This window comes from Molothrus ater, chromosome 7 (genome assembly GCF_012460135.2).
Source record: "Molothrus ater isolate BHLD 08-10-18 breed brown headed cowbird chromosome 7, BPBGC_Mater_1.1, whole genome shotgun sequence".
In the NCBI taxonomy this organism is placed as follows: domain Eukaryota; kingdom Metazoa; phylum Chordata; class Aves; order Passeriformes; family Icteridae; genus Molothrus; species Molothrus ater.
Window position 1 is genome coordinate 21,930,570 of NC_050484.2, and position 106,975 is coordinate 22,037,544.

Genomic DNA, 106,975 nt, shown 5'->3' on the forward strand with positions numbered 1-106,975 from the left:
TAGAAAAGGCAGCTCATTTTTGCAAAGTTCGTTCAAGAAAACCTGTCAGTGATCACTGAAGAGGACTTCTTACATATTAATCCAGATGACTAATACAGATGTGGCAAGTGGGCGAAGGGGCCCACAGAAATAGGTATTTTTGCTGCTTGTCTCTATCTGTACAGCTTGAATCTAATGAATAATTAACCAATTAATCGTAACCCACAGGGGATAGCTAGTGCTTCAGTTAGTGCTTCAGATCTTGGAAGCTTTTTGCAGGATCCCTTTTGGTCAGGGAGAATCATGTTGCCAATGCATTTTGAATTATTTTGTTCCCCTCTGGTTCTGCTGGACACAGCCTTGCAATTCATCAGCAGGGCCTGAGGGCTGGCCAGTGGCTTTGACCTGCACAGACTTGCTCTTAGATGTGGACTACAAGAAGCATTTGTTAATCTCTGCCAGGGATACTGTCAAAGTAATTAGATGAGTCACTTCTGGACCAGGCCAGATTGCTGTATCAGGCACAATAAAAGACCCAAAGAGCAGTCAGAACAAGTAGGAGAGTTCACAGACAGTCATGAATAAAAATATTGTAAGTCTGGAAATATAAAGTATTTCTCTTTTTTGCATACATGCTAGCTTTGGGCTAAACAGTGCACAGACACAGACTTGAGTTTCTGGAAAAAGATCTGATCCAGGCATGTGTTTGCAATTTTTGAGGATTTTTTTTTTAGGGTTGAATGAGGGATGGGGAGGAAAAGACAAAATTCCCCCCCCAATCAGTTTCAGACCTGAAAGCTTTCCTTTCCTGTGTGTGGCTTTGGATTTTTTTGTTTTGGTTTGGTTTTTCGGGTTTTAATTTTTTTTTCTTTGCAGTCTCAAGTACTTGTGATTATCTTCTTTTGGCATCCAGCTCAACGTCAGCATGACTATGTTTGTCACAGGTTTTCTATGCTGCTGCAAGCAGGACTCAAATTAGGATTGGTGTGACCAAAGGACAATAGCTCTGCCAACAAGACAGACTTTTTTTGATCTAGCTAGCAGATGCTCTGCTAGCGTCTCTCACTTTTTTGCCTCTCTCTTGCCTAGAGGACGGAAACCAGCCTGTCAGTGCGATCGTCCTTGCGGGAGCTACAACTGTTTGCACAAGGTCTGAGTCTAGCCTAATTCCTACTTTAATAACTGCTTCCAGCAGCTACTTGTGAAGGCTCTGCTGGTAAACTCCATTTAATATATCATAACTTTAAAGCAGAGATTTTTCCAGAAATGGCTGCTCTTTTTATAGAGGTTATTTTGCACTCTAGTGGATTATTTTAGATAGTAACAAATTGTCCCTGTGTATCTTATCTTTGGTCATCAATGACTTGCAAGACTAGTATTGCAGGAGGAGGAGGAGGCCAGAAAGAGAACCTGATGGGGTTCAAACCTTTAATTCCATTTTGTTTCCCTCTCCTGTTACTTGACAGGAGTTTTGGAAGAACTAACAGACATATGAAAGACCTGGCATAAAATATTGGACCAGCTTTCCAGGTGTCACTGAGGGGCAGCAGGTCCAGAGGTGTCTCTCCCATCCAGACTTGAAAGGATCTCAACTGGCTTTAGCTTTTCATGTAAGCCTGAAGGCTACTGGCTGCCAGTCATCCTGACAAGGTGATGACTAATGGGGCAATTAACTCCCTCCCCTAACTTGCTGTCTGTCATGGCAATTGGAAAGGAAATAAGAGCACTTTTCCCTAAGGAAACAGGCTGGCAAATGGGTTTGGGTCTGTTAAAGCTTTAGTGTTACTGAAATTTCGTATTAACAAAATATCAAAAAGTTGTTCCAATGAAGAGCAGGTTCAAGCCCATGTTGTCTGCTTTTAAATTCCTTTTTAATTCAGGTTCACATGCAGAAAAATTCACTTTGTAGCCAACCTCTAATTCCACAGGAGTAAACTGCAGGATTGCCATTGGCCGCTATGGGAGAAAGATACAGTTTTGCATTGTCCACTTCATAGAGTAGCAGCTTTTCACTGTGTAATTATTTGATTTGTGTAAAATGAGTTTAAAATTGGCAGGCATCAGTAATTTGTTTCCATCTCCTTCAGAATGTTGGTTTTTGTTCATAAACCACAATTGAGGCACAACTGACTGGTTGTTACTCATTATCACCAAATCCAGCTTCTAGTCATTAAAGCTGATGCTTACAGAGGTGCCCTGTATCTCTGGTGGATTGATATTTGTACCCATAGAATCATAAAACGTTACTTCCAGACTTGCAGACATGCCCAGAGCACGATGGTCAGTTTGTGATGCATCTTTGCCGCTGAATTTCAGAGCTCAAACCACCTTTATTTGGGCAAGTGAAAATTTTTCCTTAGTTCACACCTTTTAGGGAACAAGTTTTAGTATGGATCTCAACAGGGCTTCCTGAAAGGAAAAGAGAAAGGGAAAGGAGTCACCATTACTGAACCAGCCTGCTCTTTATGGTGACCACGAAGCAGCCAGACTATAATCCAAGAGCCACTGTGAAAAGCTACATGACTAATCTTTATTTTCATTGTGTGTGGTTGGTAGCAGGAAGGAGGATGTAGCACAACTGTCAATTTATTGGAAGAACAATGTAATCATTCATCAGGGCATTATTCTGAAATAATTTAAATGACAGTAGAGCAGCCCACTCTTGACTTAAGAAAATACAAGTCATTCAAATTCCATATCTAATAAGGAAATTGTTCCACTGACTTACTGGCTGGCATAAATTACATGTAGCTAATATGTTCCTATTGCAGACCCTGAGGACTCTTTGTTTATGCTAAATGTGAATATATTTTAGCACATGAATTACTATCCTCCTGCTTGCTTCTTGGGCGCCTCCAGAATAAGTAATACGTTGGCATAACTTTGCCATTTGTCAGCCAGCAGTCTGGTAGCACATTTGCTCGTCAATCTAATTTTAACCTTTTCTCATACGAGCACTTGGTATTTCATGTAAATCAAGCAGACAGTCTGTCATTCAATAGGATACTATCTTCATAGTCTTCTGAAGTGTGTGCTCTATTGTATGTGCTCCTTATTAAGTAGCAGAGGTAAAGTAAAACTAATATATTACTTCTGGTTTCTTAATAGCAGAATGCCAGGAATCTCTTTATTACCACAATAGAGACAAATTATATGTCTGGCTGAGGTTCTGGACAATGGGCCTGGTAATGCATTCAGCACTTTCTGAATTGAAAGGTCTGTCCTGAATGGTAAGTAGTGCAATGCATCATTATAGGCTTCAGAGCACATATTCTAGGTCTGTTCCTGTTATCACTCTAATTTGCAGTTAATAATATTAAAAAGTATGTTCAACTGATGAATTAAAAAAATATTTCTTAAACAATTTCCCTGTGATTCCAACAAATTTCTTAATAAAATACGATGCTGGCTGCAAAAGAGAATATAATTCATCATGAAATACATATAAGTTAGTTAACAATCATTTATTTTCATAATTTGCATAAAAAACATGAAAGGTTTAGTGGTATATCCTTTATCTTGTAAGATTTTTCAGAAATTGATTTGGCTAGGAAAATAGTGTGTTCGAAGTTTAGCTGTTCTGTCAGTGTTGCTCTACTATTCATGAATTTATTATCTTTGATTTTTTAAAACACTAGTGCTCATTTATGCAGCCTAGTTAATAATAATAATGCTGCTCATTCTGACTTATTCAGATATTTTACTGCATTAAGAATGTTTAAAAAAATTATAGCATTGCAATGAAATTATCTGTGGTGTTATTAATAATCCATTCCTGCATGAGATCTGTAACCATTTATTGCATGGTACAATAGTTACCTGTTTTATTAATTATGAGTATCATATTCTGATCTAAATTTTCCTTACTGGTATTTTGAGTCTATTAGCAGTACATTACATTTCACTTCACTCAGGCTTATGACTGATAGAATAAAAGTCGTGTATTTACTGCTCAGTTCTGTTCTGAGCAGTTATTTCAGGGTCTGGGGCAGACCCTGAGTGGTGCCTGCATTTCTCCCCAGCACAGTGCTCAGCAGTCCCCTCACCGACAGCAGAGGCAAAGCTCATCCTCTCCTGAAGCCTCACAAAGTCCCTCCTCAGTCCATACATCCTTCAGGTGCTCTTTCCTTACAGATTGCACCATGCTCTGAGTCCATCCCCACTGCCATGCTTCCTCTCCAGCAACTTCTGTGTAAAATTTACCTCTCCTGCTATGGAATTAATTTGCCTGTGTTGAATTTCTGGGTATGAGTTGTATATATAGGTATGATATTTGTTCAATTTCTACCACAAAGTTCTGTTTCTGATTGAAGCCACACTGTAATAAAAGTAAAAACATATAAAGTGCTCCCATCACTACCTCCAGCATCTTTTATAACTACAAATCTTGTAAAGGCAGTATTTGTCCTTCAGGATGTAAAGTAATATAACTTAACTTAGCACTTGTTTGACCAAAAGGTTTAACCAAAACTAAGTAAATATCTTCAAGGACATAGGCCTGAGGTTTTTGGCCTTGTATAAATATATCTCAGATGAATCTGTCCCATAAAATATTCAGGTACTTCTGTTACCTAATTTTGTATAACAGGGGTATGAAGGATTTTATTCTCCCTGCTTTGATAAAGTTCTCACATGGGAGTTTGTTTGGTTTCTGTATCTCTGTTTTATGCCAGGAGCTACATTTTTTGCTCTCAGGGATGCATCTAGGCAAATTTAATATAGTCAGTGAGGTAGATTGTCTTAAGCAATGACAGCATTTAATTTCACTGAGCCTCTCAAAAATAATTTTACACATGGTTTTGCTCATTTCATGTCTGGTCCTCTGGTTTACCACCACTGTTCTTACAGCTGTGAGTTTTACTTAGTTCAGGGAAGTGTATATTACCAATAAAAGTTTGCTCTGAAGAAAAGCAGTGAATTTCTGGGGATTAAGGGACTCTGCATTTTATTGCAGGCAAAATATTTTCTGGTCTTAGTTATTGTTTGTGCATTAAGGCACACATAGTTGTGTTTAACAAATATCTTCTTTCCCTTCAAGTTTTCTACTCTAGATCCTTAGGGATTACTGAAGAAATAATCAATCACAAGGACTTGGAAATACAGAATTATGCATGGGATGTATCCAGCCTCAGATTTTTATTTAAGAAGGAAATTGATTTTTAATTCAGTGCCTGTATGAAGAAAAAAAAAAATTATGGTAATGAGTTGCTATAGCTGCAGACAACCTGGGTAATATTTTTTTCCTGGTATACAGGAAAACATACCTAAGTACAAATTCAGTTCAAGTCATTACCAATATATTCCTCCAGGTATCAAGGCCAAAATCCAGCCATGTCTTTTGGAAGTTGTGTAGTAGGCAAGCACAATGGGGAAGAGTTTTGTCTTTCTCTTTTTATGTGATTTTTTTATATTTGGTAGAGAAGTTTTATTGCTATTTACTATTAGCAAGCTGTTCTGTAGCTATTTATATTCAATTTTTAAAGGTATGTAATAGAATTCCCTAGTCTGTCACAGACCTAGTGCCTCATTATTGTTGGTAGCTCAGGAAGTTCTTGGTGACTGCTGTAATGTACATATCTCCAAATGCATATCAGCCCCTGGCACAAGGCTGGGCTGCTGGCTCTGGGAGAGGCAGGGGAGATCTCTGGTGCTGCTGAGCTGCTGCTCTCCCCTGTGGCTGTCAGGGCAGCTCAGCCCCTCTCCCTTTGTGCTCCCCAGCTGCCATGAGCAGCCTGGGCTTTGGGCACAGCACCACGCTAAGGGGGTGAAGTTTGCTAAGGGGCTTCATTGCTTTGCAGGCAGGAGAGGGGGAGAGGACAGTACAGGGTGTCAGTTCCATGGCAGCACATCCCACAGGGCTTCAGCATGGCCAGAGTCAGCGCAGGGGGCTCTTGCCTCCCCACCTACGTGCATGAGCCCAAAGGGCTGTGCCCCAGTCAGGCATGCTGAGACAGGGTGGAACAGGAGCTGGTTATCTTCCTCTGTGGGTCCTGAAGAGATGGGCTGATGGCTTTATTCACTGCTGTAGGTAAAGTGTCAGTACTGATGGTGAGGGGTCCTCAGCTGAGACCCGTGGGGTTTGCCCCCATGTCAGAGCAGCCTGGCCATGGGGAAGGGGCCTGCTGAGCCCACTGTGCCACTGTGGGGTGCCCCAGGCACTGCAGCTTCCAGCCCCACCCCAAGAAATGCCATTTCCCTGCCTTTTCACAGGTTTTTCTAATTCTCAACTAGGTGCATTCCTAGGACAATTTTAGATCCTCACTCCATCTCTGGCTATTTTTTATGTCTTTTCTCTTTTCTTACAGTGCTCCCCCAGTTCCTTAACTACTGCTCAGGGAAATGATGTGAGCACTGGGCTGCCTCTGCTCTTTATGCCTGGCTTCCCACCCAGTTCCTTAGAAGAGTGTTACAGCTGCTTGCTGCTCTGATTTGTAACCCAGCTGGCACTGATGCTTCCTTGTGCATTCCCTAAGGTAATTCTGCCTCCCTGCCATTTCTGCTTTTGTCTGGGGCTTGTCTGGGATTCCTCTGTTCTCTATCCCAAACTAATTGTGTTTTGCTGCTCAGATCAAAGAACCTGGCTTTATGTCTATCAAGATGAACATACAATGCAGTTTATGAGGAAGAAGCTCCTTTGGGAAGTGTCAAAGCAGGTGCCTGTGAGGTGGAAGCACTGCCCTGCAGAAAGAGGGGAGATTAGGATTATAACAGATACAAAACTTCAACATTATTCTTTAAAATAATGGATTAATTATTCCAGTGACAGTGTGCTGTGTATCCCTGTGCTAAGAGGGCCTCTATTTCTTCCCTCTGAAATGGGAAAAGAAAGTGGTTGCTTAAATCCCTATTGATGTACAGCACATGAATTCCAGTTTTGATTTTATGAACAGCCTCTATCATCCTGTCTTGCCTGGACTGCCTCATTCTCATTGTACTGTGGGGTTAGACACACTGTCACCATTCCTATAAATAGCTGCTTGGTTGTGAAGGACCAGTAGTGTTTCCTCTGGGAAGAACAGGATTTTGACTAATGGCATTTTAGGCCAGTTTTTGTCAGACTTTCTATAGGAGATAGGATTAGGAGAATACAATGTCTGCTAAAGAAAGACAGTAAACAAAGTATTAATGTTTGAAACACAGGCACTTGGTGAGCCTGGAGAATCCACAGAGAAAAGTGAAGTTTGAAGGAGCAGGATGCTGGAGTGCTTTTAAAACAGAGGCTTGACTTCAGGGCTGGTGAGAAGCAAGGCAGCTGCCATGTGGAAAAAGAGAAGCTCTCTGTGATCCTGCAGAAAGCCGGGCTGCAGTGCAAGGATGTCTGCAGTGCCAGGGAATCTGCTCTGCACACGAGAAATGTTCAAGTGCACTGGGAGCAGCAGGTAAGGCAACACATTTTTCTCTAAATTTTTGGAGCAAATGAGGAAGTGCCTGTGTGTGGAAAGCCTTGTGTTTCGGGTCTTTAGCTGTTAGTAAGACCTTTTGAAGGGTGGAGGGCACGGGCAGGCAAACAACCTCAGAGCTGGTTCAATAAGGATGGAAGTTTTTAAACTCGTGGATGGAGTGAGGATCCCTGGTTTTAAGGACACATGCAATTTGGGCTGTGTGAGCCTGTTCTGTGAGTAAATGCCTTGGGGACACTCATCCTGCTGGCCACGCAGTGAGGCAAGTTCCATTGACAGTACAAGAGGTCCCACACAGCAAGGATTTCAATGGCAGGTAACGAGGCTTGGTGGCTCTCTTCTCCTGACTATTAAAATAAACAAATGCCAAGATATTTGGGGGATTTTCTTACAACTAGCAACCAATCTGGAATTCAGATGCCATGTTCTACAGCCTGGGCAGATTCCAAGGGCGCATTGAATTGACAGCAGCACCCTTTGTGCTGGGCAACTCTGTACGCCCTGCTGAAAGAAAAGAAACAGAGCGCTGCATTCAGGGATGTGCCTAACTTCTCCTGAACAGCGAGGAAATCTCCACACTTGCCAGTTATCTCTTCTGTGCTTTTCCTCAGTTGTGGCTGGGGCCATCTGACGAGTGTTTCCCTCTCGCTCCCCGCGCGCGCAGTCTGTCTGCTGTCAGCAGTTAATGAAGTCGCTCGCAAGACGCCATTCCCTGGGGAAAAGCAGGGCTATGAGCAGACCCGGTACTTGCAGATCTGGCTGCAGTGCTCTCAGCCCTGCTTTTGCTGTGCCACCAGCTCTGATGATTGTGCCCCTTCTGAACAATGGCCTTTCACGCTGGAGCTACTGCTATTCCCAATGCCAAAAGCGGTGCCTTTCCTTCTGGCAGAGCTCAGTGAGTGCTTCTGTGCTGTCCCCAGTGACAGGCACAGGTTCTGAGATACCACAAGAATGTGCAGAAAGTGAATGAGTAAATTTATTGCAGCAAGTGTTTTTAATAATAGTCCTCAGTGAACGTCATTGTCAGATGCTTCATCAATGCACATCCTAGAACAAGGAGGAAAAAATAAAGGTTTTTTTTCAGAGAACAAGGTTATTTCCATGCTACTGAAATAGAAAGGCAAACTGTTAATATGATGAAAACATCACCTCTTAGCCCAGCTGAGCTTGCATGTCTTGGTGTGGTTAAGCTTGTGTTTAAGAGGAGTTGTGTGCTGGTCTAGACAGAGGTGAGCTATAAAAGAAGCAAAATCAGCAAAAATAAATAGAGGTAAAGAATGGTGAATCATGATGACATATTGCTCAAAGTATGTAAGATCATGTAAATACTTATCATGCTGTGTAGAGCATACAGTCATTATTTGTGCAAGTAAAGCCAAAAGACAATTCAGTGCACTTTAATGACTATGTTTGCAATTTAACCCACAATAAATTTGCAGTTGAACACCTTCGTAAGAAAATTTAGCTAACAATGCCAATAAATGGTGAAAAAGAGAAAAACTAATTAAGGCAGCATTCACTTTGAACATCTCTCTTCAGGAGATGTCAGGGAAGACCTATTTAAAAATGTTTCATTTCATATACACTGTTTATTATTTTATATCAGAGTTAATATTCTTAGAAGACTTCCCCAAACCAAGCTGTCAAAATTTTAATTCTCAGAAAGCTATAATGAGGTTTTCAACAAAATGAAGATCTTTCTGCATTGTGATCCAAATGTCTGAATCATTCCTACATGAACAGAGTTACAATTGTTGTTGCATATGAACCTTTGCTCAGGTGCCTCATCCTCCTGCTTATATAAAACCAGAACAAACACTAGCCCCTTGTTACTCATACTTTTCATACTAATTCTGGTTGGCTGAATTAGTTTAAGTGATTCATGACCTATGTTAAAATTTAACACAGCCTTTAATGTGTTCAGCCTGACACATGGTGCCTTATAATATTGATAAATCTCACCGACCAAGCAATCTGCATCAGCTTGCTGAAGCACGCCTTGAGGGGAAAATGACACTGTAGTCCTGATCTACTTCTCTGCCAAAACTTTAATTAAACATTCATGCTATCAGTTAAGAGTGAAGGAGCTTGGGGAAGTGCATGAAATGCCAGTCCTGCCATTAACAATATTTCTTTTTATATATCTCTTCTTTAGGAAGATAGGAATATACCTCTTAAATCTGACATCTGTGACCTGGTTAGCATCTCAATGGTATTCAAAACTCTGATCTGTCTTGCTCTCTGGTATCTTATACATAAGAAAACACAATTCCATCTGATTGTCTGTATTCAGCACTTTTTTCCAGTAACACCCAAAGCAGAGAGTGTTTAGCAGAGCAGAACTGGAGTAGTGGTGCTCTGGCAGTGGATCTCATCCTTTTCCTGGGGTACAGAGTTGTGAACCTGAGGACAGGCATCTCCTTAGGGTTTGTTTCCCATTGCTGGGACCCAGAGAGCCTGAAGGCTGGTGAGGCAATCCTCAGCCTTCTGCAGCCACTTGTGTGGGAGGTAGGGCCTGGTCCAAATGAGGTTTCATTTAGCAATAGCTGCCCCTGAAATGAGGCTCTGCCAGACTACTTAGGGATGGCACTTGTATGATAAAGCCTTCTGGCTGTGTCTGCAGGAGTGTCTTATGAGGATCATGGAGAAATTGGTTTTTCTTCCCTCAGTGGAACTGTCTGGGGGTAGAGAATACAAATGCTGCCATTTCTCCCCAGGGCAGAAAACCTACTTGGAATGATGAACCTTGGCATCTTTAGAAGATGCTTCTTCCTTCCTTGAGAACCATGCTAGCAGCAATTAATCTCATCCAACAGTGGTGGATATTACAACCACAGCCAATATCTCAAATGGCTGTTTAAAATCAGCTTCAGCAAGATTTGTCCTTTTCTGACCCTTTCCTGGCTTCCACATCTCTTGTGCTTGGCTGTCCTCCACCCAGGCTTTCAGGCTCAGATTTGGAAATCCCCTGCTCCTGACAGTGGACTGGTTTTTTGGCAATATTTACCTGCCATCCTTGTGAAATAGAGTCAAGGCTTCCGTGGTGCCCGTGCTGTTATTCAGAGTGCTAATAGACATTGTAAACAGATAGAGATTGTCAGATTTCTGCCACAAGAACTGCACTGAGGAATTTCCTCAGCCAGGAAGGCTGCCCAGGTTGGAGCTTGTGATGCTTTGTCTGACCCTGAGCCTGGATTTGTTCTAGTTGTAAGAGGAGAGAAGCTACTTCTGAGGAATGATCTTCCTCAAGCTTCATTATAATAACAGAAGCAGCACAATACCAGGTTCATGAAAAAAATTATGCACCCTAAAAACCATGAACTTAGAAGAATGTCAGAAAAAGGCCAAGTCTTGAAAAATTAGTTAATATGCAAGTTCAGAAGCATGAGCTAAATCAAACTATCATTGTTCAACCCACAAGTACAGCAAATAAACCTAACAGGGGATTTTTAAGCAGCAGGGAAAGAAGAGAAAAGCACTCCTTTTAAAGTGGTTGGGACAAATCAGATGGTAATGTATGAGAACATAAATATCAGCTCAGGATACAGGAAAAATAGGCTTTTTTACTCCCCTTGAGCAAGCTGAGGATGTGGGAGACAGTAAAAATGAGTGTTTTTATCAGTAATGTGATGCACAGGCATCATGAATAGCTGTGTGTCAGCACAGTCAATAAATAGCTGCAATGGTTTTGTTTACTTACCTGTTTGCTTAAAACTGTGAATATTGATCAAACTTCACAAAATTAGACAGAAAACTATGATGTCATGAGAACATGACAAATAGGCACTTTCCACAAGTGCTGACACTATTAGATAATCTAAATTCAAATTTTTACCCTGGTTTTTTGACTGTTATTTCATGTACCCATCTTGTCTAATCTTCATATTTATATGACACAGGCAGAAGAAGGTGTTTCTGTTTTCCCTACATGCAAGAAAGTTGACACACTACACAGCTAGAGGGGAACATTTCTGGCTTTGTAGTATAGAAAGAAAATGTGCTCTGGAGCATCTGATCGGCCTGATTTAGGAACCAGTTTGCTCTTGACTGTGTCTATGGAAATTGCAGAGTGAGGCACCTCCTGTGTGTCAGCCCAAGTCCTGTGCCTGCTGTTCCCTGGAGGTTTGATTGTTGCCATACCCATGACTTGGCATGGTCCTGGGAGCAAACCAGTGTTTGACCTGTTTGAATTTTTTCTTGGTTTTTTCTGTTGCTCTCAGACATTGCTGAGCACAATTTTTCTGATTTTAGAGGGTGCTCAGGTGCCTCTTCCAGATTAATGTTAACTCACTGATCTCTTTACCTTCTTCTTGTACTGTTTTAAAATTTTGTGGTGTTCCCCCGGTAGTTTGACACTCAAATGTCTCTATTGATTGGGGTAGACAGGGTCTTGCTCTAACTGAGAAAATCTCATCCACAAGATCAGTATCTTACTATAGATCAAAAGAAAAATAATGTTGGAAAGAATCACATCATAACTGACTGAATAAATAGCTGACGCCTATGAGTCAATGTCTGCATTTCTTCCCTAACACAACACTACATGGTAGACTGCCTTTGAATAGGTTTGTCCCATAATTTCAGGTAATGATTAACTCCCAATGACTAAAATATCTCCAGGAGAACTGATGAGACATTTCACAAAGCTACTCAAGTTCAAAAGTATATTCAAGCTATCACTTTAGCTCTTTCATGCAAAAATACTTATTTTACCAGAAGCTATTTTAAAACTGCCTCATAAATATAAGTTCAGCAGTACTGAGCATAGTTTTAAGCTAAAATTATTGTATTCAAGGAAAATGTACACATAGTATGTGCATGCAGTTTATTATTTATTCCATTTATAAAACAGAAGCTGTTTTAGTGCCACTGGCAGTGCAATCATTTATGGGATGAAATATAGCTGTACCAGATCACAGTGTAGAATAAAAAACTAAAGGAATGAGCCATGGAAAAAACAAAAACTAGAGGAAATCTGTGTGAGTAGGTTTGTCCTGAAGGAAAAGCTCCCACTGCAGGGTTTCATTCTTGAAGAGGGTGTGTTAAAGCATGCAAGATAATAAAGAGCAGCAGATGTCTTAAAAATTGGTGTTATGAGGAGTGTCGTAAGGAATTCAGCTTTTGAGAAGAAGGAGGATTTTTCACACAAACTGGATGAACTCTGTTGGAGCAAACATGGCATTGATTTTCTGGAACCAAGATTGCTATAACTGGTATCGTTATAGTATAACAGATCATGTAGAATGTTACAAAATAATAGATGATAACAACGTATACATATACACATACACACACACATCAGTATAATCAGTAAAAGAATTCTAAGAAATAGGAGAGGATGTTGGGGGACACTTGTAAGTAATTTTGATGCCTGGTTCTGAAAAGCAAAGCATGGTGAATAAGTTTGGGAAAGAAATATCAGATGGGAGAAAAATGGACACTGACATGTCCATGTGTGGGAATGTGGTGTGTGTGGCCTGGGTGTTAGGAATAAAAGGGATGTGACACTTTAAAAATAATTTGCACATTGTCATAGAAGATGAGCTGAGAAGTTTGTGTACAAAAACTGCAAACACAGGCTAGAGCTGCAGGATCCAAGGTGATCCCAAATCTTCCATGGTTAGTGAAGGATGGTGGATGTGTGATCTATGACTGAAACACATTTAAACGAATGAGTAGTCTTTTAAGAAAACTAGAAATAAAACCAGAGAGAGGTGGCCTGGGCAGAACAGAATCTGTCAAGGTAAAGGTCTTCTGAAAGGCCACTAAGGAGCAACATTTTCCAGAGAGGTCTAACTCAGATGACTGCAAGCACGAAAGAGAAGCTCCCAAGCATTGCCTCACTGCGGGAGATTTTAACTCGTCAGAAATAGAGTATAAAGCAAATGTTTGTGATAACAGTAGAGCCAGTTATTCCAGCGTGTAATAGCTGGCAGATTTCATCAGCAAGCAATCACTGAGCTGCCATGATGCTATTCTAGGTGATCTTTGTTAGGTAGTGATGACATAGAGCAGCTGGTGGTAGAAAATAACCTAGCTAAAGTTATCCCAGCTTGGTTAAATTGAAAATAAATGAAAGAATGAACGAGAACAGGCCTGTTGGTTTCCCAAAATTTGTCCTTGCGAAGCATTGTACCTAAAGAAATTAATTAGTGATATTAACTGGATGAAGGTTCCAAACCTATTAAAATTTAATTTAAATAAGAATTAAAAAATCTCTAATTTGTAAGGAGACAATGAAGAGTGCTAGCACCTTACAAATCCTTAAAAAAGAAATAAAAATATTAGGAGTTAGCAAAGAGAGTGAAAGCCCCCACCATACCAGATCATCAGTGAAAATGGTATTTTGGGAACCTGGAAGCGGAGGGTGCAGTCAGATCTGTCAAGTTTGCAGACAGACCATCTGTAACAATATTTGAAAAAGTGAAAGTTTTTCCTATCACACAAGTAAAAGGGAGTCTGGTAGGTGGCAAGTACTCTCTCTGGTAGAGATTAAAGACTGTGTATGTACTGCCCAAACCAAAAAAATGCTCTTTCTTTTTTTCTGTAAAGATGATGGTCCAGATCTTGGAGAAAAATGGAGGCATCTGTAAAAATAAAAGCTAACATTTACCAACTTGAAAAATTTATTAACAAGGTGCAGTAGGCTTATAGTGAAGAGGTGTTTGTTTTCCATCCTAAATTGCTCAAAGAAGAAAAAATAAATTTTCGGGTGAAGGATCAGGAAGTTTTGCTTTAAAGATCTCCCAAAACAAAGGAGAGAGAAAAGGCAGACAAAAAAGTAACCTACAGCTTCATTAAGTAACCTTAGTAATCTGGAAATTTTGTATGCATTTTGCAAGAAATAATAAACAATTGCATGAAAATAAAATACAGAAATCTATGAAGGAGCAGGGACCTGGAAGTGTCAGGTAGAATTTAATAGTGCAAGTGCTGGATCACACCCAGACTGAGGTGGGAATTATTTCTCTTGTAAATTGCGGTGAGTTGCTTGGGTAAGAGGAAGACCAAAAGGTCTTGGTCAGTCATGGAAGAATCTTGAGAGAACTGAGGTGGAGCCATTAGAAAAGCCAAAATGGTCCTCCTTAGATACCATGTAGGAGACTTAAAGAAGGGATACCTGGGTACAAACACCATTGCAGGAGGCTCCCCTGGTCAGAGCTCCTCTGGGTACTGAGAACAATCTGTCAGCCATAATTAGGAAAATACATTGAAGGAAACACAGAAAAGCAGTACTGCACAAAACTAAGAATGAGGGATATACAATTGCTCTCTATAAATACATCAAGGGGAGGGGAAAGAAGGGCAGGGCAAATACTAGGGAGGAAAGAAGCTATTTAAGTTGCCAGACAATGTTGTCATTAAAATAAATGGATATATATTGAAAGTTAGTCCATCCAGGCTGGAACTGAGGCAGTTTCCAGCCATGAGAAGAACAAAGTCTCTGAAACAGTCTTCTAGTAAGAGTGACAGGGACAAACCACTGTAGGTGTGGGTATCACAGTAAAATGGAAGTTATTTGCTTGCAAATTGGATGATAGAATTCACATAGCTCTTGCATAAAGGTGAGTAGAGCCACTCTCTCTTTGCCTCTCTGCCAGAGAGTCAAGCAGTCTGACAAGATTTATGATGGATTTCCATAAGTTTATTAAGGCAGCTGTGTAAGGTGAAAGGACCATTTTCAGTATCTATAAGAGCCTTTGCAGTGTTGTGCCCTCTCCTTTTTATTACTGTGGCAATAGTATTTTTTGAAATTTGTGTTGGTTTATTGGTTCTGATAGAAAGATGACTCTATGGCCTGTGTCATACTGACATGCTGCAAAATGTTAAGAATTAGCTATTTTTAAAGAGTGGTTTAAAATTTTGATAAATCTGTTTGTTAAGTGTCAAACTAGAGAAAAAAAACATGAGATAAGAAGAATGAGGTATCAGTGGATCTAATATTATTGACAGCATTTACATGATTAATCATTTTGAACTCTTGGAAAACATTGTTAGAGAAAATTTGCTCTGCTTTATTATTTTGGTATTACTCAGCAAAATACTTGGAATTGATTTCGTTTGATTTTATTTTTATTTAGAGGTGTCTCTATTTATATATTTCTAGTTTTGCATGGGTTTATTAGGTATTTAATATTGGCAATTCTGATGACGACTTTAAGAATTTTAGAAGCAGTAATCATTCTGTGTAATATTGTTTTTCCAATGTTCCTGTTTGCTTGTGAGCAGACACTGTTGGTTTAAATTTCCTTCCTGCTTTCAGAAGAAACACATAAGGCAAGATTTATAAAGTACAGTAATAATTTACCCTGATAAAGGTATTGCAAATGATTCCTGACACTTCAGAAGCTTGTAACCAATCTTATAACAAAGACAATGGAAGTAATGTTCTGTTTAATATGAGAGATGGAATTTGAAAAAAGGATGAAAAAAAAATTAAAATTCTAATATAAGTGAATACATAGTTTTACAAAAACGTGAACATCTTGAAAGATTTTTATATAAGTCACAAAGCAAAATATTGTTAAAAGGGAATAGGACTCTCAGTATCACCTTTTTCGCACCTGAGTTTGAGAGTGCTCATTTTCCTCCTCCAGAGCATAGTAGCCATAAGATGGCAGCACTCTGCACAAAAGGCTTCTGAAACCATAAATTCTGCTCTTCTCCCAAAACGAGACGGCAGCTGCTGGCGAGGACGCGTGGCCTGAGCGCTGGGTGTCTGTACATGGAACCAAACTGGCAGAACAACTCCAGAAATGGAGCTGCTTTCATGCAGTACCTGAGCCCACTTTCCTCACTATTTAGCAACTGCTTGGGTGCTAGGCTAAGCATTCTGTTTTGGTTATTCTAAAATAACCTTATTCAAACCCTGTGTTTTAACAAAGCACTATACCTCTGTCTAAGCCTAGGAAGGTTAGCTATAAAATTATTTTCTGTGCATAAAGCCAGAGCAGAATCTCTTTTTCAAGTGATTTAATCCCAGTTCCATAGTTCAGAATTTATGTATGGGTGGTCAGGCCTGAATACACTGTATTTACCCAACCTTACAGTCTTTTCCAAAAGGAAGCCTGGCCTGCTGCAGGGCTGGGACACAGGGTTGACTTTCCCTTGGTGCTGTTGCAACAGCAAGGCCATCACCTTGTCCCTTCTATGATGAGGCCTGCAGATCTGGTTTGAATTTAGCATTAATCTGAACAAAGTTATGAAAAGCTCTTCAGCTAAAGTGCAGGGGTCTGAGGAGCTGTGGAGTCAGTGCTCAGTGTAGTTTCCATCCCCAGCTTGATCACCCACCTGCACTGATCTTGCTCTGCTGTCTCTGCCCCACATTCTTATAGTGCAGGGAAAGCAAGGGGTACCATGTAACCAAGAAAAGCAAACAAAAACCAAGGTGAGATTTGATGGGATGTGTGGAAGTCCCTGGCATAATTTGAGTGTCGTGGGCTGGTTGGCTGTCCCTCTCCATTTCCTTACGAGTTCCACCTGAGCCCTTCTGCAGTTCAGAGGTCTGATAATTTCTCTTTGAGTGTAAGAGTGTTTTCAAATCTGAAAAGCAAACAAATTTTTCACGTTGCTCACCCATGCCAAAAAACCTGAGAACAAAGGTTTCGTCATGCCGTTGGCTGGAACCAGCCAGGTCAGAGCTGTGGGCAAGGTGAATACAAGATGAAAACACCCTGAGTTTCCTGCCTGCTGCTTACTGTACAGTTGGAGAGCAGTCCCTCCTCCCTCCTCTGCCCCTCTGCTTGCTCAGATTCAGGTTGTTGACTTCATTCCCTGCCCTCCTCTAACAGCAGCACACGGCTCCGGAAACAACAGGAGACCAGAGCATGAATCACAACCTGAGTCACCAATTCCCAACACCTTGTTTTGCTCAGAGCTGGAGGGGAAAATTCCTCTCCTCTGCGTGATTCTCCTTCTCCTGTGACCCTCCAGAAGAGGCTACAGACACCCCCCCTCTTCCTCCAAAACTGCACTCCATCATGTGTAGCCATGCTTGCAAACAGCACCTGGAGGGTAGGAGAGACCACATGTCTCTGGGCTCTGTGGCAGTGTTTTATTAGTATATTAGCATATACTAATATCATATCCTAATGGGATATGACATTGGTACACCCCAAAACATAGGAGCTGGAATGAAGCAGCTCCATCACTGTATGTTCAGATCTTTGCTTTCAGCAAGCTCCAGGTCACTCATACAGGATTCAAATGCTTACAGCAGTTTCGTTGAATGGATGTAATTTTCTGTTGGAGCAATACCCATGTCCCATCATGATGATTAATAAAGAAAGACAGAGCAGATGTATCAACTAAAAAAAACCAAAAGCAGCAAAATAATTAAAGAAGCAAAAGTTTCTGATTTTGCTGATTTGTCACTTTCACCTTCACTGTGAATTTCCCCATTAAATACAACTGTTTGTTAGGGATTGTTGCTTCCTCTTGAAACGCTTTTGCCAGTTCTCCCTAAAGCATTGTCAGATCTGTACTGCAGTAGAGACAGAGACAGAACAGTCCTTGGAGCATCTATGCAGTACTTGCGTGTGGTTTCTGTCTGTGCTGGACTGCCCTGTGTGCAGAGCTCTCACACCACTGCGTGGATATTCACATCATCTCTAGCTCCTTAAAGATGAATCAAAGTTTCAAGCTTAGAAACTTTTTCAGCCTTCATTGTTTAGCTAACTGACAGGCATCCTCTGAAACATCTGCCATTGCTGTTCTTTGGAACTGGGTCTGTCAGGCTGCTGGGACATATATTTCTGTGCAGACTTTCCAGAGCAAATGCTTTCCATTTCTGCTGGCCCAAGAGTATGGAAGCACTTGACTTTGCAGCTATGGAACATATGTCTTCTTTGGGAGAGAAGTGTTTTTAAACCTGTAGACTTCTGTAGAATCTTCACTTACTTGCTTTCAGGTTAAAAAGTTTGACTAAGCCTTAAAGTCTACTTTGATTCCCTGCTAGAGATTGTCAGAAGCTTTGAGGATTTGATTGGGAAGCCAATCAGACAGAGAATAAAGTCACCAGATGATTCAAGTACAAAGCAACCTGCCTCTGACCTAGGAGTGCAGCCCTTTGCCTCTCCCAGATGCACTGATGAGTAGGAAAAGGGTGGAGAGAAGGGAGATTCTACCTCACGACCTTGAGAAAGCTTTTCTCAAGAGCAAGAGATGCCTCCCTGCACCTTTGTAAATATTGAGAATCATCTCACCTGGGGGACATTCAGACTTTAAATTGTTCCATGTTTTTCCAGGCTTTCAGGGTGTGAGTGTGTATGACTAGATCACTGGGAATCAAGAGCTGGCTTGTGTGTGAAGCTGAGAGGTCAGGCTATATTTGTGCCAGGAATGGAGAGAGGATTTGCATTGTTCAGCATTGCCTACACTGAATGATAAACAGCTGTTTTCTGTTCTGATGTGTCATTTAAAAACTGTAACTCTGATTTAATAGAGACCAGAACTTGCTCTGAAATTATATAGTGGCTGATGGAAGCAATCATAATTGTGTTCTTTCTGTACTATAAACTTCATTTTTGTTGTATCTCATTGAACCAATGTCTTTAATTTGGGTGGGTGATGCAAGACTGTATTACAAACCTTGTGAAGAATGGGAAGGAACCCTGTTGTCAAATCAAGTAATGCCATGACCCCAAAGCCTTTTACACATCCTTCCCACATCAGCATAGCTACTCCAGATTGAGATTTTACTCTTCTAGTGATAATTAAAGCAAACAAAGCATTGATCTAGTAGAGGAACTTCCTGGTCAACTTACCTTTCATTTGCACAGGTGATATTTCAAAGCAAGAATCATCTGTCTCCTTCCTGTCTAGGTATTCTTACCTGGCCCAAGGTTTACTCTCGGTGCACTCTGTCTCTCTTTCAGGACCTCTCTTAGGCTCCTGCTCTCAATTTTTTTTCCTTGTCTGTTTTTTGTTGTTGTTTATTTTGCTGCTTTCTTTTCCTTCTCTGCTCTCTCCAGATAATCCAGGGAGATCTAATAGATCTCTTAATAATCTAATAGATTCCTAATAATTTGCAGAAACTTAGCTATTTTATTAAGGAAAGGATTAATTCAGATAGTCTTTGGCAGCCACCTCACTCAGAGGCAGGCACTTAGCCTCCAACCGTGCTATTCTTGCCAGGACCTATATAAAATATTACCTCACACGCAAGTGAGAACTGATAATATCAAACAGAATTTGTAAGTTTTATGTAGGCTGTATTACTAATTCTCTCTACACTTCAAAGTTTCATATCTTGAATCCAAGAATAAGTGTTTGCTAATTGCCAGCTGTTCAGCTGGCTGGTCCTTAGTTTGAGACACTGCTGGTGGCTGAAGCACTGCCACCGAGCCCTGGGCTTTGAAGTGTTGCTGTTACCAAGGGCCAGTAGCCCGTAGGAGCTACAAGGTGACCTTCTACACTGAAAGAGAAAGCACTGGGTTTTGGGGAGCTGCAAGACTGTAGATATAGTAACAATCTTAAAGGACATACACAAATGTCAGTCAGACCCAGGAAGTAGGATATTTGAGTGGCATATTGCAGGAGGATGTTTTTCTTAGCAAGGGCAAACACTTTTGCTTGATTCCACTTCTTTTTGACCTTATGTAATTACATAGAGTGTTCTCACAGAGTTGTGTCTTCACAAACTGAGGGAACGTAATCTAATCAATGCTTTTTTCATGCCACATAGAATTGCTGTAGTTGAGCAAGTGCTTTACAAAGGGCACTCTGAGGCATAGAGAGCAGTTGAAGGAGATTTAGGAATGTTGTTGTAAATAGAAATGCTAAGATACAGTTCCACGACAGCCTAAACTGGGCTAAATTTGGCCTAACATTCTCACCTTTCCTGCCAGTTCTGCCTTGAATCTGGACTGAGTAGCCACAGGGTTTAAGGGACAAAGCCAGATGAAAACCAGCCCTCCACCCTCCCCACAGAAGGTGATTGGGTTTTGGTTGGATCAGTTTGAGACACGGCGTGTTTGGACACGAGTGATGACTAGTGAGAGCAAAGGGGTGGGAACACAAGGGCAGAGCAAAGGTGGTTCTGATGTAATCCAGAGTGAGTTGCTATTCAAACTACCCATAGTCTGTGTAAATACTAGTAAAATTGAATGTGCCTGGGAATATTTCCAGGCACTAGAATGAGATTGTCTATGCTATTAGACTGTTAAAATGCTCCCTGGCATTAATTTGACCTCTTCCAATCTACACTCACTGCAAACAATTTCTGGGCACAATTTGGTTGCTAGAATGGTCCCAATACGTACTTTGCAATCATAAACTCAAGTCTTTCTGTGCCAGTTGGCCTCAATGCCCAGGAATGTTTCAGGCATGTTGAATTTAACTAATACAGACCCATCCCTACTTTGACTATTGCAAATCCTTATGAAAAGACAGGACTCGTCTTGAAAAAATTATTTTTAAAACAGACAATAGCAGAGCATAAAAGATGGGAGGACATGAAATCCGGAAATAAGGAATTTTATTTCCTTTTAATAAGGTGGTAAGAAATACGTATTTTGTGTTCATTTCAGGCTGGGAAGGTGGAGGAGAGATAGCAATAACTTGTTATGCAGTTGTTTCTGTGCTGCAGAATATCTGGCCACTTATTGGGCAGAGTTAAGGCTGACATGATTCTTTTTTCAAGTCAGTTGCTGTACTGGAATAAAATTATTCCCCATTCTATATATTAAAAAAATCTACAACTGCAGCATTTCCCTTTCAGTTTGGAGTGTTAATAAAATCAATGTACTTGGTATCTTGAAGTACTGAAGCAAAGTCCTCAGTTTTAATCTGTGATTAGTTTGGGGTTTTTTTCCTTCACAATTCCCTTTATGAGATTCCCTCCATATCAGGATATCTAAAAACCGGGATTTTTTTCTTTCCTCCAGGTATACTCACTTGGCAATCTTAATGATCCATCTCCCCTTGGGGCACAATTAAAGGTGTTATTTTGAAGGAGCTTTAGAAGGGCTGTTGTACAGCACAAACATGGTCTCTGGGCTGGGTTGCTCTAGGACCCAGAGTGACTGGGACGGACAGAAATCCTCACCTGAATGAATTTTCCCCGTATGCCTTATAAGGAGTCCAGGAAAACAAGGAAGTGATAACCATGTTCACGTTACTGTGTGCACAGCTTGTCCTCTCTACCTGCCCAGGTAGCTCTTGTTTTCACTTTTGTTCATGGTCCGTCCCGCTGGGGTTGAAGTTTCCTCGCGATCCGGTGTACGTGACATCTGAAAACATACCCTCCAGGAATGCATGGGTTTTACGACATTCTACCTTTATGCAGACCATAATTAACAAGCTATTATTTTTTGTCATGCAGCCAGCACTGAAAACGAATGGGGATTGAATTGCTTTGCCTCTGTTTCCTATTTCTGCAAAGAAATAACTATGTGCAAGGTAAGGCTCAGGGGCAGGGAGATCAATTTCAAAACCATTTTGCATTGTTTCTTGCTTGAAGTTGACACAAAATAGCTTTCTGCCTTCTGTATTTAATCTTTCCTTTCTATTTAATGACCTTTATTTGACAGGCTGCTGTAGGGCTGCATTGCCATTTCATCTACAATTTGGTGGTTATTACATAGCACAACAGGTTTGAAAGAGACAGACATTTGAGCAATTTTGTTTTCATTAATCACAGTTTGATCTGCTAAGAATCTTTCCTATTATACATATGGCTGAGTGTTCCTCTGGTAGTTACACAATGGACAAAAATCATATCAAGTATCTACAGAGCTGAGTGAAGCAATATTAAGCATACAGAGTGAGCATAAATCTGTTCTTTTAATATCCCTGTGTATATGGGAAATGACTTACCTACACCATACCAGAAACACATGTAACATTCTATCAGGTGCACTGGAGGGAACATGTTCTAAGTGAATGCCACCCATAAAGCACGCAAAAGGAGGTATGTTAATTGCCAGCAATTCTGAGGTTTTAATCTTTATTGGAGAGTTAATCTTTTACCAATAGAACTACTGTTAAGAAGAAATTTTATCAGTAATCCTAAATATGGCTAAATATGTGCATTTTTCACCACCCACATTCTCTAAATGACAAGTTTCTTCATAAATTGAATGATTCAGCATAATATTAACAGCCTTTTATCTTCTTGGATTTAAATTCAGGGACCTGTTCTCAGGAAAGCACAGTGACTTGTGAAGATTGTTTGCTTTCCGGACCACACTGCGCTTGGTGTTTGCAAGAGGTAGAGTGATAAAAAAAATTTTCAAAGTAAGACTTGAAGTCTTTGTAGTCACTCTGAGTGGTGATGAAGTATTGACTTAATTGGGTCAGCCTGGGGTTTTGTAATGCATGCAGCGCTTAGTGAAGCCTTCCTGGGGAGCAGAAGTGGAATTTAATCTACTCTACATGATCTGTTATTCATAGTATGGTTTTTAGGATGTTTGTTTGTTTGTTTGATTGTTTTCTTGTTTGAAAAAACACACAAACATCAATCTTCCAAATCTAAGGCAGAAATAAGGGGGGTCTCAGGTCATCAGCCCGAGGGCTGGCTCACCCCCAGCACTGATGGTGAAGCACCAGACACAAAGTCAGAAGCCAGACTGTGTCTTACAGATTGTGTGCCAAGCCAGACAGTGTAAAAAGAAGGTTTGCAGGTATGGACACTGTAAAAGTTTGCAGATGTAAAACTTCCATCTAGGAATTATTAATCTGTGGTTGATTCTAAGTGTTACAATAATGTTGGCTTTATAATTCATATGACATAGATGTGTTTTTGGTAAAACATTAGACTTAAAAAATATATCTGGATTTTGTTTCCTATACCTTTATTTCAGATTTTCAGTGCCACCCTAAGGAAGTGACTTCACATTTCTGCTTTTAAAACTTTCTCCTATAAATGGTGCTAAATAATATCTCCCCAGTTCGCAGTAAATACTCTAGCTCTTAGTTCATTAGCATTAACAAGATAGTCAGCTATTGCAACAAAAACTTGACAGAAATATTAGAGAAATAAAGTCTTTTTCATTTTTGTTTCTGGATTGTACCTTTGCTGCTAATAGTTTTTGTTGGCTTTGGGTACAGCAATATGACACAGCATTGGACTAAAATACTCTTTATGAAATAGCTCAGCAAGAGAAAACTGCATGTTTTAAAAAAAAATCGTAAAAAAACGTCTTTTGCCATTTGCAAAATATATTACCATGGAGGTAAAAAAGACCCCACATTAGTGTGTTTGCAGTAGTTTTTATATCTGCACTATAAAACAGGATTTTGTTGAAATTGGATCACATCATTTTGACTACTGCCATGTATTTTCAGGGAAAAAAGAGCCCAATATAATTTATTGATTTAAAAAACCCCAAAACCAAACCAAACAAAACTGTGGAACTATTGAAAGCATCACTGTAGTAAACATGATTTTTCTTCTTTGTTCATAAGCTCATTCATTTCTTTGTTAAAAAACAGCAGATCAAGCGTGCAAAAGGCATAGGAGCTTTAGTGTGAGAGCAAGCAAAACCACCTCCAAGGAAACCGTTTCCTGTAGGATAGGAACATACTTTGTAATTGTATTATTTGAAATATGAGGTTGTCTCTTCACACATTTTGAAAAGTTACAAACTGTGTAACTGAAGGAGACGACATGGATCTCCCTGTGAAAGGTTTATAATGGTACACGTAATTTATGTAGAAGCAGTGGGTGAGAGTTTTGCCTGAGCAAAGGCATCAGGTTCAGTCTGGAGAATAATGAACCACTGTTCCCAGCAGATGCCTCAGCACTTCCACCAAAATATATAAGATCCCAGACAATTTTCAGGCATGAAGGGTGATATTTTGGTGGGAAAATGGTCATAGTTCTGTTTTTAATAGGTTTAAAGTAAATTTGTTTTGTTTTGCATGGAAAGTTTTTCAGTGACTGAGAATATTTGTGGCTTAATGGCTGATCGATGGGTTGCTTTCCCAGACCTAGGAGAAAAGAGTAGATGCATGGTATGGGCCCATGAATCTCTGCCAGGAACTGAATGTTTCAGAGCTGATTCTGCAGGCATTGCCCAGGCTTTGGTCAAAAGGGCTTGCAGGCCAGAGCAGTTTCCAGGACACACCTGACTGATTTTGAGAATCTTAACTATAGATATAGCTCTGGGAAATGGTAATAAGGCACAGAAGCCTCTTTGTAAAAGTAACCATTAACTTCACCACCATGTGAGGTTAGTACCCACCCTGTAGGCAGTGCTGTGGAAAGGAATGCATATCAATGCTCTGAATTGAGTAATGACAATAAACTGTGAGATATCCAATTGATATCTGTAGGCTTTTGATTTCCTCTGGCTGGTAGAAGTTCAAGGAGGATGCTGGGCCAAATTTAGGTGTGGGGATGCTGAGAGCACCACTGGTGCTGAGGAACAGTGGGGACAGGCTGTGGCCGCTGCTGGGCACCAGGCAGAGGAACAAGGACTTGATGCCTGCTTCAGTAAACAGGTTAAATGAGAGCTGAGGAGAAAGTGCAGGTCAGAAAAAAAGAACTAGTAAACACTGGGTACCCACAATCTGTTTGTCACAAGTTGTCTAGGAGTTTATTATCAGCAAGACTTCTTCTTTTATTGAATGATGTGCTTCAATCTGCAGTTCTAAACTGTATAGGAAACACTCATGAATTTGTGGCATAATCCTGTGATAGAAAAACCAGTGGCTCAGAGGGGCTTTGTGTTATCATTCCCAGTACTGTGAGAAACCAAATGCAGTGAGTGGCACAATTCCCATTTCCCAACAATAGAGCAGTTTCTCCCAGGATAACAAGTCGGTGTAAGTTACATTAATTATACACCTGTGTGACATGACCCATGAAGGGCAAATTTGGGTTTCTGTGCCACCTATATCTAGTTCTGCACTAGTTTGCACAAACTTGCACCTTTGTTTCCATTCCCTGAGTTGGACTGACCTTTTGTGGGGCAGGTGCTGGTGGCTAGTCAGTAAAAACATTTAACTCATCCCTCCTTCTCCTGTTTGCATTAGAATTACACAGACTCATCTGGACTTCATGGGAGGTGTGATACCCTGGAAAATCTTTTGTCCAAAGGATGCCAGCTGAATTTGATTGAGTTTCCCATTTCAGAAGTAGAAATTCACAAAAATGATCCCCTAACTGCATCATCCCAGAAAAACAGTTCTGATGTCACACAGATTTCTCCCCAGAAATTAACTCTGAGGCTGCGACCAGGTAAGTCACAGATCATAGGTTAATTTCAGACAGTGTGATAAACTGAAGCTTCTTGGGTTGAACAAGCTCAAAAATATCTTGACAGAATAAAGATGAAAACCTGTGTTGAGTCAAAATTATCTGTTGACTCATCACATGACAACTAGGTTCAGCTGCGTTCAGAATATTTTCAGAAGTGCTGGGTACATCATAAAAAAAAGGATATATATTTTTAGTTCCTCTCTTCTCTTGCCAGTGAGGTGGCAGGGAGAGAATGAAAACCCCTGGCTCCTGCCCAGCTGAGCTCCCGTGCCTCTCCCCTGCTGGTCTAGCAGAATATCTCAGAGGCAACATAAAATCTTGCTTTGAGGATTTACAAGATACCAGTGGCATTTATGGTAGCATTCCAGAACTACCTTGGGGTCCCTCAGATTTGAATTTATCCTGGAGAAAATTTGGAACAAAAAAAAGTAAGAGACAATCAGTTAGGTCAGGTCATAGTGTTGGAAATGAGAATAAAATCTCTGTATACACTTTGACATTGTTTAAAATTTTAAAGAATATGATAGGACCCCAAAGTTCTAACTCTAGTTTTAATTAGCTTCATAGCTAAATTTTCTAAAGCTGCATACTGCTGAAGAGATGTTTTCATACTTTTTCAAATTATAGCAATCAGTTTTTCAAATTATAGCAATCAGTTTTAATTCTGTGGTTATGGCATTACTGAAGAACTGTTTAAAAAAACCCCAAACATTAGAACTACTTTTAATTTTTCAGACCCTTATTTGAGATTTTTTTGTTGACAGACAATCTTTGAAATATTTTTGTTAATGCTACTGTTGCTTTAAAATACCAGATAATTGTCACCATACTGAAGTTTATGAAGGAATTGGCATTGCTCATGTTTCTGCACAGAAATGCTGATATGTGTCTCACTTTCCCCTGACCTTAATAGGACATGAAGAAACAATACAGATCAAGGTTCGCCAGACTGAAGATTATCCAATTGATCTCTACTACCTCATGGATCTTTCAGCCTCCATGGATGATGATCTGAACACAATCAAAGAACTGGGTTCAACTCTTTCCAAAGAGATGTCAAAACTGACAAGCAACTTTAGACTGGGGTTTGGATCTTTTGTTGAAAAACCAGTTTCACCATTTATCAAAACTACAGCTGCAGAAATAAACAACCCTTGCAGGTAGGCAGGGAAAATCCCAACATCTGTTTGCATGCCAACACTGTCATAATCTTTAGGCTAAAATAATTTCAGCAGTTTCACTGCTGATAATTTCAGCAGCTTCACTGGAAACTCTCCCCTCCTCCAGCTGTAAATGAGTCTGTTTGTGGAACAAGATTTGGTTCTTTTAGTTTCACCTTCTGATGATCCTTCCGTTGAGCCTTAAGTTATTAGGATAGAGGAATCTAGTAGTGAGTCTGCCTTTTAGCTTTTGCTGCTAGTTACAAATGTGTTTTATATGTTAACAAAAAGGTATGTGGTATGAAGTTTTGTATTTTTCTTTAATTTCTTTAATTTTCTAGAATATATATAAAAGAATTTTATGAATTACACTAAGGAGTTGCAAACTCAAACCCAACATGGAATACCAGTTTCATTTAGCCATCAATGCTGTTCTCCTGGTTTTTTCCCCCCCCCTTAAGGTTTAGCAATCTCCCCAGCCCCTGGCTGGCATAGCCCTTAGCTAACCTGTGTAGGGGAGAAGCTGGGCTCTGCAACCTGGAGCAGGACTGCAACACCTTGGTGGTTGTCTCTGAGTGCCATTAAGGAGCTACAGATCCCAATATTCTTCCAAATATGAGATCAAGGCACAGCACGAGGCATGGCAAGGGCTGCACGTTGAGAACTGGCTCAATTACTCTGCTCCAGGAAGCATTTCCCAGCCTTTATGCAGATTTTTTCCATTGCCCAAGACACTGAACTCTCTTTAATTATCTTAAGTTTTTCACTAATTCTTCTCAGGCAGAGACAAGAGACAGAAGACCAAAACTAATCCAGGCAGCCCTCTGAAGCAGCCATTCCAGTGATTTTTCACTCTCTATTATCCATAAGCTGTCTCACTTTTCTTGCAGAAGTGTACCCTACGAGTGCTTACCCACCTTTGGATATAAAAATGTTTTGCCACTAACAAATGATGCTGAAAAATTCAACGAAATTGTGAAAGGACAGCGAATTTCTGCTAATATAGACACTCCAGAGGGAGGATTTGATGCAATTATGCAGGCAGCTGTTTGCAAGGTAATTGTAACTTCTACATATATTATTCCATATATTATCTCTTCTAGTATTATATGCTGGTATTTCAAAGTGACAGATTATTTTTTGAAAATTATTAACACAATCCAAGAGCCTCATTAAATTTGTGTGAAAATACTTTTGGCTGTACAAGTAAAACATGCATATTGCAATATTTTAGTCTAAGTTTCCTTTTAATTGCCAGGGACAAATAAGCCCAAATACCAGTATAATTACTGTGTCTGTTTTTCTGTTTAAATATTTTTTATTAACTATGTTTAGAGTAGTAAGCAGATTGACATGAACATGGCCAACCCATGTTATTAAACACAGGGATGGGGAAACAAAATGTTAGCCAAAGACAATGGAATGAAAATCATCTCTTAGGAGATGTGTTGTCTTTGATACTTCCTTGAGAATTATGCTATTCATTCATTTTGAGATGCCGTTCTCCAAATATTTTGCTGTTTTTCTATGTCGTGATGCAGTATATCTTGCTAAACTGATGTGTTTAAAATGACAGGAAAAAATTGGCTGGAGGAATGATTCTCTACATTTGCTGGTGTTTGTGAGTGATGCTGATTCCCATTTTGGGATGGACAGTAAACTGGCAGGGATTGTTATTCCTAATGATGGGAACTGTCATTTGGACCACAATAATGAATATTCCATGTCAACTGTTCAGGTAATTACCTACAAATTTTGTACACTCTCACATTCTGGAAATTTAAAGACTAAGACAAGCAACAGTGAATTACAGTTTTAGCACTGAAATGTGTAAAAGCTAGGGAATCCAGATATTTCATGTAATCTATTTTATTTGTAACTGCATGTTTCAGTAAAGAGAGAACAGTGTGTTTCTATGGAATCAGGATAGATTATAACTAAGAAAAGGGAAAGAAAAAATACAATTTCTACAACAGGAAAGCCCATGGAATTAGACTAAATAGTATTTCCTTCTGCAGGGAAAGCAAGATTTGCATTAATTATGTTCCCTGAAAGGGTGTGAATTCAGGACCAGTTCAGGAATTTGCAGGACACTGTTACTGTATGAGAACTTGCGAGTTTAAGATTCAGCGTTCAAAAATACTGAATATATACTCTATAGTGTTCATTGTAGGACAAATGCCATTGGTGCAGTGCAGTTCTTTGGATTAAATAAGTATATATAACACAGATGCTACTGAGCCAAAGCCCCCACTATGGAATCTGGCTCTGTACTTTTCACAGAGGGGGTTCCTTAAAAACAACATCAGGAAATTATATGCACTATCTTTTATTTTGTATATGTGTATTCCTAATTAAAGTTTATACTACACAGAGAACAAAGTGTTCATTATGATACTTGAATGTGTCTTTCATGGGAGACAGGAACTGAAAGCACATGTGAAACAGATTTATGTGCCTCTCTTTGTTTGTTTGCAGGAGTATCCAACAATTGGACAATTAATTGACAAACTTGTGCAAAACAATGTACTATTAATTTTTGCTGTAACAAATGAGCAAGTTCACATATATGAGGTGAGCAATCTAAAATGATCAGCTTTGCAATGTTTGTTTTAAAGTTCACCTTTTTTTCACAGCTGACACAGTAATTCTAGTACTAAAGACTGAATTCTAAAAGATATTTATGTGATAAAAATAACTAGGAAATTGTAAATCAGAGGAAAGCTCTTCTGCTTAAGTGCTTCTTCATGTATTGATTTTGGTATTCTAAGGTAACTTTTAAATCAGATTTCAAGCTGAATCACACTAATCCTTTAAGTCAAGGATTGACAAACTATGCATTGCTAAACTATTCAGTATCATCATTATGATTAGCCTTTAGTATTTTATAAGGCTAGAGGAGAGCTGAACCTTTTCTCACTTTTATAAAGAATATACCTGAAACATGCAGTTATCTTCACATACTAAAAGAGATTCTAGATAAGAGTTCATAGTGGGTAATAAGTAGTTTTGCAGCCTAAGCTTGGCTGCCTGGCTACACCCTGCTGTGTGAAAGGGGACAAGCAGAGAGAAATTGCTTGCCCAAATTTATTCAGGTTGGTTGAGAGGAAGCCAGTAAGGATGATTCTGCTGATAGAATAAGACCAGCTTTCTGAAGGAGAAGCCTTTGCAAAACATTCTGTATTATCACCAGAAGTAGAGTAATGAGGAGAGGTGCTCCTCTGCTGTGATTGCCATGTGGAAGATAGGAAAGAAAGAGGGGAGGAAAAGAGAGAGCAGCTGAGTCCTTGAGGTAGTCACCAGTAGGTTTTCTATTTCTATCCTCTGTGTAACCCAGGGAAGACCCCCCAAGTACTTCTGCAACTGATTCTAGGGGTGGAGTTGCTTTGGGTAATTCTGATGCTCCAGCTGTTTAACAAAAGTAACAAGAGTCACAAACTGCATAAACTGATTCTCAGATTACAGCCTTGACAAGGGAAGTAACACTCTCTGTCTTGAAGCACTGACTGCCTTGCATTTTTGAAGACTGTATTGAGTACTGAGCTGTATCATAAACATTTAGATTGATAACAGTAGGAGTCAGCCACTTACAAATGCAGTGGCTTCAACTATTTCTTAGTAGAGATCCAATTAATGACAGCTAAAACATTTTTCCTTACAGGTATTTTTTTAATAGGTGCTTCATTAATAGGGGCTGTTATAGGAAGGTAGTTGAGAAATACCTGTTTGATTTACAGAGCCTTTTTTTGTCCAAAGAAATATTTCTCTTGCTGATGGCACTGTGGTTTACCTTGGAAATCGCTTGTGGTCACCCTTGAAGCTGACCACCAGCATTCTTATCAAGATGTTTCCATTTCAGTATCCCTGTGTCAGTATCAAGGTTACCAAGAGGAACCCTTTGGTAACAGGGAACACTAAACAAGGGCTTATAGCTAACAAAAAATACGAATCATGGTTAACCCAGCTAGGGAATGGTTTGCTCTTGTTGCTTTCTTTGTTAGAAAAAAGGAGGTACAACTGCCTTCTCTTTTACAGGGTGTATAATAATCCCACTGAATATAATCTACCTGCTGATTTTGTCTTTTAATACTGCTTTCTTCCACTAATGGAATATTTACTATATATTATATATTATATATTATTATATATTCACTAATTCCACTAATGGATAGCTATACTTGTTATGGTCTGCTTTTTGTCCTGTAGGTGATGTGGAAAATCAGTCAAAGCAAGTACAAAAATCATACACAAGTGTCACAGTGCAGTTTTTCCAAACAGCAACTACCTTTAAAGGGTCTATGTAGGGTGTAAACACAGGGAAATAAATGAACACACTGCCAAGTGTTCATCTCTGTGATGCAAATTTGTAATATAAAGGTAAATGACCCGTATCTATGCTTAACAATGTAAAAAGAACAAAGCAAGACAATGAGAATTCTTCTTGTGGTAAGGTCCCTGCTCAGGTAGCCTGGAGTGGTGGCAGAGGACTCTAAAAGTTTTGGTGTTTCACTTCTCTTGAAAAGCTTCAGTGGTGGAGATTCTGTAGTCTCCCTTAAAAACCCCTTCCATTTATCCTTTGAGGTGGAAAGATTCTCCCCAAATATCTTATCTCAAATCTACTTGAACTCAGCTTTTAATTACATCAGATACCAATACTGACTGTGACTATTTATAATTGAGTTCTCAGAGACAAGCTTACATTAAAATTACTGTGAGGACTTAAAAAGCACCTCTTTAAATAGACTTGATAGATTCCATTAGTCTTAAGTGCAGTGTTCAGACTGTCAAATATATATTTTGTATTTCTAGCCCTGCATAATCCCCAACAATTTAGCCAAAAATAATTCAGTCATGTAATATTCTTGATCCTCTTCGACTGAATTTTCAGTTTATGCACTTACATGTATATTATTATCTAACACAAATCTTAGGGGTGCACAAGCACAGAACACCTATGCTTGTAACAGAGCTGGTGTTGCTTTTGAACCTTTCACACACCTAAAAAGCTACAGCATATAACCTCAAGAGATTATTTAGATCTGAGGCAAGAGAAGAGCGAAATTTCTTGACATTGAACCCTGATAACAGGAGATTATTTTTTAAAGGATTTTTTTTAAAAAAAGGTATTTTATAATACATTCATCTATGTCTAACTTCTAGCATCATTAGTCTCAGCTGAGTCTTGTCCATGCATCAGGGGATGTTTTCATTCTATAAAAACTACTCACTCAAAAAGCATCTGTGAATATGGCAATAATAATTATATTTTAACAAAGCCTACTTTGGTACAAAAGAAAACACTGGTCTTTAAGCTTTCATGAAGTAGTTGCCACTACTGCTGTTATTATTTGTTTTGAAGAAAATTCTTTAAAAATGTGTTCAAACTTAGATAAGGAAAAGACTCAATCTTTAGTCCTGATTAAGCAGCATTTCTTTTGAAACAAAAATTGCTCTTTTTTGGAGGAATTATTTCATTTTATATCACAGGAGAAATAGGTTGAAAATTAGGGTTTCAGGCTGTATTGCACTGCTGAAAATTGAACTAAAAAAACTCTCCACATTCATACAGAATTTGAAATTATTTTTATATATTTGGTGTGGCACACTATGATGAAAATTCTTCTATCATTTACACTGCTGAAATATAGACATAACCCCACTGAGCTCAAATATATAACTGTCAAATTTATTTTACATGAATCAGAGTATCCCTATAAAATGGCAGTTCACCTTTTAATGAATATTTGCCAACGGACTAAATTCCATCATATCCATTGGATATTTAGCAATAGCAGCACCCCAAAAGCATCTGTCTGCCTCACTTTGGCAATGGTTGAACAGAAATATTTGCTAAGAAGTGAGGTTTAACCAATGGACTGGAGACACACACTCAGCCTGGGCTTGAAATACCATCCTTGTATCACCATGCAGAAAATTTTTGTTCCTAGAGGAGAGATCAACCAAAGTGTTCAGAAGAGCACATCCCTGCTGTTTGTTTTGCATACCACAGATTAAAGGGGACTGTATTTTAAATTCCAGGTTTGTAATCTTTTCTCTCAGAAGGTCCACATGTACCAAACACAGAGTTTCAATATTCCAAGAATACTTGAGAGGGCACTAATCACAGGAGAGGTCAGGAATGCAAAGTTGCCAGCTGTAACATAAAATGCAGTTAATCCCACCGATTTACAATAGCACTAGAAATCTAATGAATGATAACTATTCCATACATAATACATAAAATAATCACAGAGCTTTTGGAGAGATGAAGGTTAAGAAGGATATAAGAGTATCAAATTTCCCATGTTTATTAATAGTTCTCTGGATATTTTCCTTTTATTTAAAATAACAGCATTGATATAATAGTGTGTAAAGGAAAACCGGTGCTACAATGCTTTTTTAAAAAGATGAACACCTTGTTTTCCAAAGGCATGGTTTAAAGCAAGGGAAGTTCACATAGTTAACAATCAGACAAGGCAAATTTTAATTCATGGTATTTAAAATCTAGATGTCAGATATCATGCTAGTGTCACAGTGCAATTTAATGCAATAAGAAAAGAAAACTTTCCACTGAAATAAATTGCTAAATCGGCACTGTATTATTCACAGAAATTCAAACATAAAATCCATCAGAGCCAGAGAGCACTGAGATACGTGTGCAAAGATAAAAAACTGACTGCAGCTGCTGAATGTAGGGTCCAAGACTCGAGCTCTGCAACAACAGCAGAGCAGCTGAATCTCTTTCTGGATATTTTTATTAAAGAGAAATACAACTGTTGATAAAACATATCTTCCCTCTAAATTTGAAAAATTAGAGCTTGAAGGATACTATAGTATCAAACTTCCAATCACAGAGATGTGATTTAACAATATATGTTCAATGAATTTTAAATGAAACCGGCTCTTCTCCATCTGACTTTTTCATTAAGACACATGCAATGGAGAGTGCAAGAATTCTTGAAAATGTTATTGTTATTTATTTCACTTGGCTTCAATCTACTTGGTTTTGTTGTCAGCTCCTTCATTTTTGTCCTTTTTTTTTTTGTTTTGTTTTGTTTTGTTGTTTTGGTTTTTTTTCCTTTGTTTTGTGTTTTTTGGGGTTTTGGGGTGGGGTTTTTTTGTTTTTTCTTTTTTGGGTTTGGAGTTATTTTTAGATGGTAGCTCCTTGTCACCTAGACTTCTGTTGTGCTTTAAATTAATTTTTATATTTCCAGAATTATGCAAAGCTCATTCCTGGCGCTACTGTTGGACGACTACAGAAGGATTCTGGAAATATTCTCCAGCTGATCATTTCTGCATATCAGGTAAGATGGGTGCAATGCAGCTTCTTCTTTCATGTTTACATATTCAACTTTAGTTTGCAGTTTGGTAAAAAGATATGTCTTTGATTCCTTTTATGAAACTGAATGATTACATCATTTTTTATGTTAGGTGGTGACCTTAACAGGAAAAGTGTTCACTCTGAGGATTAAGAAACCACAGAAACAAATTCCTATAACCTTCTGTCAATCTTTAGTTCTGCTGGAATGCTGAATTTATGTCATTGTGTCATCTGCATTGCCTTTTTCATATTCCTGTATTTTATACCTACTCTTAATGCTTCTTTAATATTCAGGTCTCTCAGTTCCACATCTCAATAGGGACTCAAGTCTCTTCCTGTTGGTAGTTGCCACCAGAGCAGACAAACAATTGCTTTGCAGGAATATCTGGGGAAAAAAACACTCTTCTATGCTCAGTGTTCTTCTCTGCTTTAGCAATTTGATGCTGCCTCTGTGAGGCTGTTCTGGGGTTTTCAAGAACAATATAGGAGCCAACATGGGTTTGTTTAGGTAATGCCAGGACTTGAATGGGTTTGTTTAAGTAATACAAAGAAACACTTTAATTATGTCAGGAACATAAACACAGCACTGCTCTTCAGAGCTTTGTTTATAAAATACATCCTGGGTGCCAAGCTCTCTTCTGTCAGAGGAATGTTTTTAGGCAGTTGTACAGATCTTTGCGCAGATACATCAATTTACAAACACACTGATATTCCATAGATTACTCTGTTCCGTCTCAGCCCATTTTTATTAAAGACCTGCTCTACCAGTTGTCCACAATGATGAATAACCCTTTGCAAATAGCTTCTGTTTCTTTCCTTACTTTTTTCCTGCTCTTCTTTCTATCACCTGAATAAGATCATCATCACTGTGCCAAAATTACTTTGGTCTTAGTGATAGGAAGGAAACTAAATTCTTCTAACTCTTATAAAAGCAATGAAGGCAATGCAATTTCTGAATTACAACCCTTGAAAATGAAGTGCAAAATACCAGGAGTTTCTCCATTTTATGAAAAATTATAAAGGGAGAACTTCAGGGTTAATCTTGGGAGTGTACAAATTTTAATAAATAAAGGTGAGGAAATTTTCTTATGAACAAAGTTATTGCTAAACTTTGAGTGGCAATAGCATTTCACTTCTGGATTCCAACCTGCTCCTAGTCACATCTGGTTCCTATCAGCATTTCTTCAAGCTGGCAGTCTAATGTATAGACACAGGTTCCTACATTTAGTTGCTGAAATATCATTTTGTTGTCAGTAAGTAATGGAAAAAACACACAAAAATTGTCCCAGTGCTGTGTCCTGGTGCTTTTGCTGTAACATAAGTTGCCTCACTGGAATATTGAAAATGTAAGGAGTGAATCCTTGCCTCTTCTTCTTAGCATCTGCTTATGTTCCTATGGCCTATGATTTTTTCCCTGCTCTCCTTTTTAAGCCTGCTGATATTTTTGGCTTCTGTTGTCTTCTATGACAAGAAGGGGTTCAGTTCCACTGTCCCAGGGCACAATTTTCTTATGCCTATTTTAACTTACTTCTAATGCTTTAAATATTCACTGAGTGCACCTTAGCTCCCAAGTTGTAGGTTTCGGTGAATAACAGCTCTGCATTCACCTTATCTTTGTGTCCTCATAATTTCATTATATTGTGTCACTGAGACACCTTCTACACACCAATCTTCTCTCCAAATTAGAGTCCCAGTCTTTTAAGTCTCTCCTTGGCGGCTCCATCCCCTTGGTAGCTTTATCTGGCCATCTGTTTACCCTCCCTGACTCTCACGAGTGCCTCCTGAGATGTGAAGCCCACAAGAGCTTGCAGTACACAGTGAGGGCACACTAAGGTTTATACAAAGGTGCAGTTATGTCCTCTGCCTTGTCTCCAGCCTCCTGGCTCTGTTGGCTTTTTAGCTGCTGCATGCTTTGAGCAGAGCAGGCCCCAGAGCTGGCAGTGGTGACCACGATGCAGTTCCCGAGCTGTTTCAGCTGATCCTGTTCCCGTCTGTTCCACGGGCACGGTTTGGAGGAGCTCTGAGCTCTGTGCTTGCTGCCCTGCAGCAGTGGCAGGGAGGGTGCAGGAAGGGTGCTCCTGCCTTTGGGCCATAACTTGTCACAACCTCATCCAGGCACAGCATGTCTGGACCACGCACCAGACATGGTGCAGAGCTGCACGTACTTTCTTAAAATCCCACATTTCTTTCATGATGTAAGAAGTGTGCAAGCAGCAACATGTCACACTCAAAATTTCCCAAAGTCCATTTTATTACACTTAACCTTAAAGGTTAACAATATTATTGTTTTGTGATTGAAAAATCTTCCAAGCAGGAAGCACTAAATACCCCTTTATTTGACAGGAGTAAAGGTATCTGAATTTTTTTCAACTGTGAAGAAGGAAATAACAGGAGACCTACAGTTGAAAATCACATGCAAAACAGAACTAATACTACTTTTGTTAGAAAGTTTTCATTATGCTCTCAGAAGTGTAATTCAATGTCCTGTGTCTCTCTTCTTCACTCACAAGAAAAGGAATAAATAACTTTTTGCTCCCTGGGAGTAGAGTTAGGCTAAATCTTTTAACACTTTTAAAGTCTTCTTGAGTGTTTACTTGCTGTGCAAACACAAGGTTTGCTAATGCCATTCACCATGTGTTGCCATATAAGAGCTTCAGAGAGGAAGTAAGTTAAGAAAGTCTGAGCTGTCAAAATATTTGTTGCAAGGAATTCTCATGTTTTTTCCAAGTATAGTTTATTTTCTTCTGTAAGCATATTTCTGCCTGCTTTGTTTAGCATTGAATTCTGCACATCTTTGTGTTGCAGAGCTGTAGGCCAAAATGCTTTGTGACAGATAGCAGGCCATTTGATTAAAGCCATTCCAAGAATTTAAAATTTCAGAAAAATTACCCTTTTTTCCCCAGTCTGTAATCCCTGCACTTACCCAAAAATGAGAACAAAGAAATAATGTATTAGAAAGGACAGGCTACACGAGGGCACAAGTATTTAGCACTTCTTTGTCTGTTGTTCCATTCAAAAAATTTTTTGAACCACAAATGTTTCTCTGTGAATAGCAGCTTAAAGCTGCTATTTGCTATTTACTGTCTGCTATTTGTCCTCAAACTATGGCCAGACAGCTTAGTAGTTTTAAAGCTTTAGAAGTACTGACATATATTAGAATCTAAAAATCTTAAATTATCACAGTTTGTGTTCACTTTCAGTGCTGTAAGATGAATAATTTGATCTCTCACAACAGCAAGGGACATTCAAATGACCCAATACAGACTCCAGAATTCAAAGTATTACAATTTGGTGTTCAGCAGCATTTAATTTTCTCTCTGTTGCACTCTGCACCTTGTAATTTTGCAGCTAGTGAAGAGAGAGTACTGGTGATATATCCTGCAACATAAGCACATGCCCACAGTCATAGCTTTACCTAGAGATTTGCTGTTTTGGGTCCTTTTGGGAGAGCCCAGCTATGGCAAACAAATTATTATTGACAACTCTGCATTGTTTCGATAGCGACACAAGCACCTACCTCCAAATCAAAGGGAAATGGAAATTTGGGCATATTCAAACTTACCAGCATTACAAAACTGATGCCCAGGGCACAATTTTACAACCCTAAGACAAATTTCCTAGGAATCCAGAACATGTACGCAGGACAGGGAGTTGTCTATACAGGTTTTTACCTATTCTATTTTTACTTTGATTTACCCCACCAGACCTTTACTACATTGAGTTATCGTGCTACCTTGAGTAGAATGACTCACTGAAGTAGGGTCAGCAAGTTCTCTGTGCTCTGATTGAAGGGCAGGGGGTATTTTGCAAGCAATTGAATTTCTATGAGCACAAAGCCAAGTCAGTGAGATGTTTTCTCAGCAGTTGCTGAGGTACTTTTGAAAAATTTCCACTTACTGGCTCCACAGAATAATGAAGTCATAGGGAATTTCCCTGTGGCCTGCGATAGGCTTTGGATTAAGGTTGTGCAAGCAAAGTTGCTATAAAACATTTAAAAGAATTAAAATGTAGATACCTAGTACAAGCGATTTCAGAAAGACAGCCTGTGACTCACAAAATGGAAGTTTGATGAAGAAATTGATTTAAATAATGGGGATGTTGTTGAATACAGGTTAAAATAGCACAAACAGCTCATGAAGCAGGAATTTCCATTGTGAGAAGAAAGGAAGGGAGGGAGAAATATTGACACAGTTTGGCTAATCAGGAAAAGCCCAAACCCAGCAATGCAATCAGGGACGCAAATCCACTCCTCAGAAAGTCCAGACCTAAAACCTGCATCAGTCAGCAGAGTTATGAAAGGTGATTTAATAAAACATTGAATTTGTTCTCCTGGAAGGGCAGGAAATAAGCCCCGTGATAGCAGATATTAAAGTGATACCACCATTGCTTCCCACTGGGTCTGTCAGCATTTGCTTTATTTTGCTCGTTCCCCATTTTTCTTGCAGTCGAGGGTTCTGTAAACAAAGTGCCAAAGCACGAGTGTGCTCCTGTGTAGGTCAGGATAAATTACAGTCCACGTTCCTCAGGCATGGAGCAGTGGCACCACATGGCAGTGTTATCACTCCATTCATCTCACGTTTTTTTCCTTGAAGGAGCTGAGGTCTGAGGTTGAGTTGGAGATCCTAGGAGAGACGGAAGGGCTCAATCTCTCCTTCACGGCCATCTGTAACAACGGGACCTTTTTTCCACATCAGAGGAAATGCTCTCATGTGAAAGTGGGAGATACAGTAAGTGAAGAATGTATTATCCAAAGACATGAACTTCATATAATTTAGGGCACCAAGGTAGAGTTTGCTCTTTATTAAACGATCTTCCTCCAGACAAGTCACCAAAAAGCAGGCAGTATCTATGACCCTCTTGCTCTGTCCTGTGCATGCACTTCCCGAGTACCCTGCAGAGTTCCCTGTGCTCCCAGCAGCCCCGTTCTCTCTTCCAGGTCTCTTTCAATGTGACTGTTAGTCTCTCTTCTTGTGAAAAAACCAGAAGGCTTATCAAGATAAAACCTGTGGGCCTCAGCGACGTGCTGGAGATGGAAATTCATCCCCTCTGCAGCTGCGAGTGCCAGGCCAAGGCCGAGAAGCAGAGCCCGAAGTGCAGCCAAGGGAAAGGCTCCCTGGAGTGCGGGGTGTGTGTGTGCAGCCCCGGCTACGTGGGGCCGCACTGCGAGTGCCACGAGAGCTCGCTCGGTGCCAGCTCCTGCCGGGGCCCAGCCGAGCTGAGCTCCTGCAGCGGCAGAGGCGACTGCTACTGCGGGCAGTGCCTGTGCCACCCGTCCCCCTACGGAAAGGTCTACGGGCCCCGCTGCGAGTGCAATGACTTCTCATGCGTCCGGCACCGCGGCCTGCAGTGCGCAGGTACGGCCCCTCATGGCTGCTGGGAGCGTCCCCGCTTAGGCCTCTATGGCTCACCCTCGGCTGGTAGCTTGTCAATTTGTATTTTCATCATATACTCAGTCGCAGTCAATTCAGTTTAAAGAGTTACTGGTTATGAAAGGTCTTTAGACTTAAAATAGTCTCAGCTATGCCATTATAAATCGGAAGTATTTACAAATTAGGTTGTGCACTGTCAGGAGACAAGATCTGCACGGAGGGCTCCAGTAAAGAGAATGGAGCTGCACTGGCTTACAGCCAGGATAAGCAAAAATCTGATCCTCTGGCTTAAAACTGAAGATTTTGGGAGAGAGAGAAAGATGCTAGGAAGAAGAGTTGGAGAGAGCAAAATATTTTCTGTTAAAGAGAATAATTTTAAAGACCATCCTTCAGATTCTTTTTGAAATACCAGTGACTGATTTGAAGTATAATAAATGTTTTTCCAGGCAATGGTGACTGTGACTGTGGGGAATGCAGATGCCACAGTGGATGGACTGGTGAATACTGTAATTGCACAACTGATACCAGCACCTGCATTGCTGAGGATGGGACACTGTGCAGTGGGAGAGGTGAATGCATCTGTGGGACGTGTGCTTGCACCCATCCAGGGGCTTCAGGCCAAACGTGTGAAAAATGCCCTCTCTGCGGTGACCCCTGCAGTTCTAGATGGTAATGTGGTGGCTTTAAACCTCTGATGTTTATATCATCCAGGTATCTGTTTCCTACACAGCCTCAGCAGTGTGTTTACTGCCATGTCTGTAGACTGGATTTACAGTCCAGAACCCAAGAGCTTCTTTGTCCTTTGAGGTGGGTAGTCACAACTCATACATCAACCATTCATGAGCATTACTCTTGTACAAAAGGACTTTATGTGAAACAATTAAGTCAGCACAGGTAAAACTTTACACTTCCACTGCTGTCCCTGGCTGTACAGCTAATCAGAATGGTGGCCTTATCTGACACTTATATGGCCTCACAGAAAAATTTGGCATTTGTATTACCATTCTCATAAATATGAATGAGTAAGGTCATGTTGTCCCCTCAAGCTTTGCACCTTCCCAAATTCATAGTCCAAATTCAGTTAAGCTTGACTGAATTAAAAAGGTGTAAATATAATAAACTGGATAATAGTTTGGGAATGAATAAATGGGTAGCTGTATGTATTGTATAAGTTGATGAGAAATTGATTGTCAGTGGTGAAATGTCTTCTGTCCACTGAGCATACACAATTTATGTAGCTTTCTTGCTGTGATGCAAGGTGTCTGTTATGGTGCATGACAGGAAAAGCAACCAAAAATACTCAGGTTGTGAAGATGACCACTCTAAGTACACCATTGCTCATGCTTGTATTACATGAGCTCTTGTAGGGCTGCAGTCCAAATGGAGCAGTCTTCAGCAGAAATTAAGCTAGAAGGTGGATTAGACTTCACAGAACACACGTTTTTAATGACCCTGGCTTTGCTTTTTGAGTGCTGAGCAGTTTAGGTTGCATGGTTCATGATGATGTCCTGTCTCCTTATTCAGAGTTGAGATCCATTTCTCTCCAACACCTATATTTTCATACCTGTCACTGGAGTCTACAGTGTATCTGAGTGAAAAGCTATTCTATGATGTGATTAATTCATTGATCTCTTTCTGTTAGTGCTAAATTTGCCCTAAGAAAACTGAGCCTCTCAGCATGTTCAAAGAGAATTTCTGCATGCAACTGCTTTAAACAAAAAGGACAATGCTGCTGCTTTGCTCTGCCCAATTTGGCAAAGAATAAGAAATATAAAGTTACATGATAGGCATTACATTAACCCGTTTAAACATGTATATTGTATGCAGTGTTGGATCTTTTCTTTCTGTTTCAGTGTCTTCCCATGCTGAAACTCAGGGCACAAAAAGCCAAGAGAGAGAGAACACTGGGAATACCTGGGAGGGTAACTGAGAGAGCTGAAAGACCAGGTCAGAGGGGGTGGAGATCAATGGCAAGGCAGCTGAGAAAGAGAGTGTAGCATGAGAAACATGGTGAATATGACAAAACCACCACCAATACTGAATTTATCTCCATGAGATAGAGGCTATCCCATTACCCACTCACTTTTACTATTCACCTTTTCCAGAGCAAGGGATAAGGTCACCTCCATCCCCGAAGATAAACTCAGCAGCCTCAGCTTATTCCCATGGATGTATGTAACTCAATACAACAGGAGATAGCCAGGGTTTTTTTTATGTTTTGTTGCAGTTCTCCTTTTTCCTTTCCTTTTTCCACTCCTCTTCTCTCCCCTCTTCTCCTCTCCTTTCTTTCCCTTTTTTTTTTTTTAAATGAAGTCAGTCCTTCAGGCTGCTTCTCAGAGTCTCAGCCACTCAATATGGCTGAAGCTATTTGTGAAAAATTAGCAAACACGTTTTCCATCAGAAATATTCATATATGAATTCTGTTTGTTGTTTTATTTTCCATTTGTAAACCCTGGTTTTATTAAAATCCTCATTGAATTTACAGGAAGATTTCTAAAGGAATTGGTATAGATTCTGTTTTTAAATAGTATTTCAATCATTCCACCGCTGAATAAAAAATAATTTTCCTGTAAGTTTCATTAGTATAAATAGGATCTAAGTAATTCCTGAGACAAGCAAACATATTCAAGAGACAACTGTTGAGACACCTGGAAAGTGTTTTAATGCATTATTCAATAGACTTGCAACAAAGGCAAACTCATAGTAGGTGCCTCAGCTTGATCTCTTTGAAGTCAATTTCAGATATTGTTCATCTGATAGGAATTCCTTCAGCTGGTATTTAGTGTAAGAATATTTGCTGTTCAGAATATTTTTTTTTTTTAATTTTTGAAGAGGAACGTTACATGTGAGTAATCACATGTCTGATAGACCTACATGAATAAAGTTGCCTGGGGTTCTGTCTGGTAGCTAACAAACTGGGAGAGAATAGAGGACAAGACAGAGCTTATCCACAGTACCTTTATTCAGGTGCGGGTTTTTTTCTTTGGTTTTGTTAGGACTTTTTTTTTGGCGGCAGTACCTATCATATTCCTGAGAACTGTATCCATAGCAGAAGACCTTTTATTTAGCTGCTTTTTAAAATGCAGATGCACACATGCTGGCTTTTGTATTGTTGCTTTGTGGCAGGCAGAGATTGATGAGCTGCTGAATTATTTTCCACAGGAGCTGTGTGGAATGTCACTTGGCTGCTGATGACAAGTCACTGGGAGATTGCAGTGAAAAATGCAAATTGGTTGATGCAGCTGTCAGCATCGAAAAGGGTTGGTATACTCAATCTTCCTCTCCTGTGTGTGTGTGTGTGATTAGCAGGAGGTTCCACTTTCAGTAATTTTATATTTGAAAGTAGCCTTGTTTTTCTGCTGTGGAATTATATTATGGGTCATAAGGGAATTACTGTCTGTCTATGGCTCTTTTGAGGCAAGAAGGAAATGCAGAACTTGGCTGGTATAAGCCTTCCAGGTAATTAACTTGTTAGATCATGCCTGTTTTCTAAGTAGTTTATGCAGGAAAGTATAGAATTGAATAGATACCAATCCCTGCAAATCAGTGATATATTAAAGCTCCTGAGTTTAAGTTATGCCTGTACCATGAGTTCCAGCAGGGCTTCTTCAGCCTTACAAATACAAAACCTGACTCCTGTCTTTAGGCAGATTCTTGGTTACAGCTGGTGACTAAACACAGCCTTTAACCAGTGGCAAAGACATTTCTTGTGTTCTGAAAGGCTAAGAACATCTTTCAGCTGTTTGCTTTAATTAAAAAGTGCCTTTCATCAATGGAAATTTCTGGAATAGGAATTAATCTTGAGTAAAATAGTACTATCAGGAAAAAACCCAACAACCCCCACCACAATCAAAAAGAACCAAAACAAACCTTTAAAAAAGGGCAAATTTTTTTTTTTTGTAAAGCGAGGTGCCTGCTCAGCAGGCAGCCTGTATTTATTCTACTGCAATTCTACTCCCAACCCTATGGCACAAGCAATTGTTAAGTAAGGCAGGACATAGGCTAATTATATCCACATCACAGATGTACCATAAGCATTAAACAAGACAGATGTAAGAATGAAGATGAATCCTCATTTATTCATGTGTGCATGTCGAAGGTTTGTATCTGCAAGCTCTTGGAAACCCATCCAGAGCTGTGTGCATGCAGAAATGTCACTGGTGTACATCCTTCAAGCAAAGGTACACCTTTTGTTTTTGATGGCAATACTTCAGTATATATTTATAAATATAAAACTATCTTTACAGGCTTAAAAGACATATAAGCACTTGTATTTTATGTCTTCAGTTAGTAAAGTTTTCAAGTTGCTTTTGTAAGATGGAAGATATTTGTAGCTAGGAATATAAAAAACATTATACTTTTAAATATAATGAATGCTAATCAAGAGCAAAAACAGCCTTTTATATGGTTCTGTTCACATACAGAGGTCACAGGAATACAAACATGGCAATATCATCTCTTATTCCTGCATATTTCCTTTTTTTCATATCCTGTGCTTCCCTGACTGGGACTGTCAGGTACTTCTTTAGATTTAAAATTTATTTACAGCAGTTACTGCAACCTTCCAGATGCCTCAAAAAAAAAAAAAAGAAGCAGCTGTTGCAAACTGTTTCATCTGAAAATCTGAAATGCTTGGGTAGCCTCACCAAGAAGTCCTGAAAGAAAAAAATTAACCTTTAATATAATAGCTAAAATATAATAATAGAATAATAACTATTATCTGAACAAAATCCACCCATCTGAAAGTGGTATAAGTAGCACACCACATAATATTTAAGACATATTATTGAGCAACTTCATGGGGTAGTATACCTCTTTCTGGTTTATGTTTTAGTTTCTTTAATGCTTCAAGGCTTTTGGGGAAAGAAAAAAAAGCTCTGGGTTAAATAAAACATTAGCACTTCAAAAATTTTGTTTCTATTTGTACATGGATGTTGCAATACAATGACTGGAAGTGTGAAGCAACAAAAAAGTGTGGGCTTTACGTTTTCCTGTTTCCTGGGAGTGCCCATTTTAGGCTCTGAGTTGTGCCTTTCACCTCTCTGCTTTGGTTCTGGGTTTGCCAGGGGTTTCTTCTCCTGCTCCCCACCAGCAGGTGAGGTCAGCCCAGGGATCTGCCAGGACTTGGGGTGTCCAGCAGCTCTGTAGGTGCTGATGGCTCCACATCTGCTGGGCTTATCTCCACATCTCCACAGCAGGCACCACTTTCAAACTTCTATTTTTATTCACTTTTAATACTTGAACACTTAAATTAGGCTAATCACCCATTTGCCACATAGGTGGAGGAGTTCTTGTTGCTCTACTCACCAGGCAAGAGGAACCAAAATTCCTAAAAGGCATCTCCTGCCAGCACCCCAGCCACAGGGCACCAGGCTGCTCCTGCCACAAGCCCAGCAGGGACAGTTATACTTTCCTTGGAGAACCTGAGTTTTTCCTACCCCATAGTGCTGACACCTCACAAATTCCCAGTGCAGCAGCAAAGTGGTTACTGGAGGCTGAATAAACCTCTCTGTCAGCATAGCTCTGTTATGAGTCAGGGTGAGGTGAACTCTGCTCAAAAAAAGCATTTTGTTGAGCAAAAGGCAAACACAAAAGGGCATAATGACATTTAAATTTACAGTCAACATTTTTGTTGTTAAATCTTTTATAAATGTATCTGCTATGAAAGAGTCTTTCATGCTTTGAGTCTCCTGCTTGCCACTGTTACCTGATTTCTCCTCCAGTGTGACTCCAGTTATTTCAAATACAATTTAAATTGCCAGAATTAGGCTGCAGAAGAGTGTGAAAATTCTCTGCAGAATGTAGAAGATTACACAGATGTAAATTACAGGAATTTACCTACGTAGGCAAATTTTTATGCTGATGAACTGCAAAGAACATATGCAATGGTCTCTCTTTAGTGATCCCTCATTCTAAAAATAATATTAGAGAAATAAAAATGCTAACCATAAGCTGGATTCTGAATAGCTTGAACTGGCATTTTCGCTTTCATTTCTACATCATTGCACATAATCAGTATTCTGCTCCCCTTGCTTTCAAATTATGACATTAAACAAAAAATTACCATGTAAAAATAACTAATCTATGTGCAGTTACTGCCTTCTAGATGATATTTGGTAAATGCTTGCAAGTTGTTCTCCATTTTCAGGATAGCTATCGACTATCCTTATCCCTTTTTTTCCTCTTGGTAAGCAAGTTAGTATTTTGAGTCTGCTTGCTTAAGAGTTGGGAAAGTACAAACATTGCAAAACTTTTGTCAGTGTTACTGGAACTGTGACGTGCCAACAAGAGCCATAAGTTTGCAGTTCATGGCCCTTCTAACAAAATCAGATCTTGTTAAATCAGCAGGTCTAGGCTGCCTGTCCCCTTGGTAGATAACAAAAGGTGCTGCCACCAAGGGCCAGCAACAGGTTAAACACAAGGCTCAAATCAAAATCCAGCCAGCTAGCGTTCTCTTTTTATAACAAGCAGAGGAAAGGACTGGAGGGTAGTCAATAGCTCCATCTTTTCTACGGTGTTTAATAGTATTTTCTATAAGACCAAATCTTATTAAGCAGTATGGGGAAGAAAAGAATAGAGCAAGCATTTTTTAAATGTAGCGTAGATTTCTTTAAAAGGCTCTATTCTTGTCTGATTTCTATTCAGTTACTCTTCATATTAAAGTTTGAGGACTTTAGATTTTTAGCACAATTGCTTATGAAATTTCATTAAGAGTTTTGAATGAGTAGAAAATAATGGTAATGACAATCATTTTAAAGAAATATTTGAGAAGCCTACTCTTTTTCTTTCTTCTAAAAATAAATCCTATGAAAGTTGACTAAAATATATTGAAAATCATACCTAGATTTCCAGTGACATCTCAAATCATGGACTATATGAAAACATAAACATTCAGCCCCAGAGGTATTATTGCACACAGGTATAAAGTATATTTTCCTCTGTAAAATATTATATTATAGTTACACTCCATATGATGATATTTCCAGCTCCGCACTTGTACTCTCACTTTCTGATTGCTTATTTGCTTTGTATTGTCCCTCAAAGTCAGTTCCTTCTGTCTCTCTGTTCCCTTTGAATGAATTTTTCTCAGCTCCCCAGTTAGGAATAACCTGGGAGGAAAAAATGGATTAAATTTTTCTGCAATCAACAGTAAATGGAGGGATAAATAAATGGGGTCAGACTGTCATCTCAGGCCACTTTATCTGCTTCATCCGGAATCCTGTTACAAAAATCTCAGATTGGCAGTTTTATGTTATTAATCTTTTGTTTTCTGTTATTAATTTCTGTTATTATCCTGTTATTAATCTTTATTTACTGTTATTCTTGTAGCAGTACTGGACACAATGACCTTTGAGGGGCCTATTGTGTAGGAAATGAATGGCAGCCCTTTTAACAGCACCCACAGCTGCTTGATGTATGTATATCTACCCCTGAAACATGATCTACAGGTGGCAGGAGTAGCTGCACACCAAAGGAACATACTTTGTTCCACTGGTTACTTTGCCCCATCATTTGAGGCTATTACATTTCCTAGACAGCTGCCAGTTAAGAGTTTTGGGAGCACTTCCAATTCATTGAAATTCACAGTACACTAAAGTTACAAGGTGCACTAGATGGTCAGTGCAGATTGACAACATCTGGATCAGTTCTTTGGAAATATAAGTGAAAAATCAGAAACTAAACAAAATTGGGATTGGAAGAAAAGCCATTAAATTTAGTAGAAATTCTGACAGTATTTTTGTTTTTGTCTTTCACTCTTTACCATCTGCAGACAAGGCTGTGACAAACGTGATGCCAGCAGTCTCTCTGGTTATTAAAGGTTAAATTGCATTTGATTTGATGAATTACTTTCTTCCTTTCCTCTGCAGATTATTCAGAGGATAAATCCATTTCCTGCTCTTTGCAGGGGGAAAATGAATGTATAACCACATTTCTACTGGCTGTGGATGAACAGGGAAGGACAGTCATTCACAACATAGAAAGGAAAGGTAAGCAGTGAATATTGGTTTTTGTAGGTGAAATCTGATTTAAAACCACAGACAAGGTTAGCAATCTAGAAGCAGAGCTCTTTAAAGCAGCACATCTCCTCCTTGTGTTTGTAGTTCTTCTCTGCCCAGCCAAAGATCTCCTCAAGTACTTATTTACTGCAGTAGTGACATGAATACTTGGCCTTTCATGAAAAATGGGCAGAATGATCCTTGGGCTGTAAGAATAAGTTAATTTTTTCAACAGCTTGTGCAGTTCTAAGAGGATGATACCAAACATCATTTGCATTATGTGATAAAACTATAAATCACTTTGAAATTAGATATACAAAGGTGCTTGTAACAAGGGTAGTACTATAGAAGCACACCTCTTAAACTACATCCCTTAATCCCTAAGATTCAAGTATTTAAAGGTAAGATTTTATCTTTATTAAATAGTTTATTATGTATTTTAAGTAGATTGGCCAAAAAAAAAAAAATAAGAAGAAGAAATATCTTATTTCCACTGACCTCAGTGAGTTCATTGACCTCTGTGTAATGAGCCTCCCACAACACTACAATAACCAGTTTCACTGTCATCTGCTGTTCTGCTCCTGGACCTTAAAATGTGAACTGGGATGAGACCTCAAGAAATTCTCTAGAAATACAATTTCATTCATGGAACTGAAGTCAATATGGCACCAGTAGCCAGAACACCAGCCCAGGGCTCAAAACAGAGCCCCTCAGAATTAGTTAACTGAGGCCATCAAGCAAAAACTGAATGTGAAATGCAATCCTGTAAGACAAGCCAGACTGAAATGAATTTTTTAATGTTCTGAAACCATGGTTCAGAAGAAAATTTTGTAAAATAGTAGTGTTCAGTAACTTTCATAGACAGTACTTTTTAATATTAAAATAATCAAACTTCTTTGGGTTTTGGTGAAGCAAAAATTTCAGTTTTAAGTCTGACCCTCTGAAATATTTTACTGTAAAATTTATTGCAGAACTTGAAATGCAAAATTCCTTCCAAGTCCACAGTCCAACATTTTCAACAAATGTCAAGGAATTTTTTTCCTCATTGTTTTCATGAGAGATATGCAGTTTCCTCTGTTTTAGCAATATCTTTGGTCACTTTACCCTGACATAGATTTCACTAGAATCTTTTCTTCTGCAACTCACTGAATATCAGTTAATTGAAATAGAGCTCCAGCCATAACATTGTAAAATTCATAATTTTGTAAACTCAGCCCTGTTTTTTTATAATTATATTGAAACAGATCTAAAATCAATTTTCTGAGTTTTCTCTTCAGAGTCTGTGTATCCAGCAGTTGCTAATTGTCACGGTAAAAGAGCAGTGGAAGAAGTTAACAAATAATTTTTAAAACATTTTAATGCAATATTTTTCAGCTGGTTTCACAAACCCTTTAGGAAGCTAGCAGGAGAAAAATAACATGAACTTGAAGAAAAAAGTGTGCCCAGCTTATGGCAAATGAGAATCTCAGCACATCTCTTGACTGTTTCTAATTGCCTAAAATTTATTGATTGGTTATCCACAGACATAACTGGTTTTGTTTCCACAGATTGTGCACAGCATCCAAATATCCCAATGATAGTGGTGGGTGTCACCCTTGCTATCCTTCTCATTGGCATTGTTTTACTTTGCATATGGAAATTACTGGTGTCACTTCAAGACCGAAAAGAGGTGGCCAAGTTTGAAGCAGAAAAATCAAAAGTTAAATGGCAAACGGTATGTGAAATACATTGATTTTATAAAGGTTCTTTAGTTTGGTTACATGATGCCTTTAAAATTCCAGATCTTGATTTTGTTCTTTTAAATGGATAGATTTTGCTGGTAGGTTTTTGCCACATTTACTATTCTATAAAGTAAAATTATGATTCTTTAATAGATGAAAATAATCTAGTGTTTCATCTCCTAGTTTAATTTCTTCCACATGTAAGAATGTGTAGACAACTGGGTTTTTATTAATAGTTTTTAATTAGCAGCCAGTCTTCCATTAATTCTAACAATGCTGTTGTCTGCCTGTATGATTATCCAGGGTGTAGCCCTGTGCCTGTTTAGAGCTGTTTAGGAAAGGGAGGTTGTTCCTGGCCTCTGTCATGATCCAAGCCCACTCCCACCAAGCAGAAGTGAATGGAACTGTCCCAAATGCAGGGGAAAGGACAGAGAAATCCAGGCCTTGTTTTCTATCTATAGCTCTGGGCACCTAATGTAAGCTTGCACCACATGTTCCCTTTTCTTCTTTCCTTTCTGCCCTTGACTTTCTTGCTCTTTTGCAAAAGCTTTAGGGCTTCTGAGGATCTTTTCAAAAAAAGCATGTCAAGTAAGCAGAAAATGTGCTCACACAGCCCCACTCTCCTACAAAGTCCTGCAATTGCAACTTTTTCCAAGAATGGGCACTGTCAGCCTTTCAGCTTTTGACCTGGGACAAATCCCTAACTTACAGGCAAGGCCACCTGAGAATGTTTTTTTGATCCTTCAGGAGAGCTAGGTATGGTATGAAGGGAAGGATACAGTTGATAGAAGCATTTTCATTTTCTTTTCTGTCACAAGAGGAAAGGATAGAGAGTGACTGGTGAGAGGCCAGGATGGAAAGCTCAGGTGAGACTTGCCCTTCTCCCAGCATACAGTAGGTATTGTATGTGACAAGAGCACCATGACAAGTCATGTCCAACTGCTGAGACACTCTCTGTGGTTTTATAAAGGTCTAACTGCCAGCTTTGATACACAAATGTTATGGGACACATTTGATGAGGTATTGTTTGATGATGTGCATTACTTTAATCTGTGAGGCTGATGTGAAGGGAAGCATGTTGCTGAGCCCAGGCTACTTTGTGCTGCCTGAATTCAGATCAGTCTGGATTTCAGTGGCTTGGAACACAAGTGAGCTACCAAAAGCTATTCTAAAATCCTCCAAGATACATTACTTCTATGCAAACATTGTGTGACTCCCATTTAATCTGTTTTTGTTTGGGTTTTTGTTTGTTTGTTTTTGTTTTGTGTTCTTTAGGAAACAAATCCACTGTACAGAGGCTCAACAACCACTTTTAAAAATGTGACTTACAAGAATCAAGATATGCATAAAAGACCCATGGCTGCAGACTTCTATTAGCACCTCCAACACTACAAACTTAAGTTTTACTGGCAGGAAATCTAAATCTAAACTTGTTTGTTCTCAGCTGATTATGGGATATTTGTTTACAAGTTGTAGTGGTATAACCATTCTGTTAGAAAATATATATCTTGTGTTGGGACAAATAAAGATAACATATTAGTAGTAAGGGTTAATAGAAGTATTTTTTTAAATGACCCTTTATTGTTACAGCCCCTGTCTTAAAAAATGGCATAAAAATAATTTTAATTTTGTCTTTAATATTGAGGATTCTAAATTATCATGTAAGCTTATTTTTTGTTAAATTAGATATATACAGTGAACTTTATACTGCCTTGTTCATACACACAATCTCATAAATTAGTGTTTAGGAATGTATTTGTACCTGTCTATTTTGTGGGCTGGTTTAAATTTAGAAATCATTGTTTTTTCATGAATGCAGTTTAAACTACTGAGGATATCACCTGTGTGACTGAATAGTTTCTCCAGAAAAACCAGAAAAAAAAAGTAGTGATATTACCTGTCTTCTGTAAATGTAAGTTATACAGAAACATTTCTTCTCTAATTCTTCTTTCTTGTCCTGTTTCTCTCTTTCTTTTCCTTGTTCTTTAAGGACCTAGCCCTGGATTATCTCAGGGAAAGTTAAATCAAGCCAATCAAGCCTTATTCACTTGCAGTTGTTTTCTGCTCCAGACTGATTTTTTTTTTTCCTTTTAAATCTAGTAAAAAGGATATAGAGAAAAAGATAAATATTTGTAAATTAGAGACTCCAGTTGACACACTTTTAAACCAGAGGATTAGCAGAACTCCATTTCACCATTTATATCCTGTAAATTATTTAGGTGCTCACAACACACCTCACATGCTGGGCCATCACACAAAGTGGCTCAGGACTCCTTTTCATGCAGAAATATTCACACAAAAGGTTTATTACCACACACAAAGACAGTACTTTTTTGTTGATATGTCCATAGTTGTGAGGTTCTTTCAATGCCCAACAGCCAAACTGCTTATTCTTGTGCACAATAACATATTCAGTACTTCTGGGCTAAGTTGTTTGGTTTTAGGTTTGGTTTGGTTTTTTTCCCCTCAAACTGAACAACAAAAATATCTATGGATTTCACTTAGTATTCATTTCCATTATGTTAATGAGGACTTTTAAATCTCCATTTTAGCTAATAACAAATTATTTGCAATTTTTAATTGTAATCTGTTAGCATGCATGGCACTGGATAAAGAAAGTATAAAAGCAACTAACATGCTGGCTAAGAAAAATTACAACATTGGAGTACTTTAAGGTAACAATAATGAACTTTATTTTTTAATATCACTTTTCAGCTGCATTTTTTGCCACTCTGAAACTGATGGTCAAAATGTGCATATGAAGGTACTTAGAAATGAAGACTTAGAAATCAAAGGTACTTTGGCACTGTTATAAATGATCACATTAATTCTCTAAGGTAAATAGGGAGTTTGATCCAAAAAAGTATAGATCTGAATGTATTTGATCTGAAAAAGTTGATGTCCATTTTGTTATAAATATTTACCAAGTCTGTGCAACTTCAGTCTCCATATCCTCCACAATTTCTGGAATTGAGACTGGTATATTAGCTAGCTCTGACCCATGCCTGTTTTAGGGCCTGATCCAAAGCCTACTGGAGTCAATGGCTACAGATGTGAATCTAGTTTCAGTGAAACTATTAGTTTTGGTTTACAAAGATTGTTTTGTTTAAACAAACTGGTTAATATTGTCTATTAGCGCATTAGAACCTATATACATATATCTGTGCAAAAAGAAATAGTATCAGATGCCTTTGGAAAGAAGGTGATGCTAGAACCACCAAAATTACAGCAGTGTGATGGAAATGATGGCTGTGACTAAACTGGAACAGATTCACATCTGTGTTCTGGTATTCCTGCATATCTCACAGTGGAAACTGCACAGATAAGGGCTCACATCTGTGGCCCTTCCAACCACTGGACTCCCACAGATGTCAGTACAAGTTACACGTGGGACCAAATCCTGTTTTCCTGGCACATGGGTAAACTCATGGCATGCAAAGCTGGCCCCTGAATCTGCTCAGATTCCACTTGGGTGAGGGTTGCCTAAGGGACTAGGGAAATCTGGATTTTACCCATGTAGGTTATCTGTTACTCTTTTATTTCTCACGTAGAAATATCAAATCATAAACTTTCTCTGAAAGAAATTAAAATATTTTTATTACTTTTCAAGTAATAAAAATCTATACTGTTTATTAAATGCCTTTTAAGTTCTGTTTCTGAGATCTGATTTTGCTTCTCACTATTAGGGCTGAAAGCCTCTCCTGTAGGCTGCCCATTTCAATATTCCAACATATCTCAGCCTTCAAAAGTTAATGACAAAGTGGTGTTTGTATTTCATATCAAATGCTTGGTGCTCTACATTCCCTGTTCCTACAGAAGATCTCATTTCACAAACCTTCTCACCCTCTTCCCATCACTTGTGTCTTCTGATCATCAACAGAGATCTAAGTTGTTATATTTACAGTCCAATTGCTCCTCCTAACAATCTCTCTCCAAACTATCAAAGATGTACAGGAGCCAGGCAGGATGATTTGCAGTTTCCCTGCTGTGACTGACTGTACTATAAATTTTCTGTGCACCTTCCAAATTGTCTGGATGGAAATCACTCAAACAATTAAGAATTCATCAGAAGAGAGAAAATAGAAGGACTTGGTGAGGAAGGTTTCTATTATTGAGGGATATCAACTCGACTCATACATATGAGCCATACTTTAACAGCATTAACGGTTTTGACTAAACTCCCAGATTTCAAGAACTTTGAAGATCTCACTTGGCATTCACCCTCGAAACAAGTGTGGTATTCATCCCTTTTTTTTAACTATATCATTTTCATCAGAGTTCATATTTTTCCCTTTTTAAATTTTTTTCCTCTACCAAGCTATAAGTGAGTTTGTGTGTCGTAAGTGGGATGAAAAAATCTTTCTGCTGTTTTCACAAACACTGTTTTGACCTGAGGCTGGACCTTGAGATTGGCCAAAACATTTTTTAATAGTAATACTTCTATTCATTAATGAATTAAATTGAATAAAAGAATAATCATCAGTAATTTTATGGTGTTTGTACATCTCATACACCGTATAGAATAGTAATTTCAGTAATGTATGTTAAATGGATAATTCTTCATTTTATTAATAAAAGGTGCATGATAATTTGTATTGTAAATGTCCAGATTGCATTCAAGTTTGTTTTGTAATGTAACTAGTGGGTAATGAGCCTGGGATACAAGACTTGGGTGTCAAGTGCAATATTCTTCATGCTTCATCTGCCTTTATGTAAAAGTTCAAGTTTGTTATGCAGTGTGTATAACAGAGTTATTGGCCCCCAAAACTTATCACACTATATACAATCTAAAAATAAAAAGAGACAAATTTTACCTTCATCTATTTGAAAGAAACCAGTAAATTATTCAACTTGTTTGTGTAAAAAGGAGTTATTTGACCATGAATAAAGATTGTAAAATTGAATCATTTTATAATAAGGGGTTTTTTTGTTCATTCTTAATTTTCCATTTTAGCCTGTGTTGTTATCACTGTTTTCATATGTATTCACAAATCTTAGCAAATTTTTTATGCTTTGGCATACCTTAGAAATTCTTTTCCTCCCCACTTCAAAAGACAGTACATGAAATTTAATGTCTAGATTTTTTTCATTTGGGATCCTTTTACTTTTCAAGGAAATGACTTAATGGATGAATGTTGCAAGCAGCCTATTTCTGGAACAACGATTGATGACATATGTCATTCTTTCTTTCTTTAGAACTAGATGATCTTTAAGTTCTCTTCCAGCCCAAACCATTCTATGATTCTTTTGTACAGATTTCTAAATAGCACAAGTTACTTAAAGCTAAAGATCTACCCATTCTGTCAGGGTAACAGCAGCAATATCTTTTTGGAAATACACAGCAAAGTGCATATTTTCTCTTTAGCCCTTTCCTGAATGCTAGTTCATAAATCCTCTGGTAGGAGACTGACTCTATATATCTGATTTACTAGAAAGCAAAATATTGAAGATAACAAAAAAATCTGTCTACTCATTTTTATTGAATACAAAGTAAGGTATCTAACAGAAGGATTATTTCACCTAAGAAGAGATTGGTTAATGAAAGAGGCAAAGTAAATTTCTTTGGGTTTCCCCATGCATATACTCTCTAATGAACACAGTAAGTATTTTATATTAGCTGTGGGATTTTGGAGTCTAATTTTGGAGCATGTAAGCACGGCTGAGAAAACATGATCAGCTCTTGTGGGAAGGAGTGTACAAGGTGCAAAGGCACACCCTCTCCCAACCTGTGAAATCATGTCAGCACTGAGCAAACATTATGTCCTAGAATTTCTGCAAGCATATATATTTGTTCCAAGTGTTACACCCAGTCAAGTTTTTTTCCAACTAGACTGATAGCACTTTGTTAGTGGTTGTCTGTTCTTCCTGAGTTGTTCAGAGTCTTCTAGTAAATCTAGAGTGTAATATTAATAGCTTTATTTTGGGAACACATTAGGCATTCTTTTGTTGGCAAATCTTTGCAAAAAACTGCTTCATTCTTCAGTTGATTTCACAGCAACAGTACTAAAAAGAATGTCAAAAAATGACTGTGTTACATTGAAGGATGAGTGGCACAGCAGGTATAGTTTTGCCAAGGATCTCAAATGGAAAGGATAAGGTGAAGAAAGGCTTTTAGAAACAAAGAGGGATAGGCCAGAGGCAGCTCTGGCCCCATTAACCATTTATGTTTTATTGCAAGTATTTAAATATTGGGTTTTTTCCCTTAATGCCATATCAAATGAACTACATGAATATCTGCCTGCTATTGAATTTGATATAACTGCCAATCAACAGCCAGTCTGACATGCTAGATTTATAGTAAAAATAAAATTTCTATCTATTACTGAATCATATACCATAACAAACTGTTCCAGACTTGTGCCAAGTGAGCATTTACTGGGGGAAGAGGATGGAGGGCTTGGAGAGGTAAAAGTTCACCTGGGGATGGCTCTTGTGGCACAGTAAGAGTCACATAGGCAGTAACTCTCTCCATTTCGTGCCTGTGAAAGAGCTGCTGCTATTTAGCAGAATTTAGAAGCAAAAACTCATAGTAATGCTCTTGTCATCTTTTAAAGGAGTTTTTCACTTTAAAAAATAAGTTTCTAGCCTAAAGCTAACTGGCTAACAAATAAAACTAAAAAGTCACATTTAGGGGGAAAAAACCCACATTCTGACTAATGAACATAAAACTGGCAATTTACAACTGGGGATTTGACTTAACCTGAAACTGGCCAGTACAGGCTGTTCTGTAAGGTTGTGTTAACCCAGGTGAGCTGACAGGGACAGAAACTGCAGAGCCTGGTGAATGCAGCAATTGCCTGGGAGCATGGGAGACTGGAGTGGTGTGACAGAAACACACAGGGGGGGCTGCAGAAGGGAAAAAGGTGTCACTGGTCATGGTTGGGATGTGTCAGAGGAGGTAGGGAAGGTGGGAGCAGCGCCTGCAGTGACTTTATCCAGTTGTAACATGACTGGAGGAGCTGATAAATGAGAGTAGTTTTGTCTCTGGGGTAAAAAGAAAAACTTATAAGGGAAAGGGAAGGTGAATGTGCTGCTCAGACTAGAGTTAGAGTTATACCTACAGTTAGGGTTCAGAAAGCCACAATGTCCAGAGCTCCAAGCACACTACAGCTACAAAAGGCATGCCAAGGGGAACACAGAACTGCCAAGACATTGTGGTTCATTCCACAGCTCTCTACTTAGCACCAGCCTCAGCCCAAGGCTGCTGGGGAGTGGATTCAGGATGCCTAGGAACTGTCATTTTTCAGATCCAAATAAGATGTTGGACAGTGCCTCCAAAAAAGATGTAATTATGGATTGCTGGGCACTGCTAGTGCAAGGAATTTTGGGCCTTCTTCTTTCCTAGGTGCTCTCTGGTTTGGTATTCCCATTCTGGCTGATTGGGGAAAAAATGAGACCTGTCTTCAGACTCCAGATTTTGAGCACAAATTACCGTGTAAGGAGGTGCTGAACACATGACACAGTGGATCTGTGCATGTGCCTTGCAAAAGCAATGGGTCTGTAAGGAAATTGAATTAGTGTGAATCTAATGATGGCTTTTATTTGTGGATGCAGATCATGAACATGCACTGGATTCATATCTTTGTATAGATCTCACACAGAAGGTGAAGTCTAAGAAAAGACAGGGGAAGGAATTAACATTTGTGGAGAGTACCTAAATAGCAAAGCTCAAACAAGTGTATATGTGTATATAAATATATATATATCTACATATGTATATGTGTATGCACAATAAGGAAGAGAACAGGCCATTAACAAAGAAATGAAGAAAAAATATTTACAGAAAGTGGGTTCCAGACAGAAAATAAAATAAAGAAGCCAAATCAATACAGCAAATGCCTTAAAAACGACAGACAAAGCCTCAAACCTGAATGCCCCATCCCCAAAAATTGGAAAATTATACCATTTAATGAGCAAGGTATTATTAACTGCTATCGATTTTACTTCAGAAAATGTTGCCAGTCATGTTGGATCTACAAGCCATTATTCCAGCCAAGAATTCTTATTATTTTAAATTAATAAGTATACCTTAGCTATAAATAGCCAGGTCAGTATGCACTAGAAAGGATTTACCAGTTTGGTGAGAACAAAATAGATTGAGGACACTAAAAAGCTGTTTATTCAAAGAGAAAGAAGTCGATAGCAAGTAAAAATAGCAAGGAAGACTACTTAGAATTAATAAGATTGCTAATTTGCATTTAGCAAAATATTTACAAAATACTTTGATAAGATAATTATTAGGAATACATAATTAGAATGTGATTACTTTGATCTTGCTGAAATCAGCAGAAAAATCCACTTGAAGTGTGACTCCTTCCTCCAGCAGCCTCATTTTTGCTCTGTGGCACTATTACTTTTAACTGTTCTATCATGAAGAGAGCTGAATTTCTCAGTGTGACCCAGCAAGAGAGCCCTTTTATGGAGCTCAGTACTCAAAGCAGTGGCCACACAGTTCTGAAGAGATGTAGACAGGTCTGAATGACCTGATTTCATAAAGGGCTCATTAACAAGCTTGTCTCCCAGAATCTGAAAATTCCAGAAGGCTGCAGCTTTCCTGGGAAGAGTGACACCACAGCCCCCTGAGAGCTACAGCCCTTCTGCCTTGCAAAGTCAGATCACTCGAGACCCACTTCTGCAGCTGTATTTCCTGCTGTTTGCTCTGTCAGACACTTCTATCATTTGTTAAATGGGGAGAAACTCTTCCACTTATCTACTTCTTTCTAAGTGTTTTCTCGTGCTTCTCAAGTCCTTCTTCTACCAACCAACAGAAAGACGTTTCCCCAAGCCCAGAGGCTTCTCTTCTATCCTTCTATCATGATTGAATTAGACATGGGGGGAACAGTCTCGATTCCAGCACTGCATCTATTTTTTTTACACTTATGTACATGTTTATATACTTACTTGTCCGCTATGCATATAGAAGACACCAGAAACATGCTTTTTGCAGATTAAAAATAAACAGTCCTGTGGATTCCCTTAAAGTTACTCTATTTTTATCCAAGAGGTTCTGCTTTTGACTCTGCAAGACTGAAACTCAGCCCAAGGGGGGCAGCTCTTGCAAATATTCTGAATACAGAGACGAACAAAATGGAAGATGGCAATTCTTTTTCCCCATGCCCAAACATAAAATGACTTCGAAGTCAAAGCTGACCTAGCAAAAAACAAGTCTCCAAGTGGGGTCTGGGACAGTTCAGGTACAGAAGAGCGAACCTGGGAGCACGGAGTGCGCTGACGGTGGCCTCCCACCGCCAATGTCTCTATATGTTTTCTGGTTCTTTTTAAGATAAAAGTAGTTGGGGTACAGGCAAAAGAAAGTAGGTGTTTTCAGATGGAAAATAAAGTCATTACAGAGTATTTTGTCCATGTGAATCCACAGTTTTGACGTAGGCAGACGGCCCGAGCTGCACGAGCGGCATTTCCCGGCGCGACCTTCCCCGCAGCCTCTCGGGGGGAGCCCGCGGGCCGCCCCCGGGGCCGCCCCTCCTTCGCCGCCGGGGTGGGATCGCCGCTCTGCCCTCCCCGGGGCCGGGCCGCCGGCTCCGCTCTCGGGGCTGAGCGGAGCCGAGCGGGGCAGCAGCGGGCGGGCGCAGCGCCGGGGCGATGCTGGCGGTGCGGCTGCGGCTCCTGGCCGGCTGCCTCCTCCTCCTCCTCCTCCTCCTCCTGCTGCTGCTGATGCTGCTGCTGGGCGGCCGCGGCGCCGCCGCCCTCGGCCGGGACGCGGTGCCTTCCCTGCGGAGTGAGTGACGCCTCGGGGTGGCCCGGGGGTGGGGAGCGGAGCGGCACGGCGGGCGGGGGCCCCGGGCACAGCCCCGAGTCCCGGGCGTTCCGAGCCTGCCGCCGAGCGGCACCGCCGGGCGCCCCGGGACGAGGGGCCGGGGGCCGCCCCGCTGGCTCTGCTTGGCGTCCTCACTGCTCCTTTTTCCGCCGCCCTCCGTGCACCCGGAGAGAATAGCGATAGTTTTATTCTCATTTCCAATAAATCCTGTTACTTCCTTTATTATCACATAAGCAATTCTCTTTGCTTCTTTGGAGGGAAGGAAATGGGAGGTGAGGAGGAAGGAAATGAAGCTATCTTGTTCGCCTAGGTTTGTTACAGCCGTTTATTCCCGATTAGCTGTATTGAGCCCAAGTAAACAGGAACTTGGAGGTGCTGGTCAGCAATTAGCTCTTCATCTGCGGCTGAACATCAGCTCCAGGCTTCTCTCTGGGAATAGGTTTCTTGTCACCTTGTCCTTGTGTGGAGGGGCACGGATGCAGAGAAGTGGATCTGTTCTTAGGACTTCCCTTCACCCATTCAGTTTCTAAAGCATAGATTATCTCCTTTCCTCTTAGAGTCCTCTGGGGCCACAGAGCTCCGTGTCAGCTCTTCAGCTGCAGGACTTTGGGCACAGACCTCTCCCTGACACCAGGAGCTTTGTAACAAAACCCATCTGTGTGAGCAGCTGTGAAATGAATGGTGTAGCCTTGCAAGCTCAGAAAAGGTGAGCCTGGTGACATTCCCAGGCTTGATGTTGCTCCAGTTGTCTCATTGCCCCACTTAGAGCTGAGCTGGAGCTCATGGAGCTGTCACTGAGCCTGCCATCTCTCATGTCTTACTTCTGTGGTGAGCTGGCTGTTTCCTGGCAGTCTTCAGGCAAGCAAGCACAGCTCTCTTGCCAATTGCATTTTGTATGTGGGGAATGGAAACCACATTTGGAAGGGGGCTCAAGAATTATGGTCTGGCTGTTCTTGGCACAAGTTGCCCCAGAATGAAAAAGGGACGTTTTTCACAGAGATCATCCAGATGGGTTACTTGTGTACACTGGGAAAGAACTTTATCTTTTCTCAGCAGTTACTGCAACTCTTAAGGGCCTTACAGATAAAGGCTTTCAAAGGTTGAGAATCCTTCACCTCTGGGTTGTGGTTTTGCTTCCCCCATCCCAGGAAGGCGCTGTTTGGGAGATGCTGCATGCTGTGATATAGATAAACTTCCTCAAACTCACAATCTACATGTGGATCCCAGTATCCTGGTGAATTAACCTTATTAATCAGGTTTTACTAGTGCTAATATCCCAGTTTTTAGTTACCTAGCAAATTAGCAGTGTATTTTCTGCTCAGCAAAGATAAGACTGCTGTGGAAAAGACATACCCATAGTATGAGAGGCAGAAACTTCTGGCCATGTACAAAAGGGACACCTGTGTTGCCTATGGAGGAGTGGGTTGGATAAGAAGGGTGAAACCAGTACCAACTGCAAAACTTCACTGGTTTTCACCAGCTGCCAGTCAGAAGGGCTTGCTCCTGCTCCATCAGACTGCCAGTCTCTATAGCTATGGGGGAAACAGCCACTCTCAGCAGTGCCACAATCTGTGGTGCCACCTCTCTGTAAGTCATAATGTGTTCTATGCAGAATCTGTGACCAAAAACCTCTCCATAATGCATATCCTCTCGGTTCTGCTTGTTGTATGCACGTTATATTGAAGAGTTGATCTCCTGTGTGGTTGTTAGACAGCACTGTTATGGTGCTGCTTGAAACATCTTCCTTTTTTAGGGCCACACCTAAGCTCTATGCACTAAACTTAGACATAGCATCTGAGTGGTCCTCTGCATCTCATAATTCATTTGTGGGCTGTGCCAATTTGAGAGGGATTTTTTATTGTCATATTTAGTGCTTCAGTATGCTAGGTGTAGTGAACTACAGAAACTTGAAAGTATGCATGCCAGAAATTATCACTTTGAAATTATCACAATTTGAAGGCAGAACAGAGGTGCTGCTCAGGTTCTCAACACATAATCTCCTGATGCATAAAATATCTCACATATAATGTGAGCAGAACTCCTTGGGTTTTTACCATTGGATTTCTGAGCAAATGGAGTAGCTGAGCTGTTACAGGCTTACATTTTGCTGATTTCCAGTTCTTCATCTGCCCTCTTTTGTTCAGTCTATATGATCAGTTAAACTTTTGCTCCCAAGACATTAAACAGCTGACTTTTTTCACATACTTACAACATGATGTCACATATTCCAGTGAATTTCTATTTGATTCCAAAAAATCTGGGATGTCAGGCTAGCTCCACAACATCTGCTCTTGTGGAGGGTAGTCACAGATGGCTGAACAATATGTATCAAATAGGAAAGGCATACTTTAACCCTTGGCCACCAGTTCTAATGGCATAGATAAGTCCTGCTATTCCTGTGTCTGTTGACAATGCAACTCATTTTCTTTCTTTCTCTGTAGTTGCAGAGTAAAGAAAGAATATGGCAATGTCAGTCTTAAAATATTTATATTTTACTTTAATTGCATTCTCCCATCTAGATTGGGAATCATTTTGCAGTATATAGCATGACTTGTTGTATTACTTAAACCTTTTCTCCATTACTGTGACCTTTACTCTGTCTTGGTGAGCAGTGGCTTTTTTCTTTAAACGTGACTGATGCTTTTGGGCACCTCTTGTTTTTGTTTGAGGCTATTTTTGGCTATCCAGCTTGAGAAGTATTATCTGGTTTTATTTTTGTGAGCTTGCAAGTAGCCTACATGTTTACAAAAATCAGCTGGCAGTAAAATTAGACCAGTACTCCTTAGTTTTTTGGAGTGTCAGTTATTCTGATGGATATTTTCAGCTTTCTTCCTAAGTAGCTGCAATTAAAACATCTGTCTTTTAATAATATTTAATCAATTGCAGAATTCTACAGACTGAAAGTTTGTTGTGTTTTCTTCCCCTTGCAGATAAAGGAATATTTATTATCCAGAGTGAAACTTCCAGCTTGTGCATTAAAGTGGACAGAGGTGGCCTTGTTCTGGAAGACTGTGGTCAGCTCTCAGAAAAGATGTTATGGAAATGGGTGTCCAATCGTCGTCTTTTCAACATAGGCAGCAGCACATGTCTGGGGCTGAACATCAGCAAACCAGAGCAGCCACTAACCATGCTTGAATGTGATTCAACCCAATACTCATTGTGGTGGAACTGTGATGGAAAAGAGTTAGTTGGTGTGTCAGAATTCAAATTAGCAGTTGAAAACAGTAAATATATTGTGGCCAAAAAAAAATCTACTTGTCAATGGAAACAGTATATGTCCTATGATGAAGACCTTTGTGAACACCCATTCCAAGGTAAGAATAAAACTTTGTCATAGAAGTGTTAGATGGGAAAATTTTCAGAAGTTCTGTTGGAGGGAGATCAGGTGCTTATGACCCCTTCCAGTCTCTATTGCAGTTTGGGCCTCAGAGTTTGTGGGGTTTTTTATGTGCAGTGGTTGAGATGAGCATACCACACAATTGATATTCTTTTGTTAAATTGACCCCCACACCCACCAGTATCCTTCCAAACCAGGAAATGCTCATTTCAAATCACCTGTAAAATTAAAAGGGTTACTAAGGATTTGCTGTTGCCTGTGCTGCATCTTCCATTATCAGATAAACCAAAAGAGAGATAAGAAATTATTTGGAGTTCCTGTCACTGAAAATCAGTCTGTAATTGCAGTGTTCATGGACCAGTGTGTGCCACATTTTGCACCTGGACTCTGAATGTGCCAAACTTTGAAACAGAGATCAGAAGTTTGATAAATCCTGCTGTTCAGCTAGTGTGTAGCTGTTCAGCTAAGGTGTAAGAATGTACATCAAGATCCAGGTCTGCAGACCTGAACAGTTTTCTAGGTTTAAGGACTAAGATAAACCCACTGACTTCAAACAGCAGCAGACAGCCTGAACCTTGTCCCCTTCCTCAGCATTTCTGTAAGAGGGAGAGGCCTGATGTTTGCACACTGTCTCAGACTGAAGCTGTTGATTTTCCCCTCTTGAACTGGGTGTTTGGGTTCCAGATCTGGTCTTAGTGGTTTCCCCTGTAGATGTAGCTCAGCCTCTGCTCTCACCAAACTCCTTCTTTGAGACCTGTGATAACTGGGAAAGTACTACAGTGCCCAGCCTCTTTTTTAAAACCTAATGGAATTCATACTTAAGACCAGACAGAAAAGATATAAACCCATGAAAAGTCATACACATTTGCTGTGTACACACAGTGAGATTAAAGTAGACCTGGTTTAGCCCTATTACTGCAACCTCTCAGAGAGGTGAGGAGAGGATCAGCATTAGGCAGGTACTTCTAGCCTAGTTTTAGGACCAAAGTGTTGAATTGTGTTGGCAAAATCTCTTTAGGTTCTGTTTTCCACCTTCTACTACAATGCAAATACCTTCTTACACACATGCAAAGGCTCAAGCCAGCCTGTTAGTCCACCAAGCAAGGGGTGTGAGGGATAGCTACCTTCAAAAAAAAAAAAATTAAAATATATGTAACTGTGGTAAGAGGTCTGTAGTAATTGAATTTGGTTTCTTGCCAGGACTGAGATAATCCCTCTGTAGCTGGCAGCATGGTAGCAGGCAGACAGAAAAGCAATCCTGATTTATTTTTTTACTTGTTCCTTGTATTTTCTGTTCATTCACATCAGAAGGGGATTTACAATGTGTAAACTGCTCTTTTATAAGTGCACAGCCAGCCATTAATTCTAGAAACCTCTAGGAACCTGGCAGTATGTATTGGTTCTGTAGTTGAAGGACTTTGGTCTTAAAGCTATCAATGTGGAATCTTTGATAAACAATTTCATTCAAAGAGTGATTGTGGTTCTTTGACCTTTTTTAGAAGCTCTGAGGTTTAGGAGGCACTCAGTGAGGTAAAGCTTTTACAGCTTTCAATTGCATTGCATTCTCTCAATATTTTGGTCCTCAAAGTACAGTAGGAAAATATTTAAATATTTTTTAGGCATTGATTGTGGAAACCAATGTATGGAGCATCAATTCTTTAGCTACGTTATTATTCTCCACAGGATGAAAAGTAAAAAGTCTATTTAATATTCCTTTGTCTTATAAATTTCCTTTCCCAAAGAATGACAAAGAGAGTGGAAAACACATTAGAAATCCACTTTCTAAAGAGTGGGAGAAGCAGGGGAATAATGTTAAATTACTCTTCTGTCATAAACTAATAAATAAGTAGAATTTGCATCTGAGTGTGTACTGATCTAACTAATTGTTGTTTTATGTGGTTGTTCTGAAATGTAGATGCAGATGTAACACAAATGTAACTTTGTGTTAATTGATCAGATTTGGTTGGTTTGTTGGGGATTTTTTTTTTGTAAATGGAGTAAGTTACAGGAATGCACCTCATGGTGACAAATTTCATAAGTTCTTATTTCCACATTTTGTTTACTGAAATTATGCTGCTCACACTTGTAATGCCGTTATCAATTATGAATTAAAATTTAAAAGTCATTTTAGACATTTTAATTTTATCACTGCTGCTAAATACAGGAATAATGACATATGGGGGCAAAAAAAATTTCTGTGGTCTGCGTTCTTCTAATCTCTGCTTTTCTTTTCCAGAAACATACACCTTGCTTGGAAATTCTTTTGGTTTTCCATGCGTTTTTCCATTTAAATATAACAACAAGTGGTATTATGAGTGTACCAGAGATGGAAAGGAATTTGAGTGGTGTGCCACAACAACTCACTATGAACAAGATGAAAAATGGGGGTTTTGCCCAAATGCTGGTAAGATGTTGCTTGTCTTCTCTCTCCCCCCTCCATGAGTTGGTTCTTTGTTAGTAATACTAGGACACAGTCTGGTTTTGGATTACCTCTCTTCTGTTAGAAGGGAGTGTCTTTTTAAAAAGAACAAAGGAAGATCTTTAGCAAATCTGTTATAGTTTATTGTTTGACCTTTGAGACTCAAAGTCCTCATCACAACAGCAAAACCAGCAGAAGGACCAGCAGAAGGACCTTATTCTGGGTCCACTGGCCTTACCCTGCAGCCAAAGCCCTCTGTCCTAGTGATACGCAGGCAGCTTATGTGGAACACCTTACCTAAGGACTGCTCTTGCAAAGTAACCTTCTGCTTGGACTGCCTTGCATCTGGCACATTCCTTTTCTTCTGTGCACTGCTTGGATATGTCTTGGGCCTAAAATACTAGAAAGCAACAGCTTTAAAAATACTTGCTGTTGAAAAAATTTTGGATGTATAATCTTTGTGTATATTTCAGCTTCTTGTGTAAGTAAGCAATAGTGTCTTCTATCAGTAGAAGTGGTTTGGAAAAGCCTTTCCTGCTCAAGCTGCATTTCAGATCTGTGTTCCAAAGCATCTTGAATACAGCTGTAAATGTGTCTTTGTAGTGAGTACTTCTGGGCAGCCTTTAAAATAGATAGTATTTGTAGCCTTGCTTATCCTTTTTAATTAAAGTTTATTCTCTTGAGTAGAAGGACCAAGGAGATCCAGTGAGTGTTGCCACAAGTTCGGTGAGGTGTTCACAGTTTGAATATTTCAACGTTCAGCTTTAGAAACAAATGATTAGCCAGAATGAATTAAAATGTAGCTGTGTTGGCTTCAAGGGAGTTGTGAAAATCACCATCAGCTGCAGATCAGCTCCTGAGTGTTTTATCTACCATATGAAATTTGGAGCAATATTTTATTTCATTAGTGCCCTATTTTCCTATTTGTGTTAACTAAGTAACAGAAAAGGTGATCACAATTGTGCTTCCTTTGGGATGCTGGTGTCATTAATTAATTAAATTTTTCAAGTTGTTGTGTTTCTGATTGGTTTGGAGTCTTGGGCAGCTGGTGACAAGTCTGTTTTTGAATAGAGAGTGGCTGTGACATCTTTTGGAAGAAGAACCCCAAGACACACATCTGCTACCAGTTCAACCTGGCATCCGTGCTGAGCTGGCCTGAGGCTCGGGCTGCCTGTCAGCTGCAAGGAGGGGACCTGCTCAGTGTCACCAACCCCGAGGAGCAGGACTACATAAGTAACTTAAGCAGTGAGTAGACATTGCTCTGGGCACCTTGTAGGAAACCTGTAGTTAGATTTCCTCCTTACCTGTGCAAAGGGGTAAGTTTTGAAGCCTAATACCCTGTGTGATGTCTCTCCCATTGCTGCTTGTGGGGCTGTGTCATGTAACACACCTCAGTAGAGCTATTTGAAAGAGCAAGGATGAAGGTAAATTCCCACCTAAATAAACTGAAGGGCAGAAGTGGTGGTGTTACTTGAGGGTGTCATTTTCTCAATTCTCCTTCCCCACAGAGATTCCCATTCATCCTGCAGCTGTGGTTAGGGAGTGTGTTGGTTTACTTTGGAGAGTTATACATGTGTTTACCTTCTCTGCAATCTACCTTGGTGTCCCTTTCTCCTGCTAAGTTTTCCTTGTAAGCTGGACTTCAGTAAATGAGAATGACAGGAACATTTCTACAGGCTTAAAGTAAATGTCCTGTATGGAAAAAATACCAGCTGTATAAATACATGTTACTCCTTCTCTGATAAGCAATTTGCTTTTCCCCTTGGAGTAAATGTGTCACACAAATTGTGAGTCTTCTGAAAGCAAGGATTTCATGGGTGTTTTAGTGTGAGTGAAGAAAATCAAGTGGAGGAATGGGTGGTGGAGCTCTGATGCAAAGGTTGCCTCAGATTTCTTTGCCTCAGATTTTCATTGCTTCCCACTATTGCTGGTTTTCAATTGAAGGATATAAGCTAACAGGAAGTTTTAAAAATATTTCATTGGCTTTTTGATATGCCTGCAAGGCTGTAAAGGTTTCTGAAAGTTGTTTGGTTTATGAAAAGCTGAAACAGGCTAGTGTTTATGTAAACAGGCTAGCATTTATGTAGCTGCTTGTTCTAGATTTAACTTTGAAGGCCAGCAACAACTTATGCAGGAAGGGTTTGCAGAATGAGTGGCTTTTGAAGGATTTCAGGTTTCAGTTTATTCCTTTTCATCTCTGTGTTGATTAACAGAGCAAGTTACTTTTTCTAAGGACAGGAAAAAAAACCAACCAGCCTGAACTTTCTGGAGAGTGCTTTGAAGTTTTGTTTTATTCCAATTGTAACAAGTCAGGACAGCAGGTCTATGCCTGTAGATATTTTAAAGCTTGGGGAAAGCATGCAGTATGACTTTGTTTGTTTTTTCTGTTTCAGGGCAGTTAAATTCCACAGACATGATGCTGTGGATGGGCCTGAATCGCCTGGATGAAGACACTGGCTGGCAGTGGTCAGATGGAGCACCACTGATGTTTGTGAACTGGAGAGCAAGTACTTGATGCTCCTCTTGCATATGTTATAGCAGCATAATTATATGCTCTCTATAACTGCAGCTTGATACAGCACTGCTGTTCCCACAGCTATGTTTGAAAGCTGAATTAAGTGAATGAGTGCACTTCTTTATGTTAGAAATATTTATTCATATTCATGAACTGAAAGCCTTTCTAGGGATGCAACATCAAGTGAGATCTGTCTCTTCAAAGCAGTAATGGTCTTGTCCTTTTGTACTTTTAAAGATGTTGCTTTGTTACATATTTAAAAACTGTAGCTACTTTCATGGAGGAAAGGAGTTTCAATTTTTTTATGTTAACAAGCTGTAATTACCATAAGCACATTAACATGAGTTTCGTGGCTTGGTTCGCTTAATTTTGAGGCCTGTCCACCACAATTAATTATAGACCCTCAAGCTTGTTTCAGTCTCTCATCTGAGAGTAGCAGCCAAGGAGGCATTGCCACACATGTAGTTAATGGTAAATGTTCAACTGTCCATAGTACTGGTATAATATTACTAGAAGTTTGGGTATGCAGGCTTGTTTATACATTAATTCAAGAAGTTGCAGAGAACCTTACACCACCATTTTACAACTAAGAACTGATTTTTTTGTAATTTTGTGCTTCTCAAAAATGTGTTTGCAGATATCTCTGATAACCGTTATAAAGAAAATCATTGTGCAGTGATTAATCCAAGACTGAAGTATGGCTGGAACAGTTATCTATGTGAATCTGGATTGCCTTTTGTATGCAAAAAATATTTAAATAAGACAGAGCATGAAACACTGGGTAAGTGTGTCAGTGTTACTGTATCTTGTTTGTGGGGGTGCAAGGAGAGCAAGAGAAGCCACCTGACTATAAGGACAGCAGAGCTGCACCTGCAGTAAATGTGTGGGTTTGCTAGTTTAAGTTGACTACATTTTACTTTAACTGATGTAATAACACTTTCTTCTGTTTAAATTCAGTCTTTGAAAACAAAGCACTCTTTGCTGAGAGTCTTAGAACAAACAATTTTAATACAAATAACATTTACTTGATTCCTTACACCATCAGTATGCTCATTCTCTTTTATATTACAATAAGAGACATACTAAGTTGCAAAATAGGTTTTCAGTGTAAATGGAATTAACCAGTGCCACACAGAAAAGAAAGATGTATAAATGTAGCACAAAATTTGCAGGGTTTTTTATGATGTGCTGTATTTTTGATACGCCAAAAAGTGTTGTACATATACTTCAAGTGTTTATACAATGAGTAAAGGATATATAGTGCATAGAATGACTCAGAATGACTCTCTGTTCTATAAGAAAGTTAAAAACAGAATTTACTTTATTCTAACATAGATTTTTTGTTTTATAAGAGCTACTTATGTAAATTTTTGGTTTTATATGAGCTACTTGCATAGGTTCAGCTCCTTCCTAGTAACTTAAAGAAAGTTTAGCAGCTTTTTTCAGATAATAAAGCAAGGCTATCCAAACTTTCTGTAGGTAATGTATCTGAAAAAGCTTTATCTGTCTTTGAACCAGTTTCAGAAGTAATAAGGGAGATAAACTGTGTTTTAAACTGAATTAGTTTTTGCCACTAGTCCAGCAGCCCAAACAGTTCAATCATCAAATAAAGTGGAAGAAATTTCAGTTTGCTTGGTAGGTGATGATCTGTAGAGCAGGTGTTTTGGCCACCTTAAGTCATCTTGGAAAACTCTGTTTTCAACATTTTAGGGTTAAGAAACAATCTCTGAATGTGTTATGAACATAGCATAAGATTGGCAATTCTTTCTAATGTGCATGAACTTGGTGTGCTCATTTCAAGATACCTGGCAGTATCATGCCACTCGTTGTGACGCTGGCTGGTACCCGCACAATCGCAACTGCTACAGACTTCATAAAGAGCACAAGAGCTGGAACGATGCTTCTCTCTCATGCCAAAGAGAAAATAGCAGGCTCATTAGTGTGTCCTCCATGGCAGATGAAGAGCTGCTCCTTAACTTGCTTGAAAGTGGTGAGTTTGAGGAGTTTAAGTGTGCAAGTGTTTCTTGAAGCATTTTGTGCTGCTCTTTTGTGCAGCTCTTTAACTTGGAACCATCTAAGCACTATATTATGTGGCACACCCAAATGATGTTTACAAAAAAAGAAATCATGTTGCATGCCCATTCTAGGAGTCTTAAAAATGCATAGACACCTTTTCCAATCACTATTCTTAAAATAAAGATACGACTCCATGAAGCAGACACAGTGAGGCCATAGTAAACATGCTAGCTTCTGTCCTTTCCTGTTCTTGCCTGGTTCCTTGCAAACTATTGCAAAATATTCAGTCATCAACCTTATACTAGAGCTGTGCTTAGAAGCACAACCAATTCAGTGTATCTTTGGCTTGCAAGCTGGCCTGATCCACTCTGCAAAATTGCTGCTATTACTGTGAGGGCAGAGTCCCCTTTGATGTCAGCAGGGCGTATCAAAGCACTTCTGCTGGTTCACATTGTCCTGAGAGGCAGCACAATTGCACAAGGAACTTAATGAACAAAAGCTCTTTGATGCAGCAATGCCAATACTTTTGTTTTCATATCAGCAGCAAAGGAAAGTGAGTATTTTCTGCCTGCCACTGACACCAGTGTGCTGGCAAAGCTGCACAGTTTGGTTGTGAGTTTTTCTCACAGAGCTGGGGCAGAGTGTCATGTGGAGATTAGGAGATAAACCTCCATCATCTTCCTCACCTCCATGAAGACCCTCCATAGATAACAAATACCATTGTTGGCAGGGATGCTGTAATGGATATATGTAAAATGGATATATGTAATTGTTCTCACCTTGAATTCAGCTTCAGTCTGCTGCTTCACTCCAGCCTGTTCAGGCTTCTCTTCAGGAGAAAGGCTTACATGCCTGAAAGCCTGAGTGCTCTTTCTCCTGTAGAAGCTGGTAAAATAAGACTTTACATCAAAATGCAAGCCTTGCCTCTCCTTTATTTGTTAGACACTGGCTACAACTGTGCTGTCACTGGACCATATAGCTCTCAGAGAATCCTAAAGCTGAGTGTGGCATGGAAAATTATAGGAGAAATATTTCACTCCCACATCAGTTTTTCTTCCCCATACACTTCAAGAAAGTGCATATGCTCTTACTTTGTATTTTTTAGGATTTTAAAGCATATTATCATGTATGTTGGTTCTATTTTTGAAATGAGTTAGCTTTCAAGAGCAATAGAACCTAGTCTCATCAGTAAGGTTTCCTAAGTTTATAGAGCTTTTATTTTTTTCCTGAAAGAAGGACATTCCTATAAAAATCCTATGAATAACTTTTAATGGTGGTGTCATGTTAGAGGAAAAACAGGCTTTATCACTTCACCATTAAAATCTGAACTCACTTAATTCTTTTACAGAAAATGTAACAGAGACATGGATTGGATTATACAGTAATAACACCCCTGTTGTTTTTGAGTGGTCAGATAGCACCCCAGCAAAATTCTCTAACTGGCACAGACAAGAACCTAACACCTTTCAAAGAACAGGACAACTCTGTGTTTTGGCACAAGGACCTGTAAGTTTTCTTTTTAAAAGAATTAGGCACTTTTATTTTAGCTCATAATAATTTTATTTCTTGCTGTGCATACTTTTTTAAACCATGACCTGGAGTATGACTTTGTTTTTGATTCCTAATGTATTCATGTTATGATAAATGCAGTACAGCCTTTAGAAACCAATGCATTCTGCAGTACTGATGCACAGAAAATTAATCACAGATTTAGAGCTTATGTTAAATAAAAAGTACTAAATATTTAAAGCTTGGCAAGTGGAAGAGAACAAATATGAGTGGGTATTTTGATAAAGTAATTTAAAATCCAAGTAGTGTGTATCATAATTTATGATGCATGAGTTCTGGTCTTGAAAGTTTCAAATTTATGTTTTGAAAAACTGTCAGCTGTGCCTGTATTATCTTTGTGTAAATATCTATAAATTTTATGGAGTGTCTTTCAAAACAATAGTCTAGGTCTACATGAAAGTATAGAAGTTGATAGCAGATTGATTGATAGAGAGACTGATACCAGATCAGTCAGGGTTTGTAAAACAGGGAGTACTGTTAAAACAACACTGTCCTATCTTGTTGGTATTCATGGCAGTGTCAATTCTTTTGTAATGTGGTCATGCATTTACTTTACTTTTGCAATTACCAGCTCTTAAACTCACTAATACATGACTTGCATAAGTAGCACTATAATTTTAAAAACTTTTTTGCAAAATATGTTTTGTCTGAGTGTGAAAACTGTATCAAGGGTTTCTGCTGTCTCTACAGTAGTGGGTCCAGTAGGTTACAGTCTTTAACTCAGGAGAAAACCAAGACAATTACAGTGACTGAGAAAAGTCTGTTCCTACTGGAAGCAGAAAATTGGACTTTGGATCAATGGGGGATTTTAGATTCCAAAGTAATATTTTACTCAGTTTGCAAGTGTAAACAAATAAACGAAAGTGTGTAATACAAGGAAAAAGTAGGTTTGGGATAAAATTTTTCAAGCATTGTTTTTGATGTATGTCCAGTATGTACAGATATGTGAAAATTATATGATACACAGTTTGTAATATCTTGAGTAAGGACTGTTCAAATATAGAGATTAATCTTACAAAGAACTGTGATAGCCAGAAAGAAAAGTGCTCTGGCATGGCCGTGGTGTTAATTAATTAAGATGCTTTACATCCTGAAGACTGAGTCAAAGAGACAAACCCATTTGTGTGATTGATTTGGGGTGTCCTGCTGAGAGTGTTGGTAGAAATAAATGGACCATCTACGGATAAGTAAATGGGGTGAGAAAAATTTTTTTAGTGAAAGGTTAAAAGAGGAAGAGAGAGAGTGATCTAATATTTGTATAGATATGCATGAGAATATCGGTATATATGGAATATACTCTCTTTTATTCCTTAGGAGGGACATTGGAGGATTAAAAATTGTGAAGACAAATCTTTCTATATCTGCAAAAAAACAGGGCAATTTAATAGTGTCTCTCCTGAACTGGAATCAAATTGTCCAGAGGTAAGTGGGTTTGTGGTTGTTTTAGAACTATATTAATGACATAGAATTATATAGGTAACTTCTAAATACAGCTACAGAACATGTGGATGCAAATAGATAATTTCAGTTTTTCATCCTAAGGACATGCATGTTTTGCTTGGAAAAATCACATTGTTTGCTTTAAAAGTATGTAAACTAAATTTTAATGTAAGATCAAAAGCCTTCACAAGATGCCTTTCATGGCTTGTTGTTTCATCAGTGATTGTGACCCAAGTTCCTATTTTTTTCTAGATCAAAAGTGAAACCCTTTTGTCCACCATCTGTGCAAATAATGGCTGTTATATGATGCCTCGTCCCACACATGGTTTTCATACATTGAAATGGAATGTCAGGGTGAAAACCTACCAGTTTCATTGACTCGGAGAAACTTGCACATTTGCTTTCAAACACAAATGGGAAGGAGCACAGCTATCTAACTAGGAGATTGTATCATATTTTCAGGCATTTAGGCTCTGTGTTCTGGTAGTAAAAGGAAGAATGTTAAAGTATGACTTAGTTTGCCATCAGTTCCTTTTCACAGTGTGGAAAGAGAAAACTTGTTGAATTTCTGTTATATTCAAAACTGTGGAGGGAAAAAAAATCTCTCTTTTCTAAGCTGCTTTATTATTTAGCTAATTGTCTTCCTTTTTTAAAATTTCCTCTTTTGTTTCTTGGGAAATGAAGAAACGCAGCCAGTTCAGTTGAATTATAAGAAGGTTGCAACTGAACTGTTCGGAGTCAGATGCAGTCTTTTGCCAGATGTAGTGTCCAGATCCAGAGTTCTTGTCATACCATTATGGACATTACTACTTGATTCCAGCTTAAAATTTCCAGAAGTTTAGGGTGACTGCATTTATTTCATTTGGACCAATGTATTTTGTCACTCAAGAATTTTGTGTATTGTTAGTGTAAGGAAATTTGTTTGACAGCACTTCAACTTCTTCTCAGTCCTGTGCCCCTCAGGATTGAGTCTCAAGGTATTGAGCCACTGGTCATAAGTATTTTGACCCACTCTGGCAACTTCTACTCAGGATAAATTTCGGCTTCTTGGTGTTTCACACCCTGTAAAAACATTTGCTGAACCCTCTTACAGTCCCTTGGCTTTGATCCTTTTCTTTCTAATGTGAAAAAAGTTACATTCAGTTAATCAAAAAACTGAGAGAATGTATTATCTCTTTATTCTCTTGCTTATTTAAAACAGTTGATCATAAATCCAGGCAGGTATGCTGCATGAGCTCGCACCAGCAGAACTTACACCAGTCCAGGTGGTGTCTCTTGGACACCCAGGGGTGAATGAAGTAAAAGACTAATAATGAGATGAAATGAGGCAGGCTGACCATGGACACAGTGTTCTGGCTCATCTGATATCCACATTTTCAGTGATCTTGAGGGTTACTGCTCTTCAACCATGGTAGGAAAGAAAAGATCTACAGGGATGCCAGGAATCATCAGACAAAAGGGGGCCAAGTTTTTAACAACTATACAATAATTAATAATCCATAAAATGATGTTCATTTCTTTTAAGGGATGGGAAAGACATGGTGGATATTGTTACAAAATCGACAGTACCCCTCGAAGTTTTGAACATGCTTCCAGTGGTTATTTCTGCCCATCTGCACTTGTATCAGTAACCAACAGGTAGTTAATGCTGTTAGACAGTGTGAAGATACCTCTAACAAGAACTATTCTAACTTTATAAAGCGTTGCATGGCAAAACATATCACCATTGTGAAATAATATTTGCTTGAGGGGTGAGCATAATTACTAACATCAGCTGAAATCAAAGGTGTGCTTTGCCTTACTTTTTAATTGAAAATAAATTTAATAACAAGCAATTGTTAGGCTAATAAACACTTTCAGCAATGTGCCCATTTGGGCATGCAGAAATCTAAAGAAAATGCTTGCTGCAGGGGTATGTAACATCTTTGAGAAACTTTATTAGTGTACTTGAAAAGTGTACTGAAAGATGAAAATATACTTATTTTTATAATGAGATAAATATAAAATTTTAATCCAAATCAATTAATGTTTTATAAATGTTTCTATTTATGTATTAATTTTATGTGGTTTCTCAGCAAATAGGGTAAGAGAGTAAATGTTTGAAAGCATTTGTTGCTGTTTTCCCATGCCTTGTGCTTATTTGCCTCTATTCCAGCTTTAGGAAGAGCTTTCTCCTCTGTAGATGTCCAGATGTTTGAGTTTTCTCTGCTTCCTTTGTTATTCACCCTTCATGATGGCTTTTCTTTAAAGTTTGACATACTAATAGATAAATTACATCGATACTGTGACTGCTGCCTATTTATAGTTTAAAAAAATCCTAAATAACAACAAAAAAAACAAAAACAACCCAAACCCTAAAAATACAAGGAGGAAATATCTACTCCCTTTAGACCAGGGAAAGTAACCCTCAGCAATCAGATAAAGAGTCAGTAGGTATTTTAGGAAACCACTGGCTACCCTACATAAAGATTGACATCAGTGGGAATTTGCTCTGCCCAGTGGTTCCAGGATTGTGCACAGGGTGTGCAGCACTGAGCTGTAGTGTGACAAAGGTCCTTTCAGGGGGAATAAGGGACAAATTCTTGCAGCTGAGCATTGGCAGCTCAAATGTGGTAGGGAGCTGTAGGCATGCTGCGCATCACTAGAATAATGTCTTCTCTTTTCTGCTTTTTTTATTTTTATTTTTTCACTTCTTGGTGTAGCCATCACTAATTATTACGTTTTTTCCCAGTTCCAGTTAGCAGCAGTAGCAAGGAGTAGCAAAAGCATGTTAGTTTAGTGGTTTTGTTAAATTACTGCTGGGGTTTGTTGTTCTGGAGTGAAAACTGCAAAACTTTTTCAGTTACTGATCCTAAAATGTTCATGAGATAGTAAGTTGTACAGGAAGGAGAGTAGACATAAAAAGAGGAAATGAAAATTAAATACAAGTTCGGAGTCCCTCACAGTGTTACAGATACTGTAACACTGATCACAGTGTTACATTCCATCTTTTGCATTAATGTCATCCTTATATTTAGCCATTATTTTCTGAGTTTGTATAACAATTATATCAGAACTAATTGTATTTAAGTGAAAATTGGATTACTATGCGCAGCAGTTATAACTTGCAAAAAGGTGCATGTCTCTTAGATAACTTTAGTGAAGAAAGCAAGATTCTTTGTAGTCAGTTCAGTTGGTGCTTTGGGTCCTTCAGATCTGGTTTCTTAGTGCTGGTTTGTGTATCTGCTGGTTTCAGTAGGACACTTCTGTGCAGAGGTTTTTCTTTTCTTTCTTCTGGAGCCTTTTCAGACCCCACTAACATTTTTCCTTCATACCTGGAGTTTCTTGTTTTAATTTGTGCATCATTAATACATTCTGTCTTTACATCTTGCAATTCAAGCACTGAGGTTTTAAGATCTGATTCTACTGTTTCTTTTATGTGCTCAAGTGCTGAAAAAATAGGGGTACAGACTTATACCTCAAGTTCCCCACAGCATTCTGTAAAGAAAATTAAGTACATCCATTATATTTTTCTCTTCTGAGAAAATTTAAATGATATCACGAGAGATATTCACTGAAATATCAATTTACCTTTATTTTGATTATTTTATTAAGGTTTGAACAAGCTTTTATCAACAGCATGATCCGCAACATGGCAGAATCTGAGAGAACTTATTTTTGGATAGGATTGCAAGACCTTAACAACACAGGAGAATACTTTTGGCTCAGTACAGCAGGCAAGAATCACTCAGTGAGCTACACAAACTGGAGCAAGTACCAACCACGTGAGTAGCATGCTGGTAAAAATTGCAGTGGCTGGAAATGGAAACTGGGGAGGGTGCTCTCTTCTCCACAGCACCAGTGGCTTAGCAGGGACTGAAGAGTCCCAGTCCTTTCCTCCCTGCTTGGCCAGGAGAGCAGAGAGATAAATTTGCATCTGCTGTTGGCTCCACAACCTGAAGTTGCTCACAGTCAGGTTCTCCCTACAGACACAGCTAATCCCTGAAATTTTTCTTTTCCCATGAGGTGTCTTTCATACATTCCTTTATGAACTATAATACATTTGTTGCATACATAATATTTTTTTAAAGAACGTCAAAAACCAAACTTGATGCTTTCCATACATTTCTTCGTGAGCTTTTCAAGGGCTTTCTGAGACTCCCAGCAAAAGATCCTAGAAAAGTAATGAATCTTATTCAGTAACAGTCACAGTTTGAAAATTGTGTTCTATATGAAAAATAGGCCAGAGGTTGCCAGAAACATTTCTGTGAATAACAGTGTGGAGGTTTCTTCTTCTTCCCCTTGAGTTTAATCTTGCTTGTTTCATAGTAATTCTTAGGAAATATCAAGAACAAAAGTGAAAATGTTCAACAGTTGTTCAACCTTTGAAACATAAACCACTAAGGAATACCTGAAAATAGAGATATAAAGATAATCCATTTCAATAATGATTTGGACTCTATACATGTATTGCTTTACTAGTGCATTTTGCAAAAGTAATATTTTCAATTGCACTTCTTCTCATGCATTTTGTGAGAGGAACTGTTTGTCCTTTTCATTTTACAAGCTCAAGCCAGCCAAGAGAGGCTTATAAATTGGCTGCTTACCAAAGAATTTGCTAGTTTTGTAAGTTCATTAAGCTTTTATCCAGAAACCCATGTCAACAAAACAGCAACTTGACCAAAGCAATCACAGAATTCAGATGTTCTATTCTGATATTCAGCACTTATTCCCATGTCTAGGTCATTCTGGAGGATGTGTGGCTATGCGAGGGCAGCACCCTGTTGGTTACTGGGAGGTGAAAAGCTGTAAGAACTTCAAAGCCATGTCATTGTGCAAGCAAAAAGTCAATTCTTATGAAGAACCTGAGCTTACTTTTCAAAAATATTCGAGTTCCTGCTATTTTGGATGGGAGTCAGAACCTAATCTGCTCAACTGCTACAAGGTACATGTCATACTTGCTTTGAGTTTTTCTGATTCTACATCAGCTTAAGAATATGCTGTTCCTAAAACATTTTTGATGAGGCATTATTTCTTTGACTCAACAAACAAAAGTTTCCTGTTACCATCCTGCACTGCATTTGAAAGTGAAAGAAAGTAACAAGAATCAGAGCTTTGCTTGAAATTTACCTGGTTTGGTTAGGAAAAACTGTGACTAATATTTGATTTTTATGGGTTTCTGAAAAAACTGCTCTCTAAAACAAACTAAATTTATGACAATGGTTATTTTATTGCAGATATTTCACAATGAAAAAGTTCTGATGAGAAGAACATGGGATGAAGCAGAAGCATTATGTCGAGATTTTGGAGCCCATCTTGCTAGTTTTAGCCACATCTATGAAGAAACATTTTTAAACAATCTATTATATACAATTTTTGATAGGTAAATATATTTTTAACACCAACAAGATTTATCATAATTGTACTAATCTACAATTGACATTATTCCATCCTCTTTGCTAGTGTCCAAAGAAGTCCCTACTCTAACATGAACTAAAAATTGAGTGAAATGCATCAGCAGCATTTCAATGTGATTCTTTTTGAAGATGATCTTTGTGGTAAATGTTGAGCAGCTGTTGTTGTCAAGGTGGTGTTTTTGTGAATTAACATTCCTTGTTGAAATGGAGGTTCTACCATTTTAATCCTATTTTAAATGTTTTCATCTTGTAAAACATAATCTAACATTTTAGTGGGAAAGCAAGAGTTTACTTCAAGAATTCTAAAAAGTTAAGAAACGTATTATGGAGTAATATATTGAATTGAAGAAGAAATTAATATGTGTATTTGTACTATTGAAAAATTATTTCTGAAATGGCCAAGGAAAAAGTGCATGAGAAATGTTATTTTCTTTGTTTCTGTTATAGAACAGAAGAGAGACAGTTCTGGATTGGATTTAATAAAAGAAATGCACTTTCTGGAGGGACGTGGCAGTGGTCTGACAGAACACCTGTAACTATCTGTTTACTCTGTTTTTCAGTAACCTTTCAAGTCACATCTGAGCATACATTGAACCAAGGCAAAGGCTTTTAGATGTGGGCAGCTGCTGTTAATCATGTCAAAATTTGTTAGGTTTCATAGCTATTCCCTTATTTTTATGAAGAAGAAGTCTGATACGAGTGAGTTGGTCAGGACATCGGGAGACCGTGACTATGGACCCTATTATTTGTATTTTACCATCATAATTTAGGCAGTCCTCTAGTTGTTGCTTAGCTGTTCCTATTGTACACACATGTCTAAATCCTTCCTTTTTCTCCATGATGAGGTTTCTAAATGCTTCATCTTGGGCTGTCAGTGAAAGAGAATGAATGTGCTGTTTTCAGGTTGTATCTTCATTTTTGGAGGACAAGTATGTTGAAGATGACTCAAGAAGCTGTGGTGTGTTCAAAGTAAACAGAACAGTCTTTCCAGCACACTGCAAAGAAAAGCGTGAATGGATATGCAAAATACCAAAAGGTAGAATGTTAATTATCATGCACTGTCTGTTACACACATTACTTGCAATTCAGTAGAGACAAAGAAAAAAATATCTAAAAATCTCCTTTTTAGCCACCTCTGGAGTTCTCACTGGTCTTCTGCATGGAATCATGGCAAAGCTAAATGGGTTATTCCACTTATGGAATAACCCAAATGGGTTATTCCACTTGTTGTTCAGTTAACAGATGTAATGTCAACAGTCATATAGCAAGATTACCAGTTAATTGGAAATACCCATTCAAAGTTGTTCTTCATAAAAACGACTGTATTTTTTAGTGAGTGTGGCAATTATTTTATTTAATTCCATGTTTAATTCCCTTTTTTATCCCTGAACAAGAATAGCAATATTCTTAATGATTTTTGGTTTGTTTTTGGGCTTTTTTTGCAGGTGTCAAACCAATGAGTCCAGTTTGGTACACAGCTGGTATGAAAATATTTTCTTTTTTTCATCTTGAAACAATATCACTTAGACATACAATTTAAGCCTTCTTAAAAATAAAATAACTAAAATATTCTATGTTGAAAATTTACAGTAAGGATCTCTGTAGGAACTATTTGTTAGAGATCAAATCTGCCACTGTTGTTTAGGAATACCAGAGCATCAGATACTGCTCTTGATATCACTGCAGTCTCAGGGGATAGAGTATTAGGGAAAAAAAACCTCATAGTCCATTTTTTGTCACCACAAATTGATATGTTAAAAATGGTTCTGCTGTTCCTTGTGGTATATTTGTCCTCTGACATGTAGCTGCAGGCAGACCATGGGGGTAAAAAAAGATGAGACTTGAAATGAGATTTTTACCCCTGCACACCATTGACTCTTTTGCTTATTTTCTAGAATTGCCCTGGTCATACTATCAAGGAGCAGAATATCTTTTCCATGTCAGCCCTGCAGAATGGGAAACATGTAAATTTGTCTGTGGCTGGCTTCGTGGTGGATTGGCAATAGTAAATTCTTCTGGTGAACAAACCTTTATTCAAAATAAAATAAGGAAGGTAAGAAAAAAACACCCCTTTTAAAAAATAAACCCTCAGGCTATTTTCTGTCATATCTTACAGAGAATCTGTCTCCTGTTATTCCAGGTAGAATCTAAAAGACATTTTACTTTAGAAATAATTTTCTGGCTGTCTTCATTTCCCATATCTCTCCCTGAAGCCCTATTTAGCTTAAGAAGTCAATAACATTTCAAATCTGCAGAATCAGCTCTACTATTGAGCAGGTTGATCAATCTGCCTCAAAAGACCCAAGAGGAGCAAAAGCCAGATTCCTATCCCAAAGCTGGGAAGGTAATTGGGGGCAAAGAGAAAAGTGTGTTTCATGTGTGGTGTACATCCCTCTCTGCCCACCCCTCTCTGTCCACGGGAAGCCATCATGGTTTCTCACATTCCAACAGTGTTTCTGTCCACAGATTTGTATTATGTCTACTGAATTTACCCCCCTTGTGACTATGGATTTTTATATGGGGAGAAAAAAGACATTTTCCTCTAAATTTCCTCCTCTGGTTTACAGCAGAATTTTTCTAGAATTTTCTGATGTAACAAACAGCTTTGAAAGTGAGAAATAGCTTCACAAGCAGATTAATTCCCAAGAAACTGAGTCTGTTTCCTTTTAGGTGTTCTCAGTAAAACCAAAATAATGACAATTTTAAAAATTAATGAAAATATTCTGTCTGCCTTACTGAGGACAAAATTCTACAGCTGTAATGTAAAGGGATATTGTAGTGTAATCTTTAAAAGAACATCTGGTTCTGGGTAGAAAAGCTCTTGACCCACACTTACTGTGTACAGGCCTTCTCTGCCTTTAACTTGTAACAGAAAGCATAAATAGAATTGTGTTGTAGTAATATAGGGTCTCTCACTTTCCAAGGAATTATGTATAATTTTTATCTTCTATTTAAGTAATTTTATATTAAAGCATGATGAAATAGATTTAAACTAATAGATCATGGCAGAAAAAGGTTTTCATGAAAAGCAACATAAATGGCTATACTGTCTTGTCTTCTTCCACATCTACCAGAGACTGTGATGAGATGTAATTACTACGTCACCTAACTCTGAATATTTATGACTTTTAAAAAATTACATAAATTTTTAAAAATATATATTTCTCCAACTTAAGATCACTTAAAATGGATAATCAGAATGCCGCTTTAGTAATGTTTACGTACATGAGGTCTTTCAAAAGTGGATTGATCATTAAAGTTAGTGGATATTTCAAAAGTTTATGAACATTCTGCAGTGAAAAAGCAAATTTTAGTCTCTTTATACTGGAAATCTGCTTAACTTCCTAGAAGTTTTGTCTCAGAATACAACATACACAGGTATTTTAAAGCCTGCTGGGTTTGGCTGAGCTTTCTCAGCATAGCCACATTTGTCCCTGAGTGATTGTAATTATTTTGCTGTGGAAGTAGGAGTAATGGCAATCATTAAAATAATACTCAGCAGTCTAAATAAACTTTGCATGTATCATTTGAAAACTTGGTCAAAATTTCTTAGCGTGGAATTTGAAATCACATTTTTCACTATTTCTTTAAAAACTGTAATATGTAGACTGAGTGCTGTGATTAGAAAATTTAAACTCAGGGGCCAGGCAATACCAAATCAGAGAGCATTCCAGAGTCTTTTGTCAGAAATATGTTTCCTTCATTTACTAAATAAGATGTGAGCTGGAGAAATCCTAACTGTAACTTGAAGGACAGTGTGGAGGCACAACACAGGCTGGACATCAGTTCTTTCTGACAAAAAATAAACGTTTTACTGATACAGGGTGGCTTCTCTAGTGTCCTGTACATTCAGAATTTTTTGGTTTTTCTTCTTCCAAAAGCTCCCAAACTGTGATTGAGTGGCTAACCCTGAAGTGAAACTGATTCATAGCTGAAACTAGAATCAATTCAACAAAGCAATAACACATGGCTGTTGGAATTACATTATTTCCATGCTTTTTCAGTAACACTTGGCCTTTTAGAAGCAAAGGTCTAGATCCTTTCATGAGAGCAGCAATCAATCGGGAAAGCATCTCTAGAGTACTCTGGTATGAACCATGCAAAATTAGTAAATGTTCAGAAAGCATTTTGGAAACATCGAGGATCAGCACTATATTACTGCTTAAAGGAAATATTTGCTATTGTTTCATTTTAGGAATTGGGGGAAGACAAATTATGGTCTAACATAACATGACAGTCTTTTCAAACCAGATAGGCTGTAAATTCCTGGGTTATAGAAGACACATCAGCAATCCTGTGGAAATTTGGGAGCTAAATCATGCTCTACTCAAGTGAATAATCCCACTGAAGTTATATGAATTAACATGGGCAGGGTTTAGCACCTGTTCTTCCCATTGGAACCCAATAGAGATGCTACTTGAATACACAGTCTGACTTTAGGAGTTTGGTAATCCATTGGTAGGAGGGCAACAACATCTAAACACATGGCAAACCATTTCTTTTGTAGCTCTCAACTACTGATGTTCACTGGTGGATTGGATTGCACGCAGAAAACCTCAGCGAGGAGTTTCGGTAAGAACTCATGTGTGCCACAGTGCTGTGAGCTGTGCTTGGCATGCCCTGTCCCACTATGATGGGCCAGAGCAGTTTGGTGACTGAGGGATATTCAAGAGACAATTTAAATTCCTATGTAAATATCCTTCAGAATAATATTGCTCTTAATTTATCTCCCCATTGCAGAATTCCTTCTGACAAGGTTGTGAAAGACATTTATATAGACCTTGGTCACAGTGGTTGTTTGTTTATTTTCTTCTCCCTTGCATCACCTTTTGAACCCTTTGATGAAGGGTGTGAATTTAGGTAAGGATAGGACAAAGGGGGAAAAGTGAAACTTCATTCTTAATATTTCTGTGCAGCTGGAGAGATGAATCACCAGTAACGTATCAGAACTGGGATGAAGGGAGGGAAAGAGATCTGCAGAAACCAGGGAAAAGATGTGGCTTCATTTCATCACAAACAGGTTTCTTTTCTATTTCCTTTTGCTGCAGTAATTGTAACTTTATTCTATTGTTGGCCAAAGGGTTTCTATTTTTTCTTTGCTTTTGAGAAATGCAATCCATATTGAAGTCCTGTTCCATAGTTATAATTTGCATGACTCCTTCTGTGATTAAGAAAATAATAATGAAATATCATTAACATGCTCAGAGACTAGGTTTTAGGTGTTAAAAGTATATTAATAGTTACAGCTCTCTAATGTCAAAAAACAAAGATTCCAGTGATATTGATACCTCAGTTTTAATTGGGCTTTTATGTGGAACAGCAGTAATGTTAATGCATTGCTTGTGTTCACAGTTTTCAGAACCAAATGACCCACATGCACTTAGCAACAATTTTTCCTACATCTATAAACCGTTTTTCTATCAGCACATGACTTTAAGTACTCAGATTTCTACATTATTTTTGATCCCATGGCCAATCTGCTGAGGGATTTTTGGGTGCCATAATTTTGGTGCTAGCCTTTCAATCATGACAAAGCTTTATATTTTACTGGGGTATTAAAAAAAAGTCACAGTACTGCTGACTTAGTGACTTCTATCATTTTCCAGTGTCTGTTTTCTGATGATCTGCAAGTCATATGATAAAGTAAACAGGTCAGGTTCCAAGAAAAATAAAAATAGCCAGCTTTGCATTTGTGAGAAGTGCTGAAAAAGATTATTGCAGCTGCAGTCTTGTAATCCCAGGCTCGAAAGTCAAAACTGAAAAAACATAAAACCTTCTTTTTTTCCACATGTTATCTTGGGGTTTTGATTCATGACTTATGAAGGCTTGAGTGTGCCATTGCCATATTTAGTATCAGATAAAAGGAAGAGATGCCCACCCTCCCCCCTCAGCTGGCCAAAGGTGGGGGCTGGCCATAAATTTGTTGAGTTCCTGAAAAGTGTGTTTTCCTCCTAAGCAGGTCAGCATTTCATATCATCACCTGGATCTTGCCAGAAATTTTCAATGTAAGGAAGTCAAACTATCTTATCTGGAAGGCATCTCTCTTTTTTTTTTTTTTTTTTAATAAATAGTTTTATAGTCACATGTTATGTGACTTAGTGTAGAGGAATTGGTTTTACTTGATAAAATTAAACTGGAAATAAAAGGTTGTGCCCATGAACCATCAAATCCACTGTAATGCAGTATGTCCAAATGTATTTGATGTAGAATGTCTTTTTACTCAGATAATAAACAATATCCAAGCTATCTAAAAAAAACCCTTTCCAATTCTCAAACCAACATTGAACTGTGTTTTTTCTTTTTGTTCAGGACTCTGGGGTGATGAAAACTGTACTGTTTCTCTTCCCTGCATTTGTAAACGTAACATTCCAAAGAAGATAGAGAAGGAGATTCCAAAAGACCCAAACCAACAAGGAGCATGTCCCAAAGGCTGGTTGCACTTTGGATTCAAAGTAAAACCTTTTTTTATGCTGTTTTTTTGCTCAAAATGCATTCCATATGTAGGACAGAAATCATACTTAAGGATTACTTAATATTTGAAGATTTTATTGCTTTTTGAAAGGAGAGCTTTTAGGTTTATAACCACTGACATGGTGACCCAAGATTTATTGCAGTTAAATAGCTGCCCCCAACTTTAAGAAGTTGTCTTAACAAGGTGTTAAAAATTTTACTTTAGTTTCAGGGAGTAAATACTCATGTATGCAAAAGCTATGCAATTGTATTTGTGCCTTTGCCATAAAAAGCCTGCTCCATCCTCTCTTTTCCATATATGACAATTTCAAGTGTCTTTTATGATCTCAAAAGAGGTCTCTAACCCCTTGATGTGCTAAATGGATCCCTAATTGCTGCTGTCCTCTGAAACATGCTGTTTCAAATGGCCTTCATTAAAGGTAATTATAAACCAAAGTGAATTTGCAATTGTGGGTCAAAAGGTGACTATTTCATCTGGCTTCTCTTAAATGCCTAAGTTCCTTATTAGCAACATGCATTGAGGTGACTGAATTTATCCCAGTGCTCACTGCAGTGACTGCAAGGATAAATTTAACCTCGATTGTTTGCCTTGAAACAACTGATTTGAATGCAATCCATATCACAGCTGGAAACTAACACTGAGCATGCTGGAGATGTCCATGGCAGGACAGAAAGCAGTGAAATATTTAACATTCAGTAACAGCATGTGAAATGTTTTAGTGACCACTCTTAGTGATTGATAAATGGCTGGAGGAAAGCAAACAAAGCAAGTTTGTTTGTTTGGTTTTGTTTTTTGAAACAGTGCTTTTTAATACAAATTCCAAAGGATCTGGAACATCTGAGAAACTGGTACTCTGCACAGGAATTCTGCAGTAACTATGATGGGTCACTTGCTATCCTGGAAGATGAACTGGAGCAAGGTAGAGTGCTGGAAATATTGTTAAATAAATAACACATCATTTTCATTAGGATGCTGTAGTAAAGTTTAATCTTGGATACAGATTTAGGAAAGAAGATCGTTCAGCTCTTACCCATGGTTCCACTGCTTTAAACACATTAATGTTTCTCAGTTTGATGAAATTTAAAGGTTCAGTGAGATACATGACAGGTACATTTTAAGGAATAATGGCAAATTCTTTTGTGCTTACCATGCTTTAAAAATACTCCCAAAAATGGAATACCCATTTAAAAATTTGCAGTTTAAAATTTCTGCCTCATTATCTAATATTTATCTTTCAGTAGTACTTAAAATCTTATCTGTAGTATAGCACCAGGCTGGAACTGTCAGAGAAATTAATGCCATCAAATTTGAAAATATTTATGAACAAAAACCTGTAGGTGAATTTCACACACACTTGTAAAACCACTTATTTGGATGTGGGAGGAATCTCACTGGCTATCTTTAGTTAAAAAATCTTCAACTAAAACTGGGAAAAGCTTCTTCAGCTGGACTGTATAGTGGTTGGGCTGGTATTATTAGCTAATGTACTAGATCCTAACCCAATTGAAATTAAGCAATTTAACTGAATTTATGGTAAGATGATACTGAAATGCCACTCAGTCTTATTTTCTGGTAATTGTGTAACATCATTGATTGGAAATTATTTTTTCAATGCTTTAGAGTGTTGCAAGAGACTTGATCTATCCCTAAAAGTTTATTGGTCTATTTTATTTTTTTGTTTCTGTTTCATTTTGAAGCTTTCATAACAATGAATCTCTATGGGTGGAAAACAAGCGTTTGGATAGGTTTCCAGAGTGACGATTATGAAAAATGGTTGAATCAAAATCCTCAGATGTATTCTAACTGGTCACCAGTTGAACTAGTGGATGTGAGTATTTTCAGGGGGTTGTGACAGTGAGATGTTGGTTTTATCCATAAAAATCATGACTTCCATAAGTTAGGGCCAAAGTTGTTACAGCAGTTTAGGCTGCTCTTAATTTTTGCAACTTCGAAGAACTGTAGGTACAGATTTACAGGCACAACTAGAAGTAGCAAACAAGGCACCATTGAGACAGACATTCACTTAATTTGTGGCTCTACTCACATTCTCTTGCAGCTGGTTTTAAGCAGCAAACTTGGAATCATGTGGTTAGTATTACATGCTTGGTCTGAGCAAAGTTTAGGAACAAGATTATTAATTTCCTATTTTAATACATTGTTTTACAACATGTTGGTCCCAATTATTGTTAGCATTTTGGATTGTTCACTGAAAGCTTGTGGCTTTTTAATTATGAGTTTATTGTTTCAAATTGTATTTATGGGACTGTTCATTGTTCTACCTAAATGTTTGTCATAGAGACTTTGAGATAATTATTCTCTTAAATTTAATTTAATAATGCTGTATTGTTTTACACTGTGTATATTTAAATTAATGTAAGGTTCTGTGTTGATTGCAGAGAGAGCATTTTAACATTCAAGATCAACTTCCCCTGTGTACATTGGTATCAAATAGCCCTAATTTTTATTTTACGGGAAAATGGTACTTAGAAAACTGTCAGAAAAATTATGGGTTTGTCTGCCAAAAGACTCAGGGTAAGGTTTTGTCTTGCTTTGCTTCTGTTCTCTTTTCTTACTATATGGAATTTGTCTTACTTTGTTTTTATCTAGAAGCAGCTTTTTATAAGTGTCTCTAAAACAAGGAACATAAAAGATTTCTAAGACAGTTTGATGTTTAGACAGATTAGCTCTACACTATTTAATAAATCAGTAGCTGGGATGTAGAAGTAATTGCTAAAAAACATTCTGTTATTAACTTTTCCTCCTAACTTTGAGCATTCTGTAGTGTATCTTTGAATTAGAAATAGAGATGAAATTTTGTATTTTCTCTCATGGCTGCAGAGTAACCACAAAATGCTAAACTGAGGATGATTTTGATGAAAATAAGATTTAGGGTGGGGGGTTGTAACTTGCAACGTTAGATCAGAAGAGACTGTAGCAAATACATTTTTCTGAACAGTGAGGATCTGACTGGCTTATTGAATAGAGCTTGGCTTCTGTTTTCTAGTACACACTTCTCTAATTCTGGTACCGTAAAGTTCCTTTGCCAGAAGCATGAAGTGTTTGGGAGGAACAGGGTTCGTGCTGGGGAGGAACAGGGTTCATGTTTGGGAGGAACAGGGTTTGTTGTGTTTCCCCAAGCCATGTTCCAGGGCTGCCTCTGGGCTGGGGGCCGTGGGCAGCTCTGGAGCCCCATCCCAGGTCCCAGGGCAGCCCCTCTGCCAGCAGGACACTGCCACAGCACCCAAACAGGGCAGCAGCACACTGGTGACCCTGGGGTGAGGGAGAGCTGACATCTGAGCCTGTGGGGAGTCTCCTTGGCAGCTGCCTCTGCTGCAGGGTGGTTTTGTATGACTCAGCTCTATATTCTATTATCACCCTTACATTTAACCCTAAAGTGCAGAGACAACACTCTGCTACTGTTGCCTGGGAGGGGAGGCACAGCCAGCTGGGAAGCAGAACAAGTACCAGCTTAGGGCACTGCTTACGTGTCACTCATAGCTGGATTTTACATTTATTGGGAACTGCAGTTGTGAGAAGGACTGGTGTGATCCTGCACACAGTGCAGAAAAGATAAATAAACGTGCTTTCCTGCTGGTTTGTTTCAGTTACATCCCAATCGTTTGTATTTTAACCCCTTGCTGCTGCTTGAGACAGAGAGGGGAGGCGTGGAAAGGCAGGAAGGAAAACAGTTCCCTTATGGTGGCCGGGATTCTGGCAAGGGTTTGGGCTGCAGTGGGTGCTCAGGATCCTACCCACCTTTCTCAGCTGTGTCACTGAAAGTCAGGAATAAAACTCTCCAACACTGTAATTTCAGTGTTAGAAAGCTGGATTATTTTATTTCGGTGCCAGGCGTGCAGGGAAGATCTGCTCCTATTCCATGCCCTGCAGCCAGCCAACAGACTAGTTGAAATCTGTGAAACTTATACATATTCATTACATTTCCCCAAACTCATACATATATGCTAAATGTTCTGTGAATTCTTTTGCATATTTAAATCACTTCTTGGAGCTTATATTACATTACTTTAGAGTAGGGGTCTTTTGAGGGTCTCTGGTGGCCATTTGGGGAACATCCCATTCCTCTAATTATCTATTTTTGGTCATAGCCCTCCAAAAAAGTTTATTTTCTTGGAATGAATCCCCGTGATGTGGGCTGGTCAAGATATACTTTCATATATCAGATGACCACTTGCCCACTAAGCACTGTTGGTTAAAGCTAAAGGAATTCACAAGGTTCAAATGCTTTTTGTTACAATTGAAGATTTTCCCAGCAGGGCAGTGGATCTGATAGTGGCCCATGGGCCTGGCTGTAATGCAGTTCAGCACTGCCCCGTGCACAGCAGAGTGCTCCTGGGCTAAATGGACCATCCTGCCTCCCCAGTGGGACACCCATGGCACTTTCCCAAACTATCAGGCAGTTCAGTTTGCTAAGTCAGCAGAAAATTTCCGTGTATTTTTCTTGTTTCCTGCTTTTTTTTTTAATTTTCCTCTAATTACTGTCATTTTCTGCAGCTTTTTACAGGCTGTGTCAGGTTTGTGCAGGGTCAGGCGAACACCAGACCAAGGAATTTGCAGCAAGAAGAGCAGAGAAGCAGGGAAGGGAGTAGTGAGACAGCCTCTTGCTGGCAGTAGTGAACTGCTAAATTTGCTCAAGTGTCCAAACAGATGTGTCAGTTCCTGGAAAGATGAGTTGGTGCTTTGCTTCTGCCATCCTGCCTGCATTCCATCTCCCCTTTTTTTGAATTATTTTCTGAAGGAGACTAAAATGAAAGAAAGCAGCAGTGGATTTGAACTGAGCTTTCTTTTTTAAATTTCACAGTGCCTTCCTAAAACCAAGGAGCTTTCAATTTTTTAATTTATTTGTAACAATAGTTCTGATTATTTTAGAAGCTGCTCAGCTATGATAAAGTTGTCTGTTTTAAAAATAAGTTCTTTTTCTTTCCTGTTTGTAACAGACATGTCCAGACATCTTATCAATGCATCCGATATGTATCCTGTGCCCGATACTTTAGAATATGGAAACAGAATGTATAAACTAATAAGTGGGAATTTTACATGGTCTTCAGCATTGCAAGCCTGCAAGGCAAACAGTGCAGAGCTGGTGAGCATTACAGACCAGTACCACCAGGCCTTCCTCACCGTCATCATCAACCGCCTGGGATACAGCCACTGGATCGGCCTCTTCACTTCCGACGTACGTAGGAGGCTCCCGACTGTCAGTGGGATGCTGCAAAGGAGATTTTCCAGTAACAAACTAGTGAGCTGTGTCATTGATTTGAAGTCACAGAAAGTTTGCATCTAGAGGTGAAACACTGGAAAATTTGAGCCTTAAACTTACTTCTTTTTTTTTTTTTTTTCTTTTAACATAATGTGTAAGTCCAGTGACAGCCAGTTTGGTACAACAACTACTGAAAACTAAATGCCACAGATAACTTTTAAAAACACTGGGGAAAAAAATCTCTTGAAACATTGACATTGAAATTTCATTGTTTCATTCATAGTAGCCCAATGGCCCAAATAACTGCTAGCTGAAAACAGAAAATTAGATGTAGTTTGTAGTCTTCCAAAAGGAGTCGGGAGGATCCTTGGCTCTGCCTTTTGTTGATCCTTGCTGGGCTTTTGGAAAATCAAGACATTCTGTAATTCTGGTGAGGATGCCACCAAAAGAAGATTAACTTGTGTGGTGCTGAATTGTATCCAAAAAATAACCTGAAATTTGTTTTGACAGAATGGGCTTAATTTTGAATGGTCAGATGGGACCAGGTCTTTGTTTTCCTTCTGGGAGGACGATGAGTCCCAGGCCTTGGGCGGCTGTGTTTACATTGATACTTCAGGACACTGGAAAAGTGCAAATTGTGAACAACTTCTGCAAGGAGCAGTTTGCCATGTGCCACCCAGTAAGTCTTTCAAGGTTTATATTCAACCTTTGCATCTGCAAGTGTGTGTACTGACAGTGGAAATATGTGAAAGGAGGTTAATTGGTTAGAGGTTGAGCAATGTTAAGCAAGGCTGGCTATTACTTAAAACTGAAGTGTATTTCTCTGTATTTCCTATTTGTGAAGCCATTTTTTTCCAATAAAATATTGGCCATCAGGTCTGATCTGTAGGAGAATGAAAGAGAACTTTCATAATAGAAAAGAAACAGGAAAATTACCTACTCTGTCTCTTCAGTGAACATCATATTATATGTGAAAAATGAGGATTGATGACCTAGCTTGAATGGCAATAAATCCAGTTTGCTGAAATTAACTGTGGGATGGGAGAGGGAAGCATTTAGAGCAAAATGAAATACTTATCGTATCTTCTCTGATGGACACATCAAAGACTGTGCAAATTTTTTTTAGTAAAGGTGAGAATATTTTTCTGTATCTTAAAAGTTGAATTTCCTGTAATGCTCTGTCAGTCATCTGGGGTTTAGTAAAATCCAGAATTCAGGCATGGAACTCCATTCAGTGCCAGACTCCAGGGTCTTGTGGCAGCATCCAATTCTTCAAATCATTCCTATTCAGTGGTGTTGGTCATCTGGGCCCCTGGTTAGCTCATGCACATCACTATAGTTAGATTGTCCTGATCCTGCTGTTGTGATCCAGCAAGGTTTTTGATCAGAAGTAAAACCAGCTGTACTCATTTAATACAAATGTATGCAACTGCTAGATTTTCACTTTGAAAAAATAGAGGCATAACACAATAACATGCTATTAGCATTACTCCAAAACAGTGTGTGGAATGTTATATTAATGTGTATTTTGTTGTGCCAATAAAGCTGTGCTGTTACTTCTATCACAGAAAAGAAACTCAATGCCTATAAAGGCTTATGTTCAGAAAAAACTGTACCCTGGATCAAATTCAAAAACAGTTGCTACAGCTTTTCCACAGTTCTTCAGGGCATGAGTTTTGATACAGCATATGAGGTCTGCAAAAATCAAGGTAAGTGATTATTTTGTAACTACCAAATGTCATTGTGATATCTTAAATCAATATTTATTTTCTGAAATGACTGAAATCATGGCATATGTTTTCTCTGATTCAAGATAATGTTAGTGGAGCTCATAAGCCAACTATGAAATTGGAGGCAGCATGCATCAAAAAAAATGTTCCTTTCTGTGTGAAAATACTGGTTTCTACAATAAAGCATAATATGAACATTTTTCCCTTCAAATTTGTTTTAAAGTCATGTGAGAGCAGTTTTGTATCTGCTTGAGCATTTTCAAAATTATTACAAATTTAAGAACTTATAATGTATAACCGGACTTTTCAAGCTCTTCAATTAAGACTCATAATGTTAACTTTTTGAAGTACAATGTTTTAATGGCAAGGATTGCTTGAAAATTTGTTCTGTGTTTAATTTGAAGGATCAGATCTTCTGACTATTCAAGATGAAGATGAAAATGCCTTCATTTTGGAAGAATTACACAGTTTTGGCTACTCTGTACAAATGGTTTGGTTGAACATTCTGCTTGTTACAGACAGTAAGTTTGGGGAAGAATAGAACTGCATTTAAGAACCTGGTTTGGGTTTTGGTTATTTTCCAGAAATCATTTTCAATAACCATTTTTCAAAACACTTTGGTCTTTTGAGATTTTTTTCACTGATTTGTGCCTGTCTATGATGTAGTAAAAACAGTGAGGCTTTCTGCAATGGTTACCAGTATTCTGAGTACTCAGTATGCACACATGCATGTAAATGCCTTTATTACTTCTTAAAGATACACTGCAGACTGTCTTCTGTGTTAGCTACATAGGATGTTTTTTAAATCCTTCAAGAGAAGAAAGTAATACAATGTCCAAACAGACAAAATCCTGGTATTCTGTAATACTGTATTTTTTTCATGTGAGGGTAAATCTGACTGAAACAGAAATATTTATCAAAATACTATTCTATTTTGTAATAATTTTTTACTTCTGCCCATAGATGAGACAATCTCCTGGTTTGATGGTTCTCCTTTAAATTATTCTAACTGGGGCATCAGAGAGCCTGAATTTGATAATCTCAAAGGGAATTTCTGCATCAGCTTGAGGACCACAGATGGAGTTTGGCAATTATCTCCATGCAGAGAAAAAAAGGGTTTTGTATGTAAAATGGATGCAGGTATGTGCTTCCATAAAAGAAGGCAATTCTGTCCTTATAACCACTGTTTTACTTGTTCCTTGTTGCTTGCTTACTTGGTGTCAATTTTCATTTCATTAATTCTATCCCTTGGCATTGGGGAAAAAAATACCTCTGAAATCCCCAGGAAGCTGGGGTGACCTCTGTTTGGGGAGCCCAGGCAGCCCCTGCCAGCTTCAGGAGCCTTCCTGTGACATCAGGGTGACCTCCACAGCCCCCGTGGGGAGGGCAGGTCCAGCCTGGGAGATCTGTGCAGGCACCACAGCAGCAGGAATGTGGGTCTGTGAGAGAGCTCAAGTGTTTCAGAGCCCACACCAAATCCCTCAGTCACTGCAGGACCCTCTAACCAGGCTGATCTGCCTCTGCATCGTTCTGTTCGTGACTCTGTGCTTTAAAAAGTGGGTAAATACTGCTGCTCATCCTTGCACTAATGCCAATTAATATATTCCACCAAATTAAAGGGATTTTAAAATGGATACTGAGAAGACAATCTACCTAAAACCAACAAAAATAGGCTGTTCTTTGTTTAATTTGGCTCATGTCAATGTTATTCCAATTCGCCAAGTTAAACATAATCTAGTATGTTATTTAAAGTGAATATGCATAATAGCCTTTGTGGGTCATTTTGTGACTGTTCTGGATTTTATTTCAGATATTGATACAACAGAATCCTCTGGAAAAGGTAAACTCTGTACTTTTGAATAAGGAATAATATACATTCTGAGCTGATACTTTGTGAGACAATATTTTTCTCTGTTAAACATGTAATTTGAAATATGTAACATATAAGGAGTAGTAATGTTTTCCTTAAAAGAGCTATATGTTTATATTTCAAATTACTTATAATTCTAACTATATTTGCTTAATAGCAATTTCTGTTCTTCCTTTCAGCATCACACAGTGGGCTTGTGGCTCTGGCTGTTCTTGTGACATTGGTGATGTTGGCTGCCATTTCCCTTTTCCTGTGGTGCCTGCACAAAGAGAACAACCAACTCTTCCGCAGGATACTGTGGGTCAGAAACGCCTATTTGCCACAGATTAATGCTGATAGTCCTGCTTTGGAAGAAAGCATCCTCATTTCTGACTTTGAGAGAAGTGAAAGCAATTAATTGATCAGAAGTCGCAAGTGGTATTGTCTTCCATGTGAAACTTCACAACCTACAGTGGATTTCTTATTCTTGGAGAGCCCATATCCTGAGGAACCCTCATGGCCATCAATATCAATGCTGGAGGAGCTCCCTACCCTGGAGAGCTTTTGCTTTGTGGCAGGATGAGGTGAGGATGCAAGGCAGAGCCATGGAGAAATGTTCTTCTCTGAGACAAGACAGGAATTGAAAATACTCACAGACCATAAAGTTCCAACCACTCACTTGGAGCAGACATGCTTAAGGTCCCAGAGCAGTGGACATTTTCATGCAACCTTTTCCTTTGGGAATATTTGGGCCTTTGTGTTTTGTTTTTATACTTTGCAGTACCTGCTTATGAGCTGGCGTTAAAATTTGGCCTTGAATTTAGGAACTCTGAAATTCATTCCAAGAATTATGGGGAAGACTTTTTTTCTGCAAAATGAACAGTTATTTTTCAGACAATAGATTCTTGCCACATTGATTTCCAAGCTTGCAGGGAGATGAAGTCACTCTTGACTTGGGACTGCCACAGTTTTGGAAGTTTGATGTCTAGTCCATGTTATAAAATAAATTAGTCTAGAGATATAATGGCTTCATCATTCTGAACTTATTGTACTCATTAGAGATGCATCCAGCTTCCTATTCAAGATTTAGCTATGTCATCTCTCACCTAGATTATTTCAGACGTGGACTCCCATCAGCCTTCATTAAAAACATTTTTGGGCAATATCTGTTTGAAGAAAAACCCCTGTTATAAATCTTTCTGAAGGTATGGAGCAAATGACCTTACTGTTCACCTGCAGTGTTCCTGTGAGCACTATTCATGGACACTTTGCTGAGACCCTGCTCTCCAAATCTAGGGCTGACATGTGGGGGAGCCACACTGCTGTTCCCCAAGGGTGCTAATCCTCTATGCCTGTGTAGCAGACACTTTCCCTTTCAGTGTTCATACCAAGGTGCTAAGGAAGAAGATGAATTTTGCTGACCCCTTGCTCTGTTGATGTGAAGGAGCCAGCTTAGGTCTCTTTTCTATCTCAGTTCCAGCAGCTCAGGACAGAAGTGTTTACTCTCCTTGGGATTTCCACCAATCCAACCAGTCCTCCATACACACTCTGAAAACACCTGGGAGCTTTTTTATTTTTTATTTTTATTGCAGGGTGGAAAAACAAATGCTTAGTGATGGTTACTTCACAATGGATTTAATGTCATTTCCTCCATCTCTAAAAGCTGCTCCAAAGGGCTGCATTTGTTGTTCTATTTCTCAGTTTCCTTGTTTTAAGGTGACTCATTCTAAAAGTTTTGCAAGAGCCCTGAGATGGAGCTATGTTCCTCAGACTGAAGCAAGCAGCTAAGGCCAAATGAAATGTTTTTACACAATATTTGTGCACATGCACAGGAATGTATGACTGCCTTTTAGCTAGATTTCACATGGCCAAAAATTGCCTGTTCATGCCATAATTATGTGTAGGGCTATTTTTAAAAATTATTTCATACATAAAATATTTCTGTGCTGGTTTACAGAATTGGTTTACTCTTTTTGATGACTTCTAAGGTTGTAGCTATCACAAGTTCTTATCTCAAATTTTTCTATCATATAAAATATAAATAGCTTTTCTGTGTACATTCTATCTAGCAGTTTGACCCCATACATTAGTCTTGGGTAATATTTTTTAAGTTTTGGTTTAGTCCTCTAGATTTATCTATTGGACTGTTTTTATTTGCAGTCCATTATTAGAGTTTATGGACTGCAACTTTTAAGTACAATTGCCAGATAATCTGTTGTTTATATGTATTACCTTTGATAGCTTTTTACCACCAAAAGAAAAGGAAAAAAAGCTTATGAACTCTTCTTTCCCGATGACTATTTCACCTATTCAAACTACAGCTAGAGGAACTCAAAGCAGTAAACCCTCTTCATCACATTCACTGAGAAGTGTGTAAATCTGCCTTCTTACAGTACAGCAAGCAGAGTGGCTTGCAAGGTGGTTTTTGTTTGCAGGACTAAGCTGTGCCATCTCTGGGGACATGTGTTTATTGGGCTGCAGTGCTATTGATAGTTATACAGACTCTGATCAGATTTTGATGTGGTTAATTAAGCTGTATTTTTTCACAAAACTTGACATAGATGTTTTATCAATTTTCCTTGAGGTCTGTTTTATTCCTTAAAATATATCTGAAGGGTAATGGCATAATCAATAAACCTAACCTCAAAATAGTGATTGTTGATTAATGTTGATGTAGATGAACTTGTATTAAAGAAAAAAAGTTGAAACAGTGTTTTCTTCCTACTTTGAAATGGTTTTGAAGGAACAGACCCTTGGATATTTATTTTTAAATCTTTCATCATTTAACTTTTTTATAACTGCAGATATTATTCACTCAAGAATGTAGTCAATGATTTCTTTCTAGTCTTCCTACTGGACTTTGTTATCAATGGCTTTCAATTGTTTTCCCTTAATCAGAGGTCTCTTATACTGATCAGAGTGTATGGTGACTGTGATGACATTGGCAGTGCAATTCACTGTATTATTTCAACTGGAAAATTAAAGCGTGACTGACAGTTGTCCATGCTGTAATTTGTCTTGAATCTCTCCCCAGCTTTACTAAGAAGAGAGGCTCTGGTATCTCCTGAGAGCAGTGCCCAGGCTTTTCCCTGGCTCATCCTGCGTGAGGACAGCTGGCTCCAGCCTCCTTTCAGGCTCTGTGACTGGACTAGACCTGGGCACTGCCCACCATCTCCACACACAGGGTGGTCTGAGCATTTTCCAGGGCATGGATGAGGATGCCCCAGAACGTGTGTGTAAGAGGTGCTGGAAGGAGGTGGGAGCCAGAGCACCAACAGTAAGGATGGTGGACGGAATCACGGCATTAATTTACAGATATTCTCCCAGCCTACTGCCTGTTCCCTGCAGTCGTGAGCTGAGGCCACCAGTGATGAGTGATGGGCTGCAGGGTTTTCCTGCTGAATTGTGGAGGGTGTGTTGTGTGGGAGCCTATTTGTATCCTCCACAAATGAGGTAGAGATATATGGACTGCAGCACAGCAGCTTGCATGGATTGCACCAACATGCTTTGTGTGTGCAAGAACTGGGTTCAACAGGGCCTCAACAGGCCAGTGAATGTTGCAGGTTTTTTGCCATGTTAGCTTCTTTCAGTGTTCTTACCCAAAGAAAGTGTTACATCTTTTCATACCACATCTTTCTTGGGTGATGGAAAGAGAGAGGTATGTTCAGGTCAAACTTCTCTGCCAGATATTGGGGTTTGTCAAATCTCCATCTGCTTGTCTTTGCAGATGCCATTCCAGGAGAAAATTTACCTCCTGGTCCCTTGAGCAATTCTTGCAGCATGTCTCTGAGGATAAGAGATGTTCAGTGCAGCTGCCATATTCCAGGTAGACATAAGTCTGTGATGGGAACATTTGTATGCTGGTGATGCCCAGCATGGCAGGACACAGCAAAGGGTGGTTGTGGCACAAGGTTTTAAGTGGGCAGCATGACTCCTCAGCTAAGTCCTTTCTGGCTGTGCCTGGGCACTGCCCTTCCTTGTGCAGGGATCCTCCTCCCTCCTGCCCTCCCACCTCCACTACCTTTGCACACACACACTTTTGTAGCTGGGGCATGACCAAGGAGCCACAGGCTGTTTGAAATTTGTGCTGTACAGTCCAGAGGGACCATAGGGAAAAAATAGTGGGTTGGCATGCTCTGTTGACAGTTGAAAAGCTCTGGTTCCCATTGCACAAATTCCCATTTAATTTAACCCCCTGCGTTTTTCTTTCATCATGTTACCTCCCTCAGCGTACTAACATGCATCCTCAGTCTCTTGTAATAATAAACCCACTGTAATGAAAACCATGGCATACACTTCCTCCAGGGCATTTGCTTGGTTAAAAGCTAAATTGCACACATTCTTTAACTGGGCTCTAAATCCTCAGCTCAAAAAAAAACAACAAAAAACCCACGAAAAAACAAATCCACAAGAAATAGAGGCCTCTACTTGAGCTATAATATTTCCTTTGGCAATAGGTGGAATGTTGATGTTAAACCTCTGCAGGCCAGCAGTGATATCTTACAGTCTGGTGCAGCCCTGATGCAGATGTGTGAGTAACCATCAGGAACAAACCCACAGGCTGAAGGTCCTTGCTGCTCTGAGATGGAATGGTTTAAAATGGATCATGGTGCTTGGAAACACAGTCAGTCTCGGTTTGGCCAGTAGATGGTAGTGGTACACACAGAGCTGACAAAACGAGCTGTGGAAGTGAAAATAGCACAGGGATCTGCTCTGGATCCTTTAGAAGTTAGTTAAACAAGCAGCAAAACTCCCCAGTCACAGGACAGCACAGGTGTGGATTCAGAGCCCCGGCCACCATGTTACAGAACTGTGTTTAGACAGCTTTCCAAGTCTCAGCGTTCCTTCTCAGCCACATTAATGGGATGCATCGATGCTCAGAAAGGGAAAATGCAAGTCCTTACATTGGTGTGGGGGCTTTTCATTTCTATGGTGAGTAAAGTGAAAATCCAGTCGGGTTCCTTAATAAATAAGAATATCTTTGTGTTATGTTTTGATTCTCATGCCTTTCATGGAAAGGCAACTCACTGAAAATGCTTCAGCCATGTATCTGGATTTATTTTAGTATTTTATCAGTACAGGCATTTGCTTACTACTTTTCAGGGGATATGAAAAATTAAGACATAGCAATGACTGCATAAGTAATCATTCCACAGCCCTGTTGAAAGTAGTATTTTCTTCTTCTCCCGATTTATTCTCTAAGTTGCCCAAAGCATAGGAGTTCCTGATCCCTTTCTATATCCATTATCTTTATGCATGGAAGTGATTCTCAACTGCAATTGTTCCCAAAAGTGCGCAGCTAGGAAACAGCAAAAGTACTTCTACTACCTTATCCTACCTTTTTCTTAACCTTAGCCTAAAGACAAAATTTCTGCTGTGGTTCTCAGAAAAAAATGCTTGAAAACATTTTCTTTTAGTGAGCACAACAGCTAAACTTGTAGATACAAAATAAATTTTGAAATTCAGAGTGGGCCAAAAGTTTCTCTCCTCTGCATGCTAGCAAAGGAAAATAGGGAAGCCTATCTTTCTGAACCATGCACAGAAAGGCACAAAACTAACAACCTGCTGCCTATAGAGGTGGATGGCCAGAAGCAGTGGTGATTGTCACGGGGTGCATGAAGGATGTCCAACACCACCGTGTGGGACCAGGAGAATGCAATAGCTGAGTCAGTGTCTCAGAAAACATGGAAGAACAATAGCATCCCTGCATCTTTTCCGATTTTTCTAGATGGATGCTCATCTTTAGAAAGTAGAAGCTTCCATTTATTTTGGACCAAAAAAATCCTTTTTTTTTTAACTGAATGCTGAAAATTATCCCATCAAATCCTCTTCTGCAGCTATTTATTCAGGCCATTTGTTCTAAAGTGTGATCTCAGGCCTTTGATCCCAGCCATAACCTGATTAAATCTGCTTTGCCACTTATTTCTGCCATAAACCTTGTGTGGAATTGTAGGTGAGAAGCCCCTGGAAAGTCCCCACAAAGCTGAGAACAGACAGACTCCACCTCATCAGCAGTTTTGGGCTGTGTTGCTTTACTGACGCTGGATTTGGGACATCATCTCAGAGCTTGATGCTTCCAGGTTCATTGAGGTATGCAAGCAGAATCCCTAACATTGGACATTGCCAATGAGCTGGAGTACACAGACTTTTAAAACAAAGTAACATAATATTCTAAGTCATGTAAGGCTTCATTTGTTGTGGTCCCAATCCAAATCTGCTTCATCTGAATTAGTTTCTTTTGGTAAGTTACTCTTCATGCTAGCAGGCTTACCTGTTACATACCTGAAATGTGACAACTATCTAAAGGCTCACAGGACCTAGGCATGATATTTCTGGTGTTTAATATTCAAGAACATCAGAAGGATACTTTCTGAAAAGGTAAGAAGGTAAAATTTCTGCTGCTGCATATCATGCCCTGTTAGTCTTGTGGGATGAAAATTATGTTGAGGGGCAAATTGAATTACTTTAATTATTGTTTCAAAAGCACATCCTAAAGATGGAATTATAAACTTGGGATACATTGTGGCTATAAGAGGCATGAGCTACCATTCAGTTAAATGTGGAAATGCATCAGAACAGCTCTGTGAGGCTTTCTATCTGGAAAGAACAGATATTTAGAATACCTACAGAAACAGTGGCTACTTTACCCTTAAAAATACTTGTATTATAAATAGCAGAGTGGCTGTTCCCCTCTCACCATATCCAGGAACACAGCTGATGGAGCCTTTATCCCTGCAGGCTCCTGGAGTGCCTGTCTCATTGACATGGCACCTCTGGAACATACACACCACCTGTCAGGGCATCTGGGTGTAGCTAAGTTATAGAACAAGGAAGAAAGCCAATGTAAGCTCTTTTCTTCATCTTGTCCTTGACCATCCACCCCCCCTAACCTTCCAGAATCAAGACTGGGTTGAGGATATGGTCTTTCATTGCTATGTATATGTCAATTTGCTTAATTCTTGTCTGATTGAAAGAAGGTAAAGGTGAAGTTGGATGAGTCTCAGCTGCCCTTACAAGTTGTTCAACCACTCGCTCTGATGTAGCACCAAGCAAACCCTCATGGAAGGAAAGATGAAAGGAGGAGCTGTTCACTGGTGAAAGCAAAAGTATAAAGAGAACAGGGAGCAGTTATTCCTGCTATTTGGTGAGACTAGAAAGAGAATTAAGTGACTGAACAGCAGCAGCAAATACTTGGTAGGTAACTGTGGGGCTAGCTGGGCTGACAATAAGCAGCCAATGCAAGTGGTAGGGTCAGTGTGCACTGTTATATTCAATAACTGTGATTTAGAAATAAACAAATCAATCCACCACAGCTGCTGGGGATTTGATTCACAGCACTGCTGGTGGCTCTTTCAGGTCACCCTGGGTAAAGATGAGTAAGCCTGACCTGAAAATGTTGGTTTGTATATGTTTGTGGGACTGCTGATGCATCATCCCACTGCCTTCTAGCCCAAACCTATCTTCCAGCTTTCTGACCCACACAAGTATTTAGCAGCCAGAATTCAGGATGTCTGGGCAAATATTCCATGCAACTGGGACATAAGAAACAGCTCCACTTAAATCTGTGTTTTCCCTCCAGAGAGAAGAAGTTGTTTCAAAATTAGTGAAGCTGAATCATCCAATTCATCTACTACATCAGCCAGTGGGACACAGGCACCCAACTTGTCCTGGGTACCTAAAATCCAAATCCAGGGTAAAGGATGTGGTGAAGGTCTAGAATCCAGGGTAAAGGGTGAAGGTCTAGAATCATTACATAAAGAGCACAAAAATAGAAGGATATATGCAAAAATTGAAAACCTTTTTTTTGTTTCTGTGACATTAAGTTCGTTTGTTTGGTTGGTTGGTTTTAGCCCTTGAAGTCACAGACCCTGACAATAGGATGCCTGATGATCTCTTTACTCGGGCTGCACTTTGAGGATGTTTCTGTGATGTACTTTTGAGCGGTCTCGTTGCCTCAGTGGGTCTGGAGCTGGACCCCAGGTGGGGACAGCCTGTGGGGAGAAGCAGCAGCCCCCCCTGCTATGCAGGATGCAGCAATGTCACAAACTCCCCTTTCTTCCTCTTGTGTAACATGGTAGTGGAAACATCAACTTCCTGCACAGCAACTGCCTGGTTCAGAGCACTGAGATCTGACTGACAGGACAGCTTTTGGCAGGCTTACAAATATCTGCTCCTAGCTCCATGTGGATCTGCTGAAGTAGATCTGTGTCCAAATCTGGTTCAGGAGCTGTGGGATACACTGCAAAGCCCATGACGCTTAAAGCAAAGCCATAAGCTATGAGAAAGGGCAGGAATGGTTGACCCCAGTTCTACCAGAATCATAAAATCATTTACAAATTTCCTTTATGAAATTCGATACATTTAATCCATTTAGATAACAACGGCAAAATGAAGAAAATTATTTCTGATGTGCACATTCTTCAGTCTTTCTGGAAAAGATATTTAAACAGAGCCCTAACACAGCCTGGAGGTTTTCTGTCTCCCTCTGGGGACAGAGGAACATTCATGGGATGCTGAAAAAAGCTAAAAACCTCACACTGAAGCACGTTCCCAAATATAAGGACATCCAGTACAGATGCAGAACTTAACCAAAGGTGCACAGTGCTATGTCAGGGCCAGTGTTTATTGTTTTTATGATTGTATTTTTAAGCAGTCATTCTTTTGATCCATACTAACTGCTGGTCAGGGAAAGAAAAATAAAGCTTACACAGAAAATAACAAAATATTCTGGCTGGAGGCCAAAACTTCACAAGAGAATACTGAAGCCTAATATGTTTTGTTTGACGTCTTTGTTTCTGATAGATGTTGACTGAATTCAGGAGGATGACGGCACTTTGAACAAAACCAGCTGGGTAAGTCAGTTTGCTAATTATTAACCCTCTAGGGAAGAGACTGGGTCAGAAATGTGCATTCCAAACATTCTGGGAAAATATAAAACCTAATGTAGATCTCTTTGGAAAATAAATACTTTACATTGTGGTTTGTATTTTTAGGAGGAAGGGAGGAGACAGCTTGTGATATATGACTGAATTTCTCAAGATGAGTAAAAATTCAGTCTTAGACTTTTCTCCCTCTAGTAGGATTCAACAGTCCTGGGACTGAAGTAAATCTAACATTAAGGAATGACAATAGGGAATGAGGAGAGGTTGTACATTTATTGTGATAGAAATCATAGGGGAAGGGGGAAAAGGCTGCTGTCAGCCTCTTGACCATTTTTCAACAAAAAAGCAGGGATTTTCAAAACTGTTAAGCAGAAGAAAGTGTCAAATTTCATACTGTGACTTACAAAATATTACTCAGAGGCTACTGTGATGAATATTCAGATACCCAAATGTAAAAATATCAATCCTGAAAAGTAAGAAAAAAAGTATTATAGTCTTTAACTGTAGGCTTTGCTGTGACATATTTACATCTCATTCTACCTGGATGCTCTAATCTTTCCTGTGTAACCTGGCCAGAGATGGCTGTATAGAAAGCACAGGCAGTTTTTTCCTCCATTTCAGGAGTTTTAGGAGTAAAGAGTTAGATATGAGCACTACACCAAAATTCAGTGCAGTTCAGTGTTTAACTAATGCCAGTCTTAGCTAAAATTTTAGCATGAAATGGAAACAGAAAAAAGAAAATAATGGGGAGGCAGGGAGTGGAATCCTGGTAGAAACATAAAACAACAAAAGATCGAAGATGAAAAGAAATTTAGGAATAATTTTCACAATTTGCTTAACATTGGAGCTATTTTCCTGCTTGACACATTGGTTGCAGCCCAGAGACATCGGCTGTTACAAGTAAGTGCCAAAATAGATGTAGTAGAATGCATTATTGTTTAAAACAAATAGGTCATGTAGGATGCTGGACTGATTTTTGTTTTCTTCCCCATAGTTCAGTGTGATGCCATTCGATGCCAGTTAAAGAAATACCTTAGTGTAGAGGAGCTATTTAAAGTTAAGCTCCCTGACAATTAGTTTAACATCAGAACTGTGCATATTTTTGTCTTTTTAATGTTGTACTCACTCCAGTAGAGAAAGTGGTAGATAGCAAAGTACCTTCTAAACTTGTTCATTCTCTGACTATTTGCAATTCTTGAGTTGCTTTGGTATTTGGTGTGTGTATGTGTGTACTGACAGCTGTAACAAACGATGAACTGGAGTAATTATGGGGAGTGCCATTTCCAGAGTGCTGCAACAGCAGTCTGTCCCTCCAAGGACTGATTTAAAATTGCAACTGGTTATGTAAAGTGAACACTTAGAGTATTTTTGGCAGAAAGCTAATTAAATTCATGTATCCCAGAGTGACCACGAATGAGAGTCCTAGTTTGTTACCACGCACTTCAAGATTAGAGGGAAAATCCACACATTTGCACAGGAATTAATGCAAAAGGGACCCAGCCCTGACTGAATCTCAGCTGTATGAGATGCCTTCAGTTGTGGGTCCTGCTGCTTTCATCCTGCCTATGGGAGAGTAAGAACAGGCCTCCAGCTAAGCAAACAAACCCAACAGGTGGAATATTCAGGGTGTTTGGGCACTCTCTGCTGTTTCTTTGCTTGGATAGGTACAATACTAGTAAGTAGCCAAATGACATGAGAGGTTAGTGATTGAGTCCATGAATAAACCAGATTTTACTTCTCTGTTTCATAGAAAAACTGGGCTAAGTGAAAGGAAGACTGTGCTGTTTGTTGGCAGGTACAGACAAAAGAATTTGCCCAACACAGGGAGTTGGAGAGCAGGTCCAGGCTTTGTTTCCTGGCTTCACTATCACTGTGTCATTTTGGCCAACTCACCTGGTTTTTGCTTTGAGTTCTCCACATATAAAATAGAGAAAAAAACTTATTCTTTGGCAATGTTCTTTTGAGAAAGGTTGCTAAGTACACAATTGCATGCAAGCTGCAAAATCAACATCCTGTTACTAAAGGGAAACCCCCTTGCAACAGTGTGAAGTGCCTCATTCCATCAGTGTTTGCAGGCTGCTTCCAAGGCCAGACAGATACATATTTTGTTAGAAATTTTTTGGTGAAATTTAATTTTCAAAGGGTTTTTTTCCAAACTAAACTTGAAGTAACTTTAGTTCTAAATTCAGACTAATAGCAGTAACAGGTAGGGGCTAAAATGGTAGTGTGAAGAAATGGAAAAATTAAGTCTATTTTCAGGCATGTGTTGGGTTAAAAATTTGAGACTATCATCCTGTACTTTTTTATTAGTATTCCTATGGTGTTATGTTACAGCATTAGCAATCTGTCAAAATCCATGGTACTGTTTATAAAAATAAACTAATTGAAGGCAAAGTGATCTCTAGCACTATTTGTGTTTGCTCAGGCTTTGTTTTCATGTCCAACACTTGTGTTGGACCTTGTTTTGTTAGAATAATAAAACATACTTGGACTTGGAATCTCCACTAACCTTTGCTTTTAAAGTCAAGACTCTTGGCTTCCCTTTTGCTCGTTTCTAATTTGCCATCGCTGTCACATCCTGTCGGGCAGGGCTCGTGGTTATAAAAGTGTGAGGGAGTAAAGGTTAAAGATATATACTAGGTTTAACAAATATGGTTATTCTTGCCATAAGGATTGACTTCTGAAGTTAGTGTTTGGTTCATCCTATTTTTAAGGTAGGATCTCAATTGCATTCCATATTTGTGCTTGAGTTAAAATCAATATACTTTTAGCACTCTATCTCTCTGAAGACTTCAGCTTGTCAACTCAAGGGCTGGGTCTGTGAAGGGAGCATAGTCCAGATGCTGGACTTTATACCAATAAGCAAATATTCAACAGTTCACTATAAGAACATGAGTGAGACTGTGCTCCACTAGTAGCAGTACTTTTTCATGGGGAAACAGAATAGGGGTACATAAATTTCAGTTTGTACTCTAGTAAATATCTCAGTGCTTTGAATGAAGTGCATCAGCTCCAAAAGGAGACACTGAGCCCTTACTTTAACTTGGTAATTATTGAATTAATCTGGATCAATGTGGATTCAGATTCTAAAAAAGGGATTGCATTTGAGTTTTTAATAGCAAATATGCTCAAACTGTTGTGTATGATTAAAAAGGGGACAACAGCATTTTCTCTTTCACTGTTTGGGAACTTTCCTAGGGCACCAGTTCATTGACAGTTTAGAGAACAGTGAGGAGCTGAATAGCTCTGCACTGTCCAGATTTCTGTGAATGTATTGGCAGAAAAAGGGAGACTAGAGAAAAGGTGAGCCTGCTGCTGAGTGAGTGGGGTTGTGGTAACGTAGGATGCAGACAAGTCAGAGATATTCAATGCCTTCTTCACCGGTCTGTAGGATTTGTTTTCAAAAATCCCAGGCCCTGAAACCAGTGGGAGCTCCTAGTGGAGCAATGCAGGCTTACCCTCAGTAGAGTACATCATAACATTTAAACAAACTGGACGCAGACAAGTCTGTGTGACCCAGTGGGCTTCATCCACAAGCACTGAGGGAGCTGACAGATGTCATTGCAAGGCCAGTGTCACATATCTTTGAAAGGTCACAGTGATCAGAGGAGGACTAGAAATTAAATGCAGATGCCATATCTTGCTTCAAGGAGAAGAGGGAGGATGTGGAGAACTACAGGCCAGTCAGCCTTGTCTCAATACCCAGAGAGGTGTGGGAGCAAATCATTCTGGAAACTATTTCATAATATATTAAGGACATGGAGATGGTTGGGAATCATCAGTATGGATATATGAAAGGGGGAATTGTGCCTGATAAGCCTGAGAGCCTTCTGTGATTAAATGACTAGCTTGGTGGACAAGGAGAGAGCAGAGGACATTAATCGTCTTAACTCCAGAAAGGCTTTCATCACTGGCTGTATCCTCATTAACCAACTGCTGACTAGATAAGTAGATAGTGAAGTAGATAGATTGAAAACAGGCTCCAACGCCAGGCTCAAGAGATTATAATCAGTGGTGCAAAATCCAGCTGGAGGCCAGTCACTAATGATGTACTCTTGAGGTCAATACTGGGGCCAATACTGTTGAACACCCTCATTAATGATCCTGGATGACAGAACAAGTGCACCCTCAGCAAGTTTGACTTGAAGACTGGGAGGAGTGGCTGGTACACCAGATGGTTATGCTGCCATTCAGAGGGATCTTGGCAAGCTGAATGGATCAGTTGAGAGGAGTCTCATGAAGTTTAACAAAGGAAAATTGCAAATCCTGCACCAGTTGAGTAGTGTCCCCACACATATTACAGGGGGCTGAGGGCCAACTGGCTGGGAAGTAGCTTTACAGCAAAGTATCTGGGAGCCCTGGTGAACACCAGCTTGAATATGTGCCAGCAGTGTGCTGTGTCCTCCTGGCACAGCTGGCCAAAAGTATCCTGGGCTGCAGCAGGAGTATTGCCAGTAGGTTGAGGCAGGTGATAGTTTCCCCCTACTTGGCATTAAGACAGATCTGGAGTGCTAGATATCCATATCTGGATTTCCCAATGTAGGAAAAATATGGTTTCACTGGATTGAATCCAGCAAAGAGCCACAAAGATGATTATGGGACTGGAGTGTTTGTCATGTGAGGAGTGGCTGAGAACTGGAGGAGAGAAGCCTCAGGGAGATATTATCAATGTATCTAAAGATCTAAAGTTAGAGAGAGTAAAGATGAAGCGAGACTCTTCTCAATTGCATTCAGTGAAGGAACAAGAGGCAATAGGCACAAAGTGATTCAGAGGATATTTTTTTAATAAAAGAAAAAAGGTGTTTTTTTTTTTACTATTGTGACCATCAGAGAGATGTTCAGAGACATTGTGGAATCTTCATCCATAGAGATATTCAAAATGCAAGTGGAACCAACCCAGAGCACTCTGCTCTAGTTGACTCTGCTTTAAGCAAGAAGGTGCACTAACTGATCTCTTCAGATCTTGTGATTCTCTGACTTAGGTACTTTAATTTATTTTAATAGCATCTGAGTATTTCTATCAGGTTCACTGTTTATAAAGAGGTTTCTGATGCTTCCAAAGTTTTGCATGCTGATGGGACTTAAATTGTGGGCCACAGGTTCCTGCTGGGTCATTTAAATACTGCCTATGACAGATCCAGCCCACTTTGCATGGCCATTCTGCATGGCCAAACTGTTTCACTTTGAAATAAAAACAAATCTTTA

General features: G+C 39.1%; 2 protein-coding genes across 2 annotated transcripts; both read left to right on the forward strand.

The window, feature by feature from the left end:
- The first annotated feature begins 7,184 nt into the window (after positions 1 to 7,184).
- ITGB6 (integrin subunit beta 6) lies at positions 7,185 to 54,056 on the forward strand. The gene is made up of 16 exons (XM_036387219.1): positions 7,185 to 7,358; positions 21,703 to 21,779; positions 22,511 to 22,590; positions 25,359 to 25,563; positions 26,498 to 26,744; positions 27,635 to 27,800; positions 28,321 to 28,482; positions 29,223 to 29,318; positions 33,959 to 34,048; positions 38,658 to 38,792; positions 39,002 to 39,419; positions 39,881 to 40,103; positions 42,597 to 42,694; positions 47,303 to 47,422; positions 48,979 to 49,145; positions 50,428 to 54,056. Exons 2-16 carry the CDS (start codon positions 21,719 to 21,721, stop codon positions 50,527 to 50,529), a joined length of 2,370 nt encoding a protein of 789 aa, XP_036243112.1. The 5' UTR covers positions 7,185 to 7,358; positions 21,703 to 21,718; the 3' UTR covers positions 50,530 to 54,056.
- A 4,696-nt stretch (positions 54,057 to 58,752) lies between these two features.
- Positions 58,753 to 95,890, forward strand: PLA2R1 (phospholipase A2 receptor 1). The gene is made up of 30 exons (XM_036387083.2): positions 58,753 to 58,888; positions 61,858 to 62,241; positions 64,501 to 64,668; positions 65,755 to 65,928; positions 67,077 to 67,190; positions 67,836 to 67,979; positions 69,000 to 69,188; positions 70,563 to 70,720; positions 72,098 to 72,205; positions 73,749 to 73,861; positions 75,818 to 75,987; positions 76,945 to 77,147; positions 77,440 to 77,585; positions 78,067 to 78,151; positions 78,523 to 78,655; positions 79,065 to 79,100; positions 79,515 to 79,672; positions 82,127 to 82,191; positions 82,536 to 82,639; positions 83,929 to 84,071; positions 84,893 to 85,010; positions 85,789 to 85,919; positions 86,488 to 86,623; positions 89,047 to 89,285; positions 89,820 to 89,988; positions 90,878 to 91,018; positions 91,444 to 91,560; positions 92,003 to 92,179; positions 92,850 to 92,879; positions 93,089 to 95,890. The coding sequence occupies exons 1-30, from the start codon at positions 58,753 to 58,755 to the stop codon at positions 93,304 to 93,306; spliced, it is 4,407 nt and encodes a 1,468-aa protein (XP_036242976.2). The 3' UTR covers positions 93,307 to 95,890.
- The last annotated feature ends 11,085 nt before the right edge of the window (positions 95,891 to 106,975 follow it).

Bases quoted from the DNA above. Each gene is read 5' to 3' on its own strand.
- PLA2R1 (XM_036387083.2), top strand. From the start codon at position 58,753: ATGCTGGCGGTGCGGCTGCGGCTCCTGGCCGGCTGCCTCCTCCTCCTC. The intron at 82,640-83,928 runs GTTTCTTTTCTA...CTTTTTGTTCAG, and splicing joins CTTCATTTCATCACAAACAG to GACTCTGGGGTGATGAAAAC. The intron at 85,011-85,788 runs GTAGAGTGCTGG...TTCATTTTGAAG, and splicing joins GGAAGATGAACTGGAGCAAG to CTTTCATAACAATGAATCTC.
- ITGB6 (XM_036387219.1), top strand. From the start codon at position 21,719: ATGGGGATTGAATTGCTTTGCCTCTGTTTCCTATTTCTGCAAAGAAAT. The intron at 25,564-26,497 runs GTAAGTCACAGA...TGACCTTAATAG, and splicing joins AACTCTGAGGCTGCGACCAG to GACATGAAGAAACAATACAG. The intron at 38,793-39,001 runs GTAAGTGAAGAA...TCTCTCTTCCAG, and splicing joins ATGTGAAAGTGGGAGATACA to GTCTCTTTCAATGTGACTGT.